A 139,242-nucleotide genomic window follows, 5' to 3' on the forward strand; every position below is an offset into this window, starting at 1 on the left:
CCCCACATTGTGCCCGAGAGCGTTGTCCAAAAGCTCCTGGAGCTCTGGCAGCCTTGGGGCCACGACCATTGCCTGCAGAGAGTGTCCAGTGCCCGACCATCCCCTTGGGATAGAACCTTTTCCTGATATCCAGCGAAAACCTGACACAACTTCAACGCTGTATCACTGGGTGCTGTCAGTGGTCACCAGAGAGATCTTTGAGGTGTGAGAAATCCCCAGAGAGATCTTTGAGGTGAGGCGGTTATTATAAGGAAAAGCTCACTTCTTCCTCAAAAGCTGGACTCGATGGCAAGCGGAGGAGGAGGAGGAGGAGGCCGGGCAGCCGGCCCGGGGAGGCCGGGCAGCGGCCGCCGCGTCACGATTGACAGCGGCATGTGCGGAGGGTCTATAAACGGCGGCCGTGAGTGACGGGGAGGGCAGCGACGGCCGCGGGGCAGGGCAGCCGCACTCCGGCCATGAGCTCGACCCGCAGGGCCCTCGCGGGCCTCTACGGGCGGGGAACGAGCCACATCGACGGGGCGGAGGAGGCCGAGAGCGCGGCCTGGGCCTCGCGGCCGGACCGACGGAGTTACCTGCTGGGCATCCGGCCCCAGAACAGGTGAGCGCCGGCCCAGGGGAAGGCGCTGCTGTGGGTGCTGTCCCCGAGCTGGCCGCTGCCGTGGGTGCGGGTGACAGCGGGCGCCGGGCTGCCGGGGGACACGCCGGCGACCGGCGGGGGACGGAGGCGCGGGGGAGGCGGGCCGGGCCGGCCGTGGGTGCCGCGGGGAGGGCGGGCTGGCCCTCACCCAAGCCGTGAGGCCTCGGAGGGAGCGCGGGGCCGGCCGGCTGGAAGGGGTGTAGCCAACGGGCCTGGCCGTCCCCGGGGGGCTGCTCCAGGGGAGAGAACCAAGCGATGGCTCGGGCTCTCCAGAGGAGCTGGTGTGTGCTGTAGACCAGTCCCTCGCCTCCCCAAAGAGAGCTGGCGGTGTGGACATGGCACATTGTGTGTCGCTGAGTGGGTGTGTGAAGTGGTGGTGGAATCATAGAATAGAATCATGGAATGTCCTATCCACAAGGATCATCGAGACCAGCTCGAGACAGGACACCCCATCAATCCCATGCTGCGCCTGAGCTGGTTGTCCAAATACTGCTGGAGCCCTGGCAGCCTTGGGGCCATGACTGCTGCCCTGTGGAGCCTGTTCTGGTGACCCACCACCTTCTGAGTGAAGAACCCTTTCTGGGTATCCAATAACCTATAATCTATTTTAACCCCCCTTGTACAGCTTCATGCTGGTCCCTCAGGTCCTGTCGCTGGTCACCAGAGACCAGAGACTAATCGGTGCTGCCTCTTCTCTTCCCCTCATGAGAAAGCTGCAGACCCCAGGGAAGTCTCAGTCCAAGCTGTCCTTATGAAATCCTGACAAACACCAGTGTCTCTGGGAACAGCACTGACCTTCCTGCCTTCATTGTAGTGAAGTGCCTCACCAGACAGAGCGAGGGGCCCGCTGGGCTCTGTGCGCCGGTGCCTTATCTTATTGTCAAAAAGGCATTTCTACACTGTAGATAGGGGCTGAGCAGCAATGAGATCAGCATTCCTGGGTCAGGAATGGCCTCCAGCACAGGGTCTGGGGTAGGAATAAGGCTTTGTTCGCAGGGGGAAGGTATGATAAGCATGCTGTCAGCTGAGCCTGATGGAGGTTAGCAAACACAGAATTACAGGATGAGGTGCCAGCAGCGCCCAAGGTGTCAGTGATTGTGTGAGGCACTCAAAAAAGCCTTGAAATTGCTTTGAATTCGCTGGGAATGCTCTTCAGTCTATGAGCTCTCCAAATGAGTGTGCCTCTTCCCTGCTGATGGTTTATAAATAATCCATTTCCAGCGTGTCAAGCATTGATGCCTCAAGGAGTCAGACATTCATAAAAATAAATACAGGACCAAAAGAGATAAAAAAGTGCTGCTTGGAAGTCAGGTGTTAAAACTGGGGTAACGCCAAAGTGAAGTTGCCTAAATTCAGTTCCTCTGTGGTGGTATCATGTCATGCTGGGGTGTGAGCGAATCGCAGACTGGCCGCACACAGTGACATCTTCAGCACCACCAAATGTCCATGCAGGGTCCACAGCCTGCGACCTCAGATCGTACCATGCACTGTAAATCTCTTAACTGAGCCCAGCGGCTCCATTCTGCGGATTACAAGCAGAGAGAGGTTTTAATAAAGAAGGTGTCGAGGTGTTTGGATTGCCTACAGCTTAACTTTTATTTTCCTTGACTACTCTCAAAGTGCAGCTTTAATCAGTTTAACCGTAAAGGAGAGTTCATCCATCCAGCAAGAAATACCTTCAGTATTCCCAGCTGGATTCCTGAAGTTTCCTCTGTTGGGGAAGCAAGGAGCATTGCAGCACCCCTGCAGGCAGTGCTCCTGGTGTATTATGGCTGTACCACCACTTGTGGCTGTGGCTCAGGCATGGTAAATCTGGCCCATGGCTACAGAGCTCTGAGCCCTGAACCTTTTGAGCTTTTCAACCTAGTGCTGCTGTGGCTGCACCCCAATTTCCATCTGTGGGAGCCCGGTGCTGGCAAAGGGACTCAGCTGCTCCAGTTAAATCAGCAGCACATTCAATTTCCACAAATTCTCCAATAATTTTTCCAACCACTTAGGTACATGATTGTCAAAGCCTGTGGCAAGGCAATTTAATTTTGTCTCTTAAATCCACTGTCTGCCCCCTCTGTTGTAAGAAGCAGTGACTAAATAATCACTAAATGGCAAAATTGACCTTTCCCTGAGTTCATGGCAACTTCTAGGTTCCCTAATGAGTTAGGGAGGAGGCATATAGAAGTCTGGTTCCCTGCAAAGCCCTACACATGCTGAAGACTTGAGCTGGGATTTTTGGAAACTGTTGTCTAAAATGCAGGGCAAGGGCTTGAATGAAGTGTGGCTTTTTATGTTGTAATTAAAAAATGTATCATAACAATTCTGGGAAGCAAATTAGTGTAATGGTGTAGCAAGGAGACTTTCAGAAAGCAATTATGACTTTAATTAAATCCAGGAACATCTGGAGAGCTTACCTGGGAGAACTTGAAAAGCACGATGAGCAACATGCAGAACAGCAGATAACACTGAGCAGCTCTTTAACGCAGAATGGATTTGGATTTGCTGGGTTTGAAGCTAACAAAGGCAATGGGACAAGTGATGCAGACACTGGATTGCTGTGGGAGGCTACTGTAGTGGTTAGGAAACAAAAATGGATATTCTGATCCAAAGAAAAAGGCATTTTTTTCATCTTTCTCTGTTCCTGACTTTATATGTATATATAGAGTATGTTTAAATAAAATATTTGCCTGTTCTCTTCACTGATTCTTAAAGCAGTAGAAAATGTAGTAATGTGGTAGAGGTGCACAAAGACATGGAGAGATCTTTAAGAAAAGAAACTGAGGCTGGAAATCCCTGCTTCTGGGGTGACTTATGAACACACTCTGCTCTGCAGATCCCAGCACAGGAATGGAGCTCTTGGAACGAGTCCAGAGGGGGCAGCAAGGTTGTCAGAGGGATGGAGCACCTCTGCTATGAGGAAAGGCTGGAATTGTTCCATCCTGGAGAAGCTTTTGGGTAATCCAGTTGTGGCCTTCCAGTACCTGAAGGCAGCCTAAAATAAGGATGGGGAGAGACTCTTTACAAGGGCTTGGAGTGACAGGACAAGGGGGAATGGCTTCAAACTGACAGAGGGCAGGGCTAGTTGGGCTATTAGGATTAAATTCTTCCTGTGAGGGTATTGAGGCCATGGCACAGGTTGCCCAGGGAGGCTGTGGCTGCCCCATCCCTGGAAGTGTTCCAGGCTGGGTTGGACAGGACTTAGAGCAACCTGGTCTAGGTCACCTGCCCATGGCAGGTGATGGAACAAGATGAACTTTAAAATTCTATCCAACCCAAACCATTCTGTGATTCTATGTTGAGGACAGTTTGGATGTCTTACTTGGTCTCCCTCATCTTGTTGGAGGAAAGGGATATCATGTAAATTGAAGGATATTAATTAGGTAACCAGAACATGATTTTTCTGGGTTTTAGCTTGTGGAATTTTCCAGAGGTGGTGCTAAGAAAGTCAGAAGTATAGAGGTGTTGAAAATGGCCATAGTTAGAACATCATCCTTTTAAACAGAATACTCAGGGTATTTACTCTTTGTGCCCTTGGGAACTAGTCTTTTGTCAGGATTTTCCATGTGAGCAAACAGCTCAGTGTCTTTCCTTTGCTGGTCTTTTAACATACCTGATATTGGACAGTGTCAGGAGCAGCTTATGGCCATAGTGACTTCCCCTCTGCTCTGGCTGCTGACAATATTTTTTTTATCTTGGGGTTGGTTTTTTTAAACAAACCTGTCATGTCTCAAAGCAATTATTTCAAGCAAGTAATTATTTCACGAAGTGAGAGGAGGAGCTGTCAGTCCTGTTCAGGGTCTACCTTAGCTGCATTCATGGGCCACAACCCTCAAGACATCTTTTTAGATGTTCTTTTTGTAAGAGCAAGCAAGTCTGGAGAGTGTATTGTGCAGAGGGATGCAATTTTATATAAAACCTTCATCTCAGTGCTAGGCAAACCTCTGCTGGAAGTGATCTGCAATCTTACTTAATGCAGCTGTCTGCTCCTCAGTCTCATTAGAGCATTGCTTCCTTGCTTGAATATCTTTCTACTGTCATAGCTACATCATATACAGATATTTATAGAGTGTAGTGACATTGCCTCTGATCTTTTCTGGGATAACTCTGCTCAGGGTGGCACTTGAGCTCAGGAGAGGGCCTTGCCACCTGGCTCTTCTGGCTGGAAACCATTCCCAATCTTGTCCCTCTTGCTTTGCACATAATATCAAATGAAGGAGAAAGATCTGTTGCTATAATAAAGTGTGCTGGAAGCTGAGGAGCCCTTGGTTCCTGAAAAGCAGGTTTAGTTCAGTCGTGTTCCCTCTTTAGCAGCTGGGTACCTGTAACGTCCAGCGGGACTTTGCTTTTGGCGAGGAGTGCTGTAACCCCCTGGTCAGATGCCAGCTGAGGCAGCTGAGAGCGCTCAGTCAGTTTGATTTGTGGGATGGAAGTGTCTCAAACTCTGGAAGGAGGGACAGCCAGTTCCTACTGGAAAGGCAAAGTTTAGGGCGTCAATGAGTCATCTCCACACCCTGTGACCTGTAGGACAGAGGTGGCTGTTTCCCATTGCTGTAACTCCCTGCGCAGAGGTGTCTGCTTTGAGTGGGGCTTCTCAGCAGTTGTGCACTCCGAATAACAATCCTCAACAATTCCAAAGGGAGATTTTTCAGCTCCCTTTCTATAGCCTCCTGTCCATATGTCCATATCCCCTGGAATGGAGCTGAGTGTGTAGGCTGATGAGCTGATGCCCTTCAGGGCCACTATAAAGATACAGAGTATATCACGTGTGAGGACTGTGCTCTTCTCAGGAAACCTCCTGAAAGGGGATGTTTCCCAGGCCAGGGACACCATTGTGTGGAGGGCAGAGTGTGGTTATCTCCAAACAAGGCACCTCTCATGCCACAGCAGAGGCAGTTCCCAGGAGATAGAATTAAAACCTACTCTACCCTTCATCTCTTTGGACAAGGGGTAGGAAGATCTTGAGTGAATGAGGTTGTTATCTCACACTGACTCAGTCTCACACTTCACAGCATTGCCTGGTCCAAGAAGAGGGAGATGGAAGGGCTGTTACAGGCAATTTGATTTTCTTTTTTTTTTCTTTTCTCTGCATAGTAAGCTGCCAGGAGGATGTCACCTTTCCTGGGCATCTCATTGTCCAATATTTACTTTGCTTTTTTTTTTTTTTTTTTGCCATTTCTTATTCCTTGGTGTGTTTCTAAGTTTAATTTGGGCCACAGAGGCAGCAACAATTCAAAGTTAAAATACACAAATCTGAGCCATCTTCAGAGCATTACAGAGGATGATACAGGAATGTGTAACTTAATTTACTGTTTTCCACCTTCTCTGTTAATGAAATCTAGCCTGAATTGTTACACACAAGTCCGTGTTCATCTCAGCTAAAAGTAAATTACCTTCAGAAAAAAATGCCACATTTCTGCATCTCTGACATCGATTCGGTCTGTGACCTTGACAAGCAAAGACTCAATACATCTGTTTTCCAGTCTGTGAAATAACAATGTGTCTTGTACAGCAACACAGCACTCAGAGCTGCTTTATCACAGGCCTGCTGATAGCTCCTGCCATGGTATATGAACACCAGCACGCTCGTCCTGTGTGTGCAGGGAGTGCTTGATAAGGAGCGGGACACGTGGCAGGAAAGCAGCTGTGAGCACAGCCATGCCTACATGAAAGCCTCAGTATTTGCTTTTAAACGTTGAAAAGGGTTCTCTGCTGACAGCTGAGGTGAGATTCCGAGTGGCTTGTATTTGTCTCAAGTAGTATTAACCCTTAAGACAGGCAAGTTCATAGGAAACCTTACTCTTGGAAGTCTGCATGTGCAAAACGTGCCCAATAATGCCAGGGATCAGAGAGCCAGCGAGGGGGAATGTCTGTAGGAAATTGCCAGTCCCTCTATCCAGCTCCTGGCATGTACAGGCTGCCAGGCTCTCCATGGGCTTCCTGAGGAGCTTTGGTGCAATGCTGATTCCCTCAAAACATAACTTGGACCTGTCAGCTTTGCTGTCATGGACACGTTTTGCTCTTTTTTTCCTTCACTGGACAGCTTGTGTGGGTCAATTTTCACACTGTGGAAGAGCACTGAAAAATATTGATCACTGCTGCAGCTCTAGCAGCTTGAGTCCACGTGCTTGTCCATATGAGGATGGAGCCACTGTTAAGCCTATTTCAGGGTCCCCTGAGCTCTTCTTCACTTCCATGTGAGGAGTGCACTGGAAGGAGAAAGATTTCTTTATCTCAATGATAAGAAATACAGAAAGAGAGTAATTTCATGAGAGGATAATTGAAAGAGGATAATTGCATGAGAGGGTTAAAAAAGGTGCCAGACTGAAAATCTATGTTTTTCAAGCAGTTAACTTTTTGGTGCCAGTGGATGCCAGCCCAGACCATCAACTTGAGTGGTTAAAAATGTGAGTGGTGTTGACAGTTCTGCCTCCTGCCCTTGCAAGACTGAAATTTGGCAAGTGTATGAAAAATGATGAAGGCTGTCTTCACTTCCAAAGAAAATTAGGAGTAGTTGAAGGGCTACCTTTAAGAGGATGATAAATGGCCAAAGGAGCGTGAAAGCATATGATAAAATTAAATTTAACAAAGAACTGAGACTGGTAGAAGGGATGTGGTGGAGAGGTATAGTGCTATGGTCCAGCACTTGAGAACAGTTGTGTATTTTCAGAACTAGCTTTTAAAAAGCTGAGTTTCTCTTCATTAATGGGAGGTGCCTGAAGAGGCTTCATCTCACCAGTGCTGGACTGCCTGGAGCAGATGTTTTTGAAGTCCACTTCTCCAATAGAAGGAAGGGTTATACTGGAGGCCTTGATTCAGTGCTTTAGATGTGTTCCTCAGGATAACATAAGCATTTGCCTTTATCCAGTAACTGTAACAGCCCCGAGCTTGCTCGAGGGAAGCACATCCACTGCTGATGCTGCAATTCATTAGCAGAACCCTGTGCTGTGTGTGCTGCTAAGTCCTTGGGGAGCCCAGGGCACAGACAGCCCAGTCCCAGAGAGGATCAGAGCAAGCACGCTGGAGTATCTGCTGTCCTGCTCAGGAGCCCCACCTTTCCAGCAGGGTAGATTGGGTTCTGATGTAGCCGTGCTGTCACAGCTCTACATGGATATGCTGAACGTAATTGAAGTGAAGCGCCAGCTGCCTGCAGGCAGGGCTCTGCTGGCTGCAGGATCCACAATTTGATCATGCTCTCTGGGGCTTAAATCTCTAGTCTGAAAAGCAAATTTAGCATATTGAGGTTAAACTTCAATTAATACATGATGGCCTTTTTCTTCTGGTAATATCGAGAGACCCTCAAGAGACCCTCAGTTCAGTGTTCAGCACTGTTTCAGGATGTGCAGTGAATAAAGCCCATGCTGTCTTAATACTGGGGATTTAAAAAAAAAGCTCTGTCAGTGCTTACTGTTTGATCACATCCATGAGCACAATGGGTTCATGGCACAAGCAGCCTTTGTTCTGACTCTTGCTATTTTCTTTACGTCCAAGCCAAGACACATCCCTGTTTGTCTTATGCAAGAAATCATGATTAAAACCACACTACCGCCTACACTAGCATTCTAGCTAGTAAGGAATTTGGGAAGTTCTTTTTAAGAAGGTCTTTAGTATTCCTGGTGGGTAAAAAGATGTTTTTCCCTTGCAGTGGTAAGCAAAATTTTTTGAGACAAGTTAAACCAGTGAGTTGTGTTTCCAGACAGTCGGAGGTGCCTGGAGGAAGCCCAGAGCACAGGGATACAGCTGCCCCTGGGATCACTTGGGGTGGTTGTGCTGCAAGGAGTGTGGGAGGAGGAACCTGGATCCCCAGGAGGTCAGGATGGGGTGAGAGCAGCAGGAGGTACAATTTGAGCTCTAGAAACTCTGAGGGTGTCTGTGAGTGTTGAGGACAAGGTGAGGTGCTGGTCAGTAAGGCAGGTAATGTAAAGCTGTGCCTGGTAGTGCAGAAAGGGCATGGAGCTCACAGGGATGTTGCAGGAGGTGGAAGGATACAGCTCAAAGGACAAGCTTCTCTGTCTGGCTTCTCCCATAAGAAGCCATGAAGAAAAGAGAAACCAGCACAGCACATGAAAGATGGATCAGGTGGGTGAGTGATCTTCAGCCTGCTACTGTGAGCACTTGATTTCCCCAGCTGGATCACGCCCAACCTGCACATCCTTTGGCTGCATGACCAGCACTTGGCACTAGAAATGGACCAGGATTGTGTGGCTGGGGGTGGAGAGGGTGAAGCTGCTGCCAAAAGGCCAAGTGCCACCCATGTTTGTTGGGTTAAAGCTGCTCCTGAGCAACAGTCCAAAGCTTCTGCCGTCTTTGCTCTCCTGAAGGAGAAGAGTCAGTGAGTTCTTCAGATTTTTCTTCTCAAAGGAAATATGCAATTATTTGTGTAAAGTGTCAGGACTTCAAGCTGAACTACTTTTTTTTTCAGTGTTCACATGGAGGTTCTGCCTCCACAGGTGTAATGTACAGTTGGCAGGGCCAGTTTTCAGGGTCTCTCTGTGGTCATTTTTAGGGCAAGATTTGGAGTCTTTCTGGTTTCCACAGGACTGGGATTCACACATTTGGGTAGGAGACCTGAAGAGGTGGAACTGCAGGTGGCCCTCCATGTGGTTCTTTCTGCTGTCTTCTGCAGCACCATCCTAGGGCACTGAACTTTGGTGGTTCACAGAGGCTGGAAACGTAGGGGTGTGGCAGTCTGGCCTGGTACATCCCAGAGGGGATGTCCATGCTGCAGTCATTTCCAAGGCTGTATGGTGAGGCATGCATAGGCATAGGCATAGGCATAACGTGTACCTCAGTGCAATTAAATCACTGAGCTTACATGCTGCTTACTAGCTTGTCCCTGTTAGTTTTGGACTTTTCATTTTCACGTGGGTGAGTCAGGGCTTGAGGAACTGTTCCTGACTGCTGCAGGTCAATGCACAGAGGTTGTTTCCTACAGCCTGCAAGGGGCTGCTGCCACAGTCCAGCAATGTGGTCCTTTGGTAGGACATGATTCCCTGAAGACTCCTTTGGGAGAGCTGGTGACCACTGGTAAGTAGCTCATCAAGATGTCTTGTGCAGGACCTGCGTGTTTGATTTTGTTCCTTGAATTGGTTAATGCTCCTACATCTTTCCACAAAGAAAGTAAAACCTGTAGATTCTTGTAAAGTCTACTTCTGTTATTTTATTTTAATGATTTGCCAGACCTCAGTGATTTGATTGGCAAGCTGGAAAGCAATGTGATCAGAGAGTTTTCAGCTTCTCCCAGGAGCTGTCCTTGGAAGCACAGAGGGCACCCAGCTCAGGCCAGCTGCTTGCCAGCAGAGAGTTGGGCTGGACGTCTCCTGTGGTGGAGTTGCCTGCTTTGAGCACAATGCTGCAGATGGTGCATGGAAGGCTCAAGGTGCTGCTTCTTGGAAACCTACTTGTATAAATGTCCTGACACTGATTCTCTGCTGTTAACGACCATTTCATTTTTACAGCCTTTGATTTCAATTGACAATGTGGCTTGCTCGTCCTGGCAGGCAGCCTAAGGCAGCTGTACCTTCTTTTAATAGGAACTCTGACCTCTGCAAAATGACTCATCATTAATATGTCTCTGTAACGGTTTGTTTATTTCAGCTCCTTTCCGTGCTTCTCTCTCTAATGGTTTTTATGCTGTTTTTTGCTTAGCTTATCAAGCAGCAGATTCTCTCCCTCCAGTTTAGGAAGGTAAAACTACATTGCATTAAACTGCTCTGACCAAACACTTTTCTGAATCTGTCTGCACGTCATTAACCTGTAATGCTTTGGTACTAATTAATTAACCAGTCAAGAGCCCTGAAGTGGTCTAACAGCCTCATTCTGCATGATTTGATTTCTAATACTTGCTTGAACTGCAGAAAGAAAAGTGAATGTTCATCATAATTCCTGTATTAAGGTGCAAGAAATATTCCTTTTTTCTTAGCCGAAGGATGGGTGTTCAGCTACTTCTTTACATTAAAGTGAGACTTCCATACAGAGACATTAAAAACTGGATGTGACTGCCCTGAGACATCCAGAGAAAAAATTTCTTCCCCCTGCCATTGTTGTGAGGATCCTCATTCACTTGGACTTTGCCCCAAAAGGCACATGTACAGCTGTACTTTGCCTTTGCCAAAAGAACACATTTGGAAATCAATTGGCATTTCTCGTTTGCTGGAGTGGCAGGTAGAAGAATAACCATGGAGGGAAAGGCCTCTCCAGAACATCTCTATAGCTCTGGGATTTCTAACCAAAAAGTCAGAAAAAGAAAATCATAACAAGAGGAATACACTTCTCAAATCTCCTTTTCCAGCAGGGTTTTGTATGGAAATCCCTCTTTAATTGAAAAGGCTACTGAATTGCAAGGGGTCTCTTCTAGGATCCAGGGCTTTTTCTGCCCCAAAGATGCAGCTCCAGGAAGGCCCAAAGAAAAAGTGGCTAGTGCTTTGTGTCCAGTTCCTCGAATACTCTGAATTACTGGTTTAGAAAGCAATTTGAATTGGACAAGCCTCCTTGCAGCTGGAGTGAGTCAGCTGAGAGCCTCACAGTGCCAGAGCCTTGAAATCCTGCTGTGACCAGCACAATGGTTTCTTTGAAAGATTCAATAGACCTTCCAGGCTTCCTGCCAAGTGTCATTGGGCAAGTCCCTGTTTCATCTGCCGAGCCTGTGGAGCCCCCAGCTTCCACCACAGCTGCTTTCCAAAGCCATTCAGTAGCCTTTGCTGGATGTATTTCACCTGGTTGTGGGATTTGCACTGAGTGGACCAGACTTATTCCTGGTGCTGCCTGCTGGTGCTGGTGGCATGGTGCTGGGATTAAACTGGGTCCCAAGAGCCACTGTGTGTGTGTGCATCACATAAGATGCTGATCCAGTTGCCCTCCTGCTGGGGTATGAAATGTTGGTTGATGCTTGGGAAATTCTTTTTTGTGGCTCTGAAAGGCATTTACTGGTGTGGAGAGGGAGATCTGTATTGAAGGGAGCATCAAAACCCTACCAGTAACTGCCTTGTACTGGATTGTTTGCCTTGCTCTGTGGAAATGGGCATTTTTTTCCTGGAATTGGAATTTGCGAAGATTGCTCTGGTTTGAAACAGCTTTTGACTCCCACAGCCCATTCCTGGCCCCACAGTTGAGTGAAGAGTTGCTTACCAGGGCCAGTGTCCTAGTAACCATTGATTTCCACAGAAAAGAGTCTGAGCTGTGGAATCTGTTATTTTTATCCGATGCTACACGTGTTTGGATACAGACCATGCTTATAACCTTCATTCAGTAGATTAATCAGGTTTGCAACAAGCTTCCCCTGTCCTGAATCTTATCCAGCACAAGGTGCCTGGGAGCTGGGTGAGGTCCCAGTAGGTTGTTACTCAGGGATTCATCTCCCTGCATCTCTTACAAACCCATTCTTGCAGGAAGGCAGAGGGGAAATAATGACATTGCAGTCTCCAGGTAAGTTTCCAGGGTAGATAAAACAGGCAGTTGCTGTGGCTGTAGCTCTCCTGACTCCTGCAGCCATGTGTGCTTAGTCCCTGTCAGTGCACCTGCCCCTGCTGGGTCATGCTAAACATGGGTTTTTTTGGTTTGTTCTGATCCAGTTTTCTTCCTTAGCAGGTAGAGCATTACTGGCAGCAGCACCAGCATCCTGCCTGCAAGCTAGGGCTGCTTGTGGGGCTGGGGTCCTACTCAGGGAACCCTCACCACACACTCTGAGCCCTTCTGCTCATGGTGGAGCTGTATCAGAAGTGGTTTGGGCATTTGTTCCACCCCTTGCATGTTTCTGGAAGCTGATCACTTGTTTAAGGAATGTCTTTCACTGCTGAAAATTATATAAATAGAGCTGCCAGCTCTTGCAATGTTAGCTGTTTCTCTCAGTGTCTTTGCACTTAAGACCTTGGGGGCCCCTCTCCTGTTGTAAATATGTAGAGTTTTAATTGCAGAGGGAAAAATTAAATAAGAAGCTCTTCCCTTCCAAGTGCCTCAGCATTATCTGAATGAAAACCCAATTTGGAATTAAATAATTTCCCTTTATTTAAGAAAACCCAGATTTTCTGGGATCTCTCAGTGATGCTGCAGCAGGGTTGGCAGTGCTGGATGAATATGGTGATTTATTGCATTCATTGAACAGTGCTGAAACACCTGGAGAATCCATGGTCTGCTTTTGAGCTTTACAGATTGCACTGTTAGGATAGTTCTGGCTGTTTGGGTGTCCCAGCATGAACTTTGAGGTCAGAGACCGAACTCCTGGAGTAAGGAGTGTGAGTGCCTACCTGCAGCAGTAAGGGGTTAAGAGGTTAAACAGGGAGTTCCTTCCCAGGTAATTCCTGGGTTCAGAAAGCTGGTAGCCAGACTCAGGTCTTCCTCAGTGACCTGTCCCACAGCTGGCAGCTGTTTTTCATTCTAAGAGGGCTGCTGTGTTCAGGAGACATGTTCCATTCACACTTGGCCTTAAATGGCACAAATTCTTCACAAATAAAAGAAAATCTGAGTGAACAGAACAACTCTTGAAACATTTATTGCTCAGAACTGGGAATTGACTTTGTTAGGCGGAGCTCTAAGCTTGCTGGCTGGCCAAAGAGATGTTTCGGTATAATCAAGAGCTAAAATGGGTCTTCATTCATCCAGTGGGTCAACATTCATTGCCCAGATAGCCATAAGAGCTAAGACAAGGGAATGGCTCCCAAATGTCACCTTAAATTGACAGTCATCTTAGGAGGGAGAAATCAGTCCAATCCCCTGGCATTGGACTGGATTTGTGAGCAAGTGTAGGGATGATGGGAGGGAAGAGGGCATGGACAATGAGAACACAGGCTGCTGAGGTGAGACACAAGGTGGACCCTTTGATTTTTCTGGTGCTTTTATCTCTAAGAAATGCTTCTTGAATCTTCCAGGAGCACCTTCTGCGCAATCATTTCTCAGCTGACGGAGGAAACACAGCCACTATTTGAAACCACTATCAAATCCCGTGCTGTGTCCGAGGACTCTGATGCTAAATTCACGTGCATAGTGACAGGTAACAGTGTCTTCAGTGAATAACCCGGTCCTGCCTCACCTGCTGGACTTGTGCCAGTTGAACTCTGCAGCAAGTGATAACAAGGATAACAAGCCCACTGCTGTCAGAATGCCAAGAAGAAGTTCAGCAATTGCATGGTGATTTTAGCTTCAGTTTAAGGGAGGTGGGAAACACCTGAGTGTGTAAAGAGGCAAAGGCATAAGCTAACATGTCAAACGAGGCAAACGAAAGACCAGAAAATGGGATATGCTGGTTACTGCTTGGACCAGCTACATTTTATTGTCCTAATCTCTGCTTCTCTAATCCTGGCCTCCATAACTCAGGAATGTGCAGTTTTGAAGACTAAGGCTCTCCTGCTGGAACCAATACTGCTGGCTGTAGATGGTTAGAGCACAGCTACATTTGTATCAGTGATGAACTTCTGTGTCTGTCAACATCTGAAAAGCTGGTCACTGCCCAATGAGCTAAACTGTCCCCTTGGGCAGGAAGAGGTTAAGTCAAGAAGATGAGGAGGAGGGAGAGGCCAAAAAAGAGGGCTGGTGCTGAGGCCTTGTGGCATGGCAGCACATTGGCAAGTAGCTCCTTTGCTGATGAGATTTTGTTCTTTAAATATGGAGACTGTAAAACCTCTTCTCTCTGTGTACTTTTTAACAACTCCATGATCCTTCCTGACCTCACTAGTATTAATTACTCCAAGAGGTTACTCAGTGAGAGACACTTAAAAACAAGTCTGTAAGTTCTGGAGGGAGGAGAGTGTATCCGGTGAGCCTCTTAGGCACAAGGACCAAAGCTTTCCTAAGGAAATCTGGTTTGTTGTTAGAAACAGGCTGGAAATAAGGAAGTACAGTCTCAGTCCTTCCGAGAACTGCCAGCTATGAATTCTTGGCTTTTCCCTTATGGATTCCCTTGTTCTAAAGGCTGACCTTCTGAACTTACAGGGGTACAACTGATGTATTGATTTTATTGAGGCTTAACTTTAGCGGACCCCCTCTTGCTGCTTCTAGAGCCAAAGGGGGCTGCTAGGAGATGCCTCCAAACCACTTTATTTGGGGAGTTATTAGCAGGGATCTTCCCAATTCCAGTTTTCTGAAAGCAAAAGCTTGACATATTGTGCAGTACCATGGAACACGCCATTCTGCAAGTGTCAGAGGTGAGAAAATGTTTAGGTGTGTTGGGAAATCCAGAGTAAAAGTCCTGGCTTCTCTCACTGGTTTAAATCTCCACCAGCTGCACCTTTGAGGTTGATGGTTCCTTCTAACAAATTCCATCTCTTCCTGCTGTGTTGCACCAGGCAGAAAACTTGACCTGGTACTGACGTCATTTCCTACTTGAGTGTAGGAAATTCTCAATGAGTCTCTTTCAGCATATGTTGTGATATTTTTGTGCTTGGTAAACTAAGTTGGGGGATGTCTCTATGCACCTTGAAATTTTCATGGAAGTGTGTTTAAAATCATCCTTGGATTAGCTTTGCCAGATGGGCATCTCCTGTATGTGGTCCTGTGGACTGCTTTAGGAGCTCAGGATCTCTTTGGGAGAGAGGGGCAGGAGGTGGAAAGCATACTCTGGCTGCAGAGTCGGGTTGGTAGTTCAGGTATCTTGCCCTGCCGTGATGTTTGTGTTCAACTGGGAGGCGTTGCTGGGAGCAAGGAAATGGCAGTGACACTCCTGGCCAGTGACCAGAGTGGAACCAGTTCAGTCCCAGCACTGTGGCTGGACTCCAGGGACACTTTGATGGAGGCAAAGGGCAGACAGTCACCTGCTCCTGTTTTGACGGTCAAGCCGCAAATATGGATGTGTGACCTACAATAGCATCTTTTTTTTTTTTTTTCTGCTTCTTGACCAATAATGAGAGTTACAGGCTAGTCCCACATCTGGGAATACTTGGACTAGGACTTGCTGGCCCTGTCCTAGGAACACAAAATGATGCAAGTGTTTGAAGAACCAATCTCTAGCATGTGATGAGTGATACAGGCAGGAAAAAAAGCAGGTCAGGCAGAGGCAGATTCCTGTGTATGAAGGCACAAACTTTCCTTTCCTTCTGATGCCTAGTTCAGCCTGCTCCATGTGATGAGTGATACAAGCAGGAAAAAAAAGCAGGTCAGGCAGAGGCAGATTCCTGTGTATGAAGGCACAAACTTTCCTTTCCTTCTGATGCCTAGTTCAGCCTGCTACTGGTGTCCCTGCTATGACTGATTTGATTTTTTGGGTCAGATCCTGCATCAGTTATGAGATGTTCTCTTTTTTCAGATAAAATTAGTTTCGTCCTTTGTTCTCTAAGAGATGTGAAAAAGAAAACAAGAACATTTCCATTTACTGTGCAGTTTCATCCCACATCTCTGCACCAAGTGCTTGCCTTGGTGGCTCTGTCTGGACTTCAGGGTCTCAAGGGTCATCACAGCTCATTTGCAGTGAGTGGATATTGAGCTTCTCTCTTCAGAGTGGCCCTTCATGGAGGTGCTGCCACAAGGATTTTCCAGCTTTTTAGTCACTTCTGTGTAGCATTGCCTGGGAAGGAGAGATGTCAGCTGATGAAATGGGGGAAGTTGGATGAAGAGGCCTAGGTCTCTGGCTGCTTGTTAGGGAATGAGTCCAGCCAGGACAGGTGATGGCTGGATCTAGCCAAGACCATTGTATGTCAGCACCAGCCCACTGTTGTACAGCTGCCTCTTCAGTGCCATTTCAGCCCTCCTTAGCCAGGTTCAACCCCTCTGATCTGCCTTCACAAACTGTCATCTCAGGAGCTTGATCCTATCACTGCCTCCATGGTTTTATTGCAGAGTACAGAGGGGAGAGGGAAGAGAGTTGGGGTAGGGTGAGTAGACAGTCACATGCTTATGGATGTGGTTTTTAATCAGGTTAAAGGAGTTCCACTTGCTGCATTTGTGGTGGCCCCCTGAGGGAAGTGTTTGAAGGATGAGACTAAAGTTCTTGGATGAAACATGTCTGGAGACATGCAGGGGCTGTGAGAGGGGTTTGGGGATGGGATAGTGACTACAAGAGCAGAGTGTAGGCTGCTGGGAGATGAGGAGGTTTGGCTTTGAGGCCGAGGACAAGGGAAGGATGGTGAATGAGCACTGCTCACAGTCGCATGGGGAGCTACTGATCTTAGTATCCTTCCCTTCTGTCAGCATTGCTAGAAGCTTCCTTGTCCTTGTGTGCTGGAGAGGTTTAAATCCATGAAGCCAGGCAGGGTAACATTTTACCAGAAATTGTATTCCCAAGACTGTTGAAGCCCCTGCTCTGTGTAGCTTGTGTAGAGCAGAAACTGTGGATATTGTTTAATGGCTCTAAACTCTTAGCACCTTCCCAAGTTTCAGAAGACTAACTCCCCCGCCATTCCCAAAAAAATAATTTAAAAAAAATAGAAAGCAACTTGAAACAGAGTTTCTCTGGGTGATTTTGGATAGATATATTCAGAACTGTTTTGGATAGATATTTTAAGAACTGTTTTGGTTACAGTCACTAAGCTTTGAAGACTTCTCAGATTTCGACAGTTTTCAGAAAAAGAATGTTTGATCTAAACCTGGCAATCTCCATGAAAATAATATCCTTGCTCTGAAAAGTCTCCAGGATGCTGTGGTGGCTGGCCATCCCGCTGGAGCAGTGCTGCTGGCAGACACACATGCTGAAGATGTGGAGAGGCTGCCTGCTCTTCCAGGAGCACCCAGCCCCAGTCTGTCTGCAGCTTTGGGGGTCTGCCTGGGGGCTGCAGGAGCACAGCTGCCCCAAATCCCTGGGCACCAGCTGCACGGGGGGCTGCAGCAGGGGCAGGTTTGGGAAGGATGAGTGTGGATCTATGGCTGTGTCAGGGTGTCTCATGCTAAGGGTGAGCATCTGGTGCCTGCAGCCTGGCAATGCCCACGGATGGAACCCTCAGTTCCACCTCATCCCACTGGGCAAGCTGTGGATGCTGTGCCTGCAGGGGATGTACCTTACTGCAAATGATGCCTGACTCCTCTTCCCCCCCACCCTGGACCGGGGGAATTTATTCACTCAGCAACCCAAAGATGGATGTCAGCAGCATCAGCAGCAGCTCCCCTCCCTGTGCCAGGGAGACTCATCTCTGCCCAGGCATCTTTCCATCTTGGCTCTGATTACAGCCCCTGGGAAGGGATGGATGATATTTGGACAGGCAGCTGGGGCCACTGTACCTGCGTGGGAGGTGGGAAGCCTTTCAGCATCCGCCTGCCTGCAGACTGGAATTCCAGCCAGAACTTGCCTGCAGCTCTCTTGGGCTGCAGGCGACACCGTGCAGTGTGAGCTGGTCCTGGCGCTGGGCTCTCATGGCCATAGCTCCTCAGAGGGAGCAGGCAGCTCAAGGACACAAGTGCTGCAAGTCAGAGAGAGTTTTAAGCTCAGCAGGAGGAAAAGCCTTTCCTCGAGACGCTGCATAACTATGGAAATGGCAGCTCTTTCCGGCAGATGTCAGCTGAGAATGGAAATCAGCTGTGGAGGCCACGGCGGGGAGGGGAGGGACAGAACATCACAGAGCTTCTTGGAAACTATCTGCTGGCAGTTCCCAGAATGAAGGGCTGTGATTGCTGTTTCTTAGGGTGTCAGGAAAATCTACCTGCCAGCTCCGTGCAAGGTGGACTGTGGGGGCCTTCTGAAGATGTTGCTTGCAGAACAGCCCTTGGGAAGGGTGGGATTGTCTGGGCACAGTATGAGCTCTTGTATGGAAATTGTTTTGGTCATCTCTGGAGAAGAAAGAACTCGCCACAGGCTCATTCAGCCCAGGCTCCTGCTGCCAATATTTATTATTTTATGAAAAATGTAAGCAGCAGTGTCAATCCCTGATGATCCCATCACTGGAAGGCTCTCATGGCTTTCTCCAGTTCCCAATTCAGGGCTCATTTTTCTTCAGTCACAGGCACCTGAGGGCTTTGTATGTCTCTAGAAACTGGTTTGGGGGGTCAGGGCAGCAGCAAGGAACGGGCTGTGACAAGAGTGGGGCAGAGGGGAGGACAGAGAGCCTTGCAGGAAGGGTGTTGAGAGAAAGTCATGGCTTGGCTTCCTGTAGAAGAGGAGAAATGAGGCACTACCTAACAGAAAGCCAAAGCTGCTGATGGCAGCAGTGAGAGGGGATTGAGGCAGCAAAGCATATGGGTGATATACAGACTGAAGGGATGCTGGGGCAGTGAAGAGTAAGAGACCTTAGAGAAGAAGGAACAATAGGGTAAAATCCAGTCTGTGAGGTGTCTGGGCTATGGGGGTCGATGCTTCTCATAAAGAAGACCAGGAAAGAAAAGCTGCTGAGACTCATCTCCCAGCCCTGTCTGGTCCCAGTGGACTAAATCCCTCAAGGAGCCAGAGGACACTGAGGAGCCACCACAGACAAAGGGTGGGGACGGGGAAGCCAAAGCAGTACAAGAGGAGATTTGGCATATGCTGCTGTTTTGGGCAAAGGCATATTGGATTGACCAAAGCCTGGGTGAATTCCTGCTGCTAAGTCTCTGCTTCTGGACTCTCAGTCCTGCTCTGGGACCTTCATGAGAGCAGGACTAAGCTGGGCTCAGGCATTACTATGGGCTGACAGCATCTTTGGCTGGTGCAAGGAGGACAGCTGAGGTCCTGGTTAGCCTTGAAACCTGTGGCTTGGTATCCAGAGAGCACCTTGTCCCTGCTTTCTCCTTACTCCAGAGCCATTGGGTTGGGACCCTTTGGATATTCCTGGAAAGCCTTCATCAGCCCCATGCCGGGGATGTTCATGGGAGCTGACCCTTGCCACATTCTGGGGTGCTGTGGGTGATGCTTGGGGTCTGGTGGAGTTGAGGAGAGGGCTGGACTCCTTCCTTTGGCCCCACAGAAAGCCTGCAGGGACATTTGCAGCAGAGAAACTCCTGAGCAATCGGCTACAGCCTATAGCCAAGGCATGGTGTGATCATTAACACTTTCATCCCATGTCTGGGGGTCAGCTTGGCTGGGTGGTGAGCCCTGAGTGAAGTGCAGGAACCCCTGCTGGCTGCTGGGCTGAGCAGCCTTTGCGTGAAAACTGCACTTATTCTGAACTAGAGCTGCTGTCAGTGAGCAGTGAAGGCTGTGGCTAGCACTGGTCCATATGGGACTCACATGCTGATCCAACACCTCTGCAAGTGGTGGAGAACGTGGCTGTGTGCCCAGCCTGCCAGCCAGCCAGTCACACACATCATGATGTCATTCTACTGAAAAGGCAGGTGACATCTGTTGTCAAGTGACATTTGTAGGACACTGAGCTGACTGTGATGCAATCAAGGTTGTTTCTGTTCAGTGGAAAGTTTCAGATCAGTTTACAGGCTGTGACACTGTGCAAAATGCTGAGAGCTCCATGGAGGGGCGAACGCCTGTTCTCCAACCATAGCCTTGGCCTCATCAAAACATCCCTCTTCACATAAAAGTGACGGCATGCTCACCTTCTCCCAGCCAGTGTTACAGGAGAGGAGCGTGTGATCCACTCCCCTCCATTCAGGAATGAAGTGCTGGGATTTTTTTCTCAAAAATAGCCCTATTCCTAGGAGTGATAAAAGTCTGAGATAAGCCCATTAAGTTTCCACTGTTTCTGTTGTGCCATTTAGGAATGTAGTGAGCCCAGAATAGCATCTGTCCTGGTGTGCTGCTGCTGATACCATGCTGTCTGTGCTTCTGTGTGGAATGTTTCACTCTCTGATGTTCCTTCCATGTCCTCCCCAGGGTATCCACAGCCCGAGGTGACGTGGTACAAGGATGATGAAGAGATGGATCGCTATTGTGGCTTACCCAAGTATGAGATATTCCGTCATGGAAACCGCCACACCCTGCAGCTCTACAAGTGAGTAAAGGAGCTGGAGAGTGGCTGGGTTTGGTAACGGGAGCTCTGAGTGTGTTCTCAGTGACTGGATAAGCTGTCAACAGTGATAGCCCCCCCACCACTTGGCTGGCCCCTTCTGCTCCCCACTGTGAGTTCACAGCTGGCCTTTCCCCTCCAGCTGTGGCTCCCCAGTCACACCAGTATGAGATTCATTACTGCATCCAAGGATAGCTGCCATGCTGGAAGCAAGAGGAAGGGAAGAAGAAATCCCTGTCTCTGGAGTCTTCCAGTGCTGAGCATTAGGAATGACAAAAGTGAGCAAGGGGAAAGCACTGTCTGCCTCTAAGATGATGGTCCAAGGAATCAAGTTTCTGGAGAGCCAGGCACACCTTGTCCCCAGCAGGCACAGACCTGTCACACCTTGAGTCCTGGATTTGGGATGTCAGGCAGGTGTGGCACTGACTGGAAATGCAGAATATCAGTGTTGCTGATAGTCCTGCCATTCTTGTGCTTCTAGCCTGAGCTTTTCTGCTTCCCCAGCTGTGCTCCAGGTGTCCATCAGAGGCTGGCTCACCTCTTCCAGCAGCAGGGATCTCTGTGGGTCAGGTGTCCTCGAGGGGTGACAACAGGGATGCAGGCAGGTGCTGGTGCTGGTGCCTGTGACACAGGGTGGGAAGACTTTGGTAATATGGTAGGGTAGAGGAAGAACAGGAATGTCTTGTGGGCTGTGTAGAGCTGAGAGGAAAAGATCCTGCAAAGGACTCTGACCAAGAACAGTTGGGAAGCCTGGTGCTGCCTGTTCCTCCTCCATCACAGCCCTCATACCAGAGTTACAGCCCAGGGTGGAGCTAGAACAAATTTACCATAAAACTTGCTTGTTAGTGTGGAGAGGAGGCAGAGCCAGGGTGGGAGGCCAGCCCAAGGCCTCCAGATGTCCTGTGGACACCTCACAGGCCACATCTTCTGGACTCTGTGGAGCAAGAAGTAGGAGAACATGCATGCCTGTGTGTCCAGCGGGCATCCTGAGGAACATGGGTAGGTCTCACACACAGCTTTTGATTTCCAGGTGTCGAGAAGAGGATGCAGGCATTTACCAGGCCTCAGCTAGAAATAACAAAGGCATCGTGTCCTGCTCCGGTGTGCTGGAAGTCGGAACCATGACGGAGTTCAAAATCCATCAGAAGTGGTTTGACAAAATCAAGAGAAAGGCTGAAGAAAAGATGCAAGAAATAGAACAGGGCAAGAAACGAGGAAAAGAAAATGTGGAAGTGGAGAGGTTGCAAGGAATGAGCCCTGAACGGCTCCAGAGGAAGCGGAGGCTGGCTAGAGATCAGAATCTCCAGTCAGGAGACTCTTCGTGGGAGAAGGAAGATGCAGCAAAAGTGCACGTTGCGGATTCTCAGTCCAGGTTACACAAGGATATTGCTGAGACGAAGGAGCAGACGCTCAGTGCGGTGCCAGGCTTCCCAAACAAACTGGTGGCACCTCTGAAAGCAGAGGTGACCACCAATGGAGATGCCACTTTGGAAAGTGGGGAGGAGAACGGGAACTTTCTCACGTACATCTATGAGACAGTGGAGGACTTGGCGACCAAGCCGGGGGCAAAAGACTCTGCAGCTAAAAAGAAAAAGAAGGTGGAGGCTCCTTCAGCACCAAAACAGGAGGTTTCTAAGCGAGAAGAAAGTGGGAGAGACAGGGCCAATCAGTCTTCAAATCCCAGGTTTGCCCCTCCTGTCCCCTTACGCAGGAATGCACGTTTGCGAGCAGCAAGTGATCAAGAAGTGGAAACCAGTCCAAAACTCAAAGAGCCTGGGAAAGCTGTGAAACAGGACATTAAACCTAATGATGACATGTACTTCTCTTTAAAGGACATGTATTTTGATAAGCAGGTGAAACCAGCGGCAGGGAAGGAGGCGGTGCGAGCCAAGGATGAGGCCGGGAGTCATGCTGCCCTGCAGCCTGTGGCAACCAGCAGACAGACAGAGGATGCTCCACTGGCCTCTGAGGTGTTGGAGGCAGGACCTGTGCTGTCTGAGGGCCAGAGAGGCCAGCAGCAAGAACAGAAGTTGGAGGGAAACAAAGAGGTAACTAGGAGAGACAACAGCCAGCGCAGGGGTGGCAACAAGAAAATATCTGTGCTGCGCCTTTGTGTTGTGGCTCTGGGCCTGGGAGGCTGCGTGTACACCACGGGATCTGCTGCTGAGGCTCCGCAGGTCTCCACTGGTGAAAGCACCCAGAAGGGCTTTTTGGATTTTGGGAGCCCAGACAGCAGAGCTTCCAGCCCATCTCCAAGCAAATGTCAGCTGAGGTGGTGAGAGATGTAAGTCGGGGCCATTCGAGCAGCTGGTCCCGGTGGCCTGGGGCTCTCCGGTTTAATCAGCAGGCTGACCTCATGCGGAATGTTTTCAGATCAGGTCGGCAGGGAGCACTGAATGGGTATTTATAGCTGGGAGTGGGTGCCTTGTGATGACATCTGTTCAGTTTAACAAGGGAGCTTTCCTTAAGGAGCCCCCCATGCAGATGAGGTACCGTGTGAGCTGCACCCTCAGGGCCTCGAGTTTTGTTTACCATGCAACGTGTATACAGTAGGTCTGGACTATTTTTTTCACCCATCCCTGTTGGAAAAACTCTCTTGGGAGACTCGTTGTGGTGGTGATGAAGTGCTAGGGCACAGCACCTGCTTCTGACCCTCAGAGCATCTCTTAGTCAGCTGCTATTTTTGTCACTTAACCTGGAGTATTTGCCATGAAAATATTAGACTGGAAGCTACTGGACTATTTTCCCACCATTTTTCTTTAATGACTCCTATCATAAAGGATTCTCTGAGTCCAGTTTGCAGGTGCTGTCAGGATTTGGAGTTTGGGCTGTGGTAGGTGCACACTCTCAGCAAAGACAAGGCTCTGGGTGCAGCACCCCTCATTTGGTAGGTAATGCACATATTTCAGAATGTGGAAAAATCCACAATGCATAAGGGACTGATGGGTGCTCCAGTGGGAAAAAAAAAACCTCTTTCCTTCCTCTCTTAAATTTTGTTAGCCATTGGTGGGTGCAGTTTTGCTGGTCAGAACTTGCTGTGTTATGCAGTACACACCTGGTTTCTGCCCTTGCTGCTGCACAGTGCTGTGAACTCATCTTCAACCTGACCCACCGGTATCACATACTGCTGCAGAAATTATTGCTCTTCAGGCCAGCCCATGGCAAAGCCATTTGTTTCTCTCCTCTGTGCTCATTTTAACACCTCTCACCCTCAAAAACGATGGAAAAATTCTGGTGTGCAGCAGACTTGGGCTGTCATCCCTGAGCCTTTGACGTGGGCTGTCATCCCTGAGCCTTTGACTTGCATCAAGGTTTTTTTCTCTTTAAAAGCCCCATTCACAGAGGGAAACCTGTGCCTTGTCAGCTGGTGTGCCTTTGTGCCAAAAAGGAATGCTTCTGATTTGAATTTGAATGCTTCAGCTGGTTGGTGCTGCTGTCGTCATGCTTTCGTGAGAGCACTTGTCAGCTGGTGTGCCTTTGAGGAGACAAAAAGGAATGCTTCTGATTTGAATTTGAATGCTTCAGCTGGTTGGTGCTGCTGTCGTCATGCTTTCCTGAGAGCAAATAAGCTGGTTTAAAGCTTTAAGGTGGATTCCAGACATGTTTCAAGATATTTTCACCCCCCAGGACAGGGTTTACTTGTTTTTTGGTTTTTTTTTAATTCTTTCTTTTAAAACAAGAAAGGTCATGGGTGAGCCTTGAGACATAGCGGGGCCTTGTGCTCAGGACTTCTCTTCTGAGCTGGATTTATCTGTAGCAAAATGCCAGATTGTAGCCAGGCTCTGAACATCGTCCTCTACAAGAGCAGAGAAGAAACTAGCTTTGCATGGTAATCACTCTTGCCTAAATTTAAAACTGATGATTTGATTATATTTCTTGAATTGTATGGGTAGGAACGGCCTCCAATGATGCTTCCCCCACCCCAGCCCTTCAATACTCATGTTGCTGTAAAAATTAGAGAAGGACTTCAAAAAATGGCATGTAGTAACAGGACAAGGAGGAATAGCTTTCCACTGTCAGAGGGCAGGGTCAGATGAGATATGGAGAAGAAATTCTTGACTGAGAGGGTTTTGGGCCCTGGCACTGGGTCCCTAGAGCAGCTGTGGCTTCCCCATCCCTGGAAGTGTTCCAGGCCAGGTTGGATGGGCCTTGGAGCAACCTGGTCCAGTGGAAGTTGTCCCTGCTCATGGCAGGGATTGGAATGAGATGGGCTTTAAGGTCTCATCCAACACAAACCATTCTATTTATTTGCTTGGGAAAGGGCTTGCTGAGAGAATGGTGCTACCTTTCCTCCTTTCCCCAAGCTGCCAAATGAAGCAAAAGCAGCACAAAATAGAGGTCTAAGTGCCACAGCTCCCCTTTCCCATGGCATTCATTTTGGGGGGCTTAATGCTCAAGTCAGAAACCTCAAGAGAAAATCCTTAGCAGCAGCTCCTTGAGGGTGGGAGGGGGACCTGTTGTGTGCATGCCCTGTCCCTGTGCCATTGTCCTGGTGATGCTCACAGAGCATCAGCCTGGCAGAGTGTGTACCATGGTATCACTGCCTCCCCTACAAAAATAGCCCGTGCTCCTTGGCTGGAGGATTTGGGCAGTTCTCCTCAGGATAAAGCTTGCCATCACAGCAGGCAGCTCGCTGACACGTCTGCTGGGTGCAGCTGTGGTCGGAAACATTTGAGCTTCCCAAACGTCAGAGAAACAGAATGGTTGAATAGTGCTGATAACGTCAGGGTGTATGGTTTCGCAATAAATCATTTAGGCAGTCTTATCCTGATAGAGTGTGACATGCCAACTGCCCCATCTCACAGTGCAGATAGGGGAGCACTCAGTCTTTAGAAACATCAAGGGAATTGTGCAAGGTGTCAGCAGTGGCTGGTAAAAATGGGAAAGTTTCGCTCTTTGGGAAGGCATGGAGTCAGAGGAGATTGGATTAAAAGCCACTGGATGATTTAGAAAGGCAGATCTCTTGCCTCTGTGCACAGCAAGGGTGCTGAAAGGCAGAAGGGCTGGAGCTGATTAAAAGAAGAAACATTTTGTACAGCCTGACAGGTGGGACCCACTCCTGTGGGGTGATGGTGAAACCAGAAGACCCTGGATGACAGAGTAACGCTTGTATCAGGGAAATTCCCATGATTCACGAAGTTGGGCAGTGCTGTGTGGTATAGGTGGCCCACAAGTACGACTGCACAGACCCAGGCAGTAACATAATGCTAATTTCCTTTTTATTTTTTTTAACTAGGTTGCAGCAAGAGTTGGACAGTCTCCGGATGACCTAAATCATCCAGTGTCCAGTCCAACCAAAGAGACCAGTCAGCAAGCCAGTAAGACAGAGGAGGTCAGGAAAGAGGTGCCTGTTTGCCAGGAAACCAGGGGAGCTGTGAAAAGGACAAATCCTCGATTTAGGCCTCAGGAGCCACCAAAGCCACCAGCACGTTCTCCAGACCATGTACAGTCTGGCAAGGAGCACCCACCCCCCAGGAAACAGGCAGAAAGACATTCCCATGCTCTTGAGGATAGAGAGACTCAGCAAGGACTGTTAAATCAAGAGAACAAAAGCCAAGGTGGGGAAGAGTCATTGCTAAAAAATTTGACTCCTCCAGAACCTGGAGCAAACACTCCTCTTGAACAAATCCCATGTCAGACAGTCAAGGATGCGAAGAGCAAAGAGGCAGGAGCAGAGTTGTCTGGGAGCCATCCTGGTGTGAGGACAGGAGGGAGTGATGCAGCAGAGCCGTGTCTTGGGGCTGTGCACAGGGAGGCAGGAGGGACACCTTTGGGCCATCAGAACACCCAGAATGAAACGGCAGCTCCTGCTTCAGTTCCTCTTGCCAAGGAAGAGCCGCTTCCTGCTCCTGCAGTGAGGCCATCAGTGGCTCAGGAGGCACTGCTGGCATCTAATAGAAGCCCAGGGATGGAGGCCACCACAGGAGAGGTCCCATCTGGAGCCCAGCTGCTGCATCCTGTGAGAGGAGGAACGGAAATCACAACGACAGATGGATCTGCCCCACGAGAGGTATTTTCAGCCATCACTTCAGAGCAGAATGCCAAGCTGATGCCCATGGGACCTCAAGGGAAGGAGGGAGGACTCCTGACAGCCACAGCTCCATGCCAGGAACCAGCAGCATCTTCAGGGACTTGGGAAGGAGTTTCTGAGGTTCAGCCACAGGTACCGCTGGTCCTGCCTGGCTCTGAGAAATCTCAGGAGATGTCTGTGGAGGAGAAAATGCAGCACAAAAACCTGGTTTCCTCCTTAAAGAACTACCTCCTGCTACTTCTAAAAATGTCAGATAGCAGTAAGGATGCTACAAAAGGGGACACTGACTCTGGGGACAAGGAGCAGCCAAATGCAGAGGAAGGCATGATCCCAGAGATAGGCATTGCTGGCCTTAGCCCTCGCACATCAAGGAAAGTTTTGGAAAAAGTACAAAACAACCAGCTCTTCCAGACAGCAGAGAACTTGCCTCTGACCCCCAGGACGTCCAGACGGATCACAGGAATGATTAATGAGGAATTTGTTACCAGCCAGGAGATGCTGGCTTGCAGACCTGTGCCCCCAAAGAGACGCACCTGGGGGGCTCCTGAGGCCGAGGGGCCGCCCCCGCTCTCAGTACCCTCCATCGTGGTGGGCAGCATGCCCACAGAAAGAGTGGCTCCTCATCTTTCTGATTTGCCTCCAGTGAGCTCTGAAGAGGGCCCTGCTGACCCTCTGGCAGTGCTACCTTGTGCCACACCAGAAGAGCTTGCTTTGGGGGCCCGGCGCAAAATATACCTGCCAAAACCCAAACAGGTGGGGGTGGAAGAGGAGGCAACCCCAGAGAGCCTGGGGCACACAAGAAGTCCGACTGTTTCACCACGGCAGTCGAGGAAGAATGCATCCCTCTTGCATTCTCCTGCCCCAGCTCCATCCTCTCCCTCAGACCAGTGCTCTCCAACCCTCACGAGGAAGATGGCCACGTTGGAGGTTCCTAAGCTGTATGAGGAGCCTGCAGGTGACACTGGTGGTGACGAAGAGGTCCCTGGAGATGCTAAGCCAGAAGCACAGCCAGCAGAGTCCCAGAGTACAAATAACCCATTTAAAGGTGAGGGAAGAGAGAATCCCCATGAAGCTCGTTCCCTTGTTGCCTACAAAGGGAGCCAGTAATAGTCAGCTGCGGCCACATGAGTTTGTACATTTGTAGGGTTTTCAGCATCAGCCTTTGGCTGTGTGAAAGCCAAAAGTCTCCCCCAAGACTTCTATCCCAGTGCAGGGAGGGATGAGGAATGCAAGAGGCAACAGTTCTGACACTGGCTGTCTCTTACAGCCTGGGCTTCCCCAGCCCCAGGGATTATAGAATACTCTTGATTTTGGTCTGTGTCTTCTGGGCCTCGTCAAGACTGGTGCTGATTTGGGATCCTGAGCTACCTGGTTGAGTGGAAAGTGTCCCTCCTCATGGCAAGAGGGTTGGAACAAGGTGGTCTTTAAAGTCCCTTCAAACCCCAACTGTGATTCCATGATTCAGTGGGCATCACAGGGCACACACTCCTCTTCCTTGTCTGTTGTCAGTGCTAATTTGATTCATCGTGGCATTGAATTTAAAAAGGCATAATCCTGGGGTTGAAGGAACCAGGAGATACTCTCACAGGAATCAGCACTCTTGCAAAGTAAGGGTAACCATGATAAATCCCTACTTCAGTAGATGAATATTTCCTCCATTATTCCATAGTGGTTTTCTGCCTTTCCTCTGGCCAAACCTCACTGAGTATTGCAGTGCTGCACTGTTGAACAAATTTGTACCACTTGTACAAATCTCTCTATCCCAGTGGAGCTCTGAGACCTTCCCTGGGGAGGCAGTGTTACACGTGCTGACATACACGTGATACCCAAAGCCCTGAGCAGCAGCATGGGCGTAGGCTGGCTGTCCCTAGAGCTGCAGCCAGCACTCTGTGTCTCACCACCCATCCTTTTGCACCCTTAGCTCCACAGGTGGTCCGTAAGATCAGGGCAGAACAATTTTCCGATGCATCAGGAAACTTGAAACTTTGGTGCCAGTTCTTCAATATATTGAGTGATTCCAAGCTGACGTGGTACAAGGACGAGATCCCTGTAGCTGAAGCCCAAAGGAGGTAACCTGTCAGTTCCACATTGTCACCTGTCACATCCTGCTCCTTGCCTTGCCTGGGGTGAAGGTGCTCCTCTTGCTAAGGCAGCATGGGAAGCTCAGTGCATGGCACAGTACGTTGTGCACTTTATCACATCAGTGCCCACAGAGGGAAGGATTGCCCAAATGGGGAGTTGCTGACAAACTTATTGATGCTCCATCTGGAGTGTCTGCTTTGGGTACCCAAACCTTGGGGAGGGCAGAAAAGGTGTTATGCCCATCACAGAAATCAAGAGCTGGATGTGAACTGCAAAACTGGGGCCCCAAAGAATGCATGTGAGGGTGCCAGTCTCCCAGCACTGCTGGAAGGGTCTTCATTGCAGCCACCACTGGGAAAAAGCAGCTCTGGCTGTGCCCTCTCTGTCCCTTGGCACTGCCCTTGCACAGGGAGAGCATACTCAGACAGCTGGTTGTATCCTTTGGGTCTACTATGAAGCGCAGAGGATTTGTGTAGGAACATCATCCACATCAGTTAGGATTTGCCTGATGCTGTTGGTGTCCCCTGAGCTCCCTTTATAATGAATAGATGATAAATTAGGTGATTCTGTGGCAGAAATGGTCTCCTGGGGCAGATATTTGACCTGGGGGAGATGGGCAGGAGTGGCCATTGCCTTCCAGCAAACCAGAGCAGAGCCTGCTCAGCCAGTGGTCTCAGGATGAGGGTCCCACCTCTTCTCTCTGTGAAGCCCTGACCCAGCCTCACTCAGGGACAAGTACCTTTATCAGTCTGTAGCCCAGTCCCAGGCAGATTTTGCAGGGCTTGTCTGGAGGATAAGCATCTCTGCTAGTACAAACCACAGGGCAGGACTGCTGGTGCTGTGACATGCTGGGGGAGCAGCTGGGCTGCCCTTGGGATGGCTTTGTTTGTAGCCTTCCTCCATCCCGCCAAGGGCAGTATGTTGCCCATCCATAGTGCCTGTCACAGGGCTCCCATGTGGCCCCCCCACCACACGGGGATGTGGCCATGCTCCATGTTTTTTCCAGTGCTGGCGATGAGGGCCAGGCAGCTTTGGCTGTTGTGCAGGCGTCCCAGAAGGATTGCGGAGTCTATCGGTGTGTGATCAGCAACGAGTATGGCACTGACTCCACAGATTTCCTGCTCAGCCCAGAAGGTGAGGAGCCCTCAGCAGCCTCTCACAGCTTCCTGGGTGTGCCATGGGGTGGTTTGACCAACTGCAGAGAAGGCTTGGTGCCAGGCTGCAGTGGGGGAGCCTTGGCACATTCTGTAACACCATCTCTGTGAGGTGCTTCTGCCTCTGTATGCCAGTTGATTCCCACCATCCTACCTGCCATCCCTAGTTGTGCAAGTGCATGGGGCAAGGGGGGATCCTGTCAGGACCTTGACACCTCTTTGCTTTCTGTCTCCTCTAGTGTTGTCAGGATTTATCCTGCGGGAAGAGATTGAAGGTAAGGGCCACATGATGAGCTGTGACTCTGCCCCTTGAGTGGGGCAGGCAGCTCTGGGGCAGAAGCAGGACGTGCCCATGTTGTCCCCCCCTCACCAGCTCTTCCTCCCACCAGTTGGAGAGGAGATCGAGATGACACCCATGGTGTTTGCCAAGGGTTTGGCTGATGCAGGCTATTGGGGGGATAAGCTCTTCGGGCGCGTGGTGAGCGAGGACATGGAGGTGGGTGCTGGTTTCCTGCGCAAGGCCTGCCGTGCCAGAGCCATTTACGGCCTGGAGCCTGTCTTTGAGTCCGGCCACACCTGCGTCATCAAAGTGCACAATTTCATCGTCTTTGGGACCAAGAATGAGAACAGCCTTGTTGAGAAGAACTATGATATCACCATCCAGGTAGGTATCCTTGTGGGCCATCATCCACCTTTCTCCCTCCCACCCTCCCCACCTGTGTATGAGTTGGTCCCCAGATAGTCCCCAGCTCTGTGCCCACTTTTGCTATTTCCTTCCACTTTTGGAATGCTCTGGGGTGGTCTAGCCAGAGGGCTGGTAGGTGGGACGTGACATACACACACATGATTAGAGTCTAAGAAGAAAAATGTTTTTATTCTGTATGTTCTCCAGCTTATATAGTCTTAACAAAGCATGATCTTAAGTTATTAACTACATTACAATAACTTACTATATTCATAGGTGCAAAGCAATTAGTGTCAATATAATTGGCAAAAGTTGTACAGAAACTTAATAAGGCATGTATACATATCTACTTATGCACATAGTCTGGCTTACAAAAATTTTCATGTATCTTTTCTAATCCGTTTCCATGCTGATGGCCTTGTCTTCTTCATTCATAGGTGCAAAGCAATTAGCGTCAATATAATTGGCAAAAGTTGTACAGAAACTTAATAAGGCATGTATACATATCTACTTATGCACATAGTCTGGCTTACAAAAATTTTCATGTATCTTTTCTAATCCGTTTCCATGCTGATGGCCTTGTCTTCTTCTTTGCTATGGATACAGGAAAATCATCAATTGTTATGTCTTCTATTAACTCAGCTTTGCTTGCAAGCTAGCTGTCAAGCCCCTCCATAGTGCTGGACATGTCCTTGCCATTCTTAGCTTCAGCTCTTCCACCTGAGCAACATGGAGCTGCTCAGGACTTTCCCATCACCCTTTGACCACCAGGACAGAGAAACAATTGGCAGTGGTCCCAGGGAGGCAGTGGTGCACGATGGGACAGGTTATTGACTCTTCTGTTGGCACTTCCAGGAATGTAAAGTCCAAAACTCCAGTCGTGAGTACTGCAAGATCTTTGCTGCTGAGGCACGAGCAGTCCCTGATTTTGGAGCGGTGCCTGAGTAAGTGATGTGCTGCAGCTCCACTGGCTTGATGCCCTGGCAGAGCATTGCAGGGGATGGTGGGAAGATTCCCTGTGGGTGTTGGGGCATCCCAAAGGCGGTGCACTCTACTCCCGCAAATGGAAGGGATACTGGGAGGAAGGCAAAAGCCAGGGTTGCAGGCCGTGGTGTGAATCTCCACTTGCAGAGGATGGAGAGCTCACCATGCTGACATTGTCTGTGAACTCCCACACAGGATAATTCCTCTGTACCTGATTTATCGTCCGGCCAACAACATCCCTTATGCCACAATGGAGGAGGACCTTGGCAGGCCCTGCGAGCAGTACTGTGTCACTGAGAGAGATGGCAGCTTGGTGGCACGAGGCACCTCGGAGATTGTGCTCAAATGCTGCACCTTCCAGCATTGGGTTTACCAGTGGACAAATGGAAACATCCTCGTGACTGACATGGAAGGTAAGGGGATCTCCTGTGTGCTGCCCATGGCCCATCACCACCCTCCAGCCTGGGAAAGAAAAAAAAGCCCCATGCTTGCCCTCCTGCCTCTCTCCCACCCCATGCCATGGAACCCTCTACCCAGGGCAATGACCTGCTCTTAGTACTGGTGGCTGTCCTTCTCTGGACAGAGACTGGTTGTCCTCTTAAATTACAGGAGTGGGCTGGAAGTTGACCAACGTGCGGATTGCTACCAACCTGAAAGGGTGAGTGACTTCCAGCTCCGGGGCAGGGTGGCCCTGGCTGTCCCCAGCTCTGCCACTTACCTGGCAAGGGCCATGGTGGTAACTGGGGTCAGGCTCCATCCTCACCGCCCTGCTCTGGTGGGACATGTCCTGGTGCAGAGCAGGAGATGAGGATAGCTGTGTTGGCAGGTACCAGGGGCTGAAGGAGAGCTGCTTTCCCTCCCTGCTGGAGCAGTTCCCGGCCGCTCACAGGTGCAATCACTACTGCAGCATCCTGGGCCTGAAGATGCTGGAGCCAGCCAAGCCCAAGGGCTCCAAGAGTCCCTGCCTGGGCAGGAAGTCTGCCCAGTCCAGCCCTCAGCTCCAGAAGAAGGTGCTGACAAGTCCTCAGAGCACTCGCAAGGCATCTGTGAGCCCCAAGAGCTCCCGGAGAGCTGCAGAAACAGGGGAGGCCTCAACAGCCTGCAAACCCAGATCAGGAGAGAGCAACAGAGCTGGCTGCCCGCAGTAGTCAGAGCTGCTGCAGCTGAGATTCCTGCTCTGGCCCCCAGCCTGGGCCCAGCACGTGACCAGTGTGGGAAGGGGAGACCCTGGCAGTGGCCTTCTCCGTGGGGCTCCTGCCCGGCCCGCAGCGCTTGCATTGTGTGGTGTGTGCTAATTGTGAGTGGCTGGGCCGAGGCCACGGGGGCTGTGAGCCACAGGCCACCTCCCCAGTACCTCTCTACAGGAGCTGCTGCTGGAGCCTGTGGGGCCGTGTGCCTCTCCATGCTCGGACTCGCTTTCCTCTCTCAACTTTCCATAGGCCTTCCTTAAGGCAGGGGCAGAGCTTCTCCCTCAAGCTGTGGAGGCTCAAGGGAGAATGTCCTTGCCTGGCTCCCCTGCAAACTGGGAGTCACGGACACCCAGCACCTCATGTCCCTCTCTCTGTCCCCATAAAGTAACCGGGCCAAGCCTTGCCAGTGCCGTCGAGGATGAGAACCCCACCAGTGCCTAGGTAGTCCCCGGTGCCCTGGCACACCCTTTTTCCTGCAGAGGGTTCCAGCAGTTGCTGCAGGACTCCTCTGCTGTGGTGTGGGGCTCTGGGGTGTTGGCTGGTTCCAGGGTGGGGTGTTTACCACTGGTACCAGCAGCTGCATAGGGATGGGATTTTGCACCCCTGTCCTCCCTGCTTCCCAGGGAAGTCTCCTTCTGCCATTGCTGGGTGGCTGCTGAGGGTGGCCATGCTCCCATTGCTGGGTGGCTGCTGAGGGTGGCCATGCTGCTCTGGATGGTGGCTGGTGCTACGGTAAGGATGCTCTACCTCACATGGGATACCAGGGAGCAGGGCAAAGGGGCGACTTCCCCTCCATACCAGGCTCTGCCTTGGTACGTGGGGGTGTCTGTCCCACAGGAATCACTACTCCTTGCCCCCCTGCCATACACAGACCCTGTATGCCCTAGCCCCACAACACAATCTGGTGCTCAGCATCACCCCTGCTTGGCACATGCTGGACGCCAGCGGCAGCTGGCAGTACCCACTCCAAATCCTGCTACCCCTGGCTCGAGGCAGCGATGGACAGGCACAGGAGCTGTCTGCTCCATCACCCTGCAGAGCATCCCCTTCCTCAGGGTGTTGCAGGAGGGTGCTGGCTGCCAGCACCCTGCAGGATGGGGTCCCAAGCAGTGGCTCAGTGCAGCCTGGTGGAGGGAAGGGGCCGGGCTGGGAGCGTGGCAGGCCCTGGGCTCCGGGTCCTTTGTCCTTGGGTGACTGTAAAATACCGATTTACATAACGCGGCTGTGTTGGGACTGGGTGCTCTTGAGTGCAATAAAGCAAGAAGGACTGGCCTGTTCCCTGGCACTGTGGTCCCTCTAGGAGAGGTGCACCCAAGTACAGTGGGATGTGTTTGCTTTGTGTTTGGGGAAAGGAAACACCTTCGAGCACTGGCTTTACCCCATCCATGCGCCGTGGGGGAGAAGAGGGGGGCTGGGACCAGAACCTAAGGCTGGCAGCAGTCAGGGGCTCAGCTTGCAAGGTCTGCAGTGGGCATGGGGTGCAGCCCCAGCAGAGGACCTTGTGCTGTGTAGGACAGCCATAGTCAGGGGCCAGAAGGAGTCTGAGGGCAAGCACATAAGGGCTGCCATAATTTATTTGGGAGTTGCTCCTTGTGTCCACAGGGCCAGCAACTAAGGGTGAAGGCTGCGAGGGGCATGCAGCTGTTCCGTCAGCATTGGAGTGGAGAAGACCAGACACTCAGGTTTCTGTTGGAGTTTTTTCTGCTTTTGGGGATAAGCCTTGTAGGCCCTGGTGTTCCCCCAGTTCTAGAATGTCCCTGCACAGGATGTGTGGTTGTAATACGTGCAGCAGTTCTTAAGCCACTGCATGCTCTCTGCCTCCTCAGCCCAGGATCCGTTGAAGGACAGAGTCCCATTTTGGAGCACTGAGCTGGAAGGAGAGACACAGGGTCAGGACAAGCTGCTGCCCTACCATCTGGCTCCTTGGGCATGACCAGATGGCTCTGGGGCCCTTCATACCCACCTGGCAAAGAGCTGCTTACAGCAGGTGTACATGGTGTAGCTGGTCGAGCTGAAGTTGGTGGTGCTGAAGAATATTGCGCAGTCACCCACCTCTGTTGGCACGTGGAGGAGACCTGGGGGACAAGGTCTTCTGTTGGGACTTAAGAGAGACCATGGATCCAAACTCCATAGCCCAAGCAAGCTGTGAGCCCTGTACCCCGTGCCTGCTCACAAGTCCCACACCCTGACTATACTTGCTTGCAAATCTTGTACCTGGGACTGTGCAGGTCCCACCTCACCCCCCAAGACTTCAGGGAGCTCCTTGCCATACTCCAAAAGTTGCCCTTGGAATGTTCTAGCCCAGAGAAGGATGAAGGGTGCCAGGAGAACTGTTGGGCTTGGGCTGTCCTTGGCAGAGCCATGAGGGGAGAGCAGGGTTTGAAGGTTCTGGCAGAGCCATGGGGAGACAGGCCAGCCACCTCCATCCCTGAATGCTGCATTTATGGGGTCTTCAGCCCTGTGCCTGTCCCTCTCTGGATCTCTCTGGCCCTGCTGCCAGTGGGCAGAGACCTACCTGCCAGGCAGGCATTGAGCATGGAGACACACATGCCAGTGAGCAGGGCCCGCAGCACCACGGAGGCAAAGTCGCCCTTGCGCTGGGGCACCATGGAAGCTGTGGGGGCAAAACAGACGGGGGTGAGTCAGATCCTTGCTCCAGCTCTACACTGGGTGGGGGACACATAGGAACATCATGATAGCTCCTCAGTCCTGAGCTGGCTCTGCCACATAGTGCCCTGCCCTGGAGGATGTGGTGACCCCAGCCAGCACCCAGTGTCCATCCTGGCAGAGCACTGTGCCCCCCCTGCACCCATGGGTGATCCACCAGAGCCCTGAGCACTCCCAGCACTGGAGACTCTGCTCTTTCCCCTGTGGCTGGGTGACACCCAGGCTTGGTGTTGCTCTTGCCCATGGATTCAGTGCAAAATCATCCTGGTTGCCTCACACAAATCCTGTTTCTTACGTGGCAAAGACCAAACATGGAGGCTTGAGGACAGCAAAGTCCTCCTGCCTCAGCTGAGCTCCTGCTCCCTGACCCAGGACCCCACTCCCTGAGTGCCCAGGCATTCAGGATGTCAGTCACACTCACACAGGCCTCCCAGCGTGATGCCAATGGAGCTGAGGTTGGCGAATCCACAGAGGGCAAAGGTGGTGATGCTCTCGGCTCGCTCCTGGAGGGTACAGCAGCAGGGGATAGTCACTTCTGACCAGGAGCAGCCCCAGAGCACCACATTGGAGCTCCCAGATAGACATGATAGAAGTCCCCCACCCCAACCCCTTCTCTGTAAGCTATTTTTGGGAGCAAGGATGAAGGCTCTTCCTGGAAGAGTCTGGGCTGGGGGGACAAGAGGCCCTATAGCACCATGATCTGTCCATCAAGGAGCAGGATAAATGGGAAAGAGCTTCACTGACTCCTTCCTCCCACACCCAGCCATTAGCAAACATCCAAGTCTAACTGGACACAGGTGTCCTCCCACTCCCAGCACCATGCCCCATTCCAGCTGGCTCTATCCCTGCCCTGTGCCTGGCAGGGAGGCAGGTGCCTCTCACAGATATCCACTGCTTCCGGCTCCCGTCCCACTCCTCCAGGCCCATCAGACGGTTCTTCTTGTATGTGGCCAGCTGCTGGTACGCCACAAACTCGTTCAGGAAGATCTTGATCCCCAGGAGCTCAGCCACCAGCGGTGAGTCTGCCCAGTCTGCCCCCATGAGGAAGGCCAGAGGCATGAGGACATAGGAGCAGATCACCTGGCAAAAGCATCCCGAAGGGAACGACTCAGAGCTGACCTACGCAGCCACCAGATTGGGCATCCACTGCCAGCATTTGCCAAAAACCCAGCAAGGGTCTCAGCAGCCCACTGAGGCATCAGGCAAGGGTGGGGATGGGTGGGGGATGCAGATCTGTCAGCTCTTGGGGATACCTGGAAGGTGAGACCCTCGATGTCTACCATCTCCCCGAACCAGCGGAGGGCAGCGTTGATGAACTCCAGCACGGCCAAGAAGGCGATGAGGTTGGCCGCAATGTTGGCCACGAGCCCCACGGAGGCGGCAGCCCCGTTGCTAGCAGCTTCCAAGATGTTCTGCTCTTCCCTGCATGGAAAAAGACCCCAATGTACTCATCTGGCTGGGCATCCCCCGTGCCAGGTCAGCGCTCACTCCATGGATGTGTGCACACCACAGGCTCTCCCAGCCTTGGGCCACTTGTGCCCCGATGTGCCACCACGGCTTCCCTGTAGTACACAGACATGTGCAGCCCCACTCCACTGCCCCTCTCCTCACACTCACCCACGGGAGAGGCGGATGCTTGCTTTGCCCTTGAACTTGGACTCCTCCACTTCAGGGTAGACAAGTTTGGCCATGGCGAGGGCACAGGGCGCAGCCATCACAGAAGCTGCGATCAGTGACGCTGCATCAATCTGCAACGTGCACACCAGAGGCATAGGCACCTCTGCGCAGGGCTGCGCCCCGTCACCTGCCACCCCAGGGCCTTCCAGCACGTGGCTGGCATCAGCCAGCAACACTCAGAGCAGTTCAAGGCTCTCCTCTTGCTGAAGGTGGGAAAATTGGCTGTTTTCCCATCTAAGCAGCTGTGCACATGGGGCAGCTTTCCTGCATGGAGGCGATTGCTGGAGCTGCAGCGATTGTAGCCTTGGTGATGTTAATCTCTCCTGCTGTTTGACTTAATCATAATGGTTCTTGTCGCTTCCTTGTCCCTTTTTATTGGTATCAGAGCAATAGTTTGAATAACACTGTTACCTTCTACCTGCTGACAAGGGCCAAGCTCCCAGCCTCACCCCTCCCCTGGCAATGTCTCATTTCTCTGACCTTCCACCTTTGGTTCCCCATTTAAGGAGACTAATTAATGTTTAAATAGCAGGAGCTCAGGCAGCAGGTTAAGGGAAAGGTTTGTTTGGAGCACTGATGAACTGGAGAGGGCATCCCTGGAGGCTTGGTGCCAGAAGTGCCCAGGCAATGCTGGAGGAGCAGGGATTCTTCCCTTGGGAGAAGAGGAAGGGGGGTGAGCATTGCTATTTCTGTTTAAAAGGGGATTGGAGGGGAGACACTGCTCAGTGATAGCCAGTGAAAAGGTGAGAATTACAGGCACAGTTTCAGTTAAATATAAGGAAAAACTGTGGGGGAAACCAGAGAGGATGTGGGAGATTTCCATCCATAACATGTTCACCACCAACCTGGACATCCCCTCAGTTGCCATAACCTCAGTTGGCAGGAGGGTGGATCAGAGACCCCCCACCAGGGGGTCTTTCCAGGCTGTATTATCCCATGATTCTGTGGGATTTGCTCTGCTCTCTGTGCAGTGACACACAGTAAGGGTCCCACACACCCCCTTCTACCTGGTAGGGCTCTAGGGTTCTGGCCAGGCCAGCAAAGGTGGGGGTGGATGAGGTGTCTTTGGGACAAGGTGAGCCTGGACACCCTGCTCTCATCCTGCTTATGGAAGGGGACCATGAGGCACCTGCTGGGGGTCTTCCCTCATCCCCAAGTCCGGAGCAGTTCTTGCATGTCAGTACCCTGTGGCAGGGAGCAGGTGGATCCAGCTGCTCGTGCACTCACCCCAAAGGATATGTAGGCTCCCATCACGCTGCCTGCGATGGTGGAAAAGCCACCAGTCATCACAGCATGGATTTCTGACAGGGTCATGTCCATGAGATATGGGCGGATGAGCAACGGGGCTTCGGTCTGTGGAAGAGAAAACCCTGCTGTCCTCAGGATGGGGCCATACAGGGACACAGGTCTCATAGGGAAGGAGAAGATCCTTTCTCCAGGGCAGGCTCAGCTGCAAGCACTGAGGAGCTGGATCTGCTGCCAGACCAGGACCTTACCTGTCCCACAAAAATGTTGCCTGCCACACTGAGAGTCTCAGTGGCAGTGGTGCCCATTGAGATTTGAAGCAGCCAGGAGATCTGGGGAAAGACAAGGCCACTGGGTTGACAGAGGCTCCAGGAACCCTGCCACCATACCCATGAAGCCAGGCACTGTTTGGCCCCTGCATGGAGGTGATCCTGGGAAACACCCCCAGACCAGGTGGAAGCATCAGCTCTAAGGTTCTGTTTTTTCAGCTGAGAAGGACATGCTAGAAAGACACGGGTTGTGTCTATCCTTTCAAGCAGGACAAATCACCCCAAATTAGTACCATGACAATTTTCCTAGGACATCTCTCAGCTGATCATAATAGAACCCAACAGGTTCTTCCTCTTTCCACTGCCATCCCAGATCAAGAAGAGAGGCCCTACCTTGAGAATAAGCCACTGCATGACACCGAGGTAGTAGAGGATGGACATCACACAGCTGAAGAAAACAATGATGGGCAGGGTCTGCAGGCAAGGCACAGGGTTAAAGGAGAGCTGAGCCACACATCCCAGCACTTCTGGGCACCAGGCTGGGCATGGTGTGGTACTGCACTGCCAGCCCACACTACTGGGGTGCCACAACACTCAGCCAGGCTGGCAGGAGGGACAGGGACCACTGCAAAACAGCTGTGGGAGATCCATCTCTGAGATGGCTGAGCTCTACCACAGCACATCTGGCTGCATTTAGCTCTGTGCTCTCCAGGACCCAGCAAAGAGGCAGACCGGAAGAAAACCTCCCCATGCCCCATTCCTTGACTGACCTGGAAGGCAAAGACTTCTTCAATGAGTGTGTTTCCAAAGACAAAGCTGGAGCCAGCTGTGGTGTAGCCCAGGAAGTACTGCAAGGGAAGAAGTTACGCTGTAGGACAGGGATCTCCATCAGGTCCTTCCCTGGTATCTCATTCTGCCTAATCAGGGGCTGTGCCCCCAGTCCCACAGCTCACTTCACTGCACACCAGAGAATGACCCTCTGAGACCTAAGATGGGGATACTGGTGGGCTGTCCCAAAGCCTCAGGGCTCTGCTACAGCCTGGAAGGGAGAGCACACTGAGGGCTCCAGGCTGCTGCAGACAACCAGGGAAGAGTTGGCTTCCCTCCAGTCCCAAACAAAAGTGTTTGTGAGCATGCAATCCCTGCCATGTCCCCTCCCCATGCCACACTCTGCTCTTCCTGTTCATCTCAGGGCACAGGCACAGGATGGGATGAGTAGATGCAGTACCTGGACCTGGTCTCCCAGCCACTGGAAAGCTTGGGTGCCAGGAGTCGTTCGGAGGACAAAGAGTCCGAGTAAGAACTCCAAACCAAGACCCCAGAAAACAGCTCTCCAGGACACCTGGGGACAAAAAGCGGAACAGGAGCTGAAATGTTTTCAAGGCCTACAGGCTTCCCCCTCTTGTTTCCAGCTGCTGCAACACCAGCACATGACAAACACCACATACTGCCCCGGGGTGAAAAACATGGGGAGACTGGTAGAGTGTCACAGAAACTGACAAACGTGGGTTGGTGACAGAGCCAGAAATGAGTTGGTGAGACTCTGGAACTGGCTGGAACATAACTTGCCAGGCTGACCTGGGATAAAAGCACAAAGACCTTATGATGACTGGTGGCACAGACCTGCTAGACTGAAACTGTCTGTTCAATAACGCTTTGGAGGAGCAGGATGGAGGGACTGCCCAAAGCATTGCAGCAGATTGGGCTGGAAGGCACCAGGACTTCAATCACTTCTGACCAAGGCTCCCAAGGCACCTGAAGCCCAGGTGTGGGTCTGGTGCTGGGTTTCTGGGTCTGACCACTGTGAGGGACATGGCAGAAAACAGGACAGAGGCAATGCAGGGGAGCCCTGGGGTGGGAAGTGGGAAGGAGAGCAATGGGAAGAAGAGCAGTGAGGTGGCTTTGGGGCCTATCCACCCAGCCAGTTCAGCTCCCCAGGGTGCACCCAGCTCTGCTGGGCTTCTGCTCCTCCAGAGAAGGGGATACCAGGGGGAAAAAGCACTTGTTCTCCAGTGCTGGGTGGCCACCTCCTGTGAGGGGACTGATGGTCAGGTCACCCCTGGAACACGTACCGCACCGTGGTGCTTGGAGCAGGCAAACAGGAACAGCACCAAAAAGCTGAAGCCACCTAATGAGATGAGCTGCTCTGGGTTTTTGCCAGTGTCCAAAACCAGCCATACAATCAGGCCCGCCAGGAGGGCCACCCACAGGATCCTGCAGAGGAAACCGCAAATTGTCAACAATATGATGTTCCCATAGGGAGAGAAGCTCATGAAGGGCAGGAGCTGATTGTGATGGAATTGCCACTGCAAGGTCCATGTATCTGAAGAGACCTGGGGCTCAGCCACAAGCGAGGGCTGTGAACAGCCATCACTACTGAGGCAGAGCAGACAGACATCTCTGCAATGGTTTGTAAGTGGTCCCCAGGCTGGGCCATGCTCACCATTTGTGAGGTGCCAGCACGGCACAAGCAGAGCCATGGAAGGGAACCCAGGTGCTGGGAGGGATCTGGCCCTTCCTTCTCCTGACTCACCATTTCAGCCACGGCCAGGACTTTTGGAAGCACTTCCCAACGGGGCGGAGGAACAGCAGAACCTTTGCCCCACAGTACTTCTGGAAGACCTCCCAGCAGATAAAGAAGACAACCACAGCAGTTATGACCACCAAGGCAAGGGCTCGCTGGAAGTTGAGGTAACAGGCCGCAATGAAGTAGCATAGATAGGCTGGAGAAGGCACACTGGGAGTCAGAAACATCAGGGCTGTAGGATCACGGGTTCATAACTCACTGGGGCCAGCCACGAGGTTCATTTCCTCCCAATGTCCTTCCCTGGCCACCCTTGAGGATCCCATCTTTGCGTGAGGAGACATTAAGAGCACTCCCCCAGGAGGGAGCAGAAGGGGAACAGTAAACACTTTGGGCAGGTAGAGAAAGGGCAGGGGGACAGTGAGGTGAAGATAGAACTGGGCAGCAGTGGTGGGGTGAGGAGGGGGGAGTGAGGCTGCTGGGGGTGGATGCAACCTCCAACACTTGACAGTGTTCAATCAGTGGAGTCTGGAGGCACAGCCAGCCAAAGGGGTGGGGACGTGGAGTCTCAGTGACAGCAAGTCCTCACCTACTCCAAGGAGCCCCAGGACAACTCTTCTCAACACCTTGGCATGAGCCTTGCAGAAATGCTTTGCCTTGGATGCCGGCTGCAGGGCCTTCCTGGGGAGAGTCACACACCAGAGACAGGAGAGACGCAGACATGGACATGGAAGATGAGCCCACGCCAAGCCAAACCACCTCAAGTGCAGCCAACCCACCAGAGCCAGGCCATGAGCATGGCTCCTGCTGGGCACTTCCAGCAGCAGGAGGTGGTACAGGTGGGCCATGGTGAGAAACCCCAGCACTCACCATCACCTGCTTTGGGGACAGACACCTGCCAGTGGCACCCTACAAGGCCACACAGAGCCATCACTGTCCCCACCTCAATACCACCCTACTCTGCTCCCAAACCAGGTTTGTCTCTGGCAGAGCTCACACCTCTGTGCAGACTGTCCCACCTGCAGTAGGAGGAGAATCTCCCTTTCCCTTCTCTTCTCTCCTCTTGGTTCTCACTGCGTCGACCACCACATTCCTCATAGTGTCTGTTCTCTCCCTGGAAAACATCATTAACTGGAAATGTACTCGAAGGGAAGGGAAGGGAAGGGAAGGGAAGGGAAGGGAAGGGAAGGGAAGGGAAGGGGAATTTACCTCGAAGCTGAAAGCTGGGTTATCTGTGCCCTTGTCAAGGCTGTCCAGGGTTATCTGGTTTCCTTCCATCTCCAGAAGCTCCTTTGCCTCAGTGTATATCAGAAACCCTGGGAGGGTCTAATGCTGGCAGGGAGAGCAAAATGGGATCACCTCTGGGAAGCTCAAATGTCCCACTCTGTTTTTCAGTTTTGGGTCTCTGAGAGAACACCTCTTGCAGTCAGTACTCAGAGCAGGTCCTGCCCCAGCACATCAAAGGACCATGCTATGGGGTCCTCAGGCCATGGTGCTGGTGGGCTGAATTCCTTGTTCTCCTGTAACTCTAGAGAGGTCTTTACTCTGCCATGCTTCCAAGGAATTATAGGAGAGGACTGTATGCAGCAGGGAGTGCTGGTACTCCTCCTCCTCCAAGTTGGTGAGTGTCCACCAGCCTCTGTGAGCCCCTTTGCAAGAGGGAGTTTTCAAAAAGTATCCTTCATCCTCAAAAGGTCTTGGTACAACCAAGTAAGATGAGGAAGAAGATCCTTTCATGCTGATAATTAACACAGTGAAGGAACGAGGGGTAGGAATGACTGGTAGTTTGCATAGGGACTGGTCCTAAAAGAGAACTGGGAGAACTGGTCCAGCAAACCCAGAAGAACCAGTGTTATGTCAGGGCAGGAACCATTGGAGCATCGCATTTGGACACCCTCCCAGTTCCCCTACCTGGAAAAGGATGAGGGAAGAGCAGACAGTTGCAGGCAAGGCAGTGATTGTCTGTAGAAGCACTTCTGTGTGAGGACAGAGGCAGTAAGATGTTGTCTTTGCTTTGAGGAGAATTGCAGAGCTCTGTGTGGAGAAGGAGGAGATCACAGGGTCATTGCCAGTTTCTCTCAGTGTCCACTGAAGGGAAAGATTCAGCCCCAAATGCAACAGGTGAAGGTGGGGAGTTTTGGAGAACATCCCCCTCATCATGGGACCTCATGGCAGCTGAAGGTGGAGTGGCCAGCGCTCCACAGGCTGGCAGAGCCACCACGGGGAATCACTGGGGCGTGCTGGCCCCGTGTGTCCCCGGGTTCATGGCTCCGCAGCAGCAGGGCAGGACCCAGGGCCATGGTGGGAACCCAGGAGCTCACACCCCCTCCAGAGCCTCCAGCATCACTGGTGCTCCTGGTGCTCAGGGATGTCTCTCCAGGACCCTGGCAGAGATCAGGAGGACCCCCCTCCCCGAGTCCACCACCACTCCAAGGACACTCCCCAGTGCCCATCTGGCCTCAGTGACACCTCCAGGATCTCACGGAGTTCCAGGACCATCCCGGGTTCCTGGCAGTGCTGCTGTCTCAGGCTCAGTGCCTGCCAGGGATGATGCCACCTCCTTGTTCCCCACTCTGCCAGCCCCAAAATCTCTTGTCTTTTTGGTGCAGTCTCATTGGCCGTCCCCTCAGGAGCGGGACCACACGGACAGGCAGATAATGAGGGAGAGAGCAGAGGAGTGCCCGCAGTGCCCCCTGCATACCTGTGTCCCCGCGCACTCCTGTTCCTTGTGTCCCCTGCAGCCTCTGCCCTGTGTCCCTGCACCCCACGCTCTGCACCCCCGGTGGCCTCATCCCCCGCGCCCTCACACCCCCGGTGGCCTCGTGCCCTCCCTGGCCTCACGGTTCCCCCGCCCTGGCAGCCGCCGTCCCCCGGCACTCACCCGCCAGCGCTGCCGGCCCCGCAGCTCCCGGTCCCGTGTCCCGGTTACCCATTAACAGCTCGGTCCAAAGAGCTGGGCCGGGCGCTGGGCCCCGGGGCCGCCCCGGCTCCTCCCGGGGCTCACGCCCGGCTGCCGGGAAGGGCGGACAAGGGAAACCCAGCGGCGTGGCCGTGCAGGGCACCGTGCCATCCAAAGGAAGGGCAGCCGGGGGACTTTCCCCCTTGGCAAAACGAGCCTTCAGGAGAGATACTGAAAGTAGAAATCAAACCCCACCCCGGGAAATGCTGCCCAAAGAAAACCAGAGTGGGGCACACGTGGCCCCCAAGGCTTCAGTGGCATGAAGTCATGTCCCCTGGTTCCCTTGGGGAGGAAGTCACCAAACACATCCCCTTGCAGTGTGTGTCCGAAACCACCTTTTCACGCGGGATGAAGGGAATCCTACGCCCAGGTTTGTGCACTCTGCTGGTACCTCCCGCTCTTTGTTTGCACAGGGAGGGGTGATGTGGCTCCGAGGGTGCCAAATCGGGGTTGGCAGGAATCAGTTCAGACACTGGTGACTGACGATACCACGGGGCACTCGGGGCACCCCGTGCCACACGCCGCCCGTAAACAAACAACAAACTGCCCTCTGTGCCAGCTCCGCGCCTTCTCCCTGCGGATCCGGCCAATCCCGCCGCTGCAGCTGCCCTGGCTTGGGGACGGGCGAGGGCGCGATGGCGAAGGGCAGCGTGCGGGTGACAAGGGGGAAACTGCGAAAGCTGTGACGCTGGTCTGAGCTCCCTCAGCGCGCCTGGGCAAGGCCCCCCAGCCCCGCGTGTGCCATTCAGGGTTCACCAGAGCCAGCACCACGAGTGACTCGGGACAGCCAGAGGCGGCCCCGCGTGTGGCACGGCTCAGCCAGAGCCGGCCCCGCGTCTTGGGACACTCACGGCTCTCCCACAGCCGGCCCCGCCCCGCCTCACGTCAGCGCCCGCAGCCCCAACTGCCGCCGCGCCGAGCCGCCGCCACAGAGCCCCGGTAGCGCGCCGTGATCGTATAGTGGTTAGTACTCTGCGTTGTGGCCGCAGCAACCTCGGTTCGAATCCGAGTCACGGCATCGCCCGGCGGTACCACGGCACACGGGCTCCGCTTTTTGCCCTGCCGGCGCTGGTTCTGCATTGGTTTATGTCATAATTTAATTTCGTTGTTCTCTCTTATTATTTTAAACTTAATTTTAATGTTTTTCATTTAGTTTACATTTTTTATTTAGTTTATTTATTTTCATTTAATCCTATTGTATTTTATCTGTTTAATGTAGCTTGATTTTAGTTTCTAATTTTTACTGTTTTATTTTTATACTTTATAATATTTTAATTTTCTTTATTCTATTTTGAATTTTTATTTATTTACCTTTACGTCATCAATTGTTATTTTTAGTTTCGTTTTTTCTATTTTATTTTAATAGTTCGTTTTATATTATTTTAAATTTAATTATGTAGTTATTTTATTATATTTACTTTTATTTTACTTAAATAAAATACTTACGTGTATTATTTTTTTAATACATGTTTTATTTTAAATTAATTTTTAAATTATATTTTTATTTCTATTTTACTCTTACTTTGTTTCTCATTCTCTCCTCTCCTCTCGTCTTATTTTGGTCTATTTTAAAATTTAATTTGGTTATTTTATTTATTATTTCTACTTTTATGTTATGTTTTTCATCTCATGTTATGGTCTTGTTTTCAGTCCCTCCGCTCCTTCTCTCTCCGGCGCCCGCTGACCCCCCGCGCCGGGCCCAGCTCAGCCCCGCCGGCAACCGCCAGAAAAAAAGAAAGAAAAATAAAATATTGGCGCGACGTGACAAAAACCAGAGCTGCGGTTCGGGGAACAGGGCAAAAAGCGGAGCCCGTGTGCCGTGGTACCGCCGGGCGATGCCGTGACTCGGATTCGAACCGAGGTTGCTGCGGCCACAACGCAGAGTACTAACCACTATACGATCACGGCGCGCTACCGGGGCTCTGTGGCGGCGGCTCGGCGCGGCGGCAGTTGGGGCTGCGGGCGCTGACGTGAGGCGGGGCGGGGCCGGCTGTGGGAGAGCCGTGAGTGTCCCAAGACGCGGGGCCGGCTCTGGCTGAGCCGTGCCACACGCGGGGCCGCCTCTGGCTGTCCCGCTCCGGCCCCCCGGCATTCCCAGGGCGCAGCGCCCGATCTCCGTCCCGTGTTCCCCGCTTGCGGCCGGGGCGCTGGTGATGGCGCCGGGCCGGGGCCTCGCCCTGCGCCCGCCCCGCCATCCCGGCCCGAGGCCCCGGCGCTCTCTCGGCCCTCACCCGCTCCCTGGCCGCAGCCCCGAGTCTCGCTCCGTGCCTGACCCCAGCTGCGGCGTTCACCCCCTCGCCTTATCCTGTGCCTTCGGCCCGGCCCCCTGCTCTGACCCCGATCCTGACCCTTCCCCTCATCCCAGCCCTCTGTATCCGGGGGTAACCCCATTCCCCGAGCCGCAACCTCACCTCTCGCTCCCCTGCATATTTCTCAGGGAGTAAAGTTTCTCCCAGCCACAGGATTAATGAACGACTGGACACAGAGGGATGGGAGAAAATAGAGGGACTAAGGATTTTATGGCCCTGAAACAGCAACAGGTATCAATCTGTGCTGGACTATTTGTTTCTCTTGCTTGAGCACATATCAATATCTAATGGCTCTGCTCTCACCACTGCTGCTGCTTTCCCGCTCCCAGTATTAAGGTTCTTTCATTTTCACAGATATGCAAAGAATTCCAAGCACCTGGGATCAAAAAGATTTCTTGACATAAAATATTTTAGAGTGATTGCAGCATGACTCATTTTTTCTGAAGAGCTGGAGCTGGTCATAGAAACATCAGCTCCTTCATGCAGGATGAGCTCATCGCTTGTCATACACATGCACCTCCCATGGAAGGGGGTACAGGGAGTGGCAGGGGACTCCTACAACCCTGCTGGCCATGTCCCTGCACCCCATCCATCCTGGTGTATCTGCTGCAGCTGGAAAATCCTAAATCTAGAACAGTCTTCCTGTGGCTTGGGACAAACTGGAGAAATGCCCTGTGTGCCTTGATTACTCTGTGAAGTAATTGCTCCTGCCACCCTGAGCTCATCTTGCTCATAACCAGCCCAAAAGATCTCAGAGTGGTAGAGGAAGAGAGAATGGTTTTTGTGTCCTCCCTTTGCCTCTGCTCACCTCATCCTGTCCTCGCCAGTTTGCTGGTGTGCACCAGTGGTCCCTCAGCAGTGGTGGGATCCTTTGCAGTGGGACATGCTCTCCTGTGGGGAGATAGGATATGAAAAAATAAAGGTAGTGCAGAGAGTAAACTCACCCCTACGGAGCTGCAGCTGGGCCAATTACCAAACATTAGGAACAGGCCTGAGTTTAACAGGCCACAGCTGTGACCAGTGAGAAGAAGAGTGCTATAAAAGAGTGGGTTGGCTGGTTGAGAGGGGAATTGGAGTCAGCTGGCTACTTGGTGAGGGAGAGAGAGAGAGAGAGAGTGTGTCAGTACTCTGAGGAGCTGCTCCACGAGAAAACACTAAGAAGGTATGCAACTTCTGTGTTAAGGAGACAACAATATGGAACTTTTGCAATAACATGACAACACTCTCCCATTTCAAACTGGCTGACCAGGAGATGCTGAAGAGATATCTGAATGGCCTGAGTGTCCACGTGCTACTGTCTTGCTCCAGTCCCACCTTTCTACCTCTCTTGACCACATGCCAAAATCCCAGTCCATGCCTCTAACGGGGCTGCGGGGATACTGCTTTTGTTCATCTGTGTCCAACCCTGTCACCATCTGTGTCCTTATGCTGGAACAAAGTAGGTGCAGCAACACTGGAAGGAGATACGTGTTTCTCCTCCCATGTCCGAGGAGTTTGAGGTCATCATCATCCCCTTGACTGCACCAAGGGCACAAATCCAACCAACAAACACCTGCAGGACAGGTGGAGCAGAGCTGCAGAGGTGGAATCAATGCAGCCTCTGAGTCCCAGCTCATAAGCTTGTACAGGGAAAAAGTCCTTGTGCTGCTCTGTGCCTGGTCTCTTGTGCCTTCCTCCACAGTGGCACAATGCCATGAGCTGGGCTGTCCCTGGTGAAGGGATAAGCCCAGCTCCATGTTAGTTTGGGCAGGACAGGGTGGTGGGACCCACGGGAAATAGTGGGGTGCGCTCAGGCAGGACATGCTGTCCATGGCTAGTGGGGACAAAGAACCTACAGAGGCACACAAGATGACCAGGAAATTCCTCCTTGGGGATTTGCATGGGCAGGCAGAGTGGGACTCCTGAGACTGGTGTCACCATGGCCTTTATCCCAGCTCCTGGGCTGGCAGGATGCAGAGCCCATGTTTGGGCGGGTGGATGCTGGGCACTGCTCACACAGGGCACACAGTGTGGGCTCCTTGGTGGCCTGGAGGAGGCAGCGGGGCCTGTGATTTGGATTCTTGGCAGATGTTTCTAGAATGTGGAAGTTGACAGAAACACAATGACCTCAACTGCTGGAACAGGCATGACTGAGATAACGCTGCAGCCATACAGGAGAGTCAGCCAAACATGGAAGTAAGCAGGGAGGAGCAAAAGGACCCAGAGATAAGGTACCGGGTGTGGATGAGAAGGAGGAGGCAAGAAACTGCTGCCACCCATCGCTGGCATCAGTGATGGCCTGTCCCAGCAACTTTCTGCTGTAGGCTGCCCTCCCCAGCAAAACTGGGATGAGAGCACTCCTAAGGGAACCTTGCCTGGCTGTCAGAGCCCCAACCACCCTTTACCACGTGCCTTTTAGTCCAGATGGTTTGGACCTGCCAGGATGAAGGAAAAGAGATGAGCTTGTGGGAGCACCCCACCTGTCTGCTGGGTAACCTGATCCCTTTAGGATGCTCAGCACCCAGGCAGGATGGCTGCTCCAGGCTCCTCTGCTCTTCCCACCCTGCTCTGCCCCTCCCTGTCTTTTCTCTGAGCCCTCTGATGCCTGTGGGTTGCATTCAGTGGGATTTTAAAGGTGCCTGGGATGTCAAAACACCAGTGCAGCCAGACAGAGAGTGCTGCTGTGCCCAGACATTGCTACTCTGTGGCACAAATATAAATCTTGCAGCTGGCAGAGGGACAAGTGCAATTCATCACTGCACGGCTGTCCCGGCTGCTCTGCCCCTCGAGCAGCCTCTCCAGCTGCTCCCTCATGGGGCAGCCCTTGGTCTCCTTTCCCACTCTCAGGAAGGCAGGTGGGAGGCAGGAGAATCCCCACCACCTCCTCTTTTTCTCACAGATTGCTAAAGCAGCCACGGGAGCAGCGCTGGTGCTGGGGAGGCAGGATGGATGCCAGCACTGAGGAGGTGCTCTGTGTTTTACTGTGATGGAAAAGCAGTGGTGCAGGCCAATGCTGTCCCCTCTGGCTATTCAGAGGCCATTAATCCAACTTGGAAATTGCTCTGCTGTGGAAATCCCACCTTCCTTCCTAAGGAAATCAGAGCAACTCACCCACAGGCACTGCTGGGGCAGAGCTGGAGGCTGAAGCCAGAGCAGGGAAAGGTTCTGGGGCTAGGATAATTTGAAGGTGAAGGTTTGTGTGGGTTTTAAGAGTGAAGGACAAAACACCTAAATTGGGAGACAATTGCAATCAACCTGACCTCATATTATCCCCACCATCCTCTTCTAGGGCTACAAAGACGGTCTGAGGGCTGCAGCCTCTCTGCTCTGGAGCCAGGCTGGGAGAAGTGGGGGGCTTAACCTGGAGAAGGCTCCAATGAGACCTCAGAGCCTCTTCCAGTGCCTAAAGAGGCTCCAAGACAGCTGGAGAGGGACTTTGGACAAGGGCCTGGAGGGACAGGACAAGGGGGAATGGCTTCCCATGCCAGAGGGCAGGGTTAGATAGGATATTGGGAAGGAATTCTTGGCTGTGAGGGTGTTGAGATCCTGGCACAGGTTGCCCAGAGCAGCTGTGGCTGCCCCATCCCTGGAAGTGTTCCAGGCCAGGCTGGACAGGTCTTGGAGCAACCTGGTCTAGTGGAAGTTGTCCCTGCCTTGCCTGGCTCCAACGCTCAGAAATCAAAGAAAATGGTACCCAAAATATATGGAGCAGGGATTTATTAAAGCTGTCCTGTCCAAAACCCAGGGAGCACAGCCCAGAGCAGCCTCTTGAGCTCTTCCCTTGTGTGTCCAGCATCCAGCTGAAGATGGAATGTGAGGAAAGTGTCCCAGGGGAGAACCAGCCACCCTGCAGCCTTAAATAAATGCTGCCACATGTCTGTGTGTGCCCTGCCTGATTCCAGCTGCCAGCCCCAGCTCTCACTCTGCCTTTGTGCACAGCAGGAGCCTCCTCCCACTGCAGGGATTTATGGCCTGCACACAGCCACCTCTTCACCCAGGTTTGTGCTGCTGAGTGGGCAGAAAACAGGCCACCAAGAGCTGCCAGGCAGCCTGCCAGCCCTCACCTCCCCATTTCTTGCACTCATCTCTGAATTCCCCTTCATTTTCTGCCTCAGCCCTTTCAGAGAAATTGGGCTGGTGGCAATTGCAATTGATCCCCTCTCTGTGGGAGCAATGGCCACTGTTTTGCTCTTGTGCACTGAGCCCATCTTCCTGACAGCTGATGACAGCCCTATTAAGAGATATAAGGGGATACCAGGGTGGGTGTTGCCCACAGGCAACATAAAGCTGTCTGGAGAAGGACCCAGCTGTGTGAGCATGGCTGCTGCAGCTGGATTAATCAAACCCACCATTAACCCCTTCCCGGGGCACTGGGGTCCCCTGCCAGCCCCACAGCACAGGCCCCCACCAGCACATGGCTCTGATTGAGCTGCAAATGCTCCAGCTCCTTAGTTTGCTCAGCCTCAGATCGATGAGGGCAGGCAGCTCCAATCAATTCCACTTTACCACTTGCTATTGAGTTCAGATCCGTGCTCTCGCAGCTGGTCCTGTTTCCTTCATTCATTCAGAAGAGGGATTCAGGCATTTTATCCCGCTGGATGCTGTTTTGTCCTTGCAGGATCAAACGCTTTCACAGGAGCAAATAAAACCCAAAAATGGAGGGCCAGCAATGAAGGGACTGAATTTGTGCTATGGTTGAAGCCCCAAGAGCATCCACCTGGCTGTCAGAGTGTGGAGTGGGTGGCTGGATGAGGCCATGCAATTTGCATGATATAATAGAGCTGTTGCCACCAAGCCAGCATCTGTCATGAGGTTTTCCTGTCATTATCCTGGTTTTGTTACAGGAAACCTCCTGTGTCTTGGTTCCCCTGTCCCCACGAGACCTGAGAGGGGAGAATTCAGCTCTCTGGGACTTGAGCCCACACAAAATGATTTTGTAAAAAAAAAAAAAAAAAAAAACAAAACAAAAAATCAAAGAGTTTACATAATGGCTGTTTGGAAATTTCCCTCAAACCTTGCACCTGTCAGTGAAAGAAGTGTTTCCCCCACCCTGGGTGTCAGTCCTGCAGTCATTTTTCTCTCCTCTCTTGTCACCCAGCGCTCTCACTGGCCTGTCTCCAGAATGCTGCACCTGAACCTGTGGAAATGAAGTTCCCCAGTGCACTCCACACCTCCTCAAAGTGTTAATGAGATGATGGACCACATACAGAGCAGCTGTGACACTCGGGCTCCTGATGTGCAGAGGGCTGTCACTGCAGAGAGCAGAGGCAGGGACCAGGCTCTCCATGGCTGAGGTGATGACCAATGGATCTGGCTCCAAGCTGGCAGATGTCTTTCAGCAAGTTGTCATCTCTTCTTTTGGTCAATTAGCATTGCCTCAATTATTCTATCAACTGCATAATGATTTTTTTTTCTTTTTTTTTTTTTTTTTTTTTTTTTTTTACAGAAAGGCTGGAGAGCTGCAAAAAGTGCCTGCAGAAATTTGCTCCATTTGGTAAAGACACATGCTTTGCGCATATCCTGCCCAGGCTTTGATGGTTCCCTGGTGCAAATGTGTATCAACACTTCCCCTGGACACAATCCCTGCCCCTAAAATCTCACAAGTCTCCTTTGTACTAGTCCTTGTATTTAATATGTATTTATGGATTTTTTTCTGTGGATTTGTGTGGTCTTGTTCCTAAACCACACAGCATCTGCAGCAGCCCCTGGCAGGGAGGGCTACTGTGTGCTGAGTCTCCTCCTTGTGTTATCACTGTTATTTCAGCCTCTCCCACCTCCCCCAGCTGTGCAGATCTCTGCTCTGTGATCCCAGCTGTCTCTTCTCTGTGCCAAAGAGCCCTGGTCCTTCAGGAACCCCATGTGCAGAGCCCTTGGATCCTCCTGTTGCCCTTCTGTGCACATTTTCCAGCTCTGCTGTATCCTTGGAATAGGGGGACCAGAAATGCATGTAGACTGGGATTGGCTAGGGAATAGCGATATCTCTGATTTCATCTCTCCTTTTTCCTGACCCTTCCTATCAGCTTGACAGAGAGTCTTTGAGGTTTTAACTTCTGCTGAGGGGACAGTTTCACAGACTGTCAGAGCTCCCAATCTCAGAACCCATCACTTTGGACAAGAGCCTGGGCTTGGTTTCCCCATTTGTGTCCCTTCCCTAACACTGGCTTTTGTCTCATTTTATTGCCAACTTCCTAAACCTCTCAAAGTCCTCCTGCAATGCTTAGCATCCATCCACAATTTCCAGAATAATTCAATATTATTGCAGATTTTGCCGTTGACCTCATCTTGTCAAAAGATCTGCGTGTGGAAATGCAGGGACTTCTGCTGGATCACCTCAGGGGCCTGCTGGCTTTTTCCAAGAAAGCACCAGCTATGAAAAAGAGAAATTCACTGCAAGAGAGCTGTATCGACTCTTCCCCAATATGTCATATTTATCCATCTGTTCCCTAACGATGCCAGTTTCCTCCTCCGTATGCCAATTTTTGTTCATTTGCAGAGAACAGATGTGTCATTTATCAGCCTGGGACTCCCTGGCTGCCTCCCAGGAAGCAATTCTGGTGTCACAGTTGCCACCTTCCAGTCCTCACGTCCCCTGCTGTACCCAGACCCTGGAGTTGGTTCGGCTGTCACCCAGCAGATGTGACATCCTCTTGGACCCTGCTGTGCTGCACAATGGGGTGGATGTGGCTTGCTCCCGGAGAGGAAAGGAGCAGGCACACAGGCACTCCAAAACTCCTGCAAATGCTTTTGTTTGAAGCTGTGGAAGAAGCACCTGGAGATTCAAGGAGCTGCAGGCTTCCCTGCAAGCCAGGGTCGATGCTGGCATCCGGGGAAGGAGTCGGCCCAGCACCTGACTCAAGTGACACGTGGGGAAGTGTCAGGTTCAGCCCCACATAGCCGGGGGTGAGTCAGCCGGGAGTGTGCAGGGGCACAGACCTTCTGCTCTGAGTCACCGGAAGCTGCTGCCGGGGGACGCTGGGCTGTGTCCGCACCACCCAAGGCTAAACCGGAGGGGAAGCTTTGCCGTGAAGATGTGGCACGATCCCTCCTCAGCCCAGAGAAGGTGCTGTGTGCTGTTCTTAGCCCAGCTGCCAAACAGGGCTCCTGTTCCCAGCTGGGGGTGAGCACCACGAGCACTTCAGGCAGCCGAAGCAGCTCCTCAGGCCCCGGAGGATGGATGAGGGCTGAGGATGCACACAGCTCTCTGCTGGGCTGGCAGCAGCCCGGAAGACATTACCTGGATTTTTCTTCCTGGTGCGTGCTCTGACCTGTCTGAATTCACCCAGCCAAACAGCTCCTTTGGTAAGAGGAAGGGCAATGCTGTGAGCACCAGCCTGGAGATCTCAGCAAAGAGCTCCTGGACCCTTCAGAGGTGGAGAAGAGGGTGGGAGCAGAGATTTCAGTGCAGAGGACCAGCCCTGCATCCTTGCACACACCTGCAGAAAGCCCTTCTGCCTCCCCTGTTCCCATGGTCCCTCAGAGTGAACCACAAATCACTTCTGCACAGCCATGGGTTGTTATGTTCCTATCTGAGGACTGTGTGCAAATGGCTCCATAGCCATCCTTCCCTCCTTCCCTCCTTCCTGGGGGCTCCAAGGGCTGTGGGCACTGCCAGCAGCAGGCAGCCCCCAGGGCTGCACATCCTACCTGGGGATGCATGAGCGAGAAGCTAAAATGTGGAGTCTGGCACGCGAGTGGTGCAGCCTGTGCTCCCTCATCCTCTCCCGTCTGCCAGTCCCACCCTGTGTCCCCTGCCAGCCCCTACACCCACAACCCCCCATGGCAGCCATCTGTCACAGTGAGCCGTGGTGACTCGCAGGCACAGTGGCATCACAGCCACTGCTGTGGTGTGGGGTCAGTCTCTACAGTGCAGCCATCAAACCTGCAGTCCCAACAGGAGTAAGGTGTGGAGAGTGTAAACAAGTTGGGATTGGAGCAGCACCAGCTGGAGCATGAGCAGCAGACAGATTCTGGCTTTGGCGGTGGGAATGTAGAAATCTGCCACTGCTCCTCCAAACCTGAAGTGAACCACTGTGAACAGAGCAATGTCACCAGGCTCTCGTTATGACTGCAGAACAGAATATGAGCAGCCTGTACCAAGCCATGCAGGTGGTGAGGTCATTTGGTCTCCTTCTGGAGGCCCCTTAAAGCTCCCCAAGCACAAAGCAGTGTCCCAGGAGGCTCTCACCTCCGCTGTGCTCTCTTCACCTGCTGCCTGGGTGGTTGGGCCAAGGGGAAGCCAATACCCAGGGGAAGCTCTAATCTGAGGACTCAGGTGAGTCCAGAGACTTTGATACCCCTCCAAGCTCTGCTGAAGCCTGAGGTGAGAAGGTGATGCCTCAGGGGCACGGATCAGAGAACAGGGCTACACTGGGCCAGTGTGGAAGAGAAACAGGCCCAACAAATGGTGAGGAGGTGCTGGGGTCCCACATGGGCATGGACCACAGACCTTTGTCAAATCCCAGCATGGCCCCGGCACAGCTGCCTCTCCAAGGAGAGAGCGATGTGGGAGATGTGCCAGGACTGGATGAGAAGGAAGAACCTTTGCAATTCATCTGACATGGTAGTGTTTAAAAAAACACAAACACCACCACAAAGCTAGATCCCTCCTCGGTGCCCTCTCTGGAGACACTGAGCGTGTGTTTTCCAGGCCTGAGTATTTAACAAGAGCCATCTCCTACAGCTGCTGCTGAACATCCTCCTTGGTTACTAATAGAGGGTGGAAGTGCTTTCAATCTCAAGTGCCATTAGCCCTGCTTCCTTCCAAATGCTGGACAGGCAAATTTATTGAGAATCTCTGTCTTTTCTGCATTTTAATAAGTCTCTTCATCTCCATCTGAGAGCCCGGGAGCGAGGTCTGCTGCTAGACTGCAAACACAGCCTGGTGATCACTTTGTTCTTCACAGATGCTTTTTCTCCTGATGCCTTTTGCATCTTGCAATCCCCATGCTTTGAAATTTCCAGTGCTGTTTTCTGGGTTTCATGGCTGTCTTCTCCCTTTGGAGGAAGCTCCCTTGATGTCCAGCTGGACCTGGCAAATTTGGATGGGTTTCTCAAGCAGGAGTGTGCCCAAGGAAGCAGAAAATCTGGGACTCAGCGGGCTCCCTGGGCACATGCTGGGCATGTACTGTGTCAGGCTGGCACAGGAAGCTCAGTTCCTTGGCAGCCACATCCTCACTCTCCCTCCTGCACAGGGCTGGTAGGAAGGAGGTCACCATGAGAAACTTCTCTCCCCAGCTAGGCACCCTGACAGCAAGATCCCAGCATCTGTCCCCACACTGTGCAGGACCACGGCTCATGGTGTGAGGACATGCAGGGACACACTGTGGCATCTGTCCCTGCTCACTGGATGCCTCTGCAAGCTTCACAGCTTGCAGTGGGACCTCTGTGGGGGTCTTGCTCTTGGAGCATCCTGTGTCTGGCCTTTTCTTTCTTCATGGTCTTCAGGGGATTCAGCCCGTGAGCCTGGAAGCAGGTTTGGGTGATGGTGTGTATCTAGGAAGGGATGTGGAGGGTTTGGGGGCATAGGTCTGGAGACAGGGCTGCTGGGGCATTGGAGAGCACGGGGAGATGGTCTCGGTGGTGGGTGAGAAAAGAAGGCTGCCGGCTGGTGATGGCTGTGTGTCCAGGGGGAGCAGTCACAATGTGTGTTAGCATGTTTCTTGTTGCTGCAACAGCCTCGGGCTCTGCTGCCATGCCCCAAGACTGCTCCCAGTGCCACTTTCCGCTGCATCCCAGGGGATGTCCTCCAGCCCCTGTGCTGGGGATCAGCCCTGCATGCTCACTCCAATGTCTTTGCACATCCAGCTTGAGCTCAGCGTTCTTCCCAAGCACTTCCCTGCCTTGTCCCTGCTCATCCCTTCCCGCAGTGTTTCTTGTGGCGGTCCACAGTGCCAGCCTCACGTTTCAGTGTCTCCCTGGAGCGAACTGCTCCGGGGGTCCCGCACGGGGCTGCTCCCACCAAACACATCCCCGGCAGCGGGTTTGCACCGAGCACATGGACTGGATGACCCTCGTGGGCTCCTTCCAGCTCGGGACGCTCCGTGACCCCACGAGGGACCCTTTACCGCCCTGCCTCGCCCGCTGCCTCCCCGGCGGCCTTTCCCCTGGTGCCGAAGGACACTCCGGGGTGGCTGGGGCAGCGCCGGGGCCGGATCGGGCCCGAGCGCGAGGGGCGGCCCGGAGCGCCGAGGAGGGCCGGGCGCGGCGGAAGGCGGCGGGGAGCGTGGCCCGCTGGCTCCGCGAACACCTGGGCTTCCGCAGCGCCCGGCCCGCGCCACCCGCGCCGCCCAAGCCCGACTACCGCGCTGGGCCGCCGCCTCAGCCGCCCCTGCCGCCCGGGGGCGCGGCCGAGCCCCTGGCCGCCGCCCAGCCCGACATCGTGGCGGCCTACCGGCTGCAGAAGGAGCGCGACTTCGAGGACCCCTACAGCGGCCCGCCGCCCGCCGCCGCCCCCGACGGGCCCCGCTACGTCTCGCCCAAGCACCGGCTCATCAAGGTGGAGGCGGTGGAAAAGGTGCCCGCCAGCCCCTCGCCGCCGCCGCCGGTGCCGGCTCCCCCCAGCTCGCCCCCGGCCGGTCCCGAACCGCCCGACGAGCCGCCGCAGGAGGTGAGTGACCGGGCACGGGGCCGCGGTGCTCTCCCCGCGGTATCCCGCCACTTGCGCTATCCCGAGTGACCGCGCCGGAGGCTCGGCCCCTGCCGGGAGAAGCAGGACCAGGACCCTAGGGGCAGGTGGAGCCTGAGCCCCCCGGTCACGGAGATGGCCTCGGTGGTCCCGCCAGACTGTTGGCATCCGCAATTAGGAGCGGGGTTAGATCCTCGAGCGCCGAGGGGGGGCACGGCCAGGCTCCACGGGGCTCCCGTGTCGCCTTCCCGCTGTGCCCCGGCAGCACCGGCATGCCGGGCACACGTCAGCGGGAACGGGGGCGGCCCCGGCATCTCCTGCGGCTCCCGCGGGAGGCAGGTATGATCCCCAGCGGGAAGCGCGCTCGCAGAGGAGCACAGCACTGTCTGCGGTGCCCTCTGACGCTGGGGCCCGTGACCCTGGGCCTCCCAGCGCTCCGTGCCTGGTGGATCTCCCTCTGCCCGCTTGCCCGGGCTGCCCGTGCCAGCGGCGGCGGCCGGACCCCCAGAGATGCCGCGCTGCTTTGTCAGGGAGCCTCAGCGCCTCTTTGTCTGCCGCCACCCCCCGCCGGCTTCTCCAGGGTTGAGAGCAGAACCTGGAGCTCTGGTGCTGGCAAGGAGGCGAGAAACATCCCCGGTGAGAGGTAGGAGCTGGGCAGACTCCCCATGGGGAGACGGGCTCAGAGTGCACCGGGAGCTGGTGGAGGATGAGCCCAAGCGGGGCTGCGGCCGTTGGTGCCGGGCCTCCCTTTGGAGGAGAGGCTGATGCGGGGACTGCGCAAATAAAGGCAGGAGCGGGTAATTAGTGCCCGCTGGCGCTGCCGCCTGCAAGACGGGGCTTGTCAGGCGAACTCGACGGGATTGCAGATCTGGCTGGCGGAGGGAATCGCGGATACAGTCAGTGATGCCATCCGTGGTCCTGGCACTGCCGGGCGGCACAATGAAATGAGCACCGGGAAAAATCTGCTAGAGAATGTTTTAAGCAGATAGAAAAACTTGTTGCTGGTGGATCTTGGGAAGTTGCCTGTACTGACTAATTGCTTTTAGGAGATTTCTCGAGTGGCCCAGCAGAGCTCCCCCTTTGAGCTGGGTAAACTGGCTGCTGCAGGCAGCAGAGGGGGATGAGGAAGGTGGCACTGGTAGTAGGGACCAGAGGAGCCACCGTGGTGCTGTGGTTTGCTGAGGCAGTCTGGATGGTTTTTCCTCTGGAATATGTGTGCAGGATCAGAGCAGGAGCATGTGGACTCGGGCTGTGATGTGCAAAGGGCTGACACAGAGCTGTGGGAAGCAGGGACTGCTGACAGATACAGCCAGGCTGTTTGGAGATCCAGAGGCTGGGGAGAATCTGAGAAGTTTGGAGAAAAGTCAGAAGCTGGGATACATCTGGGGAAACTGTGCTCAAACCGCGCTAGGCTGAAGACCCTTCATTGTTCCAAGATAGGCAGTGATTAGATTACTGATGGTCTCGCATGCCACTGTAGGGAGGAGACTTCTAATTCTTTAGGGCTCTGGTATGTGATGGACACAGAGCTCCAGAGCCTGGGCAAAACCGGAGTAAAAGTGGAAATATTTGATAGTGCTTGCAGCTGTCCATTAATACAGTTTTCCTGGAGAAGCCAGGGAATGTCCACCATGTAGAGCAACTGTGTTGGGCTAAAAAGCCCTTTGCAGCTCTCATCTACTGGGCTGAGCAGTGGGAGGGTTCCCCAACTGCTCCAACATCATGGTGGCTCTTTCTGAAGGTGGTACAGAAGGTGGTACAGCTTGACATCTTGGTGATGTCAAGCTGTCCAGGAACAGGGCAGGGATACTGGAGCTGGGACCTGAGATGATGGTTGTGCAGGGGGCTCAGTGCTTGCAGACTTAGGAAGAGGCACTGTTCCCTACGTGCTGCAGGGACGAGAATACAGACCTCTTGGGTTGTGGTGATGCTGGAGGTTAAAGGAGAAGCTGGAGCCTCTGCTGAGATGATGGTTGTAGAGGGGCTCAGTGCTTGCAGACTCAGGAAGAGGCACTGTTCCCTACGTGCTGCAGGGACGAGAATACAGACCTCTTGGGTTGTGGTGATGCTGGAGGTTAAAGGAGAAGTACAATTCCGTGTACAGACAAAGCTGCTGGAGCAGAGAGGGTTTTTGTTAATGATAGGTGGGGAAAATCACTCTAATAAAATATGCAGCCCTTCCAAGTGGGGACGATTAGGATGGAGACGAGTGGAAAGAGCAGTCACTCGTTCCTGATTGTGTGGTGTGGCTGAGACCATGTGGTTTGTTGTGGCTGGGGGCTGACTGTGCTCCCTGGGCACCCTGTGCCTGCTGTAGCTGTCGTGCTTCTTCTGGAGAATGGAAAGGGCAGGAACATCTTGGTGCAGGAATCCTTCCTGCCTATGCTGCACGATGCTTTGCTGCTGTAGCATGAGCTGTCACATCTTTGCACCTTCTTGGAATCTGCAGCATCCTGTGGGGATGCATTAGAGCGAGCTCTGCAGTGGCTGGTGCTGCTTTCCAAACTCTGCTGGAAATGGTGTGGACAGCAATGTCCTCCTCAGTCTGCTTGGTGTGCCAGGCCTTCCCCCCCCCCCACAGTGGTGGACAATGGGCTGGCCCTGTGCCGTTCACCTGAGCCAGGTGGATATTCTGGAGGTGTCTTCCCTGCTGTGTTTGGATTAGGCACCAGAAGCAACGCCACTGGAATGCAGTGGGGAGAGATGCGCTGAGGGACCTGCTGCTGCCTGCACCCAGGACAAGCTTGAGGGTGGGCTTGGGGATGTGCCTGAGGACATCTTTGTCCTGTGCCCACCGGGAGCAGTCGCTGCTGCTCTTGCCGGGAGTGCAGGGTCAGTGCCGCAGGGTGTGGGAACAGCCGGTCAGGAAGCTCTTGGGTGTGTGTCTTTCCTGCGAGAGCCTCCTCCATCTGAGTCATCTTACGCGCTGCCGATGCTGTGCTGTCCGTGCCGTGTGCCCTCCTCCTGTGCCACGGCTGCAGCCCTGGGCTCCCTGCCCAGCCCAGCTGTCCCCTGTGGGCCGTGCACCAGACCCTTCTTGGAAGGTCAGCACTGTGTTTGCTTTTGGGTTTGGCTTCGGCGTCTGCCAAAAGCCGAGCTGCCAGATGTGTAAAACTGGAGGAATTTTGCACCTGACGGAGGTTGCTCAATTTACCAATCTTCTGAGGAGACCCCGAATGTGCTTTACCTCCAGGGCGGGAAACTCGTTTTTAAGGTGGAGGATCTCCTCAGGAATCCTCTGCAAACCTCTGTGTAGAGTGAAACATCTTGTTGTGGCAGAAGGTGGTGGCAGGTAGAATGTTTCTGAGCAAGATGGGACAAAGAGCCCCAGCTCTGCCCTGGGATTTTGGTGTCTGAACTGTGAATGCTCTTGAAGAGATGTGATCTGTCACCTTCACCGGTGGGCAGCATAAAAGCTGTTTGACTGTGAGAACCCAGTGATGATTTGGTTCTTTGCATTAATTTTGATTTGCTTCTTTTCCCCTTACTGTTGGCATGTATAATAGAGTGAGACCAGCCCCAGCGCTGCAGCAGGGATCTGGGTTTGCATTGCTGCGGCAGATAAACATGTGAAAAACACTCGTGCTCAAGCAGGATATGTGTCCAGGTGCCAGTGGTGCTTGGCTGCTCCCTGAAGGACTGATCTGCACCAAGATGGTGGCTTTGCATGTCAGGCTTTTGCTCTGCACCCAAATTATTTCAAATCTAGCAAAGCTTGTGCTATGTATAAGCAGGGGATGCCTCCACAGCCGTGTGGTGGGATCGGATGGCAGTGAGCAGCTCCCTCAGCAACACGGAACATGAGCAAAGCATGGAAATGCCTGGCCTTGAAGCAAAGTGGGGGGCTCAGGGCACCCCTGGGAGCTGCCTTGGCAGTGGCTGTGGCCCCCTCCCACTCTTGGGAGCAGCAGTTTGCACTGTGGCTGCTGCTGAGAGCCCTGCATGGCTCATAAAGTCCAGGACTCAGATTAGGAAATGTCAGAGATTCAGTTTCCTGGGCAACCGTAATACGGCCCCATGTGCAAGGGCATTAGGGTGTGCCCAGTAATTGCATGATCCCTGCTGTTTGCCCCATTCCTGGCACTGGCTGGAGCCTCCAGCCCCTCAGTCTTGGGGCTTGAGGCACCATTCTCCTGGGCTCGCTTGTCCATCCCAAGGTTGTGATGCTCCTGGAGGCGGTAATTGCCTTCCCACCTTTTCTGTAGTCATCTTCCCACCTGTTCTGGTTCTCTGCTGTATTTGAAAATTTGAAAAACAAATGGATTTAAGTTCTCGTCACCCTACAGTTGGGAGACCTTGCTCCTATGAAGTGGCATCCTTGAGGCAGTGGAAGAGCAAACCAGTGTGGCAAATTCCCCCCAGACCCAAGGAGCTTGCCTCTAATCAGAGCCATTTGCTCTGGGTCCATGCTGAACTCAGCAAATCACATCCTCTTCCAACAAATTCCATCTAATCTTTGCTGAGTGCCTCTGCAAACTTCTGCAGGCAAAATATCCAGTTTTAGAGGTCTTGACAGAGACCTGTTAGGATTCTCCACCATCCTCTGCTTTCTAGACCTGGAAGCATCTGTATGGGGGCCGCTCTGTGAGCCTGCTGGAGCTTGTGCATTCCTCCCTGGGAAGCCAGCCCTAAACACAAGGAAATATGGTTGGGTTTGATGATCTTGGAGGTCTTTTCCAACCTTAATGATTCTATGACAGTGACCACTGCATGCAGGTTAGCCTCCCGACCCCGTCTGAAGCTGCTGTGTTTGTATGGTGCAGAGAGAGGGTCCAGGACTGGCACCAGCAGCAAGATAGGTCTGTGCCTGTCTAGGAAATGTGGTTCATGGCAGGTTTGAATGTGGTCAGGTTGGGACTGAGGAACAGACAGCTAACCCCAGGAGGGTCAGCAAACTGCATTTCACAGCCCCCGAGCATGCTTGGAGCCATGAGAGCTCTGCTAAAGTTAGTACTGAACATGGCACAGCCCATTCAGCCACCCTGGCTGTTGAGCTGGTGCATTTGTGTGTGTAGGGACGCTGCTGGCATGCCCATGCCTCCATTGTCTTGAGCACATGTGCGAAGATGCTGCTGCTGTCACAGGGCTGTGCTCTGCAGGTGTTAAGGTGCAGCAAGAGCCTCTGCAGCTTTCGAGGCATGGGAGAGGCCATGGGATGTCCTGGCTGTTTGGAGCAGCTTCACTGAGATCTCAGGCAGCAGGGGGAAGCAGGTCCTGGTTCACCAAGCAGCTGCCAAAGTCACCAGCGACTTGCATTTCCCATGGGGAATTTCACCCTGGTGGTGGCAAGCAAAGGGCTGCAGACCCCTGGGCTCAGCACTGCTCCTTTGTGTCCCCAGTGCTTGGCAGGGCCTGAGTGATGCCTGGCACCCCTCGGATGATAGAGGTGAGAGCAGATTGCCTGTCTCCCCCTGCAGAGCTGGGTCTGGCTGCTCCTGAGCCGTGTCCTGGCTCGCTGCCCCCTGCCCGGGGTGGAGCCGGTACTCTGACACCATCTGTCCTCTGCCTTGCCGAGGGGGGAGAGCATCTGCAGCTCCCGTGTCTGAACCCTGTTCTGCTCCTGTGGGGCAGCTGGGATGTGGTCTGGGGATGATCACAAGCAAGTGCTTGCGCCCTGGCATGGAGGGACCAGGCTTGGAGAGCTGATCCTGTTCCCCATGCATCAGCTGCCCGTGGAGCTGGGACATTTAGGGAGGAGGTGGTGAGCCAGGCACGGAGAGCCATGTGCCTCATGTAGCTCACAGGGGTGCCAAGTCTTAGGACTGCATGGAGGTGTTTACAGTTCCAGTTCCTGTTCCCTTTTCCTGCTGGGTTTTCTGTCACAGGCTATTGTTGGGCATTTTGCGCAGGAAGGAGGGAGAAATCTTTTGTTTTAAGCTGATTATTGGAGCTGCAGAGGAATGTGTGAGCAGCCGTGGTCTCCATGGCTGGCCAGGAGCAGGGCAGCGTAGTGGTGAGGATGGAGCCTGGCACCAGGTGGGATCAGGCAGCTGCCACACCATGCTTGGGACATTTGGTCCTTGCTGTGGGACATCTGCAGACCCGTTTTGTGGTAGCAAATCCCCCCAAGCTGGGGATTTACATCCTGGTAGGTGACCAGACCTTGCTAAGGTGCTTGGGTACATTTGATTGCTGTGGAAATATTGTCTGGTCCTGCTTTGGGGCTGGAGGTGGGATGTACAGCTCCAGGCTTCTTGAGGACTGCAGGGTCATGTGATGGGATGCTTTGACTGGGAAGCTGCTGAGATGCTAGAGCAGGTATGTGCCTCCAGTGCTGGAGGGGATTGAGCTCTGGGACATCCCACATATCCTACTGCAGGATCCTCTCCTTTCCACTAGTAAGCACAAATCTCAGGAATTTAGTGCTGACCTTGTGACATGGCACTTGAGAAACTCCTGGTTTGGCTTCCTGGAGGAAGGTTCTATCTTGTCTTACTTAACTTAGGATGTGTCTGGAGATGCTGTGGTGGCCTGGGAAGGAGTGGAGAGGAAGCCATAGGCTATTCTTAGCCCTTTTGTTAGAAAAGCTCTTTGAATGAGTGCACTGGAAAATAACCAGTGAGTTCCTAGTTTTGCCAGTGCCGGCTGACACCCCGGTTTTGGGATCTATGTCCCTTCTCCACCTTGGGAAAGGAAATGTGGCTGTGTGCAGGAGAGCATCTGTGTGCCATGGAGGAGTAGAGCACTGCTGGCAGCCCTGTGCTGCGGTGGGGACCGGGCCAGGGCATCTATGTGGGTGCTGGCAGTTTGGCCTGATGGTGAGGGAGGGGCAGAGCTGCCTTCTGCTCTGCTTGGCTCCAATCTCAGCTTTCAGGACAAAGGCTGGAGCATTTCCACGGCCAAGTGCCGGTGCCTGGAAAGCTGTCAGCTGCCTGCTGGGCTCTGCAGGGCTGCCACGGTGTGGGTTTGTGTTCTCAGTGGTCACTGGCTGCTGCTGGAGGAGCTCATGGTGGGCTCTTCCTTCCACCTCCCAGTAAAGGCAGAGAGTGCCTTAACCCTTTTCCTGTTCTTCCCCTTTTCCAGCTGGCTGTTCTGGAGGACTATGCAGATCCCTTTGATGCGGCACAGGTGGCAGGTAGCCAGGCAGGGCTGGAGAAGGTGATGGAGAATGACGGATATATGGAGCCGTATGAAGCCCAGAAGATGATGGCTGGTAAGGTGGAAGGCATCACACAAAGGCCACTCTTCACACCTCTGGTCCCTGAGTTTGGTGGCCACTGTATTCTGCTCCTTGTAGCCCCCACATAAGGCAAACCTGGGTGATGGTTCTGGTGGGGCACAGCCATTTTGCAGGCAAATTTTCCCAGCTTTATCCTTGTGCACTGGGTGTGCAGGAGCATGCAAAGACTGTCTGAGCACTACAGGCACATCTCCCTGCGATGCTGTCCCTCAGGACCCCAGCTGCCAGGTTGAGTCATGAGGGACCTGACATTCCATGCATCTGGCTTAAAACTAAGATGGATGTGGGAGCTATTTAATTCAGTTAGGACTGGGGCAGAACACGCTGTGTCTGCTGCAGCAGCAGGGCCCCCAGTGGGCCTGTCTAGGGCTGGAAAGCTGGCGAGCTGGGAGCATATGCTCCTGAAGGCAGTGCTCAGGGTCACCAAGCTGGCTCTGGCTCTGCTTTGCAGCTCTGTGGTTTTCCTGGAGTAAGTGGTTTCTGGAAAGCTCGTGGCTTTTTGAAGTAGTCCATTATATTTCTTGGAAAAACCAGCAAGCAGTGGAGAGACTGCTTGTGCCTGTGGGAGAGACTTTGTTTTGCTTGAGGGAGGGGTGTTTTATTAAACCAACCACTCTGGGTGTCCAGGGGAGAAACTCAGCCTCGCTGCTTGCGGGAAGACAGGCTCAGGGTGCTCTGTCCCCATGGACCCCATTTTGCCAGGCTGCCCAGGAGTGGGGGTGTGGGACTGTGGGGATCTTGGTGCTGTTGAGCAGCTCTCCTACTCCTGGCAGCTGCTTGTTGTTTCCTCCTCTGCTGATGCTTCCTACCCCATTTTACCACGGGTGACATTGATGCCTGTCATCTAGCACCGTTTTGGGGGACCATGACTGTGTTGGGCAGGAGGCTCATGGTGTTTTCCCTCTGCTCTGGGCAGAGATCCGCCAGAAGGGCTTGCGGGAGGCTCCCGCCCGGCCGCTGCACCTCTACGACACTCCCTATGAGCCTGTGCTGGACATGGACAGTGACTGCTCGGCGTGCCCCAGGCCCAGGGAGTCCCGGCTGCCCGAGGATGATGAGAGGCCACCAGAGGAATATGACCAGCCCTGGGAATGGAAGAAGGAGCGGATCTCCAAAGCCTTCGCAGGTGAGTGATTGGAGCAGCCATAAAGCAAACAACACTTTTTGTGAAGCTGGATCTTTGGGGTTCCTTCATCTTCTGGGGGGCAGTAATGTTGGTCTCTTCATTTTCATAGCTCAGGGGGTACTTGTGCTCTTGCAGAAGCTGTTTCTGTGAGCAGGGAGCCAGGCTGGACAGAGTGATGGATAGAGCTGCCTTGGTAACCTGTCCAACACCTGTGTTCCATTGCCTCTTCCATGCTCCAACCAGTCACAGCCTGTGGTGCAAATTAACACCCTCAGCCTTGCAGAGATAGGTTCTACCCTGCACTCAAGCAGATCCCTCCTTCCTCAGGGCAGGAGGATACCCAAGGAGCCTTCGTCCAGCCCCCTGACCTATTTATCCGTGCTGTGGGATCGATTGTGTTTGTGTTTGGTAATGAGGAAATCCATGCTGTGCATTAGCGCTGGCTCCTTGCCGGTGCTGGCTAATTGCTACGCTCTTATCTAGGATGCATTTTAATTGCAGCATTGTGTGTCTGTGCTGCAGCTGGTGCTGAGGGTACTCAGGCTGGTGGCACTGTGTGGAGATGATGGCAGAGAGAGATGTGGAAATTTGGGGTTGGGGAGTGGTTCACCTATTGGGTGTGGGCACTGCGAGCTGGAGATATGTGTGCTGGGCCCAGTGTCACAGTGTCACTCGTGCTTGGGGTACCAGGTCCCACAGCACCCTGTGCCGAGGATTCGGCGTGTCGGGCTCCATCATGGAACACCGTGCTCTGCTGGGCTGGGTTTGTGCTGAGGTGTCTGTGCTCTGGATGGAGTTGCCTTACTTGATACCCCCGGGTGGAAGTGATGTGTTCACAAGTCTGGCTCACATGTGGGTGCTGCCCAAGGTGCTTCAGGCCTGCTCTACGTCCCGAGGGAGTCACGTTGCTGTTCTCTAGGCCATGCTGGGACCTGCTGCCTGTATTTTCTGAAGCCAGAGCAGATCCTGCTGTGTTTCGTGGGGTGTTTCTTCTCTTCAGTGATGCCAAAATATCTCTGCTGGCCCATTTCCCCTTTGAGGGGTCTGTGGGACCCCTGCTGATGGGCAGCTGCCACTGGTACAAGGCTGCAACCCACTGGTGCCTAGCAGGGAAATGTGGAGCCTGTGCGTCGCTGGCAGGTACCTGGGGCAAGACAGATGCACAGGCAGGACAGATGGCAATGGGATGCTTGGCCAAGACCCCCAGACAAACAAGTATGTGGAACGGGGTGATTGCAGGCTCCCCCAAACCCCAGAGAGGGTTGGCTGGAAAAACTGATGGAGGAGCAGGGTCTCTCCACTGGGAATGTGCCCCACCTCAGGCCTGTCCCTGCTTGGTACTGTGGAGGGGATGAGATGGCCAAGCTGATGTAGGGCTCCTGGGAATTTAGTCCTCAGGTCTTTCCTCCCCAACTGCTCTCCTCCTCTGTGGGTCTCTGGTGTCGCTGATGTTTTTTCTAAACTCTTTCTTTCTCTTTCTTTCTCTCTCTTTCCCACACCCTCCCCACCCCCATCCAGTTGAAATCAAGGTCATTAAAGACCTGCCATGGCCCCCGCCGGTGGGACAGCTGGACAGCAGTGAAAGCCCCCCGGATGGGGAGGCTGGTGCCCCCATCCCTCCGCAGCACGGCCAGCACAGCTACGAAGACGCCAATGGTGGGTCTTGCGTGACAGCGGCGTGTCCGGGGGGCTGCAGCCCGTGCTCGCTGTGACTCTGGACCGCTGTGATGCCCTGGGGCTTGTCCTGGGCAGTGCCAGACATGACCCTCCTCCTCTGCCCTCCCCCAGCTCCTCCTGGCCCCTTCAGTTGTCGTGTGCTGGACGCCAGTGTTTGTCCTGCTGTACCTTCTGCTGCAAAGAGGCACCAGCTCTTTGGTGCCTCTTTGCTCTCAGCAGCAGAGCTGCTCTGGGGGATTATTCCATGGCATGGCAGAGTTGTTACTGTCCCTTTTGTTCTCTCCTCTTTGCCTCCAAATTCCCAACATTTCATGGCTGCTTTTAAGGTCTTCTCAACAACTGCACTGAGTATTTAGCTGATGTTTTCTTTCATTGACTGACTTTCAATGCCCAGGTCCCTTACAGGTGTGTTAGGAAGCTAATTCAGATCCCAGTGCTGAAGCTGGGGCTGTTTTCCCCCTCTTCATTATTTAGCACTGCTCCGTTTCCTCTGCTGTTTTATTACCTTGCTGCTTAGTGTCAGGAGGTCCCTGTGGATTCTCCACTCTTGCTTTTGCTATCCTGAGCAGCCAAATCTCCCAGGTACACTTTGTCATCTCAGGTTTGCCTTGCTGTGAAACCTTTTTTGTGTGTGCTGAGCATAGAGCCCTTGGGTAAATCCCCTTTGGATGCTGCTGGCAGTCTCACTTATGAAAGCCAAATATTGCTGCTTCTCTTTTAACCCTTTATTAATATTTCAAGGACCTTGCTCTTATGCTGTGGTGAATTAGGATTTTGCCAAGAGCATTAGGTGGGGGCAGTTTGTGGAGCTGGGATGCAAGCTGTGCCTGTGTAGCAGCGTGCAGGGCCTGCCTGTGTGTCACTGACGCTGTCCGGGTGGGCACACACTGCAGTGCCAGCTGCAGATGTCTGATTTCCTTATCTGCAGCTACCCAGATCCCTGCAGAGCTGCATAAGATAAAAGCCAGTGGGGCTTGAGCACAGGCTGCAGGTGATGCCTTATTTTGGTGCTGATGGTGGGGGCACTCGAGGGCAAAGTGGCTGCTCTGCCTGGGCTTTGTTGGGTGTTTCCCAAACCCATAGGGATGCTGCAGGCTGAGATCAGTCCTTGAGAAGAAAGGTCTTGGCAGGTGGGAATTTTCTGATCCTCTTCCTGCAATCCATGCAGGTGTCAAGAAAAATTAATCTCTTTGTTATGCAGCCTCTTCTTTTCCCCATCATTTATTATCCCTACAGTCGCTCTGACATGCATCCTGCTCCTGATGAACACATCACTCTGTCGTTTTTCCTAGTTTTAGCAACACAGAGTCTGTTTTCCCTCTGACTTGCCTTGCTTTGTTGTATTAAGTTTATCTTGCCAGAGTTTTGTCTCATTTTCTATTTCCCATGTCTGGGGGTGACTTGAACGTCTTGAAGGATGTCTTCTTCTTCCTAAGGGCTTGTTTTTAATATCCTGTTTAATCATGCACCTGCCTCTGCCTCCCTCTGACAGGTGCAATGCATTTCTTTTGAGCCTGTAACGCAATGACTTTGTGCTGCCAGCAAACACTTGGGCTGTTTGATTGTCTGGCTTTTTAACAATTGCCCCAATTTTTTAAGGTGATGAGTTGAAATTGGAGCCTGTGTGTGATGTACAAGGGCGAGCATGGTCGGTGAAAAGCCAGAGTGCTGCAGAAGCAGAGCTTGTCAAGCCATAATGCCAGGCACCTCCTCCTTGAGCCGTGCTCAGGGTGGTTTATGCCATGCTAAGCTGCAGAGGATTTTGGCTGGGTTTGCTTTTGGCTGCCTTCCCCTCCTTGCAGTGCTGGGGGGGCTAGAGTCCTGCTCACCTGCACAGGACCTGGACAAGGTATCACTCAAACAGCTTAGAGGATGCCCTGCTAGAGAGGAAAAGATCCCTCTGGCTATTTTTTGCCTCCCCATCCAGCAGCCAGAAATCATGGAGAGTTGTCCTGACTGGGGCATTCGAGAAGTCCTAGGGCATTTCTGGGCTTGGCTGCCTCCAGGGTGACTGTGCTGCTGCAGTGTCAGCCCCTGGCAGCCCCACACTGTGGCAGCTCTGCCTGATCAATAACTAATTTGTGCAAGGGGGTTGGTGGTACAGGGGGCAATAATGAACTCTTGGGAGGAAAGAGAAGCAATGTTGTTAATGCTGAAATCATCCTGCGTGGAAATAACAGGCAGTGGGAGGCCAGGTCCCTGGGGCACAGCTGGGTCAATCCCCCGCACTCACGGCTGTGGCTGGGCTGGTGACAGGCAGGTGGCAGTGTCAGGGGGGTACCTGCAGTCAAAATATCCTCTTCCCATCTCAGGAATTGTTTTTTCACCCCCTGTTTGTTTGTGTTAGAAGAACATGTCCATCGGTTCCAAACTGGCAGCTTCCTTTAGCTCCATCTATCCCCTCTTCTTCTGAGATTGGGGAACCTCTTCTTGCAGCATCTCACTTAACCCTGTACCACAGCCACTGAATCTATTTTTGCATTAGCAAAACCTCCTGAGCTTTTGAAACCTCCCTGGAAATGTCTTCCATGGGCTCAGCTACTGGCTCCAGCCTGGGCACTGCAGTGAGCAGCAGCCCAAGAGCTGCCCTGCCCTTGCTTAGACCAGGGGGATGGGGCAGTGTGAGGTGACCCAGTGTGATGTAAGTGGTTCTGGCTCTTCCTGCCAGAGGAAGTTAGGATCCCAGCCTGTGATGTGTGTCTGTCTTGCAGGTCCATCGGAGGGGCTGGGGTACGGCCGCACCTCGCCCTGCAGGGAGGAGAAGGCCAGGGCTGTCCTCAGGCATGGCTCCAGCAGCCTCAAGAACACAAAGACACTGACAGCTGAGCCTGGCCCCTTTGTTGGGGAGAGGATTGACCCTGCCCTGCCCCTGGAGAGTCAGTGGTGAGTCCTGCCTGCCCAGCACGGCTGCCTGACCCTTCCACCTGCACTGGGGAGCCCTGTGGCCACACCATGAGGATCCCTGGGGCAGACTCGCTTCTTCCTTTCTTCCTTTGCTCCACATTTCAGCCTGTTTATCCCTGCCCCTTGTCTCCCAACCCCAGTGGTGCCACCCCCTTTTCCCAGAGCGTGGCTGCAGTCCCTTGGGAGGTGCTGGCATTGCTGCTGCCCCAGGGCAGAGCCCTTGCCATGGTGTGTGCTCTGTGCCCAGCACAGCAGAGCCCTCTTCCCCTGCTGCCCCAGGGCAGCTGTGTGCCCAGAACAGCAGAGCCCTCTCCCCCTGCTGCCCCAGGGCAGAGCCCTTGCCATGCTGTGTGCCCAGCACAGCAGAGCCCTCTCCCCCTGCTGCCCCAGGGCAGAGCCCTTGCCATGGGGTGTGCTCTGTGCCCAGCACAGCAGAGCCCTCTTCCCCTGCTGCCCCAGGGCAGAGCCCTTGCCATGCTGTGTGCCCAGCACAGCAGAGCCCTCTCCCTGCAGCTGGTACCACGGGGCCATCAGCCGGACGGACGCGGAGACGCTGCTGCGGCTGTGCAAGGAGGCCAGTTACCTGGTGCGCAACAGCGAGACCAGCAAGAACGACTTCTCCCTCTCCTTGAAGTGAGTGAGCCTGCCGGGCCTGGGGGGTTGTGGACCCACAGCAGAGGTGACCCTTAGGTGGGTGCCCCAAGTGAATTGTGCCTGTGCTAATTGGCTAACTATGAGATGACCACGAGCAGGCAGAAATGGCTGCAGTGTGCACTTCTCTGTGGTGTGGCACAGGTTTGTGGTTTGGTGTCTGGCAAAAATGTCTCTCAGGAAGATCTGGAGCCCCGCTGCTCTTCCTTGGCAGTGCTAATAATCCCTCAGATTAATCAAATGGCATGCCTCACTTCTCAGTCAAATGGGTCTGGTTGCAGCTTCCAGCTCTGTTTTCTTGTTCCCCCTTTTTTTGTAGCCTAGTTTCATGGGAAGAGAAAGTTTGTAGGAGCCCGCTGTTGATGGAAATGTGGGTACCCATCCTTGCCTCCCCAGCAATGGATGTGTTCCCTGGCTCAGCTGTAGAGACGGCTTTACCCTGCTCTGGTTTGACAGTAGGGAAACTTCATCTCCACAGCACAGCTTGGTTTCTGCTTGCAGTTTTTGGGGAATCTTCATATTCTCCCCAAGTTTTCCAGATTCCCTGGATGCCAAAATTGCATGAAGCATCTCTGCATGTGTCCTGACGGGGGGGAACTGCCCACAGCTCCTCATCCAGCTCTGTCCTGGCTCTTGGGGCAGCACGAATCCACAAAATCAAACCTGTTACTGTCTGAAGATGATGATGGATGAGCAAATACCGTCTTGCTCTTCTGCTGGACAGCTATATTATCTCTGTTCCTGCCAGATGGGAAATAAGTATTCATTGAGCAATTCAGCTATCCCTGCCCAACAACAGCCTCTTAACCTTGTGCTTTCTCAGTATACTTTGAGTTCCCCCAGTGGTCTTTCTACCTGCATTGCTCCCAAGGGGTATCAGCCTCTCTGTTTATTTCCCAGTGGCACAATTTTGAATTAGATTGCTCTGTCTCTCTCCACATTTTTTTCACTCTTTTTGTTGCCTTCAACACCAAACCAGGGCAGGAGCTCCACTGAAAATATACTTTTTTCCTTCTGCATTTAGAGCTTTCAGATCAGCCAATAAACCCTTCTGGAGTAGCTCCCTCCTTTCCCTTTTTTTGGTCAGAATTTTTACTGATGATTTAATTTTTACTGACATTTTAATTTTCTGTGTTTTTTCCTTGCCCTGGCTTGTGAGCCATTTTGGAGCAACAGCTTCTTCTGGCTGGTTTTGAACAGCTTGCATTTGAAGCTGCAAGAGGTCTCACCATTGCCTTGTGAGTGGCATTAGGCAGTTGTGTGTTGGAGAGCCTGGGAGGTGGCATTCCATCACCAAAGGTGGCTTTTCATCACCTCTCCACAAGCCAGTCACCTGTTTCTTAGTGGTTTTTCCCTTACTTCTTGCCATCATCCTTAGTCTTACGGCAAAATCCTCCTCTCAGAGGGCATGTGTGGCTAGGCCATGGTGTGCAGCAGTATTCCACCTTTTCCAGCCCATCAGGGAGTTGCTTGGGCATTGCCTGTCTTTGCAGAGTTTGTGGAGAACCCACAGCCCTGGGAGCAGGATTTTTACTCCACTGCCTTTCTCTGTAGAGCCTGTCCAAGGAAAATCCCCTGGGATGCTTTTTATATAGCTGTAAGCTGGCTGTCTGCAGCTCTCTCTATTATTTTTTTTTAACTTTTTTTTTTTTCCTTGAGGAAGGAGGCACAGCCAAGGAGATGGTCTGAAAAGCGTTCCAATGCTGACCTAAAGTACTTTGGTGTTGCTTTAAAGGAAAATATGCACAAGAGAGAGCAGCTAGGAGCAGGTCAGGTAGCTGGAAGGATTTAACCCTGCTGTGACAGTCCTGGCTGGTCCAGGCTAGGCAGCCTCACGCTGCCTGTCATGGATAGGGTCATGTCATTGCCTCAGATGCTGGGAGAGTGAGTCCCTCCTGGCTTGTGCCTCCAGGAGAGTGGCTGAGGCCACACTGCAAAGCTTTGTGTCCTTCCTTGTGCCTGCAGAGGTGCTCAGCAGGAGCAGCACCCACCCCTTGTCCTGGCTGCTGGTGTTTGCAGCCTGTTCCCTCGGTCATCTCTCTAGGGCTGTGATCTCATCACATCCCTGAGCTTGTGACAAAGACCTGTGGAGCACTTTGGGCTAAGCACAGCCAGTATCAGCTCTCCCTGGTTCCGTGTGGCAGCGCTCCCGTTCCCTCCCGACCGGGACGCAAGACACGGCCAAGCTATTGCTTTTCCTCAGCCCATATTGGGGGGCTGTGGCTGCCTCTCAGGACAGCTGGCTCCTTGCTCCTGTCTCTAAATGGATTGCAAAGCCATTCTGCTAATGCAGCTGGGCTGTCCATTATGGCCCGTCTCCAGCCGGGGGGATGGGGCTGGGCTGTGCAGCACTCCAAGCAGCTCAGCATCACTGATGAGGTCCTGTCTGCTTTTAAGTCATCAATATTTTGCCGTAATGTGCAATCCAGACGCTGCAGACAGGCTGTGGCTCTCCTCGGAGACGCAAATTAATAGCAACAGGGCCATTAGTCCGTCACTTGGAATCAGTGTTTGTGGCAGGATCTGCCTGCACAGCCTGGCGTGGCTTGGTGCCCGTGCTGTGCTGGGAAATGATCTTGCTGTGCTGAGCGGGTTTTATGGAGCCTGCAGTGGTGCCATGGGGAGAGGGGGAAGGAGAAAATCCTTTGGCTGTGGGCTAAAGGAGAAAAACCTGATTTGCCACGGTGAGGCTGGAGATGTGGGAGCTGGAGTCCCTTGAGCTGAGGGGATCTTGTGAGAACCAGAGCAGTTGCAAAAGGGGCTTTGTCACATGCAAGGAGCAAAAGCCACTACCCCTCCATGACCCTACAGCAAGCGCCCCTGCTGCTCTTGCCCAGGTGATGTCTTCCCAACCACACACACCCTGGGTGGGCCCTACCTACCCCACTGCATGGCCATGTTCCCCAAGGGGACGCTGTGCAGCATCATTGGTCACGTCCCTCCTTTGATCTGTGGGTGTTTTTGGAGTCGGCCAGGAGCAGGATGGTGCAGGCAGAGCATGGCTGCAGACAGGAGCCAGCAGTGCCCCCCTCAGCTCCAGGGGCAGGCTGCCTGTGTCAGGGGGTCAGGAGATGAGGGGAGGCTGGGGCCAGCTGTACCCCCTAACCCTGCCTTGATCTGTCCTTACAGGAGCAGCCAGGGCTTCATGCACATGAAACTGTCGCGGACACAGGAGAACAAGTACGTGCTGGGTCAGCACAGCCCGCCCTTCGACAGCGTGCCGGAGATCATCCATCACTACGCCAGCCGCAAGCTGCCCATCAAGGGGGCCGAGCACATGTCCTTGCTTTACCCGGTGGCTATCCGTACCCTATAGTAATCACCCCCACGAGCCAGGCTCAAGGCTGGGTGCACCCAAAATTGGCCCATCCCCAGGGCTGAGCGCTGCCGTGCCAAGGATGGGCTCCAGACCGTCAGCCCATGAGCAGCTCGCTGGGCACAGCCGGTGCTGTCGGGGATTGCTGCAGCTGGGCCCCTCGTCCTGCTCTCCCAGGGGCTCCCCTGCACTGGTTTTGTGCTGGCATGGCACTGGAAGGACCCCCACTCAGCGAGGGGCTGAGTGGGGCTCGCCGGCTGTCCACACCTCCACACCTGCCTCCTTGGCAGAGCTTGGGATGCCAGGACTGGAGCTGGGACCTTGGAGAGTCCAGGGAGGGGGGCAGTGTGTGCGAGTACGGGGATGAATCATCCGGTAGCAGGCTTGAGGTACCTCCATGAGGGTGCCTAGCTCTGCCCATGAGAGACAAAACAGCTGTGCTCGCAGGTAAGGAGGCTGGCAGGAGTGAGCAGGACCTGCCTGGGCCAGCAAGGCATGCAGAGTGCCAGGCAGGCTGCCCTTACTGCACCGCTGCTCAGTACTCACTGCCATCCTTTGCCAAACGTGAACAGTGACCGGCCTTGGCCCTGTGTGCAGCACCACTGCCTAATAAAGCAGTGCATGGTTGTCTCCTGCTTCATGGGACTGTGTGCCCACATCCCACCGGGAGTGGGGGATCAGTGTAGCAAAACAGTGGAAAGAGAAATTTTGTTACACAAAAGCTTAAAGGGAATTGATTTTCCCTGTGCCCGTTGGATCCACTGAGATTGGCGTGCCCATCCAGCCAGCATCCCCTCTGAGACACAGGGGACAAAGGATTCTGATGGTCATGTCCTTGCCATGTCTTTGAGACCATTTGTGAGCAGTGATGAGGTGATTTTGGACTTGCCTGTTACTCCCTGTAGAAGAGGGTGCTCTTTGGGATCTTTTGCCTTCTTGTTTTCCTTCACCTCTCATAAATCTTAGGCAAAGTCCCAGAATTTCACAGAGCTCCTGATCTTCTCTGAGAAATTACTGGCTCCACTCCTGTTGTTTGTCTTCCTGACACCTTGTCTTTGGGCCAGCTTGCTCCTGGATTTTTTTGGCTGAACCTCTCTCTGGTGCTCTGTACTGTTTCATACATTGCCTGTTAACCTTGTTCCTGGTGTTGCTCCTATATCCATCGTGCACATACATGTCCTCTATCCATGCTTCAGCCTAAGCTCTATCCTGCTGTTACTCTCCAGCAGCACATTCCCTTTCCCTGCTCTCTGGGTGGAGATGACAGCAGAAAATTCACTTTAGCCTGCAAAAACCTTTTCTGTTAGTGGAGCAAAGCCCTCGGGCATCGGTGGGATGAGTTAGCAGTGGCCTAGTGAAGGCTTTGTGAAAAATCATCATCCTCCCTTCTGCCTGCTGCCAGGAGGAAGGTTGCTGGGGGACACTGAGGTGATTGATGGGACTGTGGGGATTTTGTGTGGGTGAGTGCTGCAGGCACTGTAGGAACCCTGCTCTGCCATCCGGGGTTTGGGGTTTTTCAGACTCAGTCTCAGCTGAGAGACAGCTGTCCTGGCTGCCCTGCACAGTTCTGAGCTGCTGTGGGGGCCGTGGGGCATGGCCAGTGTGCTCTGTGAATGCACCCCGTGACTGGGAGCTGCAGAAGCCCGGTGGGTTGGTCCAGGATGCCTCAGCCTCTGCCGCTCCTTAAAAGGCCTTGGATTGAGCTGGCCGGTGTCTCCTTACAGCCCACTTGGCTGCTGGCAGCTCTGGCTGCCTCTCTGCATCCCAGGGAGGCATTCTGTCCACTGGGGATGGAGGTGACTCCAGTGGGAGGGCTTTTCTCCCAGAGCCTGCAGGAAGGGCTGGAGATGCAGAAATCTGCAGCGATGCTGCTGGGTGCCCTTTCTGTGCTTAGGAGGTTTCAAGTGCCACTTAGCAGCCCCGCTGTGCCCTGATGGCTCCAGTGAAGAGCTCATCCTCTGCCTTCTTGGAAGCTGTGGGAGGGAAAGAGGCTTCCTGTGTCCATGCAGCTCCCCACATAGTGTGGGGCTGTTTTCCTGAGGAGCTGTGGCAGGGAGCAAACTGCCAGAAGGCAATCCTGGCTGTGCAGCCTTGTGGTGAAATCCTGCTCAAGCAGGCTGGCTCCATCTCAGGAGCATCCCTGCTGAGCACAGGGATGAGAGGAATGAGACCTGTTTGCATTGTACCAGCTGCCCAGAACCAGTCATGGACCAGCAGGACTGCCAGCAGCTGGGCTGTGTGTCCAAGTGCTCCAGAAAAATGGCTCTTGGTTGCTGTGGGAATTACATTCCTCCTGAGCCCCTTCTTCTCCAGGCTAAAGAAGTGAAACCTCCTTGTTCTGCCCCAACCAGCCTCAGCAGGACTCTCTGACTCTCTTCATGTACCTGGAAACCGTATCCAGGTGTGGTCTCAACAATGCCAAATAAAGGGAAAAAACCCCCTTCCTTTGTCCTGACCACCAACAATAAATATCTCCAGTTCTAGCAGGAGTTTCTCCCCAGAAAATTTGAACTTAAGTTCCCTTGAAAGGGTATTTTCGTGCGGCCTTTGCCATCCTGTGACTGAAGTGAGCATTGTTTGGGAATGGGGTGGGTGAGGGCAGGCATCCAGTAGGGCTAGAGGTGACAGGGATCCCTATTCATGAGGATGTTAATCCCCAGGAGGGAAAAGGGCATGAACAACCTTATGTGGCTTTAAGGTTAACCCTGTTGGGAGTATAAAGTTAGACCAAAGACCTTTGTTTGTAATAATTCCTAATCCACTTGTCCCAGTAATGCCCCATGTGCTCCCACTGCCGGTGTTCTGAATCCCTCCTCCCTCTGTCATTCATTGCTAGTCCCTCACAAAGCCCTCCACAGTCACAGGGCTGCTTTAGCATGCTGCAGCTCCTGATAATGGGGAAGGAAGTTTGTTTTGTAATTGGATTAGCACTGCTGGGAACAGCTTGTGCACAGTGTCAGGGCTGAGCTGGTGCAGCCCTGGCCTTGTGCCACTCTGCCTGGTTGTGGGTCAGTTGGGGCTGTGTTAGTCCTGCTCAGTACTTCCCTGACCAAAATGATGCTCACAGGGCTGTCTCCCATGAAGACAGGCTGGAAGAATTCAGGCTGTTAAGCCTGGAGAGGACAAGACTCCAGGGAATCCTTAAAGCCCTTTCCAGTGCCCTCAGGGTCTCCAAGAGAGCTGGAGAGGGACTTTGGACAAGGGCCTGGAGTACATGACAAGGGGGAATGGTTTCAAGCTGAGAGAGGCCAGGTTCAGATGAGATAAGAAGAAATTCTTGGCTGAAAGGGTGGTGAGGCCCTGGCACAGACTGCACAGAGCAGCTGTGGCTGCCCCTGGATCCTTGAAAGTGTTCCCTGGCCAGGATGGATGGGGCTTGGAGCAACCTGGGATAGTGGAAAGTGTCCCTGACCATGGCAGGAGATTGGAACAAGATGAGCTTTAAGGTCCTTCCCAACCCAAACCATTCTATGATTCTATGAAAATCTGCAGTTTTGCAGGATGGAGGCAACCAAGAGGGATAAAAAACTGATAGAGGGCAGAATTGGAGCTTGCCCACCTGGGAAATGTTTACTGAATTCTGTCCCTAATGTCTCCCACCTGCTAGAAATGAAGCCCTTTGGTTAGTGTCAAACCTCACATCACCCATCCCAGCACAAGTCATCAAGGCTCCCAGGTACCTCAGAGGTTGGAGAGAACCAGCAACTGATCCTTGTGGGACTGGGTTAAACCCTGACATTGTCATCCATGCCCCCTTCCTACCCCTCTGGCCTGGAGAGGTTCCTTGAAGCCAAGCCTAGTGATTAGTTTGAAACCCCAGCCCTAGCAGGGATGCTTAAGTTACTTGAGTATCCCTGAGAATGCTGTGCCCTGTGTTTTGCCTCCAACCACAGCAATCTACAGGAGGATCAGATAACAGCTCAGCTGCCAGAGTTTAGAGCAAAGGAGAGAAATTTGCTCCTGATCCCTTCAGGCTGCCAGTGGAATGTGCAGGGTTGCACATACATAGCACACATGTACACAGACATGGCCCAGCTGAATGCCTCCTCTCTAATCTTTTCCTAAAGACCAAATATTTGACCCAAAGGACAAATTTCAACTTCTGACTTGGAGATCACCCTCATTCAGTCCCTTCAGTATGGTTCCCAGCATCCTCCCAAACCTCTGACCTGCTCCTGGTGTCCTGTTTGGAAATTGTCCCAAGACATCTTGGCTTGGATGCCTCCACCTAATTTTGAGTCTACACCTGTGAGCAGTTCTCTACTTTTCCTTGCACAATTTTGGAGGCCTGTCTCCAAACCACCATGCTCAGGCACATAGAAGGGGAAATTGCTTTAAGCTAAAATGAACATCGATTTAGTTAGATTAGATACAAGAAGTATTTTTACAGTGTGAGTGGTAAAGCCCTGATACAGGCTGCTCAGAGAGGTGGTGCAAGTCCCATGTGTGGAAACATTCAAGGCCAGGTTGGACAGGGCTTGGAGCAACCTGATCTAATTGAAGATGTTCCTGCTCACAAGAGGAGGTTGGACCTTCTGACCCAAACCTAGGATTCCATGATCTTCCAGCTGAGACATCCCAGTGCCTTGCTAGTGGGGTGGCTGTGTCCCTCCCCCAAACATCCCAGGCATGATGATTCCACTACCAGCCCTGCACTTCTTGCTCTTAACATTAGTGGGGGCATCCCAAGACTGAGGTGGGAGCAGTGCTGGAAGCTGCTCAGAGACATCACTCCAGCATAGCCCAGCATTTCACTTGGTTAGCTGGTTCTTCCTCTGGTTAAATCCATACCCATGACTTCCAGCATTGGAAACTGCTTCATACTGGGTGCAAATCAAACTTCTTCCTTAAATCTAACCAGGCTAAATTATATAAAAGCATAGAATCATAAAATGGTTTGGGTTGGAAGACACCTTAAAGCTCATCTCGTTCCTGCCCTCTGTCATGGGCAGGGACACCTTTTACTGCAATGCTCTGCATCACCTTATCAAAGTTAATTATCAGAGAGAAATCATTACCTTATCCTAAGACAATGTATCTGTGATAAATTCCGTTTACATTTGCTTTTCTGTCTGGGAGCTGGGTTTCCTTCAAAAAAGCCTCAGAAAGCTATGAAAGCCCAGATACATTTGAATCCCTCTTTTCCATTTTCTGGATGTGGTAGGCACATTTGCTGCATTGGTTTGAGATTTGAGCCATATCCAGGTTTTCTTAAACCTGGCCCTTCTGTCGTAGGGAGGTGACCTTGCTCCTTCCCTCCCTGATGCCACGCAGCCCCTCATCTCATGCACTCACAGCGTGTCCCTCAGGCATTCTCTGCCCTTCCTATCCCACTCAGCTCGATAACCTGCACAGCCACAGTCTTTCTCTTAATTTCCACCATGAAGGTACGGAGATTTTTCTCCAATAAATGGCAAGCCCTGACTGCCTGTGTGGGACTGGCAGGCTTGCTCCGTGTCCCCTGTCCCCATCCCCACAGTGCTGATTTAGTGCCCAGCGCACTCCTGCCCGCGGTTACCTCCGCACAGGCGCTGCCCGCCTGCCTCTGGCGCTCACTGACCGTGCACAGCGTGTCCTGGCGGGCAGGGAAGGCTCAGCATCGCTTTGCCTCCACGTAGGGCCATGTCTGAGCAGCCCACAGCTCCTTCTGGTAACTCACTCCGAGGACTGCAGGCTCTCTGCTGCTGCTCTCTTTTCCTTCTGCACATGCAGCCTGTTGGAGCCTCCCCTGCCCCCATCTGCTCAGCCCCTCTCCTGAACATGTCCTGCAAGGGAGATGCAGCCTGGCTCTGACATCCCAGGCTGTCCTGGCTTGTCCTTCTCTGGAAACCATGGACTGAGTGGTGGCTGGGTTTTAAATCCTGCCAGAGGTAATGGAGAGTGTCTGGTGGGCTGCAAGAGCCAGAGTGCTACCCGGTGCCATTTAAGCCAGAGTCCCAGGTGCCACCCAGACTGCAGCTCCAGTAACTGAGGCCTCCGCAGGGGAAGTTCATGGGTTCCCAAGGACTTCCTCTCCTGACCTGTTGGACTGGGAGAGCAAAAGGGAGAAACTGAGATAACAGAGCCCCCAGAAATGCTTCAGAGAAAACCTTGAAGTCCAGAGGAGAGGGTTGTCACCCCAAGTTGCAGACTGGGCCCGTGCAGGCTTACACCAAGAAATGTGGGGAAGGCTCTGACCTATGAAGGAAGTACGGGAGGGACAGGGTCTCCTGTCCTTTGCCAGCTGGAACAGACTGGGGTTTGGAAGAAGGAGGTACAAGCTGAAACTTTTCCAGTTTGTTATGCAGAAAGCAGTTCCTGGTTTTCTTTCTTTTTTTTTGCTGTAGCTGAGCTTTCACATGCTACAGGCTGGGGGAGGTAGCCCATGTGGGACTAAGTCTGGAGACTGCATCACCCGCACAATGAGGGCTCTTGCATTTGCACTCGACTTCCAGCCTGTCCCAAAGGAAGTGGCACATCATATCCCAGAAGGCAAGAGAGCGAGCATGGGGTGTTTATCAGTCCCCCTGCGCCACAGACCCTGCACTCCCTGCTCAGCTCAGGGTCCCTCTGAAAGTCCAGCTGTTGGGACAACCTTAGGCTCTGTGGCTTCAGCAGCCCCACAGACAGCACAGTAATTCATGCTGGCAGCAGCTGCTCCCACTCAAAACACAGCAATAATTGTTCTTGCTGGGCTGGTCCTGCTTTGGGCCATAAAGAGCAAGATCATTCTTTTATCATCATCCATGTCATTCCTGTCTTGGCATCTGCAGTAAATGTCTGTCTGTCAGCAGGGCATTGGGGCACAAGGTCGGGTCACCTTCTGACAGACTCACAGGTTGCTTGGGATGTGGAATGGGAGCATCCGTCCCCGTGGCTTGGTGTAGGGGTGGGATGTGTCTGTCACGGCAGTGCCGGGGGATGCAGTGACCCCTCTGCTCTCCATTAACAGTGCAGCCCCCTGTGTGTGCTGCGCCGGGTCAACGAACCCTGATGGCAACAGCTCATTTCCATTTAGATAGAGGAATTTCAATCTCAGTTTGCCAGCTCTTCGCCACGGTGCGACTCAAGACCCAAATTTCCTCTTTCCTCCTCAAGATGCTCTCTGGGCTCGGGCACTGCAGCGCGTTCGGGGGAGCTGCCGCCGGGCCCAGGGCACAGCTGGGCCGAGGACGCGGGTCTCTGTGGCGCCGCGGGTCCCGCCCGGAACTGCCGCGCGGCCTCGGTGCGCTCCGCGGCCCCGCCGGGCCCCCCGTCAGGAGGCCCCGAGGGCGATCGCGGTGGGCAGCGGGGCGGACACGGGACACCGAACGGCGGACACGGCACAGCGCACAGCGCACACCTCATAGCACACACCGAACAGCAGACACTGCACACCTCACACCACACAGCGCGCGCCTCACACGGTCACTACGCGGCGGTGTCAGGCAGGGCCCGCGGCCGGGGGCGCGGCTGGAGCGCCACTGCCACCTGCCGGCCGCGCCGGGAACGGCGGGGGCGGGGCCGCTGGTGTGAGCAGGCCCGGCCGGCGCGGGGCCGCGCAGCCATGTCGGAGGGGACGGCGGGAATGGCGGCACCGGCGGCGATGGCGGAGGCGCGGCTGCGGCGGAAGCAGCTGCTGAGCGCGGAGGAGGCGGAGCTGTTCGAACTGGCGCAGGCGGCGGGCAGTGGGCTGGACCCGGAGGTGTTCCGGTGAGCGGTGGGCGCGCCCCCGCGGGAGCCGCCGGTGAGGCCGGAGCCCCTCTGACGGGTGCTCCCGGTGCCGGTGTTCCCCCGCAGGGTGCTGCTGGACCTGCTGCGCATGAACGTGGCGCCGCTCGCCGTGTTCCAGGTGCTGAAGTCGATGTGCGCCGGGCAGCGGCTCCCGCCGGCGGCCGAGAGCGGCCCCGCCGCGCCGGCGCCGATCCCCGCCGACGGCCGAGGTACGCGGCGGGCGGAGCGGGGCGGGCGGGGGGGCGGCCCGGCCCGGGGGGCCCGCTCCGTGTGAGCCCCGGGGGCGGCCCGGCCCGGGGGGCCCGCTCCGTGTGAGCCCCGGCCCGAGCCCCGTTTGTCTTAATGTTGGTGGTTTTTGGGCAGCGAGGGGCTGGGGAGAGGTTGCTGCAGTACTTGTGCTGCGTTTTGTAGCCTCCTGGCTCTGCTCGCCAAGCCCTTAACAGAAAAAAAACACCTTAATCTACGGTATTATTCAGTGCTGCTTTGTTTGTATATAACTCAAAAAAAGTTAAAGTTCCCGGGCCGTGAGGAATCCCTGGAGAAGAGGAAAGCTGTGTTGCTGCCTTTCCTCAATCCCCATGTGCGTAGTGGCTTCTAACACTCATCCAGCGGTTTCCATCCTCTAGAGATGGTATTTGTGTGGGAAGATGAAGTAGAAGGCTGTGGGGGACTAAAGCTAAAGCAGTTGCTGCTTTTGAATGCATTTATCTCTCCTTAATACTCTAATGTCCGTGGACAGTAACAGCCATAGCCCTGAACTTGTGCCATATATATATATATAAAATTTTATTTTATTCCTAAGCAGTTCTAATAAAATTTCTGTTTACTCGCCAAAGTGACTTTTGGCTCACCAACTCTGTGGATTACTTCCAAAAGGTTTAAAAATAAGTAACTAAAATAAGCCTACTGTCATTAAGCCTGGATTCACAGTGGAAAAGTAAATTTCTCTTGTGGTAAATATTTCTGGTATTAGTTTGGCTTTCAGTGGCCAGTTTGGCCAATTGCTGCCTTATTTCCCAAGGTTAAAATATGTCCTTGGTGCAAGTTAATGCACTGGAATTGCTGAAACAGGAAGATTGTGCCCATCAAGCCACATTTTTGCTGCAGATGTGATGAGATATTAAATGCTAAGCTTGGATTTGCCCTTTTTGCAAACTGTTGTTTGGTAACGGCAATGAAGAGGCCCTTGGGCCTCCTCTTTCTTTTCACATTCATCCTTGACCAAATTCCAATGAACAGCACTTCTGTACCTTGTCAGAAGGCTTGGTCTTCCCAGGTGTGTCAGATTTTTTGTTTTCTGTAAGCTTGTGTTAAATAGAGCCCTAACTCACTTGGAATGAAAGCTTCTCTTTTTGGTTTCTGCCAGCCCAGGTGACTTTGCTGTCACACAGCACCCACTGACATCTGCTAATTCCTTTGTGAATAAAATTGTCATTGAAAAGCTAATGCTCAGAAGATGCTTTAGGCAGAATTTAAACTCAGCAGGGGCTTATCACAAGTTTAGGCCTGTGTTTTTATTTCTGTGAGTGTAAGAAGTGCTGCTAAGATCCTGTTAGTATGAAGGATGAATTTTGTCCAGTCCTCCTTGTAAGGATCACAGAATCACAGAATGGTTTGGGTTGGAAGGGACCTTAAAGCTCATCGGTTGCTGTTCCCTGCCATGGTCAGGGACACATTCCACTATCCCAGGTTGCTCCAAGCTCCATTCAGCCTGGCCTTGGACACTTCCAGGGATGGGGCAGCTACAGCCAGTCTGTTCCAGGGCCTCACCACGCTCATAGAGAAGAATTTCTTTCCAATACCTGATTTAAACTTACCATCCTTCAACTTGAAAAAGAATCACTTGTCTTTCACTGAGCTTTCTCATTCTGGGCACAGTCCCAAGTCCATCCTTCAGGAGTTGGGTAAGTGTCAATAGGGTGTCTGGGGTGGCCTCTGGCTGGATCTGTTCTGCAGGACTGTTGGGTTTGCCTTGCCTTGCCTTGCCTCCTTTCCCTTTAGGAGCTGCTGTAAAGAGGGGGAGCCAAAGTGCTGCCTGCTGTTTGCTCTGCAATCTCTTGTTGGAAGATGCTGCTTCCATTTAAGAAAAGGATGGTGCAGCTTCCATGCAGGACCAGCCATTTGCTAGGGGAGATGCCTCTTCTGCATTGCTGGGACTTGTTTGTGTGGTTACAGCCCAAGCTCTGTGCTTGTGACAAGAGCAGCGATTGTCCTGCGCAAGCTTCTCCAGCTGCTTGGTGCCTTTCAGCTCAGCCCCGCGCTCAGGAGGCAGACAAGTGGCTCAGGCAATCCTGGTCTCACCCAAGCCTGCTCTGCTCCACTTGTATCAGTCTTGAGATCTGGCTTAGGCTTCCCAGCACATCATGGTGCAGGGAGGCTTTTGGAAACAGCTAAAATAAAGCTGATGCAGCAGTTCTGATCAGCACTATTGCTGGTGGGGGATGCCCTGTAGTGATTTCAGCATTTGTGCTGATGAAGCATCAGGGAGTTCTGTTCCCACAGAACACAGCCATGGCCTTCTATGTTGGCTGGTAACTGAGTCCATGACAGCTGCCTGCAAATTGCTGTGTGTGGGTATTGCAGCATCCATCTGGCATATTTAGCTGGATGCAGATTAATTCAAACTACATTCAAAATGCTCCCTCAGCATTTCATTTGGGAGGGAAAGTGCTGGATTGAAACAGATATCATTTCCCAGGTGTCCATTCTGTGTGTGTGAGGGGGAGGATTCTGTTAAGGACAGTGGTGTTGAGTTTGGCCTAGACTAGACATCTGTGTAATTAAGTATCCCATTTTCTCACATATTTCTGTGCCTTCTGTTTCCATCAGTCAACCCTCAAGTCCCTGCTGGTTCCCCTGCAGTTTTCTACCTCTCTATACACATGGATATATCAGTGCCCTGCTCTTTTTTTAGGCTGATGAATAGTCTTTGATGCTTCTCTCACTCTTTGCACTCCAACCTCTTTTTTCATATTCCCCACTTCCCCAGAAAGAGTTTCTTCCCATAAAATTACTTCCCAAAGCTTTGCCCCAGCTAATTTCTCCTTCTGAATGTGTTGTTAACATGAGCTTGCTTTTCAAAACCTGTCTCTTTTGTGGGGCTATCACTTGGTGTGTGTATTTTAGGGCTGCAAGGAGCTAATTGGCACAGGAAGAAAGGAGTTGTGCATAGCAGGGGTCAGGGAATGTTGTCATGCCCAGGGAAACTCTCACAAACTCCAGTGCCTGTTGGAAAAAACACTGAGCCCATCACCAGCCATGGGCTCTGTCAGAGGTTCACATGGTGAGTTTTTATGGTCTGTGTGGAAAAATATTCTGTGAACAATCACAAGTCCTTTTCTGCCCCTGCGTTTTAACCACTTAATTCCTGTGTAAATACTTAGATACAGTCAAGGCCTCAGAATTGTAAGTGGTGCTGTTCAGTTGTTTCATAAATATTCCTCAGTGTATAACACAGCTTGTTGCCAACTATGTCCTTCTTGTGTGTTCTGCTTGCCATCTTTGTGGTTTCTTTATCCTTCCGTGTTTATCCCTTTTTCTCACTTGTTTCTTTCCCTTTGTGCAGTCTGTGTTTAGCTGTGACCAGCCTCATGGATGGTGACTGTCAGCACTCTTGGGTGCTGCTGGCTGGCCGTGCCAGCTGCTTTGCATTACTCTTCCACTCAGCCTTGACTTATCTCAGGATTCAACTTGAGGTGGGATTTGCAGTGTAGACTTCTGTATTAAGGAGATAAGGACAATGCTGACAATGTGAATTCTGTGTAAGGCTCTAATATGGCAGAGGGAATCCCCTGGGATGGAGATTCAAAGGATTTATCTTACATTTATTTAATCTGGGGTTTATACATCATACAGTGAATTTTCCTGTGGGTTGTACTGGCTATTATGCTTTAATTGTAAATTAAATATCCCCATGGAGTCTGAGTGGTGGTGATGTGTGCCTTGCACCTGAAAATATTCCCAGACGCTTCATGGTCTGCATGTCTTCTCTGAAAAAAGATCTGTAGAGTGACCTATTGGTGACTTATAGAGGACTAGTTAAAGGACTTACAGAATCCTGATCATGGTTTTCTTACTTAGTTGCTTATACTTGGGTTTTTTCCAGCAATTTTTTTTCTTATCAATACCACTCCAATGAGTGGATTTCCTACAGTCACCGAGCAGCAGTCAGGTTGCCTTCTGGATCTTACCCTGCAACTCTCACTCCCCCCCAGCCTTTCCTACCATAAACAATAAGAGTTTAAACCTTTTGAATGAGAGGCCTTGATTTGTGTTTTGTGTAATGATGGACATGGTAAATACATGGGACAAGTTCTGTGCACAGAGAATTCCTGATGTGAAGTTGTTGCTGTTCCTTTCCCTTCCTCCCAGGCTCACATTCCAAAATTAATATTTTTTCTGTATTGTAGGCAACCAACTAGCTTCAATTTATAGGCCTCTATTATCTTCTGGTACAGAAATTATCAATATATCAGTTATTTTAGAACTGACTAAAAATTTCTCAGCTGTACTTTGCTGAAATTGCCTTGGTTAAAAGTTCCTGTACCTTTCCCCTCCCAGGAGGTATTAATAAATGTTGAACCTCTCAAAGTTATCTTCTGGTACAGAAATTATCATTATGTCAGTTATTTTAGAACTGACAAAAAATTTCTCAGCTGTACTGTGCTTTCTTGGATGGCTGAAATTGCCATCCAAGCAAGCACAGTACAGCTGTGAAAGTTCCTGTACCTTTCCCCTCCCAGGAGGTATTAATAAATGTTGAACCTCTCAAAATACAGGTGATGGGTAGGGAAGTAGTCTTTCCTGCTTCAGCAGAAACAGCAGACAAACAGCTTTTATTTGTTCTTCCTTATCCCAGGAATAAATTGCAGAAAGTCTGGGCTGAAATACTGACAACCTGCTGTGGCTCTAGTCCCAGAAGAGTAGGTGGCCATGGAGGTCTCTCTCCTGTCACGCTTTTCCTGCAGGAGGTTTGCAGGGTTACCTGAGGCTGTGAGCTTTCCTCTCTGCTGGACATCGAGCTAAATGCTGCACTGGCATAATTTTTTCAATATGTCTTTTCAGGCTGATTATCAAGCTTTTTTCCCCCCTCTTTTTCATGCTGTGCAAGACAAGACCTGACAGAAGGCAAAGGATTTAGAGGAATACTGTAAATGTGTGGTTTTGTTGCACAGTAATGAGATACAAGTTTGAATTATAACTCTGAGTGACAATTCATTTTTCCCCTCCACCCTATCAAAGAAACACTCAAAAAATCAGACTCAATAGAGCTCTCAGAGAAAAGTGAGGGACACTGCATGGGTGTAACATGAGAGGGTGAGTGAATGGCTTTTGTGGGTGCCTAGCATCTGGCCAGTGTCAAACCATGACAGTGACCAAGGAAATATCAGTGAAATCCTTTTGTTCCTCTTTAGCACTTGAATTACAGAGAGTTTATGTTCATTGAGCTGCTTTTGTGCTTTGTGGTAATTGAATCTGTTATCTCTGATAGTGTAACTGAGAGAAGCACAAACCATGTCTGTCCCTGCACACTTCAGAAGCTGTCCTTGTCTGGTACATGGGTCTGCACAGGCTGCTTCCAAAAATATTCTGGGTATTTATGCAGTTTAACTGATTTGTTTTACTGTGATTCCAAGGCTAGGGGGGTGGAGGGTGTGTGCTTCAGACAAATGACTCTTTCTCCCCATGTTGTTTTGGTCGAGTCAGAACATCAAGGGCCCAACTCCAGTAGTGCTTTAGGGTGCCAGTGTGTGTGTGCACACAGCTGGAGTTGTAGGTGGGTTCAGGACCTGCCCTCCAGCAGACAGATGCATGTGAGAAGGAGGAGGACATTGGGGACATGTCTAGGGTTGCTAAAAGCATCATGGTGAATAATGCTTTTATTCCTGCCAGTTTTTCTCTCAAATACTGTGAGATCATGTCTTACCTTTGCACAGTGTGTTTGTTTTCATCAACAGCACTTGCTTTAGGGAAGCTGCTGAAAGTGCCTGAGCTACAGCACAGCTGGCAAGGCTGGTTGGCTGACCTGGGATGGTGACTGCTGGCACATCACTGCCATGCTTGACAAGAAGAGAGTTTTTCAAGAGCACCTGACTTGGCTGGGATAAGTGAATGGATTTTTGTGCCACCCAAATTTTATGGATTAATAAAGGCCACCTGCTCCTACTTGAAAGTTTTTAGATTGTCTTTCTGGTGCATCAAGGTGTTAACTGGTAGCATTTGATGTGAGTCCTGTTCCCAGACAGCTGCTCCAAGGAGACAGGATGGTCTGGTGAGTAACTGTGGACTGTCCATAGCTCACATGACCCAAGATAATGTCCATGGATACTCTGGAGTGTAGAGCAGCTGTTGATATGGTGCAGGTTGAACTCTGAATAGTTGCCAAAATGTCACTCTTCATTTTAATTGCATGCATGTAACTACAGCCCGCTGTATTCCTGTTTTGTTTCCTCATTGCTGTTACTCATTTTTATGATGCTTCATGGAGGTTGCCATCCTTAGTAAATGCTGTACATCATGTTCCTTTTATTCTCTTTCCTAAAATGACTCCTTCTTCTCACCTGAGGGAGTGGCAGGAAAAGTCATTGTCCCTCATCCCCTCCTGACATGCCTCCTGTCAGCAACAGTGAGTCTGTCATTCTCTCCTCTGACAGGATCCTGTTGCCCCTTGCCTCCCTCAGTTTCTATCTTTGTACCCACTGCTGCTCCCTGCTCACACTCTGCCTCTTAGAGCCCATCAGCTGTGCCTCCAGGAGGGGAACTCTCACCTCCTGAACTCAGTAAGAACATCTGGAAGTCCTGTGTAGAAGTCTGAGTTCCTGAAAACCCCAAAAAATGATAGGAAATCCAGATCTCATTGAGTGACAGAAGTGATATGGAGAGAAGTGTGTGTGTGATCTGATGATGTGGCAGCAGTCTCAGACACCGGTGGACACTGGCACATCCTTTCACTTACCCCAGCCCGAGGTGTTGGAAACTCTTGGTGTTCCAGCAGTGCTGTTTGCTATGCTGCTGTTCCTGTGTGCAGTGACTGGAACAAAGTGGCTGGTTACTTTGTAGATTAAACCTCATGAAAATGAAAAATGCTTCTACTGTAACTTCTTTGGGTTTAGTGGCACCAGTACTTGTTGGGCTGAATTCACCAATTTGCTTTCTGCACTGGATGCTGAAGATGTCTGTGAGATCTAATGGAATTTTGCCTCCTGCATGGTTCCTGAGGGAACGCTTGTGGCTAGCTGCTGTGTGGTGATGCTTGGGCTGGGATGTGAAAACTAATGGATGTATTTGTTTATTCAGGGAGAAATAAAACCAGCTCTGCTGTCAGTGGGTCACAGATTCTGGCCGAAAGAAGCAGCCGGGAAGGATCTGCCCAGAGGATGCCCCGACAGCCGAGCGCGAGCCGCGTGCAGAAGGCAGGAACCTCTGGGAAGAGCAGCGGGGGAGGCAACAGTGCCTAAAAAAGGCCTTAGAACAGATGGATTTTGATGCTTGACATGTATATAACTTGTGCTCGTTAAAGCTGCTTGTGTTGTATGTATTAAACTAAAACCATGATTTGTAATACAGGGAACAGAGCTGTTGGTTCTTATTTCCAAAACTTCCTTTGGCCACGCAGGCTCTTTGGAAATGTTCCTGCATTTTGCTTGCCTTGTTTCCCCGTGTGCCTGTTCACAGCATTCCAGCACCTATATCTGAAACCAGACTGATCTCTCCCAAACATAATCCCATGTTCAGCCCTCCCAGTGGTGCTGGTGTGATTATGCATTTACAAAGCATTACTGCCCCCTTTGCCTCAGGAGCCAGGTCAAACGAGGAGGTTGTGCCAGATAAGGGAGGGAACAGCTCCATCACTTAGGACAAGACACATACAAGTACCTAAAACAAGTGAGTGGGTTTCTTGGAGCTCAGGTGTTACCATGCTTGGTTCCAGAGGGTCTCCAGGCAGCAGGGTGCCTCCTAATGGCTCTGGGAGCTCAGAGACTATTGATGAATTCCATGTCCCTAATTAGGAAGAAGTGCCTCCATTTTATGGGAGTTAGATGGTGATTCCTAAACTCAAGATCTGCCTCTCACAGGCCTGCTTCAACAGGTGCTAAAAATGAGATTTGCAAGGTCTGGGTTTCTCCTGCTGTGATCAAATAACAAAGTGTAGCTGCTCCCCTTGGTAAAACTGAGGTGGTGGAGTTCAGAGGCCTGAGGAGAGGTAGCCAGGCACAAGTTATGGTCACAATGCTGGGTGTCAGGAGAGCAAACTTTAGCCTCTCCTGTTTGATCAGTCCAATGGGATCAAGCCCTGGAGGGAGGTGGCACCCAAGGAAGAAGATTGATATTCTAGAATATCAATGCTCAAGAGTGGTTCCACCTGAGAACCCAGAGCTACATCCCATGCCTGAGCTCCAAATACAGTGCTGACATCCCTTCTTGGAGCCATTTCCCTGGCCCTTGTCACCCCCATCCCATGTTCAACCCCTCTCATAAGCTCAGACTTGTTCCCTCCAGGCTCTGCAGGACTGGAGATGCTGCTGGGAGGTGCAGTGACTTGGGGCTTGACTGGGGTGCAACACCTTGGGGCAGGGGATGCCTTCTGTGGCACTTCAGCTCAATATCCTGGGGGCTGTAGGTCCCCTGAGGCTGCCAGGGACACTGGAAGGGACAGGGCAGGATGTGGGGTGTTTTTGAGGGGTTAGGGTCAGCGAGGGCTGCAGGGAACCCTCCTACCCCATGAGGCAGCATTAGGTTATGTGGTTAAAAGCTCATCTCCTGGAATGAAGACAAGCAGGGGGAGGTGGAGTAGCCCTGGGAAACTCCACTGTGCCAGGGATTCCCTGTCCCAGCTGCTCCCAGGGCTCTTGTTGGGCTCAGAGGTGACTCCAGGCAGAGAGTGAATGGGGCCACTCTGCAGGTCACATCTGGTCCCTCACTAGGGGCAAAGGTCACAGTGTGGGGTACAAGGAAAGAGCATTTTCAGGTTGTGACTTATGGGAAGTTCAGGGGAGGAACGAAAAGTGGGGAAAAGGAGGGACCAAGGTGGTTTTGGAGAGCCAAATAAATGTGGGAAAATAGAGGGATGAGGGTATGATGGCCTGGGTGTCTAATGCCCATCTGGCAGTCTGGGATCACAGACAGTCTGTGCCTCCTGAGGTTGCACACTGAGCCTCGCTGGTGGCTGAAAGTGGGGCACATGGACATTTGTCACTCTTAGGTGCTTAATCAGGTGCATGGCAGGACACTGAGTGATGCACTTCCTGTGCAAACCTGGTTCCTGACAATTATTCGCCATTTAAATGGGCATCGTTGACTGTAGCATTGCCAAGGAGGCTTATAAAATCCACAGATAATTTTATGAGATTTGTTTTATAAAGCAGTTAAAGCAGATAAGCAAATCAAACTAATTAAAGCTCTGTCAATATTTGCACAGAGATGTGTGATGTCAAGTGGAATTTGTACTACCTGAGTGACTTCAGAATTCTCAAGATTTTAGAAGGGTAACACAGAATGTGCAAACACTCACCACTCACCCAATAAATTGAGGGCTCTCAATCTCACAGAGTGACCTTGGGCAGCGTCCTGACTCAAGGGGGGAGACCCCAACAGCCCTTCTCTCAGGACAACTGACTCCACTGCCTGCCTGCCTGCCCACCAAGGCTCCAGCTGTACCCCAGCTGATTCTTACCTGTCCTTGGATGGCCACAATAGACCTTGCTGGCCGAGGTGTGACCTTCAGCCCCTCCACAGCACCAGGAGGTGCAATGGTTAGTGCTGCACACCTGAATCCAGCCATGGCACGGCTGAGGTCAGTCCCAGGTCTGGAGGGCTGCTGGAGATGGTGCACCTGCCACGAGCACCCCATGCAGTTTATCCTTAACTGGAATGAACAGATGCAAAAGGAGGAGTAGGGAAAACACGGGGAGGGCCTAGAAGCTCTCTCAGTGGACCACCTGCCAGGGCTGAGCAGCACGGGTAGGATCCCTGTCTTCCAACAGACTATTTCACTGCACCATCATTGTCAAAATATGGGGAAAAGTTAATGCTCGGGAAAAGCTAGGCTGGCCCGTACGGGGATCGAACCCGCGACCTTGGCGTTATTAGCACCACGCTCTAACCAACTGAGCTAACCGGCCACACTACAAAACGCTTCCCGCCGCCACCTGGTGGCCCGGTGACAGCTCCGCCGCCCGAGAAAACTGAACAAAAAGCCATTCTAGCAGAGGATGGTTTCGATCCATCGACCTCTGGGTTATGGGCCCAGCACGCTTCCGCTGCGCCACTCTGCTAGCTGTCCTGCATCTTCTCCACAAGTACATCTTGTCATCTGTAATCCCGCCCCGGCCCGCGCTCCCGGCGGCGCCAACAGCCTGTGCGGGGTGACGGGGACACCGCAAAACGGGAGACAGCGCATGAACGCACTGTGGCGCCCCACACGCTGTTACAGCTCTGACCTCCTCCCGGGAACCACAGGCTAACTCCTCACTGTGCTGCTGAAAGCATAACAAAGCCCATCTGGTATCTTCTGCTTTTTGGCTTGCCTGCTAGGAGCCACCATTCACCTGTGGTATACAACCACCCGTCCATCAGATTTTAGGAAAACAGACAAGAGTCTTATGGGGAACATATAAGAAGCCAGGAGTGTGGATTTTTGCAGAAGTTTCTCACAAATTCAGGAGCATGGTTCCCCAAACAGCTGTCAGTGGGAGATACAAAGATTTTGGAAAAAAACCTTGATGAGAGCATAAAGCCTGGGACTGGGGCTACTCAGCACATCACACACCTTGTGTCTGCCTTGGATAGCACCACTGTGTTCACGGCAACCCTGTGGCAGCAGAAAAAGAGGATGTGCTGTCAGCACTGCAATGTGATTCATTTTGAGGAGAAGCTGAGGATGTCACCCATGTGCTTACCCTTGCTCTAGTTCTGCATTTCTATACATACAACTGGTTGTTCTAGTTTTTGCTTTTTTTGTAAAAATGAAACAACGAACACATGCAGTTCCTCTTCATATTGTGATTATTTTGGGGGCTTTTTGCAATAGCTGTGAACCATTGCTCCATCATCCTCTCTTGAGTCTCCAGGGCTCCTGGCCTCTGCTTTCTCTTCAGAGGATTCCTGCAAGGTGTGGTGCATGTATGTGCTTGCCTGGGTGTGGGTGGAAGTGTTTTGATTGGCCATACAGATGTATTCCCTAAAGCATCTGGCTGGCAGTTTACAGGACAAAAGTGCATAAGCTAATTAAGAATTATTATTTTTCAAATCTTCATGCTCAGTCTGAGCATGCAGAAATGCAGTTATGATAGCCAAAGCTAAATGGAATTGCATCTGGTCAGGGATGTCAAAGACAACAAGGAGGGTTTCTGTAAGTACCCACATGACAAAAGCCACACACAACCCACTGGTGAATGAGCAGGAGAACTTGGTGAGGCAGGACATGGAAAAGGTTGATACACTGAATGACTCCTTTGCCTTGGTCTTCACTAGCAAACCAAGCTTCAGGAATCCCAGGCCCGAGAGGTCAGAGGGACTCTGGGGTAAGGATGGTGCATCCTTGGTGAAAGAAGATTAGGTCAGGGAATAACAGAAATACGTAACTTATATAATCAAAGAATTACAGAAACATGGAATGGTTTGGGTTGGAAGGGACCTTAAAGATTATCTAGTTCCAAACCCCCTGTCCATGAACGTTCCCATGAGTGCTGACAGCACAGGCTGATGTCATTGTCAGGCCATTTTCAATACTATGATCATGGTGACAGGGAGAGATGCCTGAGGACTAAAACAAAGCAAAAGACTCCTGAAAAGTCCTGAAAAGGGTAAGAGGACCCAGAGAGCTACAGGCTGGTCAGCCTCACCTTGGTCCCTAGGAAAGTGAGGGAGTATCTAAATTGCAAGCAGCCCCAATAAGAACAGCAGCCCTACATAAAGGTTGGTGATATAGAGTGTCTGAGACATGCAGTCATGATTGTTAACCAGGTCATTCCAAATGAAATTCCCACATGTACCACAGTTTGTATTCAAGAAAGAGCCCTACATATGAAATTACTGTGTATTATGAACACAGACATTCATTGTATGTACCAGCATCCCCTCTGAAGGGGAATGACAAAGCATTTGTCATTTGTCAAAGCTGGCGCTGCAGAGATGGAAAAGGTGGAGGATGGAGAGCAATTTCACCCCAATGTTACATCTAGACATTTTATAAAAAACAGGCCTCCTCCCACTGTACCCCCAAACTGCATAACTGGCCTCATGAAGTGCAGTTCCTGCCTGGGTCCCCACCTAGGCACTGTCAGTCTTCATCATTACCACGGCACAGCAGCAGCTTCTCTTGCCAGGTGCAACAGCTGCAGCAGTAACCCTGAAAATCCCTCTCATCTGGCTCCTGTACCAACAGTGAGGAGCCCAGCCCAGAGCCACCTCAGCAGGAAAAATACACTGCTGAGATCAGTGTCCTCCGGGGTCCCAAGAGCTGATGCTGTATGAACATTCTTCATCACCCTCCTCTGAATCCCTGGAAAGGGTACTAGGGAGAACCAGGCACGAGAAGGAACCCGTCCCTCTAAACTGGGTGTATCAAGGCAGGGAACCGAGGACCAGACTAGAAACTGTGGTTTGTCATCCAAAGCTCGTGGCCTCTGTACACCATTCAGGAGCAGGTGAGGAAACAAAATGTATTTTGCGTTGGCCGGGAATCGAACCCGGGTCAACTGCTTGGAAGGCAGCTATGCTCACCACTATACCACCAACGCAGTTGTGTGGGGCTCTGGTGCCTGCTCCTGCAGGTCACATTCCAGCCAGCTCAGGCACAGCCCAGCTCCTTCCATTTCTATGTGCACTGCTACAAGCTGCCACAGAGTAAGGGTGTTCCTGTGGGTAAGATATTGGCTGGAAAACTCAAGCTAGAGAAGATCAGCACCAGGGAGTGCCCAGGTTTAGAGCAGAACCCTGGACAGATCAGGATTGAGCTGCAGGCCCAGAATGCAGTCTGGGAGAGATGGATCTGGGTGTCCAGCACCAATCTCCAGCCCTGAGCACCCAGAGAAGAAAAGGATCAGACAGTTCCCTTGTTTATATGGGTGCTGGTGGTGCTTTAGGGGACGCTGGTGACAGCATCACTCCCCACACACATTGTGCCAGTGTAGGTGCATTTGTGAGTCCAGAACTGTGGTGGGATAAGCACAGTCAACTGCTCACCCAGCTGCTCACTCCTGCTCCACCTTCTGTGAATGAGAAGCATAGAAAATAAGATGAGAATTCTACCAGGACAAAATAAGCACCGGGACATGGCTTTGCAAACACTATTGCAAAGCAGACTCAACTTGAGGAAATTAATGTTTGGCCAATTGAAAAAGGTTCACATAGTGAGTAACAAGAAAAACCCAAACAAACATTAACCACAACGTTTCCTTGCTCTTATCCAGGATCAGCTTGTCTGCTTCACTCAACATTCTTGTAACCAAAGCATTATGGCATTATGGATTGTCTCTCTGCTCTTCCTCACCCTTCTTTCTTTTCTCCTCTCTCTGTCTGGCATTGTCTACCCTCTCTTCATTATGCTTTCATGGAGCTCTTCCTGACCCTTCTTTCTATCCGACTCCTCTCTCTATCTGGCATTGTCTACCCTCTCTTCATTATGCTTTCATGGAGGCCACAAACCCCTGATAGCTCAGAAGTCTGACATGGAGATGGAACCATCTGTGTGCAGCACATGGCAGCCCATTACCTCTTCCCACAGAAACCACCCTGCAGCATTCCGTATCACCTCCAGTCCGAACACCCAGCCACCACTAGCCAGTACAGTGTCCATGGCAACGCCTGCTTGGCCCAGATCCTGGATCACCCTATAAATGGTCACAGCAGCAAACAGATTAGAAGAAAGAATGGTTCCAGGTCTTTGGGAAGCTGGGGACTGAGCTGCCTGCAGGGAATTGAGGAAGATCTGTGTGCCCGTGATACACAGGGCTTGGTGGAGGAAGCTGTGCTGCTGCTCCACAGCCACCCGTGGGCCATGCCAGCTAGCAGGGGCAGGGGGCAGAGGATGTCCTGACACTTTGTCTCCTGGCACATTTCTCAGTCTGAACTGCAGATGGAAATGCTTCACTTTAGTGATGGACCTTGCCACCTTGAGAGAATGTGATGATTATATATATATATATATATATATATATATATATATAGTTGAAATCACTAGTGCATTTTGTTTAACTTAGAGAGTGCAAAGGGAAGATGAAGGCTAGCACTGTCTTTTTGTTGTTGGACATTTCCTTTGGGAATATCTGCTGGACTTTTGCAAGGGGTTTGTGATGTGCAAGAGTGAGAGGGTAAGATAGTGCATGTAGCTTGAGGGAAAGCAGACATCTCCACGGAGCTGGATGCAGTTCAGTGGGTGTTAGTTACATGTTGAGCAGCGGATCACACAAGAAAACATTCTAAAAGAAAGATGCTGTGCTGGAATTACCTTTTCTTTTGTAACCTATAAGCTGTGCACAGTTAACAATGAAACGATTCCTCTTTTGCCAGTACATGCAGGATCATATTCTGTCAGTCACCAAGAGCCAGGATCCATAGAAGAGCTCTTCCACAAAACTGCTCCTCCACAAATGGCTGGACCAGAAAAGCGCTTGGCTTTTTCCTGGGCACTGTCAGCGCTCATGAAAACAACCAGACGATGGCGGTGTCGACTCGCAAAAGAAGGAAACGCACCGAGCCCAGATCGAAACGACCCTGAGGGCAGAGCTAAGCGACAAACATCTCAGGCTCTCAAATCATCCTAGTCAGGGCAAAAAAGGTCTCACTGATCTTCCACTTCAAAGTGCAAACTCTTCTCTGCACCACATTTAAAAGACAACACAAACTCCTTTGCCCTAACAAATCTTTTCACTCTCACAGAGTCTGGGCACAAGCTTGAAAACATCCGTCAAAACCAGAGCTCACAGATGTCAGCTGAGAAATCTCTTGCTGCCTACAGTTTCAACGGCACCCGTCAAACTATCAGCACGCATCCTGCTATCGGCACTCTCCTTCCCAGCTCTAGGTACCATCTTAACCTTTCAGTCTCAGAGTCAGGATCCAAACGGCACAGCACCAGGGACTGCTCACACACTAAAGCTACCAGGACAAAATCTCAGCAGTGTGCTGTTTCCATTTCCACTTGAACGGCTCAACAGCTCTAACCCAGAGAGCTGCCTATTGGGAAAAGCCTTTATATTCCCAATGTGTGCATCCGAACTTGCTTTCTTTCCCAAAGACAGGAACTACAAGCCCATCTCAAAAGAAATGGCATCCCCTCCCCCAAAATACAAAACATCTAGGGACTGACCCCATACAAAAGGTGGCAGAACAGCATTACTGGGCATTACTTGCCCAGGGCACTAGATCAGCTGCACAGCAAGCCTCAGGGTAGCTGCTTACCTTGTTTGAAAGATGTATGCTATGAGAATTTCAACAAGGCCACCTCTGAGATGTGGATACCATAGGCCAAACTGAACCTATCAGGAGACCACCTTCCAAAGATGCACACCAACTCCATCCCTGTACAAACTGAGGCAAGTGCTTCCACACCGAATATGCCAGGACAGAAATTGGTTACCTCCCTTGACCTCCACTGGGCAGTTTGTTATCTGCACCTCCAACAGCGAGGCTATGTGTTTTTCCTTCTCATGAAAAAACGTGGCCATTCTCATTCAGGAACTCACCAAGCAAAGGCTGCATACCACTTCCAGTAATGCAAGGTCCAGCGTTTGCTCCTACACAGAAGGGGCCAGTGCACAGTTAAAGCAAGGAAGGAGTCCTAGAAAAAGGGATGATGGTCCTGAGATATCTCCAAAGATTCCCTTGGGACAATGTTGAGGTAGTTTGCATGTTCTCCCAGAGGTAATTAAGGACAATCCATGCCCGGGAGGTTGGGCATTATGGACTTGTGGCCAACATGCCTATCACAGGTTACCTCTGAACTGGTCAGGGATATGTTGTGTAGGGTATATTGGACTGTTGTTCTTCCTGCTATCACAGCTTCAGGGAATTCAGTTAGGAATCAAGATATATGATGATCTAATTAGAGAAAAGGAATCAATTGTTGCAGCCCTGGCTGGAGGGAGCACCCAAAAGTAGGGAAAAGATGAATGGCCACCTGAGCAAATTATACAACACCATGGACCAGCCACATGGAGTCCTAGTGAATTAATATCAGGTGCCAGAGAACCCATTTATAATTTAAATTGGATAATTAAGTTACAAGCTGTCTTTGAAATAATAACCAAGCAGCCAGCTACAGCCCTTAACCCTCTTGCTGACCAATCCATTCAGATGAGGAAAGCAATATTTCAGCATCAGATGGTAGTAGATTATCTATTAGCAGAAGAAGGGGGAGTATGTGGCAAATTAAATGACTCAAAGTGCCATTTGCAAATGATGACAATGGTAAAACAAATAGCAAAGAGAATCAGAAAGTTAGCTCATGTACCAGTGGAAAGGATGGAAATGGGACATGTTTTCGTGGTGGGTTAAAGGAATGCTTTTTTTTCCCTCTTATGTGCTGTAGCCAATAAGAAATTTAGCTCATGTACCAGTCCAAACATGGAAAGGATGGAAATGGGATATGTTTTCGTGGTGGGTTAAAGGAATGCTTTTTTTTCCCTCTTATGTGCTGTAGCAACTCTCATCTTTTTACCATGTATGATCCCTTGCTTAGTGCAACTTATTCAATATGTGATCAAAGGGATGCAGGTAGCAGCCATGCCTACAGATCCAGAAATGGCCTCAAAAGGACAAAAATTATGTCACTGCAAATAATTGCAAAACCAAAAAGGACCCTGGAACAGAAAGTTAAGTCAATTATAAATAAGGTTTGTAAAGACAATTATTGAGGAAAATAAGAAGAGGAGGGATTGAAAAGAATGAGAAGGAGGTGGCTTTACAAACTGTGGGCCTGATGGTAGATAAGGCCAGACAGAGAGAGGTGAAAGAAGCAATGGGGGAACCATAATTCCATAGGAATTCCACTAATTGACACACTCTGTTACTCACTTAAGACTGTGCAAAATCTCTGGATTTAGAGAAAAAGAACAGAGATACAAGGAAGAAGAAAAACAAAGTGGGGGTGGGGTATGCATTAGAAGGGGGTTTTAGGTATTAGGCTTTTTGGGGAGTCTCTACCTCTCAAGTACCTCAGCCAGTGGGGAAAGAGGGAGGGAAAATGTGGCCAGGAAATCAAGACTAAAAGGAGACCACATCCCCTAAAAATCATATTACAAAAGACCCCATGAGGAATGCCCCATGACCACCCCCTTTATTCAAGTTACAGGACTCCTCTGTCTCCTTTTTGGACATAAACCTCTGGCGTTTGTGGGTTAATTTTCTAAACATTCTCAAACTGATAAAGTTGTTCCATAGCGAACCTAACTCACTGCACCTTGTCAAATTGTAAAACACTTTCTACCACAATATGGCAGCTACAGTTTTAAAACATAATTTCTCACTGAGAAAAAACTGCTGGTCAGCAGGTCAAACCCTATATTAGGACTTCTCAAAATAAGTAATTTTATTAATAACAAGCATTCCTGTGAATGTAAAGTTCTACTTTGCCATTCTCACAACAAAAAGGTGTCCGATCCATTATGCAAAAAATTGGCTTTGGAAGCCTCTCCATTTTCGATAGCTAAACAGAAAATTTAGTGGTTAAACTTGAAAATAATATCCATCACTTGTGCCTAACTGTCACATGAATTGTGTGACATACCTTTTCTATGTGAAATTACAAAACAACTGTTCCCCAAACAACTTTAAGCATGTTACACGAAACTGCACAAAGTGGTTTCTGTGATATCCCAGAACTACAGCAAGACATATAAATGAGCCACTGGTAACTCTTACTTTTGTGTCTCAGTACACAGAGAAATGCAGAGGAGCTGTCAGTGGATGAAAACCACTATGCCACACTGAAGCAGTAGGTGAATCATAATTCACTTTAGCTGCAGATACTTAAAGATCCTCAAACCTTTAAAATGTGTATTTTTGTAAAGCCTGGTCTCGTTATTAGATCAGTAAAACACGTAAACCAACATCAAACTGAAAGTTGATGACAATTTACAAGATCAGAACTTTAAAATTTTGCACCTTTTCATTACTATATTAGTTAGATTAACTCAACACATCTACACTGCATAGTCCAGAAAAAAAAACCCCAACAGTTAAAAAAAAAAAGAACTCAGAAGACCAATTGTTTTCTTTTGAAAACACAACCAACAACTGTCACTAAAGAGAATGTGTAAGATAGTTTCTGGTTCAAGAGAAGTGAAATGGCACCATCTAGTGACTCACACATGAGAAAGCCAGAGAAGCTGTCACTTCTTTCACTTCCTCTCAACACCATACAGTCAAGTCTGGAAACAATAGCAAAAGTAAATGTAAAAATAAGCATGAATGCCAGAACCCTTCCTATGGAACAAGTAACTGAAAGTCAAGTGTTATACTCAAGGATTATTTTTCTACCAAACTAGCTACCTATGGTCTTTAGTATATTAAAACATTTTTGGAGGCACATACAATATAAATTTAATAGTTACATACTATTGACCCAAGTATCTTCCCAGGAACACCAAATGGTTTTTAAGCAATGGCAACAATAGCTTACTAAAGAGGTTTCTATCAGTTAGTAACATACACAGCTGTCGAAACTTATGAATAAAAATGGAGCCACTTTGGATGCATCTCATTTTTCACTGACAAATTCAAATAGCAGCCCCTTCTCTTCAATTGATAATCACACCCTGTATTTGCACAGGCACCGTGATACTCTGCATTTATGTTTACTGGTTCACTTTTCCAGCAGACTGCCTAAAGGCTGCCAGCACAGAACATTTCTAAGCTCATTTTACAGAACTAAACTTTAACTGCTTTAAACTTTAACTGTGCAGACTGCATAGGCCTTATAGAGTATCCCAGGAATTAATCCACTAGGAAAATATAGACAAAAGCAAAATATTTGCTAGGTTTTATATCATTATTCCTCTATGATTTTGTTGGAGGAGTATATTGAACAAAACCTTAGTAACCTTTTTCTCAGCCTGAGGTCATGTGCCCTCTGGAGGACTATCGAGGAGGGCTTTTCCTTTCGGAATTGCTACACAGAAACTGAAAGAGATGGCGCAATTTTACCCAGTTTCCTCTTTTGTTCTTTGCTTTCCATGGCTATTTAATGAATAACAAAGAACAGGTCTCCAGCAAACCACACCACTCTAAATTCTTAGGGTGTCTTACCCTAAGAAGTGGGGCACGTTGAAATTATGGATAAATTAAATACAAACTTCGTTTTAAATTCTCTTTCTTTCCAAAAGGTGGCAGTCTTTATGAAAGAAAGTTGAAGGGTTAACTAATAGAATTACATTTTTCAATGACGATTCCTAAGTTTTGTATTCTCGCGGAGGAGAGGCCGGGGCGGGCGGGAGGTGCTTTCGCCATCTCAGAAAAGCGCATCTCGGAGCCGTCCCCATCGCGGGCCTCCCCTCCGCGGACAGCCCGTGCCCTCTGCCCCGAACCCGCCCTGCCTGCCCTGCCTGCCCTGGGGCTGCGGCTGCCGCCGGCACCGACCGCAGCGCGCCCGCCTCACGCTGCCAGGGCCGCGGGCGGCCCGAGGCCTGCGCCGGCCTCCTCACCGGGACACGGCAGCGGGTCCCACCGCCGATCCCCTCACCGGGACACGGCAGCGGGTCCCACCGCCGATCCCCTCACCAGGACACGGCAGCGCGTCCCACGGCTGATCCCCTCACCGGGACACGGCAGCGGGTCCCACCGTCGCCCTCCTCACCGGGACAAGGCTGGGGGATGTCGCCGCTGATCCCCTCACCGGGATGGGCACGGGGGCCTCACCGCTGATCCCCTCACCGAGACAGGCAGGGGGGTCCCACCGCTGATCCCCTCATCGGGACAAGGCAGGGGGTCTCACCGCTGATCCCCTCACCAGGACACGGCAGCGGGTCCCACCGTCGCCCTCCTCACCGGGACAAGGCTGGGGGATGTCGCCGCTGATTCCCTCACCAGAATGGGCACGGGGGCCTCATCGCCGGTCTCCTCACCGAGACAGGGAGGTGGGCCTCACCGCTGATCCCCTCACCGGGACATGGCAGGGGGGTCCCACCGCTGATCCCCTCCCGGTGCCCTCAGCGAGGCGAGCCGGGGGTCTCGCCGCTCCTATAAGGAAAGGGAAGGGTTCCCTCCCAGCCTCGTGCAGCACTGGGCTTGTCCCTGTCCTCCCTTCAAGCAAACAAAGAAGTGGCCCAGTAACGCAGCCGTCTGCCTAAACAGCAGAACTCAATTAATCAATCAAGACGTGGTTTTAAAGGCTAGTCTGTCCTCACAGCTGACACATGGAGCTGCACAGCCATTTCCTAGTTTCATGTAAATCTTTCAGTCCTGTTCTGGAAAATGACATATAAACAGTACATAGGACACATGTGGTTGCCTTTTGCCTGTGTTTTATTGGTTCAGAGCACAACTGTGAGGGTTACAAAGTCATTGCAGTTTGGGTGAGGAAGCTCAGAAGAAGCATTCAGCAGCATTAAGACAGGGACGGAAGTTGTTCAGCCTTGTTGAAGAAATTCTGTCCTTCATCTACAATACAGGCCAGAGCTAGTTTGTTCCTATGTTGCCTGGAGGGGGGAAAAAAAAAAAAAAAAAGGAAAAAAAAATAGTAAGTAAAAGTAGCAGTACAGATTTGCAAACAGCATAAAAATAAATTAAACATTCACCTTTTCTTACAAAAAAAAAAAAAGTTTTATAATTTTCACTTCACTTGTAGTGAGTTGGGTAAGTGAAGTCTGCACTTTTCACTGCATACAAAAATGTCTGTGGGTGGGGCAGCACTGAAAGAGGACGCAGCGAAGGGCGTCAGCCCGGGGCCCTGCCAGCTCCTGTCCCAAAGGAACTCTCAGGAGCATCGTCCCTTCATGCTGTTCTACAAGGGCGTTAAACCAAGGCAGAAAGGTCAGTGAGCACAATGGCAGCATTTCCCTGAGAAACCAAGATCTGTTTGGAAGCAAGTCCAGGGATCTGAGAGCCCAGCACCAACATGTGGGACACAGAGCTGTGTGTCACGGACACGCCTCTGGACGGGTGGCAGAGGCAGAAACAGTCACAACTGCAGTAAGCACCTCAGCCACCTACTCAAGGAAGATATTTAAGATTAACTAGGGTGAAATTCTCAAGACTTAGTGGACGTTCACAGAGTTCTCGGTCACAGTGCAGGCAGTACGGTGTATCAGTAGTACAGTTTAAGTTACACACACTTTCCACAGTTGATTAAACCTGTTAATTCCTCAGATGGGGAAAGTGCTCCTATCCTGCTCATAATTTACAACTTTATTTCACAAATTGAACTAACAATAAGTACCAGCTATGTGCTCAGAACTCGTGCAGCTTTTCTTCACACCAGCAGCTTCTTGCTGATGTGCTCTGCTGAAGAGAGTAAAAAATTTTTGAAGCAACTACAACAGATACACAAGAGCACAACCTTTCAGTATGTTTTGCATTCCATGTCATGCCTTTTCTTTAAATCTCCAGATGGTGAGACAAAAGCTTCATTTATCTATCTCATCTTTTGAACATGAGGATCTTTCTAAAGAAAAACTATTATAAAATATTTTTATATTGATGATTTTGGTATAGATCAAGAATTCTTAAGAGGCGCTGGTCAACCAAGTTGGAAGAAGAATCATTTACAAAAAAGCCAATTTACCACATTATAAAAAATGGATCCATTCTACATGTGTACCAACAACTTGCCTCTGATCTACAAGTGGGCAGTATTTGTGTCATAATTGCTAGTCTGCCACCAAAAATAGATCCAGACAGAAGCTGTAATAAATCACCATTTTTATGTATTGTAGGTATGTCTGCTACTTCCTTTTAACAAATGCAGAATGCAAGTGTACTTAAAATGTCACTAACTACTGTGAGGACTTAAGGACTGCTGAGCATCTAAACCAAATTCAGATCTAGGGCATACGTAAGACAATGCTCAAACAGCTGCTCCTAAAACAGCAATTTTGTCTGCCAGAAGTCTGCAAACAAGTGCAACAAAGCAAACCAGAATCAAGAAACAGTATGGTGCAACAAGGATGGAACTCCAGCTTTGTGTTGCTAAGGGTGGAGACAATCCATCCTTTCAGCTAAACTCAGCTGATGAGGGGAACACATACAGAACACGCTTTAGAAGCTATCTGTCATCCCTGAGTTTCCCACTCACTTCTTAGGATGTCTCAGCTATTAACTTGCTTTTGTCTTGGGTAGATAAAACCCTTCTCTCCTTAGGTTTGCTAATTTTTGAACCAGCTGTGAGCTGCTGCCAAATCACAATCATTTGGAAGGCAAAAACTATTGCTAATATAACAGCTATTTGCCAAATCCCTCAGTTTGGGATTTATTCCTCAGTTGAAGAACACTGGACAAACAATATTTGCTATATTGATGCAATATTTGTGCAGGTTATTTCAGAATCATACCTTTCAAATAATGCTGATTTAAAACAACCACAAAAAAAGGAGAATGTTAACAGCTTAAGTCAGTAGATAATTCTTAATCAAATTGGAAATTGTGTCTCATGTTACCTTTACAGGCATTGCTCAGAAGTACTTTAAAAGGGCATTTCATGACACTAAACGTCTGGAAAAATGGTTTCCTAGGAAACTGAAGGTTATCAAAATAATATAATTAGATTTAAGCAATCACTACAGAAAGAAAGGATTTTTCTGGACAACTCTAAAAACAGTGAAGTTTAGGAACAAGCAAAGACAGACAAAAACCCTTGTGGTTCATCACTGAACTAAGCTTTGCAGATACAAGCCAGCAGGACACCTTTCCACAACAAATGTATCAAAAGTAGAGTGGAAATGCCAACTGTATAAAAACTATGTGGAATATTTCATACAAAATACTCCAAAATGCTTTTCATTATGTAACTTTTATTTGAGACACACATTGTAAAAAAGTTCACATGAAATAATAAAACTATTGGACTATGAAGGTTTTCTTAGGAGCTGGGTTTGGGGTTTTTTATCTATATACATCAATACACATTTAATGATTAGGTTTACAAGTTAACCACATGACAAGTTCACTTTTATCTGCAGGAGCTTTTCACATTACACCTTTATACCAGAGGTAAAATGTGCTTAAACACACACAGCAGAACACTTCTATTTCAAAATTAAGCATTTTCTCAAGGACTATACTTTTTATTCTGAATTTAGTAGCTATGTAGCATTAAAATAATGGTAATTGAAGTTTTATTTGCAAAAATGTTCGTAAGGCCATAGGAATGCACTGAAATAGTTAAATTCACCAGAAACAAGAAAAATCAATGTAAATCCTGCTTTTTTTGGAAGAAAGAAATACAAGTTTTATTTATAAGAGTGAGAATGGTATAAGCAGTTCAATGAACAGAGGAGAAAAAAGACCTATTATTACCTACAGACCAATCCTTAGCAAGTTTAACATTGCAAAAATTCTGTTACATTAACAGGTAACCCAACAACAGATGCATTTTCACAAATAACACATTTATGCATTTTACATATTATTGATGGACTTTCAAATCATTATGTTTTCACAATATTTTAATGTGATATGTACATTCAAGACTTCTTTATTCGCTTGTGAAAATGATTCACGTAATTCTCTTAACTTCAGCAGTCTAGTATGAGAAAGTCACAATGGGAAATATTCTGTAAAAAGAACTACAGGTCTGAAAATTCAATCAGCATTTTTGAGACTGTCCCCCCAAAGAGAAAAGTGAGCTGCATTAAGTTTCATGAGTGGTTTAAGCTTTAGCAATATTAGAACTCCCAGATAAGTCAATAACACATTCTATATACACTCAACAAAAAATTCTTGTGCATGTTTTGCTGAGCACAGACTGAAAGTTAAAATTGCAAAGCACTGAGACCAGTTTGTTTTTCATTTGGCTTTTTTGTAAAAACCATTTAGAAAAACATAGGTCAAGATATAGTGCACAGGCATGGGGCTGAGGGAAAGTTCTCCTAAAACTCCAAAGCATAAGCAGCATATTTGTTTTATTGAAATCCACCCAAAAATGTCTGCTTTCCTGAAAGGTTAATGGCAATTTCTGGAAGAAAACAGAAATACAATTGCTGCTAAGTGAATCATAAGTATATGACTTTCATTCTAATGGGCATTAGAGTACTAACTAGTTGACTGAGGTATAGTTAAGAGTCCTTCAAAACTTAAGATTATATAGTCTTGAGCAAAGTAACAACAGAGACTGCACGAAACAATCATAGTGATATTAGAAAAGCCTGTAATACCCAGCATCTGATGCATAGGCAGAACATACCATTATCATCACCCGCTTGTCTAGAGGAAACCATAGCTAAAATATCCCAGTAAAACATACAGCTGATTTGCATGCTAAGATACAGCACATTTTCCCACGTCTGACAGGGCAGACTGTACACAGAAAGGTCTCTACTGACCAAAAGTTAGCACACTGATAAAGTGCAGCCACTCAGCCATTTAATACTGCTGGAGAAGTGGGGTGGGGGCAAAGACATAAAGAAAGAAATCTGCATTTTACCTTATCCATAAGATCACATGAAATTAGAATTCTTCAGTTTCAGCAGATGACAACAAAATTGCATTAAATTCTTCTACAAATAGAAAAAGATGAACTGTACACGAACAATAAGCAAAGGGAAATATTTACTGCAGTACTTTCTCATGCATAAAGTGAATTTCCTATGGTCTTACCTCACATTTATGTACAGTTTAGCACAGCTAAATGTAAGAAAATAGCAAGTTCTTTTCTCCCTCCCACCCTCCCCCATACAGAGCAGATACCCCAATTCGCTGCTGCTTCAAGAAGCACTTCATAGACTCTACTACTTACAGGCTCTTTCAAAGGGAAGTTCATGGAGACTAATATTGAATGAACATTTAACCACACAGTGAAGACAGGAAAAACAATACAAAGCATTCTGTAAACAGTGCCAAACACAGAACATGTCAGTTTTGGTTTGCAGACAACCCCTGAGATAAAAATCAAAGTATTACGACACCAAGTAAGTCAGAGGTAAATTACTGAAAATAAACAACATTCATAATTGGTGTCACAACACTTTCTGTATAGAAGCACTTTTTTTAACCATACAGAAAACATAACTGCTTTAGCCCGTCCAAGAAAAACATCAAGGGTAGACAACAGAGCAGTTAGGGTTGCTTTGTTTTTTCACTAAACCTTGTTGCCATGAAGGTTTCTCTGTTCTAGTGCAGCAACAGCAGTTTATGAGATCCACCGTCTAGTTACAAGAACTACTGTTAAACTACGTGTGGGGACAGGCTGATAACCACCTAAAACTTTATGGAACCAGCTACTAAGGTTAAACCCTTTAAAATCAAAAGCTTTACCTCTAACGCTATTGGCCTGTTCGCTTTCAAACTGTTTCAAACAGACCCAGAGATGACAAATTCAGTACCTGACACAACAAAATGGTTCTCTGTGGTAACAACTAACTCACTGTTTACAACTCCAGACAACCAAGTGAAGCAAAAGCATGTCAGACATTTCCTTTGACAATGACAGAACACACCCATCCCCTAACAGCAAACATGCTGGACACAAACTTGTAGTTAAAGCTTACAATGGTCCACGTTTGGCACACCAACAGAACTAAAGCACCTGTTTTAATTGCTCATTGAGGAAATTTTTCAGAAGACAATAAAAAAGTAGTAGAACAAAGACTAGGTTATACAATGCTCAGTTGAGTAAAAAAAGGCAACTATGTTTCACCTCTGCTTCTAACAGTCTAGGTCACTGTACCAGTTTTTGATGAAAAAACAACTGCTTGAGCAGACCAAAGACACACATTCAGCATTAACAGCAGAACTAGGAGTACATTATAGCCCTAATGCGAGGCTTCCTTAGTGCCAATGCTTACAAACATTAACAAACTATCCTTAAAATTAAGAGTAGAAATGGAAGTCACCTTTAGAAGCAGTCATTTCTCAACAAGTGAATCCACAAAGAGGTTACTCAAAACCCATGCATTCAGCTTCCACAAGCCACTTAAGTGATAGTGATGAGGCCAGTTTGTGGTGATTTCAAATCCAGAGTGTGCTTCCTCATCAGAAACAAAAAAAGGAGCAGACAGTCTGAGCTAACAAGGGAAGTTAAGTGAGGAAAGACACTGTGTTTATTCAAATAACTGAAAGGTGCATCTGTGAATCAGACAGTGACTGGCAATTCAGAACACAACTTTGCTAAGTCTGGTAAAGAAAGAAAAGCATACTACATTCAGGATAGAAGCCATAGCTTCTGCATGAACAGATTTGTGCATCTAAGAGACAAAATCTGTACAAATTTGTTAAATGCCAATTGTTACAGTAATTCTCATCACTAGAGCAACAACATCCATACTGCATGGCCATGAGTATACAGCATAGAAAATAATGGAAATGAGACTCAATTTTTTCCCCTGGCTCTTCTGCTTGAAAATAAATTTGTTTAAAAAGAGAAATAAAACTGTGCACAAATCTGTTAAGAATCTTACTTACAAGTCAAACTGTGCAAATACAAATGTAAGATTGTGCTGTAACAGGCAGTAAGAGGCCAATATGGATGTGCAAAGTTAAAAGAAACATAGCAGCTTTTGCAACAGGCAATAAAACAGAAAGTAAAAAAGAAAAACAAGTTAAATCTTGCATTTGTGTCTCCACTTCATAGCTTCCATATCTGAGAAAGAAGAGCCTGACAGGTCAATAGGCTTAGTGAGCAAAATCCGCTTGGTATTTGTGTATCGCAGTCTACGTTCAATGGAGCTCTCAGCAGCAGCTTGGTGGTATTATTTTTGAGGCTTTGTGACCCTGTGCTTTCAAAGAAGCAGAAAAGGTTCTAAGTGTGCTGCAGTCTTATCATTAGAAGTTCATCAAAGTAGCGTGCATCGAAAGAAGCTGCTCTTCTTAGATCGATTTTCTGTTATTTTTACTGGCCCACCTGCCCCCGATGAACTGTTGTCATTCTGAAAGAGAAAAGTGTCAACATCATAAATGCAGAAAATAGCATCTCTAGCTTTCCTAGTCTCCCTTCCCACTTCCTCTGCTTGCAAATTAATAACCAGAGCAGAGATCTGATTGAACTTGAGCTCCTCAGTTATCCAGACTTCATTAATCATTTGGTAAAAAAAATATAAACATTTATATAACAACCCAAATCTCAAGAATTAGCTGGAGAAGAGACTACATAATAACACGGATCACACTACTGCATTTTGGAACAACACATCAGTTTCAGGCTGCCCAATGTTAGTGTTCATGCAAAATAATGAATAGTTATGCACTGATGTGTAATAAAGTGTGATAAATCACTGCTCAAATTTTATCTAGTAAATCCCTAGGAGATTTTGGTAGGGCTGCTACTCAGTATTATGATACTGTCCTCTCACTCTATCTAGTTTGTATGCTAATTGGAAATACAAACCATTTTTCTGTTGAGCTTTGTCATAATGTCTCGTGCAAGTGTGAAAAATGCCTGGTGAGGAGGGGAAATAAAGAAAAACAAGAGTTAGGCACAAGACACATTAAGGACATTATAAATTTGGACTAGACAGATACATTAACCATACAGTGTTCTGCAGGCCACTAGAAGAACTTTGAGTTGCAAGACACTCTATGTACAATATCTATATATGTACATACAGATATTGTACATATTGCTGAAGTTTTACATATACATATAGATATATATGTATTTACATATACATATATATCTATATGTATATGTAAAACTTCAGCAAATGTCCTTTAGAAGAAAAAACTGTTTATTTTTAGCCTCCATCTCGCCAATCTTTGAAGCAAATGAACAGACCTTCCTATTGCATACCTCTGGGAGAGAAAAAAAAAAATCAGCTGAAGACAAGGCTGTATTTGCTAATCCAGTTTTTATTACCCCCCCTAAACTGAACTGTGCATCACAATTAGGAACCCAGAGAGGTCTGAGAAGGGCACGCCTGGGAATTCACATTAAGGTTAGCTTGCTTTCTGTCCTCCAAAGTTTTTACTCTGGACTATCTATAAGGCTATTTAAGCTTCCAGTATCTCAATTAAAGACAAAAACCCATGAATAATTACTCTGGCAAATCTCAGCATCCCAGATTTCAATGTATGAAGGAGCAAAGAAACTTCTGTAGCAGGAAAGCTCTGCAATTCTCCAGGAGTAGGAAAAAGCAAGACTTTAGGCTGTCTGGAGACCCTAATAATGAAAGGACAGTTCCAGAATGTAAGAAGTATAAACACTTCCCCTCCCATTGTGTTTGGAATATAGCCATAGACAGGCACTCATTTAATGTAAATAAATCACAACAAATAAATTATTTCTCTTCTGATCCCAAGAATATCACAATTGTGTAATTCCCTGCAAGAAAAGCATTTGGTGGAAAGTAAACCAAATCATTAGTGATTGCCAAATGCCTACACCAGCTGCATTTTTTAATGCTTTCTTCACCATTCATGTGACAATTTAAAAAAATATTTAGAGAGCCAAACATTCTGGAATAAGCACAAACTACTGCTGTGCATTTCATGATGTGCAGGGTTTAAAATGAAACTGCCATGTCATGACAGAGCAAGCTGACCCTCCAGAGGAACACAGGTCTCCCCTCTGGAAATGACTCCCCATGGTCCCACTTCCAGAGTCAGCTCTAAGAATCACAAGGACACTGAAAATCAGATCAAGCTGCTCCAGGTGCAGCATGATGCAGATCAGTCCATTCTAACTCTATCCTGTAAAACAATGACCCCACAATCAGAAAAAAACCAGCCTGGCTGGCACAACACCCCTCTTGTTATTTTAAAGTAACAATGTCTTCAATTTCTAGTTAACTTGTCAGATGCACGAGCTGAATTAAGTAAGTGTTTGCAGGACTCTTAAAGAAAAAAAAATCCCCTAAAAAGACTTTTAAATGATTAGGTATAAGGATAACGCAAGTCTACATTGTTGGGTGAATAAATCTTAATTTAACTGGCCTTTGATAGAGTTATTTTTTTTGTCCACACTTCTTACACAGCTCAGATCCTCCCCCACCCTCCCTGAGATGACACGAGTGATTTATATCAACAAAGACTGGACTTGGGCCACTCTTCCTTCCCACTCTATTTCCTTAAGCTCTCACAGAGATCTTGTGGGTTTAGCACGAAATTTATTTGCAGGAAAAGAGATTATAAATCTATAAATAGCATTGTGAGTCTTCTTCCTCGTCTAACATGAGCTCATGACTTGATGTTCAGGTTAATACATGAATTTTCAGCCTCATCTGCACAGCATGTACTTAGTAGTAATCTGAAGGCTCTGTGACACAGTAGCATGTTATCCTGAAAGTAAAGAATCCCATTTCCTGCACAAGGCACTGTTCTAAAATTAAACCTATTCCTTGCCCAAAAGGACCTGAAATTTAAGTAGCAAGGCACAGACATCTAAGGCAACTGTTTCCAACAGTAATAGTAAACCATTCTGTTAACACCCATTTTTAAAACAATTCCAGACACTACCAGAAAGCCAGAAACAGTTGGATCATAGCAGTAGACCCAGGAGTACGGTTGGGACTTCAGGTCCCAGGGCAGGTGAGAAAGCCCAGCAGACCATGGAGCACACCTCCACAGAAGGCATTCAGGGAACACCCAAGCGTAGCACCCATCTCTTACCTCTTCCACATTTATGCTGGATTTTGCACTTGTCTCCAAAAATTTGATTCCGTAATCAATTGCTAACTGGAAGAGAGGTTAAAGTTTTTCAGTGGCTTTGAAGTTCCTTTGTAAAAGTATTGTTTCACCCAGGTTCACAATAGATTCATAATAGAATAGATGCTGCATGCTACAGCAAGCTTTAAAAACCAAACCAAGCTAGTTTCACTTCTATTTTCTCTTGCAAGAACATTAAAGACTATGAGATAAAGTATTAGAACTCATCATACCCTCACATAAAGTCAAAACAAAACAAAAAAAGGACATTAATTTCTGACCAAAATACTTATTTAGGGTCTAAAAAACTGACTTTTGATATATGCTGTAGTTTTAATTATAGTTAAAAAAAAAATTCAACACTGGGTTATAGGTAAGTCTTGTCTCAAGGCATTATCCCATGGCTTGGAATTTACCCACAATATTACTATTTAACATTTTTTGCCACTGTTACAGGTTAAACACTCCACCTATACAAAGCTTTTAATTATTAGCCTACAGTCAGGGCAAGTTTAGAAATTCTATTACACCAGCCACCAGGATCTCTGGTTAAAGTCACATTTAGATGCAGCAGCTTTAAGCAGTCCAGGATACCAAACCTGTCAGCTCCAATCAGCAGAAGCTTTTACCCCTGGGGCTCTCCCAGAAGCTTTAGCTCTTTCCAGCAATTCTGTACATACACTGGCATGGGATTTCAACAGTTAGCAAAGCATGAGAAACCAGAGAGCCATTGCATTGAGGACAGACTGCAAGGTTCACCTCCATTTCCTAGGGCCTTTCCAATCATTCCCCATAGGACAAATAGAAGTCCTTGGCCATGGACTGGGGAGAAGACCAGGTCAGTGAAAAAGCCTTTTTAAGCACTGGAGAGCTCTAATACAGTGCCACAACCATTATTATTTCTCCCTGTGCTCTGTGACAGTGGAGTTATTTGGACCCACAGCCTATGAATGCCACAGATCTCTTCATACAAAGCAGAAAGAACCTCAAACAGCAGCACAGGGAGTAACCACCAAGTCAAAATTAAAGGTGTCCCAACATAAAATATCTCAAATCATAGCATTAAGAACCATTACAAGCATTGTACCACAAGGGTGCAGGCTTTAAGTCAATTATTTGACTTCAAGTCACTCTCAATGGAGGAAAACATAACAGTAGGTGTTGCAAGTGATTGTATTTCTAGCCCAGACTTTGCATTCTCTACTGGCTGAAGGAAAAGCAATTCAGTGAAACACACTTTTAATATTAAAATAATTCATTATCCATTTTTGAAACACTGCAAGTGTTTAAAGGTGTTGACTGCATTTAAAAAAACCAAACCTCTCTGATCAAAGCTTGGTAACTTATTTTATTAAAATCTGCAGAAATTTTAATTATATTAAAGAAGACAATAGGGCTGGAAGTTTCATCACAAAAAACAGGCCTAGACTGAGTACCAGCAATTAAAAAAAGGAAAAACAAAGAATAAACCCCCAACCAAACCACAAACTTCATTCCCCACCTCTCAAGCCACAATTATCCAGTCCTCCAGTGGAAGACTTACACGACACAAACTTAGGAGCAGCAAACCAGTTCCACTAGGTGTGTTTAGGTTTTTGTGTTTAGGTTTTTGGAAGTGTGAGCACTCACCATGGCTCCTCTGTAGTAAGCTGTTGTGATTGTGCGGAATCTCTCCTGGCCTGCTGTATCCCTGCAAGTCAGTGAAAAAAAGGATTTGTTTTACACTCATGAGATGCCTTATTAAAGAGTAACAATGCATTGATACTTGTTCATTGGGAAAAACACACCTTTGGCTGTTTGCACAAGTTTCTTCAGCCCTCAGCAGTCTCCTCACTCCTAAGCTACCCTCCTTACATCAGCAGTTAGAGCAGCACCAGAAACGTGGCACAAAACCACTCCAGTTTTCATGCAAGCAATAAAACTCAGCAGTACACAGCCTGCCCTCCAGTAACTCAAAATAAAAAGCTCTGATGCATCCACGTCCTGTCTTAAACAGAAGTTAAACCACACAGCAATAAAGTATTTCAGGATAGTGCACTGTCACATCCAGTTTGCTGCTAAGTTCAGCCACTACAGCTCAGTGTGCTGGTGTTCTGTCCTGGCTGACCTGAAAGCAGCACCTGTCCGTGAGTGACCCAGCACACCCAAGTGTTTGGATACATTATATATTTGGTGATACCAGTCACACCTCGGGAGAGCTGAACACCAAAGGCCTGACAAAACCCAGCTTTTTTAACCTATATTACAGACAGAACATTTTTATCAGCCACTTGTGGCACTGCACCTCCTCAGTCACAAGGATCCTGGCTCAGAAGACCCAGTTTCTAGTAAGCCACCATGCAAGGAATTAGCACTCACCTGTGGCTTGGTGAGTACAACCAGGTATCAAAGTACCAGAGGAGATTACCTTTTATTGGCTTGCATATTTTAGCTTACAGCTACTGAGTTAATATTTCTTCTCCACACGGAAAAGCTAAAGGCACATTTAAGAGGACAGTTTTTGATAAACTAGGAAATTGCTGTAATGCTTGCATGTGAGCAGGCTATTTCTAGTGCTACTGAAGCAGAACCACTGCAAGGGCCAGCCAGAAGAAAGCATAAACCTTATGAACAGTCAATTAATAAAAGGTATGAAACTTCTGGTACACTGAAGCTCAAAAGCTTTGAAGTATTCTTTCTCAAAGTGAATTCATTGAAAACCTGAATTGCTTTGGAATACTTACCATATCTGTAGCTTGATTTTCTTTCCATCTAATTCTATTGTTCTGATTTTAAAGTCGATTCCTGCCAGAGAAAGAGATACTCCTCAGTTTTGCATTTAATGAAAAGGAAGTGTTCAGTTTCCTTTTGGCAATTTGGTAAAAGGAAACTTAGTCAAAAGAACCATTCTGAAGCTGCAATTTCTTCCACACACTTGGAAGTGCTGAGAATGCATGAAGTTCTCAGCTGCATCCAACATCCACATAGTATATAATAAGGATAAATTATTCTGCACAATGAAAGCAGGCCATACTCAGGCTCAGTACTAGTTAGTCAAGATCATTAGAGGAAGGCTTGATCTCCAGGTCCTTCCATTTTACGCCAACAAGGTCACTGTGTATTTCTCCTGAATATCTGACTAGTCCCTGCAGTTTAAGTCAATTCCCTGGCACCTCTGGCTCAGAGTCAGAAATAAATCCTGCGACCCCTCAGTTCCTTTTCAAAGCCAGCATCTACTTTTAAAAACTGATGTTTGATCACAGTAAATGGTAATACAACACAGGAGATACAAGACTCCTTTTCCAAGAATACTCATTTGGGGACAATTAAGATTTTCTAGGAAGCTCCAAAAAGCATCAAGAAAACACTTCTCTCCTTTTCCCCTTTATACTTCCACATGGTACCCATCAGTTCTCAGACTGATTTTGAAAATAAAATTCAGATTTTAAGCTATAGGCTTTAAAAAAAGATTGAAAAAATTAATTCAGAAGGGCTTAATAATGTCTTTTGAAGGTTTAGAGGGGTGAAATGGATTTCCAAACAGACTAGCCCCTTAATCCTAACTACTTTAACTTTTGGATCTCTAAATCTGTATTACAACACAGGTCAGATTGAGACTGCTCAAGTCTCACTACTACATGACTGCCAGATTTTTCAATCTTGTGACAGTATCCCCCAAATTAACTGGTTTGGAAACAAATGGCCCACTTTTTCTTCATTGCATCTTAAATAGTTACTTGATACTTAGTTGTAGTTTGTAAAAGATGGGGATAAATTAGAAGAAATTAAGTAAACTTTCTTAAAACATGATTTAATTTACAATTATCAAAAGTATATTAATTGGAAAAATGCTGTTTCTAGCTTTAAGAATTCATCCATCCACTAATCAGGAAGCTATGGGAGTTTTTACAACACCACAGTAGAAACAGAATATATCTATGTTCATTAGTTATTTGAATTTCATTCTTCTCACATGCAATATTACTATTTTAATACACTGAAAAGAACAACTTTCGGCCACTTAATGTGCCATGGATACGTAGCTCAGCTCATTAGTTAGACTACAAATTATGAGCAAAACTACCACATCAGCACTTAAACAGCACAGAAAATTAATTGCATTAATTTAAAACGCTATGATTACTAGTACAATTGCAATTCACAAGATTCACTGGTAGGAAAAAAGATACTTTAATTAATTCACACTCTTCTAAAAATGACATAAGAATTACATGCACTTTCAAAAACCCCCTATCCTATGTAACATAATTTCAGCAAGTGTTTCCATTTTACATTGCAGAGGATATTGCCTCCTGTGTTGTAAATTTTTTCTCCTAACTAGGTGCAATCACAGCTGCTGAAATCACAGATAATTGTGTTCAGATCTGAAAACAAATAACCTTTGCCCTGAATAGATTTTGTTTTGGCCTCAAAGGTTATGAAGCACAAATATGGATTTCTCTGGAAAGGGCATTTTATTGTGGCAACAGCAAATTAAATCAGTTCTAAAAGTTCATTTGTGTCTAGGCCTGAAGCTTTGGGAAACAACTAGCAGGAAAACTGGATTCAGAGACTGCTGTGGTTGAAAGAGGATTCTGCCTGCACTGTGAGCTGCTGAAGCTGAGGCACAGCAGTGACTGATCCTGTAGGGGAGGCTTTCTGAGAAGGACTCCTGACTGCAGCACAAGCTTCCCATGTGCACCAGTCCAGCTCTTGCACAGACTGGTTTCTCGTGGTTACTCATTTTCCTTGCAGCACTGAAATGATTTATACAACCACTCCTTTGATGACTTCTAAAAGTCAGGACCTGCACAAAAAAATATCTTCTCAGAACTTAAGATTTCTAGTGTGAACTTCACCCAAATTCTCAATTATTTATTTCAAAGCTAAAAGAAGAATATAAAGGGAAAGGCTGTAAGTACCTCTGCAACAGTAACATTTTGGAGGTTAAAATGAACTAGAAACTGATGTTTCTTTTGCTTTCTCACTTCAGTATGAGGAAGTGGTGAGCTACACACGTTCAGAGCAAGCCTGGTGACATGTGCTGCCACTTCCGCACAAGTGCTCTTGCATGGCAAAGCACAAACCACGATCTGCTTACAGCTACATCGAAATTACACCATGGAAAACACTCCAACAACTACAGAATTTCAACACTAACTCTTGACAGAAGATTTCTGTTGTTAATCCACTCTTCTTTTGCACAGTCATACACTGGGATACAAAAGTTTGAAAAGTTACTTAGGCCAAATGAAGAGGAGTCGGTGAATTAAAGTTTGATTGCAAAGGATCACACAGCTTGCAGTATTTAAATGCAACATGAAATGCTGTTCTTCCAGTAGGGAGAAAAAGAAACATCTGGATGTCCATCTGAAGTTAAGTTTTAGAAGCTTTTAGAAAACACAGACCCAGATTAATGCTTAAGAGTGCAAATGCTAACAGGACAATTAACTGCTGCAGTGGAGTTGTCACAGGGAAGTCTGACACACTGGTGCCCATCTAGCATGTCAGCCTATATAAATATAGATTAGAGCCACACAGAAGCATTTGTTGCAGGAATCACAAACCTGCACTCTGCAAGGATAGAACCCAGAACGTGCAACCTGAACTGCACATTAGTTAGGGCTGTAATTGCTTGCATTTCCCTTGCAGCATGGGGTAAAAAAGCTGAGGGCTTATTGTTCTTCCAAATCCTTTCCAGATCCTTGCTAACTACAGGCCAGGGGTGCATCCTCCCTCCTCACTCTACTGAGGGTATTTGCTTCCATAGCCTCCAACAAAACTCCATCTAGGAGCACACTGGGCAACATCATTAGTGCCTCAGGAAGGCTCTCACAGAAAACCCTGGCAGCTGTATGCTGCTGTGTCTACCTTGCATTGCTCTGCAATAATCAGCTGATAAAATTCAGGGCATGCCCAGTCAGTGACACACAGGCCAGGGGGACTGGCCTCACCTGGCCTCTTTTGGTTTAAGCCAAGAACTCATGCCCATCTCATATCCCAAAGCTCTTCTGCCACTCCCTCTTCCCCTACTCCACTTCCCAGTTTTTTCTTCTTATTCCAGCCCACTTGGGCAGATTTTACCCATAATTAAGCTGCCATGCAATAATTTTAAAGGGACATTGTGAAATATTAGAAAGAGCTCACAACACTACAATAGTAAACACCCAGGACTGCCCAGCAGCACGTATAGAGCAGTTCCTCTTCCAGCTCTAGTACCAGTGGTTTCTGCCATGAACCCCAACAAACCAGCCTGACGCAACTCTTACAGGAATGTAAGGACAAACTGAGCAGGGAGGCTGAAAAAGTTCATTTTGTTACTTTAGCTTTTAAAACAGTAGCTTACTCTCTGGGCATCACTGTTACTCTTTTGTTCTCCCCTCATCCTGATTTTAACCCTGTAGCCATCGGAGCCAATATCTCATGTTTTTCATGCTACAGTATCTATTCCAGCTAGGAGTCCACTACAACTTTTCCCTACATAGTACCACTGCCTGGACAGATTGTCTTGTTTCTTCTTTTCAACAAAATTGCTGTTACAGAAAATGCTACAGCACAAAGAAAGCAAAGAAACCAAACCGAAGTATTCTGGTTGAAGCCAGAAAGCTGTTCCAACTGTACCAGAAAATAAGTCCTGAAGGTAAAGGTTTTTAGGACTTCAGTCTGCTCAGCAAAATGCTTCTGGAAGGGTCATGTTCCTGAACGCTTTCTTCAAGCAGTAAAATGCAGACACAAAAGAAACTTATACAAATTAGTGTAAAAAAACCCAAACCTGAAACAAAAAATCCTGCCACTGGTGGGCAAATATTAGAATTTTTAACCTTTAGCTTTATTACCCAATTCACCAGTACTTTAAGTTAATTTTTCATGTGGCTCTACACTAGCTTGCAGCAGGAGGACCTTATGTGTGCAGCTGTAGCAAGAAATCAGACAGGAAATCAGCAGCATTCAGGATGTAAATAAACATCAGTCTCTGGTAGCATACACTAGCCTAACTACCCCAGCAGAGTATTGCTCCATCTCTGACAAATCAATACTTTTTTTTTAAAGTATTTTATGAACTAGCATTTTAATTTACCTTTTGATTTTATTTAATATATAAGCCAAAGACATTTTAAGAAGTCAGTGAAACAAAAATTGGCAAAGATGCTGTGAAAACATGAATACCAGATTAGCTTGCCAGAAAAATCTTATTTTAGTCCCATCTATCACAGAACATAAAAGACACACCACAGTTTATTAAAACAAAAAGGGAACTGTTTTGCATGACCTGCATATAATAAAAGCCTCACCCTCTTAAAAAAGCTGTCTTCCTATATGTCTAAATCTTACTTTACTCCTTTGAAGTAAGAATGGAAGAATGAAATGGAAATAAAACTTTTTTTTTTTTTTAATGGGATTCTGCAATAAAGAGAACTTTGTGGCACTCACCACCACTGGACATAGACCACAATAAAAGGGATGGGGAAGGAGTCAAGGTACAAAGTCCTGTTACCCTTCTGAGCAAATCAGCATTGGAAAAATTGGAATTTATGCGTCAAATTTCAAGCTAGGCTTGATCCAGCTTCACAGCATTGGTCCTTTCTAGCCTACTTGGTTTATATATGAGGTTGTGGGGTTTTGATTTTTTTCAATGGGCTGAGCTGGGAAAAGAGAACTCCTTATGAGCTCTTTACTGCAGGACATGTAGGAGTCTTACGATACACAAAAAGAAAGAAAAATGTTTTCTGCAGTCACTTGGGTTAAGTGAATTAAAAGCAACTTTGAACCAAGCAAGCAGATTTGTAACTTACCTTTAAAAAAAAAAAAAAAAAAAAAAAAAGGAAGTGAGAAGAGGCACATAACTGAAAATCAATATGCTTCACCCTCAGTTTGTTGAATCCTGGGAGAGAATTACTCAGAAGATACTCCTCCCTCTAGGCTTGCACTTGTGGACAGCGAGTGGCTGCAGCTGCACAGGAGAGCTGGGAAGCAGCAGTGCCCCTCTGCTGCAGCTGCTGCAGTCCTGCTCACCCCGCAAGGCACAGCAGCAGCAGCAGCCTCCCAGCCCTGAGGCACAGCAGCTCTTTCAGCATCATCTGCTGCCAGGACATTTCCATCACACCCTGAGGGGCTGTGAGCACTGGGGGCCCTGTCACACACCTGTGCCACCACCAGGTGACACACGGCAGGTACCAGCACCCATCACACACCAGTTGGGTTAGGACAAGGAGTTTCATCACCTTCCACGGACAGACCTACAGATCAGTACTCCAGAAACGTGCTCTTTTCATATCTAACCAACAGCTAAGGGACATCAATTTGTTCCCACAGATTTTCCCCACAAGCTTACCCAGAGTTTACTCCTTTTTTGTTTTTGTTCTCAGCAGGAGCTATTGCAGGGTTTGGATTAAATACACAATTATTTTTATGTGGTTTTCAAAAAACATTTTCTTGTGCTACATCAGTAATACTGTCTCAATCTACAAAGGTAGATAAATGAAGCTTCAGAAATTTGCTTTTAAATTAATCTTCCTAGAATAATTATAGAAAAAATTTAAAAATTACTTAGTCGGAGTCAAGATCACTGTAAAAGGCAGGGTAGAGAACCCTTGCAACACACCAGTGTGTCATACAGCCTCATACAAAAGAACAAAGTCTAACCATTTTGAACTTGAACGTTTAGCTTTAGTCCCTAGTAACATCTGCAAAGAATTTTCAGATGATCTCAGCAATGTCTTGTATCAGTATGTAAATTAAAGAGGCAGTAGTCTTTTATTGCATTCAAAATACAGCAGACTAACACGAAACACCCACCACAGCAGGGTAAAGGTCAACATTTTTTCAAAAGTCGTAAAATGAATTATTTTAGAATTAAACACAAGCGCAACCACTTCTAGTTACTCTTTCACAACTTAAAGGGACAAACTGAATTGCATTCTTTCTGGGCAGCCCACAAGAACCCACAACACACTGGTGACCTGGAGTGGGCTGGATATGCTCCTTCAGGTTAACTGGCCTTTCTTCATCTAACTCTTCACCCCCACCAAGAACCCAAACCCACACAACGAGAGACAGAGCAGTGTCTCGCACCTTGGAAGTTATTAACACAGAAAGGCTCTCAAAGTTTAGACTGGCAAAATAAATATGTACAAATGGCTAAAGTAAGTGAGGCAATAAAGAATGGGGATGCCATGTGCATGTGTTTCCTGCTCCTAAGGCCTTGAGACTTATGACCAAGATCGGCTCAGTGCTCAGGGTGCCAGCAAACGGCCACTTCCTGCAGCACGTGTCCCCTCAGCTATGGCACAACCGCCACCCTAAGCTTCCTTTCCTAAGATAAGCTACTTTCTACTTAAAAGAGAACAAGGGATTCAGAATAAAAGTTACAACCAACAGAATTAGACCAACATTTGAAACATCCATGTTTTTTTTACAGCTCAGTAGAGCACTGCAGTGTGATCTGATTAACCACATGCTAAGCTCTGAATCCAGTGCTCTTCAGCCTCTTGCTCGCACCAGTGCTCCTGTGAGTTCTGCCACTGCAACTGCGACCTGCAGTGCTTCAGTGCAGACACTGCAACATCCCGAACACTGACGTCCTCTTCTCAGTGTTCTGAAGTCAACTCGCAGATTGTGCAGATTGCTTTGAGCAAGGCATGATTTTAAACACCAAAAGTACTCAATATAAAATTCAAGACTATAAAACAACGTAACACTAGAAACTTAATACTACTGGACATGAGTGAAATTATCAACTGTCACAAGAGCCCAACTTTAAAAGGGCTGAGTCCCTGCAGAATGTACTTTAGAGCTTACAGTCTAGACACCATGAAAGTGCACAGAAATTAACTCACGGTCTACCTCTTATTCTATACTGAATGTAAAATAAGCTACACTTGATGGTAACTCAGTTACATCTAAAACAAATTTTAAATATATTAAAATTGTACTATTGATACAGACAGCAAAGTTTGTTTATTTTAAGGATTATTTATAGACTGCCTGTCTCTAAGAGGAATGCATTAACTTAGTTGCTTAGAGAACATATTCCTTTCAAGCCAAGATGCAACTGGAGAGCAGCAAACATGAAAACTGACCAACAGACTTGAACTGAGGCTATAGTTTCACAGCTGAAACTAGGTGTCACTACCAAATCCTTTCTCCTTTGAACTCCCTCATCTGCGTGAGTTCCATAATTCACCTTACCACCATCTGTAACAACAGCTGATGGCACAACCTGAGAGCACAGGCACTCCCAGGCAGACCTCTCCTCTGTGAGTGGCAGAGCTACTCTGTTGAAGCAGGCATCAAACTGAAGCCCCAGCTAGCAGAGAGCCAGAGGCAGCTGGCCAGCAGCTCCAGTGTGGATCCCAGAGCAGCTATCAGCCAGCCAGCTGCATGGCAGTGCAGGGATTGCTCTGTTGGTCACACTCCAGCTGGGGCTGGGAATGGAGGAGAAATACTGCAGTGACCTCCCAGGGACCCAATGCCACACTCACTCACTTGTGATGCAGCTGTGGGAGACTTGCACACCTCTCACCTGCTTTGAAGCTCTTCTTTCCCTCAGGTCTGCAGAATGTGCAGTGTGCAGCTTTCTAAAACATGAAAAAAAAATCTCTGCCATGTGCTCTAATGGGTAAGAACACCAGATTTCCCTATCTAGAAGGTGCCTTATACAAAAATTTGATTCCTCTTTCAGAAGTTCAGTGCTTAATACAAGATGATATGTGATTGATCAAAAGCATAAATTAATGGGTAAAATTAAAAAAAAGCATAAAAAATCCCCAACCCCAAGAACAGGAAAAAAAATTATCCTGAATCTGTTGCCTGAAATGATCTATGTTTGTAGGTGTAGAAAACATAGAAAATTATGTCTTTAGCCAAAATAACTCTAACTTAATATTGCTGTCAGGAAAAAGACAAAAAGAATTACTTTGTCCAAAGTTAGCATCTTAAGAATCTAAAAGGTTGAAAAAATGGCTTATGCAATCAATACTGCCTTGCCACCACAATTTAAATTTCATTTTTTATTACTCATAAACCAAGCTTCAGCTGTGACAACAAGAGCAGGCCAAAAAGATTAGGATTGCTTTTGCTCCCTAATTTTTGGTGCTGGTGTCTATACTAGACAGTGAGAAATGGAGATGTCACTTCTTTAAAAAGCCTCTTAACTCAGGGCTCTACATAAACTGGTTATTCAGAGTGAGGAAATAGAGATTCTGGGGGGCAGGACATTGTTTAAAACAGAAGAGGTGCTACATGAAAAGTGAGCACACTGAGTGTCCCAGGATCCACAAAGCAGAGCAAGAACTGGCAAGTCCATGACTGCTTAGAGATAAGATGCTCTCACACAGTTCAAACAATGCACTTTGTACCTCCTATTCCCTGTCTGCCTGCCACTGGCACCACATAAAAACCCCACCAGCTGCAGATTTAACACAGGTATGGGAAACACCACGGGAACAGCTGGTATGGGCAGGTGATCACTGCTACAGCCCAACAACTCATACTGCCCAATGCTTCTTTGATAGCTTCAGGGATGCTACAAAAGCATCAGAGATAAAAACGAGTCAAATTGGATAATGTTAGAGCAGGTGTAAGTCACACATGATCACCGTAAAGACAGAAGTGATGAAATTTTTGGAACTTTTATAGGAATCCACAAATACTCTGCTCACTTTAGAGGGCACAGATGCTTACACTGGAAGAAAAAGTACAGAGAACAAAAAAGCACATATCAACAATATCAGTAAGACAGCTCTTGGCTTTAACTGGCACTCTGTCCAAAAGGATTCAAGAAGAGCAAAATGTTTCATCCAGCAAGAATTATCTCTGTTAAAATAAATAATCTAATCTAGGAATTTCAGTTAGAGTCTGAAATACAGTTGTGTTAGAAGCAAGTGTAGAAAGTACCTAGTGAGGCAGCAAAATCAGACCAAAAAGTCAAAGCAGAAGGTTTAAAGTTAGTGAAGTCAGTGTTAGAGACACCACTCTCAGCAGCCCCAAAACATCATTTTCATCAGAGGCTTTTTTAAACCTATGTTTTTATCCATGGAGATAAGTAAGCATGGGGGAGGTTGTGGTTTGTCATTTGCTGGTTTGTTTGAGAAGTTAAGAACATGAGAGAAGAAAGGCTGCTTTAACTTCTTACATGAATGACAAAATAGGCCTTTTTTTGAAAGGTTTTTACTACCTATACTAACAGGCACAGCCACCTAACTTATTAAGAAAGAAAAGTATGACCTTTCTGGCACATAGCTGTTTTCTTCTCCTACATCATGCAAGGTTCTTTTAATGAATTAACTTTAATTAATTCTTTATTTTCTTCATTTGCTTTTCCTGCTTTGCATGTTCTAAGTACTCCTTTCTACATCACCTCTGCTAAGCCAGGAAAGTTCTCCCAGGAAGTTACTCTGTTTCTTTTTGCTCCTTTCCATGCCTGGGTTGACACAGATACTCCTTCTTTAATCCCAGCAGAAGTCACACCATACAGACAACATATTTTGACACGGTAAAGGAAAACTATTGTTCTCTGGCAGGTGGAAGAAAGGAGGATTTTGTTGGGAGGTGTGAGGGGAGGGGAAGCAGTGTATGTGTTCCCTGGCTGACAGACACTTCAGCTTTGCCCAATTTCTTATACTCAGCCTGGTTTTCCCAATCTCCAGATGTGGGGCTAGACTCCTACTAGTTAGCAATACTTTTTGATGTTGCCATACATATAAAAGGATGCCACTAACATTCATCATCAGGGTTTATTTCCTCTGGTCCCCAAAGCAGAAGAGTCTACATGATGGCAGCAAAATTAACATGTCTTAAACCTGGTCAACTGTTTGTTCTCTAGAAGAGAAGCCTTCTGACACATGCAGTACTTTACTTGCCTTTAACTACATGCAATCTAATCAAAAGTGTCATAGTTTACATTTAACTACATGCAATCTAATCAAAAGTGTCATAGTTTACATTTAACACGAATGTTTACTATAAACCACAAGATTAAACTGATATTAGATGCAATTACTAGTCAAAAACCTTCTAAAAGGCACTAAATTACAACACACTGCAACCTGTGTTGGGACAGGAAATTACTGGCCTAAGTTTTGAGTTGCAAGTCTGGTAACTAAAAGCCTCAAAGAGTCAAGTTTTGGGTCCCAGAGTAAAAGAAAGATACAAAGAGTGAGAGAAGGTCCAAAGGAGGGCCACGAGGATGGTGAAGTGTCTGGAGGGGAAGCCTTACGGGGAACAGATGGGGGCACTTGGTCTGTTCAGCCTGGAGCTGGACTCGAAGATATTTGTGTGCTCATTCCAGCTCAGGATATCCTGAGTCTGTGATTCTAACTCTGTACAAAAGCCTGACACACTCCAACTTTATTGATGTTATTATTTGTCCTAGTTTATCCACATTAGAAAAGTATCAGAGTTATTTTATATATCTAGTCAGCCTGATGACTTGACACTTAAGCTACCATAACATCCAATTAAAGATAAAAAGCAATAAAATATCCTTTGAATTAAAGCCATGTAACTTCTAGCACAAAAGATGAAATAAACCATCATTATAAACACTGCATGTATTCTTCTTATTATTATTATGAATTTTAGTTAATTTCTGAAGTAAGACAGTCTGAGATGTATTTCTACTAAAAGGATGTATTTCTACTTCAGAAGGACTAGGAAATCCATCCCAAAAAGTACATAAAAATTCCCAAACAAAAGCCGTGTCTTCAGTACCTCTCTCAAAGCCTGTATGCATCAGCCAAGACATTTGTTCCTACCCTTATTCAAAGTTAGTCTGTATTCTTAACTTTGCATTCAAACCAAGTCACAAAAGCAGCTCAAAACTGCCCTCCTGTCACTCAAATAACCAGCAACACATAACCAAAACAGACCTCCATCTGCCAATTAGGAGTAGGCATCAACACTCAGACATCTGTCACTGTGTTTTCACAGAGTAAAACGCAACACAAAAGCTGCAGCAGCATTTTTAATAGAAACCAAACAATTTCAACTCCATTGCTGGCTTGTTGCAGAATACAGTAAGGTAATGCAACCTCACCAGCAGATGAAAATCTAAGTTAAGATGTCCTTTGCTATCAGCTAAGTGTTAGTATCACATCTGAAGTTACAAGACACACAAACTTCAATGCTTTTAACCTGCTATACCTTCAGCTACAACTTCCTGTTCAACATCAGGACAGCATCTTGCTGACCACCCACCACTGACCTTGAAAACAGAATCATTCTTCCACTTTCATACTGACCTGCACAGAACTGTCTTCCCTATACCATGTAAACCCTGTCCTAAAGAGATATCCTAGACCCACATCTCACAAGCCTCTAACACACACTTCCACTCTGGAGATATGTGTGACAGACTCACCTGAGTGTCACTGAACTCACCTCAGTCACTTCAAAGTCCAGATAACAATTAGTTTGTAGTAATGACCATTAATAAAGTACTCCTGACAATGCTTTCCTGATGCTTCCCTGCCTTCTCTTCCCTGCTCATCTATCATTGATATGTTTTCTCCTACAGCTCCAACCATCTGGAGAAGCCCAAAAGAAATTGACTAAGGACAGGAAATGCTGCAGCTTAATGGGAGGGTGGGTAACAAAAACCCAAACCTCAAGAAAGCAACAATCAGTCCTTGTCCATCATACAAATAGTAAGTAACTGTGAAGAAGAAAAGTAGAAATACTCAATGAGGCATCATTTGACTTGAATACACTAAAACGATTTCCATTACACATTACAGACATGGAAATTTCACTGCAAAAGGGAAGCTGGTAATTTTGCTTGACAAAGGATTTTCATAGAAGTGTTCAAAGGTCAGCACACACGTGCTTGCCTGCCAGAGTAGTGTCCTATTTTGGAAGATGTAGACTAAGGAAAAGTTACTTCTGTAAAATCAACAAATGGTTTCAGCTCTCAGATACAGTGCTATCTTGTGAGCAACTTCCTGCCAAATGCTGATATCATCCTGGATTAAAAAAATAAATACGACAAATTTTGTTTCTGTCAGCAAGCCTTTGTACTAAATCAGAAATGCTATCAGCTACAAAGATTCAACTTTACACTCATAGAAACCAGCTGACACAAAAAAAGCTGAAAGGAATGCAAAAAACAAATCTTATTATTTCAAATTATAAACCAAATCCAGTTTTACCAGACACCACTACTTGAACAGCAAGTTCAGATACTTAGAAACTGCTAAATTAATGCTTCTGATTCCTGTGTATCGCACTGAAACTACTAGCAAAATGCTCATGAGATATTCCAAGATAAGTTTTGCTTTAGGAGTTGCTAAGTATGAAAATGAGCTGACTCAACTGCATTTTACTTTCCATGTAATGTGCAAAAGCAGAAGTTTCCACCCAGAAAGCAAACTAAACAACACAACCTTACATAACACACTCCCATTGTAAAAAAAAAGTTTTATCCCATGTTCACAGTGAAAAGCTGATCCTCACTAGGGACCACAGCAGCATTATGCCTTGCCAGCACTTTCAGAAATTCTAACAGAGCTACAGAGCCCTGTAGAAAAAATTAAAAGCTGCTAAAGGACAAGGACCTGTCGTGTCTAAAGTTGCTTAAGGCCAATCTGTGCTTTTACAGAGTCAAAATGCATCGCTTTGAATAATCCAAAGGTCACTGGTTCACTTCTCATAATGGGCAGCAAAGTCTGCTGAAGGTATTAGTTATGCCAGGTAGTGAAGACAAAGACATGAAGGCTCTTGTACCAACAGTCACTCAAAAAAAAGAATAAAAGAAGTCTGACGAATTATAAATACACATGCATTGCGCTTTTATCACACTTCTTATGCAACTGCTGGCCATGGGACACCAGGCTGGAAGTCCCTGATGTCTGAACCAGTCCAACGTTGATTATGATTATGAGCATGACCAAAGTCTCGAGGAGAAAAGTCAAAGGAGCATTTCCTAACCTCCAAGCAATCTACATGGATGCTGTAGCCTTACAGGCACATTTTGCATGACAGCAAAACAGAAGGGGTCTGTGAAGTATGACACAAATACACCACGCACAATGACAAAGTAACTACAATTCATTACAATTCAATTCATTACAATTCATATTATTTCTATAATATGAGCACTGAGGAGAAGTAAAGCAATTTTTCTATATAAAATAGTATTTCCATATCTCCCTCCTAACTTTAGTTTTTTCCTTTTGAAAAGTGTTTCCATTGTTTTGGTAACTGGAGTGCTGTAGTTTAACCCTGGTTAAACTACAGAAGAACAATAGGAGTGGGAAATTATAAGGAAGTTATCTGGTACTTGGATATGATGTGGGCCCTTTCATTAGGGCAACAGAGAGTGCTTTAACTTCTGGACCTAAAATCTAAGAAGAAAGTTTAAACTGGCAAAAATTTAACCCAATCATAGTTAAAAAAAAAATCTGAATGACTCATCTCACAAAGAGCATGTAAGTACATAAGACTAAACAATAAAATTTGATGTCAACACATCTCAAACATACGCCTTCTTAGACTTCTACAGTAAAACCAAGTCTGATCTTGTTAGGAGAGACACACCAGAGGAGAACTGAGGGCACATAATATCACAAATCACTGTTAATTGAACACACATCATAAGCACCATCCTACTGCAGGATCCACTTCATGGAGAACACACAAACCAAACAGCCTGGCAGCTCATACTCCAGGAAAACTCTGTATTTAATGGGAAATGCTCATCTGGGCACCTTAAACTTGAACTGGCAGGGCAGCCTGTTTGGGAGAAGCACAGCATCCCTGTCTCCCTCCACAGCATGGTTAACTATGACTTATCAGTCACGGAAAAAAAGCAGAGTTGTTAAAAATGGAATTCCCCCAAGCTCATCAGATGGACCAGTTATGACTGTAAAATCAACTAGCACTGAGAAGAGAGAAAGGGCACAGGAGCACATCTTCAAGAACAGATTACAGCCACATGACAGAGCTACAAGTAACACACGCAATCCACGACAAAGACTGAAACAACTCCAAGTATTTTTATTCAAGCATAGGTCAGCACTTTTATGAACAGTTTCACTATTTCCTGCATCGTCAACTTTCCTGCTTGGAGGTTCTTTGCTAAAAAATAAAAGGGGACTAGAGCTATAAGAAGGAATATGTAACTGTGAAATCACAACTATTACCTACAGAATTAAAAGTACACCTCAGTTATTAAAAAGTTTCTTCAAGATGACTTGTTTTGAAAACAAGGCACTTGCACAAACAAATATAAAGGAAGGAAATGAGAGCAAATCCTATATTTACTGAATAAGGTAAGAAAAAACAACAGCATATTCACAGTCCTGAAGACTTCAAAGTGAATCAGTGAGGGGAAAAAAAAATCTATCAAGGGGCTGAGCAGTTCAAGAAACATCAAGAAAATGGTTGGAAGACAGACACACCCATTTATGTTAGCTATCTCTTTAGAAGTATAAAGAAGCAGCACAGTACCAAAGCAGGCTTTTTCTTTTTTTTTTTTAATGATACAGCATTTATTAATGTTTATTAAGCCTTTTATCTACCACGGGTACAGAATAATAAATGTTAAGGTAAAATGCTACTCAGGCCTTAATCGGCTGGTGTTACTGATACAGCATTTTGAAAATGGTTGCAGAGAGAAATGTGCCAGAAAAATGCAGAAAAACTGTTCTTAAAGCATTAAAAATCACGCCACACCTAATTTAGTCAATCACATGTGCCTAAATAAAGATTGTTTCTTCCTTGTGTGCCAAACTCAGCAAAATAAAATGTCTGAAAAGGACAGGGCATTAGGGTAACATAAAACAAGTTACGCACTATTTCACCTTATCTTTAAAGCAATTTCTTTTCAAGAGAATCTACTCATTCTCTTAGTGTTATTTTTTTAAGTCAGCATTAGTTTTGCCCTCCTAAATACTACTAACCTCCATTGCACTTTTCCCCTTCATCCCCAAAACAGTGTACTTCACTTTAAAAGTGACCTCAGCTACAAGTAGCTGAACACAAATCTCAAGTCATGCCACACTATAGTTTCAATTCAATTCTATCTCAGTGAAGGCCTTGAAAATTTTGCTTATGTTTATTTCAGCAGTGTATTTTAAAACTTACAAGTCTGACAAAAATATAAGTCACAACCACCTGTTTTGATATATAACACTTCACTGTCATTAAAAAAGGTTCGTGAAGCTTAGAAACGAACCCTTTTTCACAACCAAATTCAGGACAAAACATTTGTCGAGGAGCTTCTAGAGTCGACTGAGGAGCTCGAATGCAACTACTCCAAATCTCAAAACCGTGAGCACACAGATGCATTAGAAGCGTACAGGGAAGAACTGAGAGTCGAACCACCTGCCCCGAGCGTTCAGCCACTGCCACCGTGCCACAGGCAGCCCCAGCAACCCTTCCCCACTTTCTGAACATTCGCACCCCAACACGAGTCGCCCCACACCGGGAGAGCCCCAGAAGCCGCGGTTCTGCCTGAGGCCGGCAGCGCTGCGGGCTCGGCGCGGGGATCCGATCGCCCCGGGAAGGGGCCGCGGGCTCCGACAGCCCCGGGAAGGGGCCGCGGGCTCCCCTCGCCCCGGGAAGGGGCCGCGGGCTCCGCGCGCGGCACCACAGCGGCGGCAGCACGGCCCGGCCCGGCCCAACTGTTGCTGCGGCGGGCACGGCAGGCGCCGGGGCCGCTGCAGGAGCGGATCGCACCCTGCGGGCCCCGCCAGGGCCGCGGCACCTTCCCCCGCCGGACATCCGTCCCGAGCGCTGCCGCGCTGGGCTACCGCTGCCCCCGGCCCCCGGTCCCGCACGGGGCCCGGCACGGCCCGACCGCGGCCCCGACACGGGCGGTGCCCCCGGCCCTTCCTTCCCTCCCTCCCTCCGCGCTCGGCCCGGGCAGGACCCCTCTCCCGCCGGGATGGCGGCGCCCGGCCGCGGGCGCGGCCCCTCACCGATGGTGGAGATGAAGGTGGTGTTGAAGGCGTCCTCGCTGAAGCGGAAGAGCAGGCAGGTCTTGCCCACGCCCGAGTCCCCGATCAGCAGCAGCTTGAACAGATAGTCGTAAGTCTTCGCCATCTTCGCCTGGGCTCGGCTCGCCGCCGCAGCAGGAGGGGGCGAACGCGGGACGGAAGGAGGGCGGGACTCCGGCGGGAGGGCCGGGAGGGAAGGGAGGGGAAGGAAGGGAAGCAGGGCCGGCGGAGGGAGGCGGCGCTGCGGGCGCGTCACGGCGCCGGAACCGCCGGGCCCGACGGGGGCTGTGGTCCGCAGGCCCGGCGCTCGCCCACCGGGATTGGGGCGCTGCTGTCGCTGCGCGGTCCCCCCGGGCTCACTTCTCTCTCGAACCCAGCAGGAGTTGTCAGCAGAGTCAGGTAGCTATGTGTTCAAGTTAAATAACGGCAAAATACTCTCGCGTCACCAATGGGTGAGTCTAGTGTGTCGCCTCAGAAGTTTACATGTGGCCCTGGGCATGTCAACTCAGGAAGAAACTTGTGCGCGCAACACAACAATTATTTTCATGTTGTCTCACTGCAAACGGGGGTATTCTACAACAAGAGATCTGCTCTAGAGCAATTGAAACGCTTTCCCCCATCATTTTTCCACTAATAATCTCTTGGTGTGAGGCAGCCTCATTATGCATTCATTATAGCGTGTTCCCCACAGGATGTCACAAGGCACTATAAAAATAAATAGCACTACTGAAACACTTCAAAATGACAACAAGGACTTACTGCTTTAATTTAATCTAAAAATTGTAGCCTTCAGACAAGCTATAAACAGAACTCTCTAACACTATAAATCACTAGAACAGTTCTCAGTTCCCTCTTAGCAAAAATAGGAAAAAGATTTCCCCAAATCATTCATTAAAGTTTCTGTTGGTTATAACCCAGCCTACTGTAAATGGTCCTTTCTCACTTTTGGGGTTTTTTTGGTTTTTTTTCTTATATGTGTGCTAACTTAGCAAATATTTATACTGAATTCTATAGAGAATCAAACAAAATTAGTTTTGAATATTAAAGCTCTCTCATACATGGTTAGCCTCCTGCAAGCACACAAAAAAATCACCTCATGATATTAAACAACAATTTGATGGCGTGAAATAGGACCAAGCCAGTCTAGTGCCTGGCTACTGCTGTATTTGTGCACTGAGGAATTACTCCAAACAAATACCTTCAGCCATTATAATCCTTGAAAAAGCAAAAGGTATCCTGCTCCTAGTTATAAATTATCCACATTTTCCCCATTAAGTGTCTCAGTTTGGTGGTAGCCCCAACCAATATGTTTGTGGTACCAAATAATGGAAAATCCATTGACAGATGTGATTTAAAGCTTTGTACAAGGTGAATTCAGTAGGAGCTTGTCATGAATGCTAATCTAATTTCCAGTTAATTTGATCAAAATCCAATTTTATATCTGTACATTTATGTGCTTCATCATAATTCAAGTGAAAAAAAATTCTTATTTATAATAATTGTTTTATTGAGACCTCTGGAAGACCAGGATGTCGTCTGATAGAGGAGAATGAAAGCTGCAAATCAAGGATGGGGGGAATTGCCTTTTTTTTTTTTAATTTTTTTTAACACACCTGAGGATCTCTGCCTAGTTCAGGCCAGAATTTGGAAACATGGCTGCTTGGATCATTTTTGTACTGTATAATTAGCAGTCAGGCTGTTTAAATGTTAAAATGAGTTGTCACACTACTTATTACAATAATTGAGTTTATAAATTATAATGGCAACCTGGCACCGAAGCATTCAGACCAAATTGGTTAATTACTTCAGTCTAACATGAATAATTGGATTATAGGAAACTGCAAATGAAAATGTCTCAGAAATATTTTCCTGTAGCTGTACTTTCAGAGACATGAGTTGCTGTGTACTGTAATTATGGCCATGCTGAAGATGACTACACGAACACATTTCAGCACTGAAGAGAGAATTTTGGGGTTAATATTCACTCTTGAGTTTTATGGAACACGTAGGCTTTCATATGTCTCTGGAGCAATATGTTTGTGATCGCCATCTGTTACTCAAGAGTATTTTTATAGAAGAATAATGCAAATTACTTCCCTCTTCAATTACACTGGTGCTTTGTGATGGTGCGTTCTGTTCTCATTTGGAAAAGTGCCAGTTTGCCACATTCAAGGGACAGATGTTTATTTAACCATGAACTTTAAAAACAAGATATAAAAATTAAGTTGCATTTTTTTTATTTTCTAGAATATGAAAAAACCTGTAATTGTTCAATTGTATACCTTGCAATATGTTAGTAAAACTTTGAGGAGTACTATCAAAGCTGTTAAGGTTCAATAGCCACACCTCTATGATACCTGTTCCATGAAAACATGTCTTTGGAACCCAGTCTTTGTTATTGCACCAAATTGGAAAAGTTGACATTTGGTTTATAGTGCATTGCAGGCAAATAGATCAACAATTCTTTTCTCTTCTGGCATGGGAGAACCTCTGAGGGGAACACTGAACATGTAGGAAATAGAACAGATTTGAAACTATGGTTTACCTTTTGTCACTATGTGAAAGCAGATGGGACTGTATCAGTTTGATTCTGTTTTGTACATTTCAAAAAAAGCAGAGTTTAAAAACCCTTTACAATCCCTAAATTACTACCCTACCATTTTGCCTGAATAGAGTCACAGAATCACTAAGGTTTGAAAAAAGCTCTGAGATCGAGTCCAACCCTAGACCAAATACCACCTTGTCAACCAAGCCAGAGCACAAAGTGCCATCTCCAGTCCTTTTCTGAACACTTCCAGGGATAACAACTCTGTCACCTCCCTGGGCAGCCTTTTCCAATGTCTAATCACTGTTTCTGTGAAGAAATTCTTCCTAATGTCCAACCTAAACCTGCCCTGGAGCAGTTTGAGGCCATGTCCTCATCCTATCACTTGTTCCCTGGGAGAAGAAGCTGATCCCCACCCTGCTACACCCTCCTTTCAGTAGCTGTAGAAAGTGATAAGGTCACCCCTGAGCCTCCTTTTCTCCATGCTAAACACCCCCAGCTCCCTCACCTGTTCCTCATCAGACCTGTGCTCCTTCTCAGCTCTGTTGTCCTGCTTTGGACTCACTCCAGCACTTCAATGTCCCTCCTGAACTGAGGAGCCCACTGGATGTGCCCCCCATGACCATGGTCACTGTGTCCTGGTGGACACAGCATGGCTGGCACAGCCCAGGTGCCCTTGGCCTTTTTGCACACCTGGGCTCGTGTTGAGGCCCTGTCGCCAGGCTCTGCCAGGTTCTTTTCCGCTGGGCAGCTTTCCAGCCCCTCTGCCCCAGCCTGTAGTGCTGCAGGGGGTTGTTGTGACCTGGGGGCAGGACCCAGCTCTTGGCCTTGTTGAACCTCACACAGCTGGCCTTGTCACCCAGAGCCAGCCTGTCCTGTTCCCTCTGCAGAGCCTTTTTGCCCTCCAGCAGATCAACACTCTCAATGCAACTTCGTGTCATCCATGAACTTCCTAAGGGTGCTCTCAATGCTGTCATCCAGATCATCAATAAAGACCTCAAAAAGGACTGGGCCCAGTCCTCATCCCTGGGAAACACCACTAGTGACTGGTCCCAACTGGATGTGGCAGCATTCACCACCGTGCTCCGGGCCCAGACGTGCAGACAGTTTTTAGCCCAGCAAAGAGTGCCCCTGTCCGAGCCATGGGCTGCCTGTTCTCCAGGACACTGCTGTGGGAGGCAGTGCCAAAGGCTTACTGAAGTCCAGGCAGACTGCACAGCCTTTCCCTCACCCACTAGGCAGGTCATCTGGTCATAAAAGGAGATCAGTACCATAGTTCAAACTCATCCAATAAACAGGTGAGTCCTAATCAAGGTATGGCAGAATTCCATTAGTCACTGGGGTGTAGGTAAAGTGCATCTGTTAAAGCCCTCAGTTCAAGAAAGGAGCTAATAGGAACAGCAAAGTGTAGTGATGACCTCTACTCATATGCACTAAGTTCAAAAATCTTTACATATACATTTAAAAAGCCAGACAGCACTTGTTTACCAGCATCTACTTTTTAAAGAAAAAAACAGATTATATTGCTACTTTGTTCCCACTCTCATTTTTAATTTCTCAAAACTTGTTTACCAACATCTACATTTTAAAGAAAAAAAACAGATTATATTGCTACTTTGTTCCCACTCTCATTTTTAATTTCTCAAATGATAGACATAATTACTTCTAGCTTTCACAGATCCTTTTTCCTCCTTTAGTTCAAAGGTTAGGTAAAAAGACAACTGACTGAAAATCTGTTTTCAATGAAGCCCTTCTCAATACACACAAAACAGTACAAAATTCTGCATCTTATTTGCCTAAGTACAAGGTTTAAAAAACCAACAGAGTTTAAAACATGTTGGTAGAACTAAGATCCTGTTATTTTGGTACTAGTTGGAATCAACAGGTCCAAGTCCTACCAACAATAATCTTATGAGGCAGTCCTGCCCTGAATGCCACCTAACCACAAGTCATTAACATGAGCTTTGCTCCATAGCTGTTGAACTCTGCTACCCAATATAATAACATTTTCCATGTGTATCTCTAACAACTCTGACTTTGGCAGGTGCCTCTGGAATTCATTACTGTAGATAACCATCATGTGGACACTCCTTTAAAAAAAAGTCATTTATTACCTGTTTCCAGTAAATAAGTCTTTCACTTATTTCACTAGAAGGCAGACACTTCTATGTTCATTCTACACTTTGTCTTACTGCATTTGATAGGTTGATATGTCCTGCTTTTAACTCTTAGTTTAAAGATCTTAGTTTTAAGATCTTAGTTTTAAGATCAAGTTTAATGTACAAAGAACAGTACTCTCCTTTACTGTGGTGATCCAAATGTATGAATTTTCCATGTGTATATACTGCAGAACTTTATTAGAAAAGGTTAAATTAAGTTATTATTGGGGAAAAAAATTACACAAAGTATATACAGTTCAATTCCAGAAGGAAAAAACACTGCAAAATTCTTATCTGTAAATCCATTAATTCCAAAGTTTACTATTACAGTAGTGCTAAAAGTTTACTTTCTTCAATTTCCACTGCTAATCTAAAATATCTGAGCACAAGCATATTTAAAGCAAATGATTACATGCCACAGTTTACACCATTAGTTTACAATGAATTAAAACTAATTCTGCAGTATAGGCAAAATGACAGACAGGCCACATTCTGGATCAAACATTGAAGTGAACTTATTTTGAGTCCAGCTTAAAGGTGGTTAGCAAAAAGTAATCTAAATGCTTTTAACAATAGTATTACAGAGATAACCACCCCCATTTTAGTATTCTAGACAACACTATAAGCATTAGTAGGGTGAATTTAGGTTTTTAGAATCAGTCATTGCACACTTTGTCAGTGACCACAGGCAGTGACCACAGGCAGTGACTACAGAACAAGGTTCTGTAGTAAAACTTCCCAAAAGTTGTCAGATAGCAAATCCTAAGGAGCTACCCAAATTCAGGTGCAGAAGACCACAAATGGAGGAGAAGAAAGCAGTAGCAGGAGCAGCAGGTGCACAGTGAGGGTTTGTAGGCTGTCCCAGCCCAGCAGGAACCCCCCACAACGCCTGACCTCGGGGACACAGACTCAGCTTTCGAACACGTGAGACTGACACTCGCAATGCAGGAGAAAACCCAACGGTCATTATGTTGTTTTAAAACATTTCCAGATCAGCTTTGGGAGTTTTTCTGTTGTCATTCTAGCAAACAGATAAAGTTTCTTTTTTTTTTTTTTTTCTTTCTTTTTTTATTTAATGAGATCAAAGTGATTGCTGCTGGGAGAAGGCTGGAAAGAGGAAGTTGTTCTCTCAGACCTGAATCTGTCTTGTCAAACCACTCTTGTACAGACAGCATTTCTCTCCTGGCTAACTGACACTTAAACTCAGTGGTGCATTTCTGTTTTCTTAAGAGTACACTTCATAAAAAGCTTAAATTGTAAGATTAAAGGTAATCCATTAGAATTTACGCACACAGCAGATCACTGAACTACAAGCTGTTACAAAAAGGAAATGAATCTACAAGCAAAACCAAAATAGAGAACCAGAGGAATGTGTCCAAAACACATCCTGTTTTCAGATCATCCTGTGTGCCCTTCCTTCCATGGAAGCCCATTTCTAATGTGACTCTAAAGTCTTCCTCAGGCACCAGAGGCTCTTTGCAGGAAAGACCTCTAAGGGAAAGCTAGGAGGAAAAGACAAAGAAGCATGGCACTTCAGAAGTTCTATTTTATTGTAAGTGGTGCTTCATACATGGTGAAGGTATTTTATTTTTTATTTAACACAGAAAAACAGAACTCTACTGCAGATACTAGATCAAAAGCCTTAAGCAATTATCCTCTTTCCATTCTGCTTGCACATAAATAACATGCATTTGAAAAGGACAGGAAGGTAGTAGGAACAGCTTAGAACACAAGAACTGACTCTGTGCTGGTAACTGGTTTATGTTCTTAGATCCACAGGACAGCGTGCAGAGGAAAGTATGAGTCAGAGCCCTTCCTATTAAATTCCCCATGATACAACAAGAAATACTTCCAAAATACCTCCATCTGTGTGTCATCACCACACCAGCGTGTAAGGAAAAAATGCTAACACAGCATTGCAGTGTTACAAGGCTGGGACAGTGAGGAGAGGAAAACCAATATAATGGCTTGGAGCACTGCAACACACAGGGCTATTCTGGCAGAATAATGTAAGAGTTTGGGGTGGAAAGTATTTTGAAAGTTGTTATAGCACTGGAGAGACCAAGCCCAGCCTTGAGAATATTGTTGTCAGAGCAATATGCCTCTGTGAAATTACATCCTCACTTGTGCTCATGGCAAACTTTTCAAATAAGTTTTGCTTAAATGCATCCGTTCCCTCTCAGAAAGGCAATGTCCTGACACGTTCGCGTTGGACTTTTGGGAAGACTCCATACCAAGTGATTTTTGTAAGGTGTGTTGTGCCACCAGGAGGATTTCTATTGAACTACACTTTTAAATGTCCCAGGATAAATACACGTGATTTTACAGATTACATTTGTGATTACTAATTTACAGACAAAACACTCAGCCTGTTACCAAAAAAAAAAAAAAAAAAAGTGATTTTTTTTCTTTAAATTTCCACTCTCTGCAATATTTTTATGTCTCATAAGTTCTCTAAATTCATTTAAGCACATGAATGATAACTAATAGAAATTCTTCTGCCTTTTTCTTTTTGACTGGGGTGGGAAACTGCAAGAGAATATGCTCACGGGTACAACTTCATGCAATATTCCATTTACTATGAAACAACAAACATATGTTCAGTTCTGGGTTGCTCAAGAAAAGGAAGACAGGCAGAGGGTCCTGTAAAGGCCCACAAAGATGATGAGGGGTCTGGAGCATCTCTCTTACGAGGAAAGACAGCAGGAGCTGGGCCAGTTTAGACGAGAGAAGAGAAGACTGAGAGGCAATCTATTGAATACATATAAATATCTTCAAGGCCAGTGCCAAGAGGATCGTGCCAGACTTTTTCTGTGGAGCCCAGCGATGTGACAAGGAGCAATGGCCATAAACTAAACCACAAAATGTTTCATCTCAGCATGAGGAAGAACTTATGTGTAGGGTGGCAGAGCGCTGGAGCAGCTGCCCAGGGAGATTGTGGAGCCTCCCTCCCTGGAGGCATTCCAAGCCCAGCAGGACACGTTCCTGTGTCACCTGCTCTGGATGATGTCCAGAGCTGCCTTCCAGCCCTGGCGGTTCCACACTTGTGCGCCATACGCGGATGATTTAGGCCCCATCTATCGTGAAGGCGGCGCACTCCGACAGGCGCTCCGCGCCCGGCGGGCCGCTGTGGCGCAGCGCGGTGCCGAGCGACGCGCGGCCGCTCCCGCCCCCGGCGCTCGGCACAGGCGCGGCTGCGGCGCAGGCAGCGCCCGGGCCGGCCCGGCGGCGGACATGCCTGTGAGTTGTGTGCGGGCTCTGCCCGTGCCCGGTGCCGCCTGGCCCGGGCTCTGTGGGTTCCTCGCGGGGCGGGGGGTGACGGAGCGGACGCGACCGTCCTCGGGCTCCCCGCCGTTGCCGGGAGCCGCCGGCGGCCGCCAAGGCCGGGCGGGCCCGGTCCGGCCGTGCGGGCCCGGCTGCGGCCGCGCTCGGGGCAGCCCCGGGGCGCCCGCCGGCTCCGCGTAACGCGCCGTGCGCTTTTCCTCCTGCCCCACCCAGCTGGCCAAGGACCTAGTGCACCCCTCCTTAGAGGATGAGAAGAGGAAACACAAAAAGAAACGTCTTGTGCAGAGCCCAAACTCCTACTTCATGGATGTAAAATGTCCAGGTAAATATTCGAAATGTTCATGCGTTATGGAAGGAACAAAATTAATTTTGTATACCGTACGTATAACGGTTGATTATTATTTCTTATCTGAGTTTGGTTTATCTATTCTGTAGAGAAAAAGATCTTTATATTGCTTTGGGTTTTTTAACAATAAAAGTGTTTCCCATATTTGGAAAAAGTTAATGTAAACAATCAGACATTTTCTGGAGGTTCTGGCATGAGGGCTTCTTTAGTTGGGTTTTTTCCTTTATAAAACACTTTTATAAAACACCGGTTTACATGTATAAAAAGTGAGATTAAATTGATGCATTAAAGTATCCATAGCACAAGTTTCAAACAGAAGCCAACATTGTAAGTTAGTTCTGGAAGAGCAAGGCAATCCTTTGACAAGGATATATGCAAGGATAAACAGAAACCAACATTGTTCTCCTCCTTTTGTAAGTTAGTTCTGGAAGAGCAAGGCAATCCTTTGACAAGGATATATGCAAGGATACTGCACACATACATAAAAGTAAAACATATACCGCTGCCTTTTTTGCATGTGCTGTTAAGAACTAAGCTGCCATCTAGCTCATATACAGGGGTTATAAGATGTTGCCTATGTCCACTTTTCAGAGATCTTCATTCCTTTGGCTCAGAGACATCTGTATAATCAACTTCTCTTTCATAAACTAAACGATGGGATTTTGTAGCACCATGACAGGAGTGTGCTCTACCAGTGAACAGCTTTTTTATTCAGCACAGTTACATCCACATTGCCCAGAGTGGTAACTTCCTAGCAACTGCTGCAGCGTAAGAAGATTCTAGCAGTGAGAAAACACTTACAATAATGATCTTCCTGACTTAGAACCAGGGAATTGTTGAGGTACTCAGGTTTTCTGATCTTATTCTTTCTTAGTAGCCTAGTTTTCTAAGAAGCTCTGAGACATATTCCATCTGAAAGCGAGGTAAGT

At 48.8% G+C, this 139,242-nt stretch overlaps 6 protein-coding genes and 5 non-coding genes across 16 annotated transcripts in view; 5 read left to right on the plus strand and 6 right to left on the minus strand.

The window, feature by feature from the left end:
* Window positions 1-400: 400 nt before the first annotated feature.
* ALPK3 (alpha kinase 3) lies at window positions 401-33,850 on the plus strand. 2 transcript variants are annotated; one of them, XM_041418840.1, is made up of 14 exons: window positions 401-598; window positions 10,274-10,312; window positions 13,489-13,610; window positions 20,277-20,394; window positions 21,440-22,457; window positions 25,646-27,485; window positions 28,362-28,509; window positions 29,529-29,656; window positions 29,916-29,951; window positions 30,066-30,340; window positions 31,217-31,305; window positions 31,541-31,758; window positions 31,955-32,003; window positions 32,172-33,850. In XM_041418840.1, the coding sequence occupies exons 1-14, from the start codon at window positions 456-458 to the stop codon at window positions 32,491-32,493; spliced, it is 4,545 nt and encodes a 1,514-aa protein (XP_041274774.1). In that variant the 5' UTR covers window positions 401-455; the 3' UTR covers window positions 32,494-33,850. The 2 variants fall into 2 exon arrangements, with proteins under 2 accessions (XP_041274774.1, XP_041274775.1); XM_041418841.1 differs by lacking the exon at window positions 10,274-10,312.
* A 145-nt stretch (window positions 33,851-33,995) lies between these two features.
* LOC121343572 (sodium/nucleoside cotransporter 1-like) lies at window positions 33,996-44,831 on the minus strand. The gene is made up of 17 exons (XM_041418843.1): window positions 42,127-44,831; window positions 41,937-42,031; window positions 41,507-41,598; window positions 40,927-41,116; window positions 40,466-40,607; window positions 39,622-39,735; window positions 39,164-39,241; window positions 38,787-38,867; window positions 38,376-38,456; window positions 38,107-38,232; window positions 36,820-36,950; window positions 36,456-36,624; window positions 36,085-36,282; window positions 35,624-35,705; window positions 35,051-35,149; window positions 34,499-34,610; window positions 33,996-34,405 (listed from the first exon to the last, which is right to left on the minus strand). Exons 1-17 carry the CDS (start codon window positions 42,193-42,195, stop codon window positions 34,282-34,284), a joined length of 1,983 nt encoding a protein of 660 aa, XP_041274777.1. The 5' UTR covers window positions 42,196-44,831; the 3' UTR covers window positions 33,996-34,281.
* TRNAH-GUG lies at window positions 44,823-44,894 on the plus strand. The gene has a single exon. It is a non-coding gene; the product is annotated as a tRNA-His (tRNA).
* An 818-nt stretch (window positions 44,895-45,712) lies between these two features.
* Window positions 45,713-45,784, minus strand: TRNAH-GUG. Its single transcript has one exon. It is a non-coding gene; the product is annotated as a tRNA-His (tRNA).
* A 10,853-nt stretch (window positions 45,785-56,637) lies between these two features.
* On the plus strand, window positions 56,638-74,780 carry SHF (Src homology 2 domain containing F). Of its 2 annotated transcripts, XR_005953684.1 has the most exons (7): window positions 56,638-56,770; window positions 63,812-63,941; window positions 64,885-65,094; window positions 66,613-66,750; window positions 69,483-69,654; window positions 70,189-70,365; window positions 73,456-73,589. XR_005953684.1 is itself a non-coding variant. In XM_041418298.1 (6 exons), exons 2-6 carry the CDS (start codon window positions 63,890-63,892, stop codon window positions 73,640-73,642), a joined length of 741 nt encoding a protein of 246 aa, XP_041274232.1. In that variant the 5' UTR covers window positions 56,638-56,770; window positions 63,812-63,889; the 3' UTR covers window positions 73,643-74,780. The 2 variants fall into 2 exon arrangements, 1 of the variants encoding a protein (XP_041274232.1); XM_041418298.1 differs by lacking the exon at window positions 66,613-66,750 and having other exon boundaries at window positions 70,189-70,308; window positions 73,456-74,780.
* A 6,313-nt stretch (window positions 74,781-81,093) lies between these two features.
* LOC121343302 (mitotic-spindle organizing protein 2B-like) lies at window positions 81,094-88,901 on the plus strand. 4 transcript variants are annotated; one of them, XR_005953685.1, is made up of 5 exons: window positions 81,094-81,313; window positions 81,401-81,543; window positions 83,003-84,617; window positions 86,826-86,927; window positions 88,631-88,757. XR_005953685.1 is itself a non-coding variant. In XM_041418299.1 (3 exons), exons 1-3 carry the CDS (start codon window positions 81,168-81,170, stop codon window positions 88,789-88,791), a joined length of 450 nt encoding a protein of 149 aa, XP_041274233.1. In that variant the 5' UTR covers window positions 81,098-81,167; the 3' UTR covers window positions 88,792-88,901. The 4 variants fall into 4 exon arrangements, 1 of the variants encoding a protein (XP_041274233.1); XR_005953687.1 differs by having other exon boundaries at window positions 81,096-81,313; window positions 83,024-84,617; XR_005953686.1 differs by lacking the exon at window positions 86,826-86,927 and having other exon boundaries at window positions 88,631-88,768.
* A 2,480-nt stretch (window positions 88,902-91,381) lies between these two features.
* TRNAI-AAU lies at window positions 91,382-91,455 on the minus strand. Its single transcript has one exon. It is a non-coding gene; the product is annotated as a tRNA-Ile (tRNA).
* An 81-nt stretch (window positions 91,456-91,536) lies between these two features.
* TRNAM-CAU lies at window positions 91,537-91,608 on the minus strand. The gene has a single exon. It is a non-coding gene; the product is annotated as a tRNA-Met (tRNA).
* A 2,394-nt stretch (window positions 91,609-94,002) lies between these two features.
* On the minus strand, window positions 94,003-94,074 carry TRNAG-UCC. Its single transcript has one exon. It is a non-coding gene; the product is annotated as a tRNA-Gly (tRNA).
* Window positions 94,075-104,260: 10,186 nt separating this feature from the next.
* RAB8B (RAB8B, member RAS oncogene family) lies at window positions 104,261-130,366 on the minus strand. The gene is made up of 6 exons (XM_041418385.1): window positions 129,961-130,366; window positions 113,788-113,848; window positions 112,694-112,754; window positions 111,029-111,094; window positions 108,810-108,860; window positions 104,261-108,351 (listed from the first exon to the last, which is right to left on the minus strand). Exons 1-6 carry the CDS (start codon window positions 130,082-130,084, stop codon window positions 108,259-108,261), a joined length of 456 nt encoding a protein of 151 aa, XP_041274319.1. The 5' UTR covers window positions 130,085-130,366; the 3' UTR covers window positions 104,261-108,258.
* A 7,342-nt stretch (window positions 130,367-137,708) lies between these two features.
* RPS27L (ribosomal protein S27 like) overlaps window positions 137,709-139,242 on the plus strand; it is a 4,556-nt gene continuing 3,022 nt past the window's right edge. The window contains exons 1-2 of the mRNA XM_041418583.1: window positions 137,709-137,922; window positions 138,181-138,289. Coding sequence (XP_041274517.1) covers window positions 137,917-137,922; window positions 138,181-138,289 — 115 coding nt within the window. The 5' untranslated portion in view covers window positions 137,709-137,916. The remainder of the gene's footprint in view (window positions 137,923-138,180; window positions 138,290-139,242) is intronic.

This window comes from Onychostruthus taczanowskii, unplaced genomic scaffold (genome assembly GCF_017590055.1).
Source record: "Onychostruthus taczanowskii isolate IOZ18803 unplaced genomic scaffold, ASM1759005v1 scaffold6, whole genome shotgun sequence".
Lineage (NCBI taxonomy): Eukaryota > Metazoa > Chordata > Aves > Passeriformes > Passeridae > Onychostruthus > Onychostruthus taczanowskii.

Coding starts and splice junctions, on each gene's coding strand:
- SHF (XM_041418298.1), top strand. CDS start 63,890: ATGGAGAATGACGGATATATGGAGCCGTATGAAGCCCAGAAGATGATG. Junction 65,095..69,482: donor GATCTCCAAAGCCTTCGCAG/GTGAGTGATTGG, acceptor TCTGTCTTGCAG/GTCCATCGGAGGGGCTGGGG. Junction 69,655..70,188: donor CTGCCCCTGGAGAGTCAGTG/GTGAGTCCTGCC, acceptor CTCTCCCTGCAG/CTGGTACCACGGGGCCATCA.
- RAB8B (XM_041418385.1), bottom strand. CDS start 130,084: ATGGCGAAGACTTACGACTATCTGTTCAAGCTGCTGCTGATCGGGGAC. Junction 113,849..129,960: donor CACCTTCATCTCCACCATCG/GTGAGGGGCCGC, acceptor TTTCTCTGGCAG/GAATCGACTTTAAAATCAGA. Junction 108,861..111,028: donor CCAGCATAAATGTGGAAGAG/GTAAGAGATGGG, acceptor CCTCCTCACCAG/GCATTTTTCACACTTGCACG.
- ALPK3 (XM_041418840.1), top strand. CDS start 456: ATGAGCTCGACCCGCAGGGCCCTCGCGGGCCTCTACGGGCGGGGAACG. Junction 20,395..21,439: donor CACACCCTGCAGCTCTACAA/GTGAGTAAAGGA, acceptor TTTGATTTCCAG/GTGTCGAGAAGAGGATGCAG. Junction 30,341..31,216: donor ACTATGATATCACCATCCAG/GTAGGTATCCTT, acceptor TGGCACTTCCAG/GAATGTAAAGTCCAAAACTC.
- LOC121343572 (XM_041418843.1), bottom strand. CDS start 42,195: ATGGAAGGAAACCAGATAACCCTGGACAGCCTTGACAAGGGCACAGAT. Junction 41,599..41,936: donor AGATTCTCCTCCTACTGCAG/GTGGGACAGTCT, acceptor GACTCTCCCCAG/GAAGGCCCTGCAGCCGGCAT. Junction 40,608..40,926: donor TCCTGGCCGTGGCTGAAATG/GTGAGTCAGGAG, acceptor TTTCCTCTGCAG/GATCCTGTGGGTGGCCCTCC.
- LOC121343302 (XM_041418299.1), top strand. CDS start 81,168: ATGTCGGAGGGGACGGCGGGAATGGCGGCACCGGCGGCGATGGCGGAG. Junction 81,314..81,400: donor CTGGACCCGGAGGTGTTCCG/GTGAGCGGTGGG, acceptor GTTCCCCCGCAG/GGTGCTGCTGGACCTGCTGC. Junction 81,544..88,630: donor GATCCCCGCCGACGGCCGAG/GTACGCGGCGGG, acceptor TTGTTTATTCAG/GGAGAAATAAAACCAGCTCT.